This window comes from Mastomys coucha, unplaced genomic scaffold (genome assembly GCF_008632895.1).
Source record: "Mastomys coucha isolate ucsf_1 unplaced genomic scaffold, UCSF_Mcou_1 pScaffold8, whole genome shotgun sequence".
In the NCBI taxonomy this organism is placed as follows: Eukaryota; Metazoa; Chordata; class Mammalia; order Rodentia; family Muridae; genus Mastomys; species Mastomys coucha.
Window position 1 is genome coordinate 30,893,602 of NW_022196914.1, and position 126,883 is coordinate 31,020,484.

Genomic DNA, 126,883 nt, shown 5'->3' on the forward strand with positions numbered 1-126,883 from the left:
TTCAGAACAGCTTACATATTTTAAAAGCATTTATATACCCAAAAGAAATGTAGACAATTAAATTGGGAAGGGTTTTGTAAGAGAACAACAAAGAGTAAAACTGAATGCTTTGCTTGATGTTTGTAACTATTATACCAAGTTACCACAGTTAGAGCCAAGATTTTAAGCTCTACTAAATATAAAACAAACAAAAACACTTTATATATTCATGTTCATTTAAGAAAATATTAATAGCGATGTATTATTTTGAAATATACAGTTAATACATTTGTAGTTATTTAAAATTTATATTGAGAAAAACGTTATGTATTTTCAGTATTGCCATAAACAAGCATCTACATAAGACTGTTAAATTGTTAAATTGGTTGTTTTATATCAAACAACTTTTACAATACTCCTTTTTGTTATATTTTATAAATTTTAAAGAAAATGACAAAAAAAAGATATTGTAGGTATTGAAGGGGGTCTCTGGGAGGAGTTGGGGTACAAAAGGAAAACAAGAATGTGATTTAATTCTATTTACTTAAAATGTTTTTAAATGTTAACAAATTCAGATAAATTGAAATCATGTAACTTTTCTCATTATAATGCAATAAAACTTAAAAAAAAAAGAGAGAGAGAGAAAAAGTAAAAACAAAAACAAAAACTCACAGTATGGTGTAGCTCCACAGGCGAATTGTGAGCCAGTTCCAAACATTAATGTATTTATGACTAACCTTTAAAAATGCATTCAAAACAATGTCAGTCCAAAAGCTACCCTCACGACAGACATTTTTCAATGGACTGCAGTGCAGCATGGTAGCCAGCCAAAGGTTTAAGCCGTAGCCAAGGCATTCTGAGTCACACCTCATGATAGGCAACACACACAACCTGAGAAAGACACACAAATTCACAGGAACTCCTGCTGGCTGTCCACTAGGTCCAGAGCCGAGGAGTTCAGGATGAGAACAGCATTCAGACAGAAAGAAAAATTAATAACGGGCCTAGTCACAAGAGAACACTGAGGCTAGCTCCTGAAAATCTCCTGCATAGCTCAAACTAGCCACACTCAAACATCCTGTAGACAGAGAGGTCCAAGAGCCAAAACATGAATCCAGGTCTCCACTAGCAAGGCAGCACATACGGACAACCTTTGAAGGTGTGTATGAAATACCAATAGCAGGAGACTGTCACTTCCCTGCCCCTCAGCCTCACGTGGGCTTCCTCACTCCCCTGCATCTTTACAAGTAGGGCCTTCCCTGACTCTCCAGAGAAGAGAGCTGGAAAGTGTCCTCTGATCCACAGCAAAACCCCTGCCATCAGTAAAACACAGTGTGCAATCATACATCTGATCACTCACTTGGGGCCACAAAGAAGTGGCTAGCATTCCTCCAGGGATAAGTAAGGCCATGGCCTATAAGTGCCCAGAGCAAGAAGTGGTGCCCATAAAACACAGGTGTCCTAATTCCAGTGCTGTGGTCCTATCAAGAAGGCAGTTATTTTTCTGAAGTCATGACAAGTGGGATGTAAATATTACAAACTGCTCGGGGGTACCTGCTAGCTAAAGAACAATGCTGAAAAACCGCTTGGCTTCAGGTGGCCTGGAAGCCTGGTGGGAGCCTCCACCAGGGGCAGATGAAGGAAACTGGCAAAGAGGTGTGCTAGAGGCCTGTGTGCTCAGTGTCAGAGCTTCCCGCTCATACCCTGGGGCTTGCCAGTCTTCAAATGCAGGAGGAATGTGTAGTCCATGTCTATAATCCAGCACTTGGAGGCATAAGAATAGGGAGTTGGAGCCAGCCTGGACCACACCGGACCATCTCAGAAAAAAATCCCAGAGGAAAATACTACAAATTTTCTCACATCTTCTGTATATTCCATCAGTTTCTGTTTTTAATGCCCAAGTCAGGGACATAGAGCTTGGATCTCTGGGCTATTCTTAAGAAGGATCCCAGCTATTAAGCCAAACCAAATCTCTCCATACCAAATCTGGCTACCAAGGAAAGCAATGGCCAGCCTGAGAGAACGGTTTTCACTTTGGAAGTCATGTCCCAGGTAATCCAAGCAAATCCAAGCTGGCCAACGCAAAAATCCAAGCTGGTCGACACAGCTCCTACCTTAGGTTCCTGGTTCCTATGCCTTCTCCCAGTCCTACCTGGACAAAGCTGACTCCTTCTCTACTCCCAGGATTCCAGACCTTCAGGCCTGGGCTCCCCACTGTTCAAAGGTACTGCCTGTGTTCTCAACCTTAGGCCAGCAGCTGCACTGTATTAGTAAGGAGCACAAGGAAACAGAGCGGAAGCAGAGCCTCGGTGTGCAGCAAGCATGGCTGAGACACAAGAACCACACAAGAACAGGCAGAGAAACACCCAAATGTGACATCAGGCTTCACATCACACCTTTATCAAAAGAAAAAGAGAGCTGGTGATGGAGATACGGCTCAGGGGTTAAGAGGACCCAGGTTCTGTTCCTAGCACCCACATGGAGGCTCCTAACCATTTATTTGTACTCCAATTCCAAGAGACCCAACATATTCTTCCAGGATCTCACCTGGTGCACAGACACACGCAGACAAAACACTAATATACATAAAATAAAAAAGAGGGGAGAAAGGGGGGACGTGTACAAGTGAGAAAGCACACACAAGAAGAACGGGTGGGTGTTGGGTATTGCTACAGCATGTAATTCACCAACTGTGGTGCTAGCATGAGGCTTCTCTGCTGTCCACAGGCCCACGGCTCTATAACTGTTACCCTCACCTCTTTTACCTGAAGAGCTGCCCTTTCATCCCACCAGTTCCCAATTCTACTGGGAAGTGATGTTGGGACCTGCAATGACTTCAAGCACTGATTTCCCTTTCTAGACTCTGCTAATCAAAACTCTGAAACTCCTCAATTCCTCAACTGTTAATTTATTCTCTCATCTCCTCCAACTTCTTCAGTGTTTATTGCTGCTTGTTTCAGACGGGATCTTACTCCATAGCTGTGGCTTACCTGAAATTTGTATGTTGACCAGACTGGCCTCGAACTCACACAGATCCACCACCCTCTGCCTCCCTAGTACTGGCATTAAAGGTGTGGCCCACTACACCCAGCCTCAAAAAAACTTTAACTTCAGGAACCATTTTTGCCAGAAGAGTCCCTTAGTAAAAACATCTGAAATTAAACAATTCCCCCACACACACATGCACCCGTCAAGCTAACAGCAGCAGGTTAATAGAACCAAGTAGTACACACAGAGTAGGCAGGACAGAAGGGTCTTGCAGCTTTCTTAGATACAAGTACAACTGACCCACTGCACTGAGCTGCAGGTGCCTCTTTATTCGTCAGAAGGAATGGGCTGCTGAGCAAGTACCCACAGATGAATGAGTGAGCTGCTTCCACGATTCTAAGGGCGGGTAATCTTCTTTAAAGCATCATTAACTGGCAAGGCTAATGAACTAATTACAAATCACTTTTATTTAATTATGTCACAAGGCAACTAGTATCTGAACAAATTAGAAATCTTTGAATCAGAAACAAATTAGAAAACCTTGTCTCAGACTATCAAACATACTTTTTTTTTTTTAACTGCAGGCTCAAAATGAGTGAAAGGCTGTAGGCTGGAGCTGAGCCCACGGTGTTTAGGGACTCCCACTAGCTGTTCTGAGTAGCTACAAGGATCTCTCTGGTACCTATCTTCCACACAGGATTCTAAATGGTATAGAGGGCACGAGGCTCTGTGGGGTGGGGAGGACATGACAGCTCTACTGCTTAGGACAGGCTTGGGCCAAGAAAGCTGAAGAAAGAAGGAAGATCTCTGTGCAGCAGCTACTCCCTGGGCAGCCAGACAAAGCTAGGGTTAAAATGGTGTTGCTGTGATAAAACACTCTGATCAAGAGCAACTTGGGGAGGAAAGAGTTTATGTGGTTATACTTCCAGATCACAGCCCATCATTATGTGGCTTGCATCTCCAGGTTGCAGTCTACCATTGAAGGACATCCAACACCAAGTACTCAGCAGACCTGAAGCAGGGGAATGGTGCTTGCTGGCTCACTGAGGCTCATGCTTAGCTAGACTTCTCATATAGCCCAGGACCGCCTCCCTAGGTAATGGTGTTTGTCTTCTGCAGGTTGGGGTTCCTCCCACATCTTTAACAAGAAGTCAATCCTCCACAGACAAGCCCACTGACCAGTCTGGTCAAGTTTTTATAGTTAAAGCTAATTACAACAGGTTAATACACAAGATGAAGAGGAAGGGCTCTGCAGCTTTCTGATCAACATTACCAATCTGGATTCTGAACAGATAGGTGTCCAAGAGCCTTCCAGAGCCTAAAGAGGGAGGGCTTATAAGAGGCACTATGTGCATGCTCGGAGACTCAAGATGATGCCCCAGGCCGAGCAAACCCAAGGACACCGAGAAAGGCCAAGAGCCACTCAGCAGGCAAAGCAAGAGCATCACTTCTCAACAGCAGGTACACCAAGAACAAAGTGTTAACTATATAGTATGCACTTCCTGCCGCAGTGCTGGCAATGCCTCCAACATGGCTACAGCCCCTCGGTCTCTACAGAGGGACATCTGGTAAGCCCTGGACTAGATGAAGCAGTACCAGTACTTAGGCACTGAGCATACTGAAATGCAGCAGAGAGACAGGCTTTAACAGGACTGGGCCACTTTGCACTGCATCTAAGGGACACATCTTAGATCCACTCCATGCCATTGGCTACTGCAGCAAACTCAGACTCAGACACCCACCTTGCTCAGAAATACGTCAGGGCAACCCTTCCACACAGCGGCTGTGTGATTCTCAAGGACTTAGCCCCTGAACGGTACCACCTCCCCCCAGCAGCCCAAACACTCAGCTTCCTTAGAGGCACAAGCCCAGGGACTATGCAGAGAACTCTGCTGATGCATTCAGACCGGAAGGAAGCATCACGGCTGCACCCGCACGTGACAGTTGCTTGGGCCTCTCTTGTGTGACACTGGCCACTGAGTAGAATCCTGGCACCACTGTCAACCACTCTGTACACAGTCCCACCTATGGTAACTGGGACCAGGGCAGTAGTAGCAATCCTCACTCAAGAGGACAAAAAGGACCTTATGAGAAAAGGGGGACCCTAACAGTGGAAATTTACCAAAAATATAGAAAGAAAAGACAGGAATTAAGACAGAGGGAGAGAAAATAACACAACAGGTCCAAAGGTTTCTGCTAATACTGCAGTAGAGAAAGCAGAAGGGACCCACATACTCCAGTTATTTAGTGAGGACCTCCTGTGTGGCTCATTCTGCAGACCAGTGAGCCAGACAGAAAAAAACTGAGGCCCTTGCTCACACTCCTCTATTAGAAGAGTCTTCCCTGGGGATAGGGGAAATGAATACACAGGAGTAAGTAAAGAAATTCAAACTGGTCTCATGCAGCACAGGACAAGTTGTCAGTGACTACCTTCCAAGGAGCTGGTGCTGAGGCTGAGACAGGAAGGAGCAGCAGCAGCTGGACACAAACAGTAGGCCCCCAGGCAAGGAACCCCTGGAATGGAGGGGAGGCAGCATCCCTACACAGCAGCAGACTTAGTGCTGGAGCTCAGGACGACTACTGTCCCCAGGGGCTGACTGTAAACAAGAGGCCACAAGGCCTTCTAGGAAGTCCAGGGGTAAGCCAAGAGCACTGACCCTGGAAAGCAGAAAACAACTCAAAGCAGAGTCCAGGTCCCAACAAGGTAGTGCCCCAGCTTGGCCTGAACCTCTGCTGCCCACACTCTGGTATCAGCAGACTACAGAATGGTCATCCCATGGAACAGGCAGACTTCCAGAACTGCAGATGGGTTGGGGGTGGGAGCTCCTTCCATAGGAGAATATCCACAGCAAGTCAGTATTAAGACTTATACTAAGATGAGCAGAGGGGAAATATGCTGTGCATAGGTAGGGTAAGAGGGATGGTGTAAGGAACGCAGTGTATCACAAAAACAGTAAACCCAGAAAGGAAAGTTACCTCATTGCCAGCTCCACAGAAAAAAATCAGAGAGAACATGTCCCTAATGTAGAGAAAAGTCAGGAGTTGGGAAAAGGCTTCTGGGTGTCAATGGCAGAGCGAAGGCAAGCAGCATCCAAAGATGGACAGACATTCAGACACTTGTCACCCCAGGAAGGCAGAGCCAGCAACACTGGAGCAAGGACTTGATAGAGCCTCCCCCTATACTGCAGGCCAACTTCAGCCTACAGTGCACAAGCATCTGAGGTCCAGAAAACTCTGCCTCACAAAGAGGCCTGCTTGGACAGAGATGTCTAGACAGGTCAGCAATTAGTATCAATCTTCAGACCAGAGGAGACAAGGGCCTACCTCGGAGGACAGGTGCTGGTGGCACTGTTCTGAGATGGGAAGAACGCCAAGCAACCCTATAGGGCCACAACAGGCTTCAGGGAGTAGAGCCCTGAATCCACTCTACAAAAATGTATCTATCCAGTCCCTCACAAAAAGGTACTGGCAGCAGCCTCTATGCAGTATGAAGAACCATCAAACCATATCTCAGGCAAAAACTACACATGCAGAGTCAGAACAGAGCAACCCAGAACCCAGGGATGCAGGGCTGACTCTGCAGGGCTGACTCTGCAGAGCTAATGAAGCACAAGACAGCACAGAGGACCAGCACAGCCCTCAGTGAATGTCCGGAAAACAGAGCCTAGGACGTTGGTTCCGTAAGGGCTCAATCAACAAATGCTAGTGAACGAAACCACACAACAAAATAGCAAACTCACAGCAACTCCTTATGTTCAGTCAGGAGGGAAGCCACAGAAGGGAGGACTTCTCAGCCCATACACTAAGAGCAAACCGATGCCTTGTTAGCATGACCTTCTGCACTCAGGGATTCATCAGTCTACATTCTCAGCCACAGTGGTCACTCTCAGGAGCCCGTGTTTCTATCTGAAACTGCACATTTCTTCTGAAGCAAAATAAGTAATTTACTAGAGTTTACATGAAGATGATTCCAGTGAGTTTTTTTGTTAATGGCTCCAAATAATATCTACAGGATCTTGGAGAAAACCATCTGTGATCATCTAATTATCTTGGCAATTTCTGGGTGATGGGACTCAGTTACTTTAAAGCTTCCACTTTTAAGAAAATGAACCAGTTTTACCAATACCATCAGTATTTTAAAATTGGTGCCAGAAATGATGGCTCATGTTTGTAATCTCAGCAGCTGTTCTCTTGAATAGCCCCAAGTTTATATCAGCAGGGGTTACCCCTATGTCAAGAAACAATGACTAAATGAATAGGCATCAATGCTCTGAAAAGACATCTATACAGAAAGGTGAAGAGCCCCTCTCTAGTAGGACAGAGCTCCCTGTTCTGCTGCTAGATTAGTGAGAAGTGTCCCTCACATTCCTTGGGGACGTTCAAAGACCTGTCCTCAGGAGCAAAGAGGCCTGGCAGCATCTGGCCTCTCTCCAGAGGAGCCAGAGTCTGGAATTCACAAGCATTGCTCCTATCAATCTCACCTCTTGGGCAAGCCCCTCTACCTTGTTCCTAGTTAATGAGTGAGTCAGGGAATCATAGGGCCTAGGCTCCATTGACAGTCCTGTGCTGTGCTACTCTGGGTGGATTGTTTCTCTCAGTGCCATACCTCCTGGAGCATCCTGGAAGGCAGCGGGAAACACTCTATAAAGGGATAATAGAGAGGCCTGACCCAAGTGTGGGTCAGTGGGGCCGGTAATGGCTCTAACTAGCTAGTAGAGTAGGCTACAGCCAGGTGAGAACTAAGGGGAAGAGGCAGAGCCCACCTACTAAGGAAAGCTTCATGCACAGTGAGCTTCCTTCCAGCCACAAGCCACTCCCCACAAGCTTCAAACTATGCAGTAGCCCACCCTGTAGTTCAGAGTGTCATGCCAACGCTGTGACCTTACATCCTGCCATCCAGCTTCTATGCACACACTAGTCTCTGATGACTCATTCATGAGGTAACTGGTACCTATACTCTGAATTCCTTTGTTTTCCAGAGCATGCCAAGTGCTCTCTTTACTTTTGGATACCATAACATAGCTGCTCTTCATTTTTTAAAATGTTACTTCAATTTAGAGAAGATGCCTGTGACCAAAATATTCTTCATTATGCTTCACCTCTTGTCTCTGCCATTTTACCAAATCATGCTTCTGATTCTCAACTCATGTTCCCTCTCACTCTCTGGAAGGCATGGACTTGCCAGGCAAGAAGCCTGCATGGAGCCCAGTTCTATCACTTCCTAGGTGACCCTTGGATAAGATCAGAGCATCTCCTGAAAATTGTTCTCATCTTGTTCAAATGAGCTGTTTTGGGATTGCAGGCTCTTCCAGATGTCAGAATCTCACAGATTCTCTACCTCTCCCCAAATTCAACCTCTAGACAGCCCAGGAAGCAGGATCCAGTCCCAAAGGGCTTCCTGTGCCCTTCTGCAAGCAAGCAGATGCACAGAGGAAGCATAGGCAGGCTCTGAATCTATGCGTTCTCATTAGGAAAGGCGATCCTTGGCACAGGAAAGGCCCCTTATGAATTTACCTTTGGCTTTGCCTAGTGCCCTGCTAAATCTGTGGTAGCTGTCTCCCTCTGCAACAGCAATAGCAATACGAACAAGTGCAGACCTCTTTGCCAGACCATTTTAGCTAATCTAGACTGGGTTTGTGCCTGTAAAACATAAGAAATATTCTGTGTGGCTTTGAACCAGGAAGTCAAAAAGGAAAGTGGAGCAGGGCTCACTAGCCTCCAAGGTTCCTGTGCACAGAAGCTGCTGGGAGATGGTGGCAGGAAGCTGTTAAAACTGGGGAGATCTGCAAAAACAACCTATTCGCAAACCTACCAGCAGCCCACTAGTCGTCTGCATGCTGACCAGAAATGCTCCACTCCTCAGAATGCTCCATGCTGCTTCAGTCACGAAGATACCAGCCTTTCATAAAGGATTTGCACTGGAAACTCAGAAACATGAACTCTAGAGCTTTCTCCATAGCAACTTACTGAGCAACTCTCTTTTTACTGCTGTTGAGTTTCAATTTATTTCAGCAACTTACCAAGTTAAACTATTTCAAATAAAACATAAAGTTGCACAAAGTCAGCACTGTCCAAACACAGGGCCATTTAAATTTTAACTAAAATTAAATAAGGGCTCAGGAGGGTGCTCACTGGCAGAATGTCTGTCCGGCATGCTCAAGGTGCTCAGCTTGACTCCCAGTGTCACAAAACAAGTCAATAAATTAAAGTTCAATTAGTTTTCACCTGCACTGGCCACCCTCCAAGTGCTAGCTAGTACACACGAAGAGTGACCGCTACCCAGGACAGACACTCATGTCCTCCTCTGCACAGGACTGTGCAACCCTGCCCTGCTGTGGCTCCCTGGCACACTGCTATCCTTCCTCCAAACCCACTAACTCTGTGTAGGAAGTGGCAAAGAACTGAGAGGAAGGGTCATCTGCGGCCACTGGCACCTACCCTCTCTAAGAGACTGTAGCTTCGTCTATTTAAGAAAACAAAGAGGAAGGCTTTCCTGTTAGGAACAAGTAGCCCACTTTTGGTTTCCATTTCCTGAGGGGAGGAAAGAGGAAAGGAGCAGCCTTTCTTTCACATGCGGACCAACTCACAAACTGAGTTATGTCACAGGCCACTTCTCAGGTGGGGAAACTGAGGTGTAGGAGTTAGAGCCCAGGTAAAACCAGCCAGAACCACACCCCCAAGTATGTGACTGGGCTAATGAAGCATGTTCTCAAAACCAAGTGCATGCTTCCCAATACGAGAAATAAACAGAGGTAAAAATGGGAATAGTTCAACTCTGTGACCCAATCATTCCCAGGACTAGAACTTGAAGGTTATGTCCACTGTTGTTTCTCAGAAAACAAACATCAGGAAAAGCCACAGAGTTGTGCAAAGCAGCAACCCCATAGGAAGAACAACAGTATCAACTAACCCTCATTGATTCCCAGACTCCTCATAGCTCCCAGACACTAAGCCACCAACTAAAGAGCATACATGGACTGGTCCGTGGCCCCCAGTACATATGTAGCAGAGGACAGCCCTGTCTGGCCTCAGTGGGAGAGGATGTGCCTAAATCCTGTACAGACTTAATGCCCCAGGGAAGGGGAATGCTGGAGGCAGGTAGAGGTGAAGTTTGGGTGGCTGAGTGGGTGGGTGGGGGAGCAAAGGCAAAGGGGAGTGGGAATGGGGCAAAGAACTCTGGGAGAAGGTGCCAAGAGGGGGGTAACATTTGGAATGTAAATAAATAAATTTAACAAAAAATTTTTAAAAGGCAAATAAGTGTCACAAGCCACTGATTCAAGGATGTCCCTTTCATAGGGACATCCCATCTAGTATGACCTGTCATCTGGGAAAAGATAAGCCTGTGCAGAACCCACAAGTCCAAGCCCTGACACAGCCCAGCCAGCTTATGCAGGAGGACAGCAAGCAGCACAGATGACAACACTCGGCAGGTGGTCCAGTCAGTCTCCACACTTACCCAGGTTCTCTGACTTTTCTGTTGTTATCCAGTTTTTAAAAAGAAAATGATGTAAGCAAATGCGAATATCTTTCAGATGCAGCTCCGAGACTTTTCTACATGTTTTTCATCCTGTGTGTATGTTAATGTTTTCATCCTACGCTACGGGCCTTAGTTACACTCAGAGAAAAACTAACATACTGTTTTGCGTGTAAAAAGAAAAATCACCGCAAAAATCACAGTCTATGTTTAAAATGCCTTAGACAAAAAAAAAAAGTTTTCTTTACTTTTGCACACAAAATCTATCTGTCTTTTGCATCTTTCTTAGTATACATGTCTTTGGTCCTGGGAGTGTAGGCAGGGGACAGTAGAAGCTAACTCCACAGGAACTAAAGATTCAGATGGGGACTCAGGAAGAGACAAGGCAAAACTGCTCCTCCAGGAGGCGGCACATGTTCTGCAGCTGAGGTCATAGGCAAACCATCATCCCCATCAACCGAGCCTGCAGATCCGGTGTTGGCCACATCTTACACAGAACGATGGGCTATTTTGTCATTATCAAGCGGCAACTTAAATGGGCCACCATGACAATCTCATCAATGCAGGTGCCCTCATGGCTGGAACAGTTTCTGTGCAATCACGTGGCTCTTTTATAAACTTTTTTAAATGGCAGACTAAAGAATGGTTCATCTGTGAGAGGCACAGAAAAGTGCACACTACACTGTTCTTGTCATCAATTAGCCTAGCTTCAGGGGTGACAATCAAGCCAGAAGACAGGACTGGCAATATGCAAGAGTCATTGCGATGGGCTGATGTCCAAGCAGAAGACAGAGTGTTAGACAAGACAACCATGGCCTCCTCTTCCCACAACAGTGCTGTCTTCCTACTAAACAATGTTTGTGTGGCAGACGGCGTCCCATGCCCAAACCTGTGGCTCTGATGGATCACACTGCAATGCATGACCTGAAGACAGACCATCTGAATTGGCCTATGAAATCATGTGAGCCCTTAGAGGAGTCTCCCCAAGTGCCATAACTGCAGGAATGTGCTTGTGAGTAGGCCCTGGAAACAGATGTGACAACAAACAGCTGACACGCAGCCCTCTGCCCTGATGAATGGAGAACCCACCCAAGCCATCCTCAAGTGACCAGAAGGATGTGACTGATGAGAAAACTGGTCCAAGCCCAGTACACTGGACTTGGACTTTGCTACCTGACCACAGAACAGTGAACAATGGAGACGTATCAAGAGTTCAATGCTGTTTGAGTCCATGCACATGCCAAATGAGAAGGCCACATGGCTGCTCTGCTCAGAGGCATACAGAGAGCATCACCGGCTTGACTTTGCTGTAAGCCACTCTCCTGGGTAGCCTTATGGGGTTAGCAAACCATCCAACTTTGCTTAAGGGAAAAGGAACCCTGATAGGCTGGGCAGAGCCTCTGACCTGGCCTCCACATGGCAACACTGGCTATGGCAAGCACTAGAGATGGTTCCTGGAAAGGGCAGGCACTCCTGCAGCTTAAGTTCTGTCTGCATCATCAAAATAAGTCTCTGAACTTGAGCATCCAGGATTACTTTCTTAAGTATAAGGCACAGCATCCTCTCTGTCTATGGTGCACTGGTACCTGTGCTCCCAAAGGATATTGGTATGAAATCTTCCAAGGTGATTCCCAAAAGCTCACATCTGTCATAAAAAATAACTAAGACATTGAAGCACAAGTCTTAAAGTTATAGATTTTTTTTCTTTTAAATGTCTACTTAAAGAGCTAGATGGACTGTCCAGCAGTTAGGGAGCACTTGCAGAGAATCCAGATTGTTTCCAGCACCCATATCTGGTTGCCCACAGCTGCCTGTAACTACAGTTTAGAGACTGTAGACACTTGTAAATGTAATGCACATAAACTCACACAAGCACATACACAAGAATCAAAACCAAATATATAAATAACAGTATGTAAAAAAAAGTTTGTTTTTTTTTTTTTTTTTTTTTTTTACTTACTTTTAAGCCACAAGTATGTTGTTTCTAAGGGGAAAGCAGCCCTGCTTTTTCATCCAGAGACCACAGCAGCAGGACACTAGGACACCCTCCTAACTTGCACAGCATGAGCATTACGTTTTTTCTTCAAAATTACTCAGGGACTCCATTTTTATTTTTATGGTTTTTGTTTGTTTCTATTTCTTTTCTCCTTGGTGTTAGGAACCAAATCCAGAGCCTCCCCAACCCTAGGGCATCTTGATTTTCCAAAGGACTGTGCCAGCCTGTTTAATATTCTAGTCTAAAAAGACTGGCCTTGTCCTCCTGGGCAGCCTTCTCCAGCATCAGCTCTCCATCCTGAGCAAGCCGTGGCTCAGCAGTTCTCCAGGACTCCCCTCAGCCGCCTGTGACAGCATCTAACTAGCCTTTCCAGTTCTGTATGGAAACTGGACAAGAGAGTGGTGCTCTTTAGTTGGAGAAGGTTGCACAGGAGGTAATATTGTCCGTATGACAATGAAGCATCTGTGTAGTATACTATTCTCACCTCCCTCTTCAACCTTGAGCATCTCTGTGAAAGAAACCTCTAAAGCAAGACCTCTTGTGCCACCGTCACCTGCACAGGCAGTGTTTACAGCTTCCCTCCTGTGCATCCCCTGCTGCTCACTGGAAGACAGGGAGGGAGGTAACAGTGACCACACCTGTGTTCCACAGCACAACCCACAGGGCCCTCACCTGTGCTTTCCCAGTGGAACTTTCTGAAGAAAGGCAGGCAGGAGCTGTGCTGCAGAAGAGGGAACCTGGCTGCTCCATCAAGCTATGACTCCCTCACAAGAGAACAGCAAAAAGAGCATGCATGGAGCTGGGAGGGAACCACCCCACAGCCCTGTGAGCACCATCAACCTCGACCAAGCTGTAACTGCTGATGCTGGAGGCTTCTCGGGCTTCCGACAGACAATGGGACTCCCATCACCGAGGGCACAGAACACATTAAAAGACTAACCATGGTGAAGAGAGCTGCAGAGAAGCTGCACATGACTACTGCCCACTGCAGGCACACCTGGAAGGACACAACCTTCACAGAGTCAACTCGGGTCATGGTGCTGCAGGTGTATGCAAGGTCTGGGGCCTTCCCCTGTCCATTTGCACTCCTGGAAGACACCAGTAAGGATTTGGCTGAATGGGTGAGGATCACACTCCAAACCTCACTTCCAGGGGACTGTTCTTTACTTTTAACCCGAAGCACCTTCTAAAGCCACTGAGACTGACCAGGACAAAGGAATCCCACTGTGGGTCAGAGTTAAGGACTCGGAAGGCACAATGAGAAAGGGGAAGGGAGGACCCAGAGAGCCTGCCCATGCCTGCCTCCATCTCTAGGCAAGAAGCTCATGCAGAGGGCATGTCTGACAGTATGCATGCCATATCCTAACAAAGGTTTCAGAGCTGTGCTCAGGGCAGCTCCCACAGCAGAACTCACCTTCTCTACTCCCCAAGCTCAGACACTAAGCCCTCTCCTCTTTCCATTTTCTTCATCCTACCCGGGATTGAAAGCAATCTAGCAGTTTCACGAACCCAAGCCAACAAGCAGTTTCCAAGGCCAGACTCCTCCCAGAGAGCGCTGAATGAGCAGGTGCCACACGTCCACCAGGCAGAGACCAAGACTCTCACCCCACCAGAAAACCACCCATCCTTTCTGGAGGTCTGCAGAGTCCCCCAAAGGCATATCCCCAGAGCAGAAAGAAAGCTCAGCAGCCTCTCACTAACAGGATCCCTCACTGTTAACTGAGCCACACACTCAAAGCCAACACTTAACCTTACTTGTATCTCTTACTAAGCCACTGAGGAAGGCTTGGTGCCGGCCCCACACAGCACAAGACTAGCATCAGACAGGTCCCTTTCTTGCCATCCAAGGTCAGTTCACGTAAGAGCAACCAACCACATGGAAGCAATCTCTGGAGCCACCTGTACTGTTAACACATATGCCCAGCTCTACTGGCACCACAGTTTACTAATCCCTTCCAACCCTTCTGGGAGGTCAGTCACAGCAGGAAGCAGACACAGGTACCCTGCCCTCTTACGGACACATGTCAAGCTCGATAGCAAGCTCTTCCTCCAGGATTCACCATTCAACAAAATCAGGACAGACAAGGAAGAGTCATCAGGCATGGGAAAGATACGTGGGCAGCATTCAAGGCCAAACTCTTAGCTGGTTTCTGAGCCCTCTTGAGACCTGTACCACAGTGCTCTAAAGTGAGCAAACGGGGATCTGAGGTAGGGCTCAGGCAAGAAGAGTAACAGAGCCCAAGCACCACTGAGTTCAGGCCTTCATCTCTCTTGTGGGGTAGGGGAAGTAATGGAGGCTCTTGTGAGAGCTGGGAGCTGGTAGAACCTCATCCCATTGGCATTGGCGACCAAGGAAGGACACAGGCTAATAGGCCACAGTGCCCAGAAGACCCCAGTCTTGGACTGCTTGAGCAGCCTCCTCCAGAGAGTGGTTACAGTGTGCTTGAAGTATGAAGAGACTATAGACTTGGGAGTAGGGTGACAGAAGCCAAGTGTGAATACCTAGGTAACAATGTTCTTCTGTACCAGAAAGGGTATTTAAAGTTTGTGGGATCAAGAGAACTACATGCCACCCACGCCAACTGCACCCCAGACTCTAAAAACACACCTAGCCCACAGATGCACACATACTAACAAACGCTACAGAAGAACACAGAGGCTGACCAGCTTAAAAACCACCAGAGAGACCACTTCAAGGGATCCAACTCTCACTGAGGGGCAGATAACGCTGCTGCCGCTGCTTAAGTACATAAGCGGAACTCTGTCAGGGGTCAGGGCCTGTCTCACCGCAGACACAATGTCCATTACAGTTATGTAACCATCCAGAACCTCCCTTAGGTCCACTGCCACACACACTATCTATTCCTCCACACCTGACTCAAAAGTTCTACAAGCAAGCACTGTGGAGAACCGGCAGAAGAAACTAGGCTCTTCCTGGATTTGTAGTGCATGCTTGAGAATCCCAATCCAACGCAGGTGAAACAAGCTGCAGGGGGGACAACTGTTTCTATATAACAGCCACCCCCTAAGGAGTATCAGTGTTCCCCACAGCCCTCAAACTGCAAACAGCCCCCCTAAGAAGTTACCTTAAAGGAGTCTCAGGACCTAGCAACCATCTGGGTGGACTTAAACTGGGGATGTAGCTCCCTGAGAAGGCCGTGGGGGTGGGGTGGGGACGGGGGTTAGATGCCCTTTAGAGCTGCAGGAACTGAGGCAAACCGAGCTTCACCAGTCTTGACACTACAAACGACTATTTTGTTTCTAGATGTTCAGAAAAGTCAATAGGTTGAATGAAGAGCTTCATGCTAGAGCAGTCTCACCTGGGGCAATTCCAGACCAACACCCCCACCTTGCTGTCACTGGGGACAGTAAACCTCTAAGGTCCTCTGGGCTGTGTGGAAAAATTTTAAATGAAAACGACACCTTCCTGTGGGTACACAGGAAAAAAACCTGAGTACTATTAGGGGGTTTTCAAAAACCCCAGGTGATGGTCTTTCTGTGAACATTTGACCAAAATTAAAACGTCCGAGTTAACCTCAACACACACAAGACTCCACTTCTAAACCTCACTCGAAGGCTAAACTGCACCACTACCAAAAACCTACTGTCTCAAAAAAGGAAAAAAAAAAATATCTTCAACCTCACTACACTAGAACACACGATTTAGTCTATAGGAAAGAACACGCATAGACGCTTCCCACTCTGACAGCCAACCCTCGCTCCCGTGCCCTGGAGGCGAGGAAAGAAAGGAACCGATTTCTAGTGTAGCCCCAGGCCCCCATCCCGAACTGTCAATCCCCTGCCTGGTGGACCTCGATCTAACCAGGTTTTTAAAGTGCCCGCGACGCTGGCAGCCCCGAGACACGGGCGCACTCACCCCTGGATGCCCGGGCTGTACGCGCGGCTCTTCCACGGAGTGCCGGGGCGCGCCGCCTGGGCCCCGGGGCCGCCCCCTCCGCTCAGCGTGGCCGCGCGGCTGCCCGACAGCAGGTAGTTGAGCCCATACGTGCTGGCCTTGTTCTCCCGTTTCCGCCGGCCCGGGTGGAACTGGTGCTGCGGCGGCGAGCCGGCGGGCGTGGGGCCGCGTGGGCCCGGGTGTGCGTGGGCAGCGCCGTCGGCGAAGCTGAAGAAGGTGCGGCCGCTGCCGGCGCGGCCGAGCGAAGTGCTGCTGGAGGACGACGACGAGCAGCCGGGACTCTCGGTGCCCGATTCGGCGTTGGACGACGACGAGGACGACGACGACGACAGCGACGGGGACTTGTGCAGGCGCCTTGCGCCGTCCGCCGCGGGCCCGAGCGCGGTCAGCAGCGCCGGGGGCAGCGCGGCAGGGCCGGGCGCGGGCGGCGGGGACGAGGCGGCGGGCGCCGGCCCCGGGCCTCCTGCTGCTGGTGCTGCGCGCCCCGCCGCCCCGGGCGCGGCCGCCGTGTCCAGCGCCGGCGAGTTGAGGCAGAAGTAGGACGCGAAGCCGGAGCCGCCACGGCCCACGCCCTGCGAGGTCTCCCAGATCTGCATCCACAGGGCATTGGCCGGCCCCTTCTGCTCGGGCTGGATCCAGGCCACGCGCGGATCCATCCACGCGCCGCCCCCGCGGGGCCCGCGCCGCCCGCCGCGCCCCGCCCCCGCCGCGCCCCGGGCCGGCCGCGCGGACGGACGGACGGACGGGCCTGGACCGCGCTCCGGTGCGCGCGGATGGGCGCGGGGGCGCTCGGTGGGGCGCGCGGCGCAGCTGCGGTCCGGGTGGCTCAGGCGGCGCGGGGAGGGCGAGGGGGCCGCGGCGGCGGCAGCGTAGCGTGCGGGCGGCGGGGAGAGGCCATCGGAGGGGCGGCGACCGGCCGAGGGGGCGGGCCCAGAGCGCCGGGCCGTCCGTCAGTCACGGTGCTCCTGCGGCGCGGCGGCGGAAAGACGCCCTCGGCTGCGGCGGGGCACGGAGAGGGATGGGGGCCGCCGCCTCCGCTCCAATGAGGGGCGGGGAGGCGGCGCGAGGGCGGTGGGGCGGGGGCGCGGCCTCCCTCGCGGGCCGCGGCGCAGTGCGCACGCGCGGGGATTTCAAATCCTCACTAGACAGCGCCGCCTTGGTTACCGCGCTTGCGCACTGCACGCCCTGGGCGGTGGCGGAGAGACGGCGGCTCGGCTGCCTGCAGACCAGACAGACAGGGCGGGGCCGGAGGGGGCGGGGTACGGGTAAGCGCTTGTGTGGGCCGCGCCGCGCGTGCGCAGAGACGCCGGCGAGCCGGGTGGAAGTTTCCGCGCCGGCTGGCGTGCTGCGGTCGCCGGCCGCCTGGGAAAACGAAACCGCTGCGACTGCACCGGGATTGGGCTGCGGGTCGAGCCTCCGCCCTCCCGCCGTCTCCTCGCGTGTTCTGTACAGTGGAGTGACAGGGCAGAGCCCGTCCGGCGTGGCCCGCCGCTCGCAGGGCGCTCCACCGACGCGCCTGCTTTGGCACGGCCCATGAAGTCGGAAGCAGCTCCAGGGTCCTGTGCGTTTGATGTGCGGGTCCAGCCCAGCAGGTGCCCGCTCTTCCTGTGCCGCACTTGGGCCTCTGCATCCGGGCTCCGCTAATTTTTGAGCATGAGGGAACTGCTTCCCTCATGGTCTATACCACCGTGGAACAAACCTTACAAAGTACTTGGCCCTTCTTATACTGTACCAAGGTAGAAGGAAGGGCCATGTACTGCCTTCAGTCAGTGGCGTTAATGCAAATGAATGTTTCGTCTCGGGCGTTTTCTGACCACCGGTATATGTGGAGATCACAGCCAATGAGTAGAGCCTATGCTTTGTGTGGTCACGAGTGCCTGTAATTCCATCGTTTGGGAGGCCAACGCAGGACGATTGCAAACAGTACAAGCAAACCCTGAAACTGTCTCAAAGAAAGAGTGTGTTGTGTTAAATACTACAGGAAAGAAAAACAGTTCTTGTTTGAACTCAACTTTTAATGGATCGGGGCAAAAGTGCTTCGAGTTTTGGCCCTCCATCCCTCTGCCCTCTTGGCTCTGCTACTGCCAGAAGCATCCAAAGCCAAACTATTGCCTTTCCTCCCGTTGGACCTTCCAATCACCTTGTCTTTGGTCTGTTTTTAAATTGTGTCTCCCAGGGGTTTTTCCTTATTGCTTCCTTGCCCCGTTTAGTTTTTAACCCACACAGCAGGTAATCCCAGCATTTGATATGTCCACACATGTGTGCATACATATTTAAGTTGTTATTTCTAAGAAATCTGGTTGTCTATTACCTCAGAATCTTATAGGAGCTTACTCTCTCACTGATCAAAATGTAACAGCCTTGCTAACCTGCCAGACTCCACCCCATCTTCCCCCTTTTCTCCAGGTTGTCCCAAAACCCCATATGCACCAGCAGCAAGTGTTAGGTACTCTCCTGCCCCAGAGCTTTTACACCTGCTCTTAGAGCTAGTCGGCACGACCTTCCCTAGACACACACTATCCCTCCATTCCCTTTGTAGGTCTTAAGGACTTCCAAGTAACTTCTTATACTGAATACTTCATCCTCAGCTTCCCTCATTTCTTGTCCTGATTTTACTGATCAGGCACCCTGAAAACAAGTTTGCTCCTTTACAGTTCTGGAGACTGGAAGTCTGACAATCAGGATGTCAGCAACCATGTTGTCTCAGAAGGTTTGTACAAGGAAAATGAGCCCTGCTTCCTGCTTTCCTCCAGGTGTCTATTATTCTTGGCAGTCCTTGGCACTGCTTGTTCAGCCACATCACTATCCTGTCTCCATCATTCCATGGCACTTTCCCTGTGTCTGCTTCTTAGGACACCTGTTACTTTGGATTGGGCACACGCTAACAATGTCACCATAACCTCAGAATATCTGTGAAGATCTGTTTCCTTATAAGGCCATTCAGGCACCCAGGAGAGGGACTTCAACACGTTTTGATTTCACCGACTACACCATCCAATACACAGTTTTTTGGTGTTCTCCCTACTTTGTCAAAATGGCAGGTTCCCAAGGAGAGACAGGCTTGTCCTCTTCTCTGCTGGACATCAGCTCCAGGACAGTGTAGCACAGAGGGGAAATCTTCCCGCGAGTGTGAGCAGAATGGCCATGCACACTTAATCCCCTTGCCGGCTTCCAGGGTCTGTCATCTGTGCTGTCAATAGTTTCTTCTCAGAGTGCTTCACTGTGGGCTTTTTTTCATGTAGTGTCACGCTCTCATTCTTTGCCGCTGCCTTTAGCTAAGTCACTCCTTTGATTAATCAGCTACTAGACAAGTCTTTGTAATCAGAGCAAATGTTTTTATGTAAATCAGAAGCCATATATTCCTTTCTTTTGAGATTTATTTATTTTTTTATTTTATGTGTATAATTAAACCTTTGTATACATGTATTGTAAGTGCACTGCATGTGTGCCTGGTGTCTGTGGAAGCCACAGAAGGGTGTCAGGTCCCCTGCAACTGAAGCTATAGATCTACAGTGTGGGTGCTAGGAACCTAAGCCAAGTCCTCTGCAAGAGCAGCAGGTGCTCTTACCTGCTGGGCCATCTCCAGCCGTAGAAGCTGTATATTTCTTGATGCTGAGAGTAAATTTCAGTCCTTAAAACCCTGGGCAGGGAGATCATTCTCATCAGTTCCCACAGAGAACGAGCCCAATACTTTCCCTTCAAGTCTCAAAGGGCTCACAGTGACACCTGAAAATCTAGACCTCAGTTCCCAGGCTGAGTGGTATATCAACTACTGCTAAAGTAGCAGGCCGCCTTCAAACCCAATGGCCAAATAGTGTTTAGTCTTTCTCAAAGTCAGCCTACCACCTGAGTGGTCCTACTGAAATCACACAGCTAATATTGCTGTAAGTCACGTAGCAGGACAGCCAAAGGTAGGCTTTCCCAGAGGACCACACTCAGACAGCTGACCATTGGCTAGCAGGCTGCTAGGGCACAAAGGCTCACTACCTCATGGGTTTCTCAGTGTGGCTAAAGAGGACAAGAAGCAAGCTGATGTGCATAAGCTGGGAGCTAGCAAGCCATCATTTCTTAACACACTGTGAACCCAAGTGACAGATAGGATCTTGATAGAAACCAGTGGGTCTGAGTATAGTCTTTTTGTTTTAGTGAAAGATGCTGCAGTCACACACGTGGTATATTTTACACACACATACACACATATGTGTGTGTGTATATATATATATATATATATATATATATATATATATATATATATTGCAAATATGGTATATTTGCTACTTAGTTGTATGTGGTCTGTGTGAGTTTGTGTGTTGCATGCATACGGATGTCTGAGGAGGCTAAAAGAGGATGATGAATATTCTGGAACTGGAATTAAAGATGGTTGTGTGCCACCCAATGTGGATGCTGGGGGACTAAACTCATATTAGAATCTCTTGGCGCTCTCTCCTGCAGAGGCTGTGCATGAGAAAGGCAATGAGAGGGCACTTTGATTGCTGTAACTGAGAGATTCTGGTCCCTGTCATGCGCTCAGCACCTGCACAGCCTCTGAGTGAGAAAGAGCCCAGAGATTCTCAGTGGAGAAAGCAGGGGTGTGCCCTGAATGCACAGAGGGTGATGGGGCTGAGGGAGGGAATCAAGAAAGGCTTCCAGACTGATACCAGGGGGCTGCATTGCAGGTGGAGGGCTGGGGAGGGGTAACAATCAAACACTGGAACCCGCACATACTGACGGGCATTGGAGACCAGGTGTCACGATGTGGCACAGCAGAGGATCTGGTTAAAGCTCTGATCCTAGGACAATGCAGTCTGACCATGCCTTTCAGGCTGGGGTGTGAAGGGAAGGACAGGAGGAAAGGGTGATGGAGAGAAGAGTCATGGGTGCAGGGTTTAGTTAGGGTCAGTAAACAAGACCACTTGTTTAGGGAGTAATCTCAAGCTGGAATGGGATGTGCTATTGAGAACCTGATTTTTTTTTATTTATTTTTTATTTTTTTATTTTTATGTATTTATTTATTTATTTATTTATTTTTGAGACAGGGTTTCTCTGTGCAGCTCTGGCTGTCCTGGAACTCACTCTATAGACCAGGCTGGCCTCAAACTCAGAAATCTGCCTGCCTCTGCCTCCCAAGTGCTGGGATTAAAGGTGTGCACCACCACCGCCCAGCGCGAGCCTTATTTTGACACAACCCTGTTAGTATGGGCCTAAGATGGGCAGGGAGTATAGGCAACAGGACTCCGCCCAGCCATCCAGGGATTTGAATAGCCAGAGATCTGGGTGAAAGAGAAGGAATTTCAACTATACATCATTATCCAAGGATCTAGGGTATGGGAAAGGGGGCTTTGCTCCAGTCATTCGGGATGTGTGTGGGGAAAGGGGCTCAGCTCTACCCAGTCAGACAAGGATTTGAGCTCAGTGTCAGGGCTCAGCCAAGACAGACCAGGGGGGATACTAGCATAGGGTAGCTTGACTCCTTAATTAAATATAGAGCTCTCTCCTGTTACTAGGGCTGCCTTGAGCAAAAAGCCTGTCCCTTTAACAGCCAGCAAGGACAAGGCTCATGCCAGCATCAACCATTTTGAACATACCATGGACACCTTGAAATAACTGTGAAAGACTCCAGGGGATCCCTGGCTCTCGAAGGCAAGGCCCAGCCAGGCTGTTTCAGTCTGTACCAGGCTTGTGATGACAAGCCTCCTCAAACCATTGTTACCTTGAAGAGAAGGAAAATGTCCCCAACCAGAGGGAAGACTGTAGCAAGGCCACAACTGGTCAAAAACACAATTCCTAATAACCACGATTGGTTGAAAGCAAATGGCTGGTTATTGGTCTCCCTTTTCAGACTGTGTAAGAAGACTGCTGAGGCTCCAAGGAGTTGGCCAAGAGGCCCTCTCCTACCTCTCACGGCATTTCAGCATCAGCTGCAAGGAAGACTTCTCTTGACTGGCCTGTCCTGCTTTCAGTAGAAAACATTGAACTACTGACAGGATCAGCAGAGAGTGGCAACAGTGATGCTGACATTAATGAGAGGACCGAGTGTGCCAAATGACACCTGGCCTTGATGTGTCCCTAGTCAGCAGCAGTGGCCTGGGGCATACCTACAGTCAGACCCCAAAGCCTGAATCTCTATAATGGTGGTACTGTGCGACAAAGCTGTGGAGGCCCAGCAGTCCACTGACCCACTGGATTCCACCTCTTAGAGGAGGAGACGATTGTGCTTGATGATCCCAGCTGCACCAGATGCCCAGTTCCCATCCGGCTCCTAGGTACCTCAGCCCCTGAGAAGTGGCAGGTGCCCCAGCTGCATCCTGGCTCTGGTATACTTTTCACCAGAGACAGAGAACTTGAGTCCTTGCAACAGCCACTGACATCAGAAGGAGAGCTGAACAGTTAGTTCTAAAGCAGTCAGGACAGGAGGACAACAGGAAATAGGAAAGACAATGACAGAGCAGGTTAGAAACAATTTGACAAGAGCTTGCAGCCCTAGTCACCGGAAGACCTCCAGAGAACTGTCAAGTCTTCAAGTCCACGGGGCTTGGACCCAAAGCTGAGAGCTCTGGCAGTGCCCTGTTGTGGATTTGGTTTATTGCTTGCGTTATATTAATTAGACTCCCCAGATTACACAGGAATTTGCACATCTGGATTAAGACACTAAGAGTCCCTTCCCCCAGTTGTCTTTGATTGGTAAACAAAATTGCCAGTGACCAATGGCTGGGCAGGGAGACAGAGGTGGCACTTTTAGAATTCCTGGGCAAGGAACGCAGGAGAGAGAGTGGAGGTTCACCATGCCAGGAAAGGGATAAGATCCAGGCTTGAAAGCAGCAGAAAAGGCATATCAGTCATGTTAAGAGCTGGGGAAGAGTGCTAGAGAGATGGCTCAGCGGTTAAGAGCACTGACTGCTCTTCCAGAGGTTCTGAGTTCAATTCCTGACAATGGCTCACAACCATCTCTGATGGGGTCTGATGCCCTCTTCTGATGTGTCTGAGGAGGGCAACAGGGTGCTCACATATATGAAATAAACTTTAAAAAAAAGGGGGGGGAAGCTGGGAAGAGTGGCTCCAGCCCCCTCCCCATCAGGTGTGCGTAGCAAAGATGGAATATAGGTTTTAGTAAATAATAACTCAGGAGTATTAGATGGGAGGCAACATGCAAGTTCTGGAGTGGCCTAGCCATTGAGCTGTTTAAGGCTTATTAAATATAAGGCTGCTGTGTGTGTGTGTGTGTGTGTGTGTGTGTGTGTGTGTGTTTCAAGAATCCAGAGCCTTGGGGCAGTAGAGAGGAACACTAGAAAGGAACACTGCAGCCACCGCAGCCACCAGGGAGATTAGAGTGGATTAACCAACTACAGCAACAGTGCCCAAGACCCAAGGGTCCCAATACCTGAGGCTTGCATGGAAATGGTAATGTCAGTGATGCTTGCTTCCTGCCTGCTGCTGCCCTAACTGGCTTCCATCACACACAGGAAAGAAACAAAAGCTGCTAAAAGCTAGTGTCTGTCTTTCCTGTCTGTGATCCCATCTAGGTGAGGCAGAACAGCTCTCGATCCACTGAACTGAGTCGGGGGTGGGGGCTCAGTGTCACCCACCCACTCAAAAATCCAGGTGTCTTCCCATCATTGCCGTTTCCCTGGGAGCTTCCCCCACCCCCAACCTCCTACCTGCACTTTCCTGTGGAGGGACAACAGAGGAGAGAGAAATGGAGAAGGTCCTGCAAGAGCCTGAGAGGCCAGACCTGGAGTGGTCAGCACAGCTCTCGCATCCGGAACGTGGATACGTATTCCCAAGGAAGACTGGAAATTGGTCTAGCTGTTCCCAGAACATAAGCAATGAGGGCTGGCAGGTGTATAGTGCTGACTCCCTCATGAACTGCTTAGGAGGTAAAGTGATGGAATCCATGATGGATTCCTCGTGGAGGCATGAGAGGGATGCTGAGAGCTGCAGGCTCCTGCTGAGGGACTAGGGCAGGAGGGCTCAGAGGTGAGCAGGGGAGCCACCGCTGCTGTGAGAACACGGGCAACCATGGAGCACTTGACCTGCACACTGGTATCTCTGGCTGGCACTCGGCTTATAGGAACCTCCTTTTATTCCTCAGGGTGAATAGACTCTATGGTGTCGAGGACAAATAGCAATTAAAACAGGAGCATCCCATATTTCTTCCACATCTCCTCCTTGTCCCTCCTGGCCTAAGGGGACAGGAAGTGACCGCTGAGTGCCAGTATTGCATGCCACAGGCTGCCCTTGGACACTTGCCGCAGCCGAATCAGTCAGGTTGGCAGCATTTTCTGGCTGAGATCACATCTCAGGGTAGCCCAGTGCCACACCTCGATAGTACTGCAGGTGCCAGGAGTCAGTCAGTAGAGACTCCACTCTCTACCTAGGTAGGAAGCCTAGGTGAGGAAACCCAGCTTGTCTACCCCAGAGAAAATGAACAGAACTCCTGTGGGAGCCAAGTCTGTAAACAGCAAACAGCCTCTCCTGACTCAGCGGGGGCCAGGGCCCATGGGGGCCAGTTTCCCAACTTCCAACTCTGTGCTTGGTCATACATAGCCTTGGGGAATTTGAAGAACCTATGACCTCACACCCCAAATCTTCAGGAAAGGGCGGATGAGCCTGCTCACTTACACTTAAGATTACGTATGAAACTGAAAGGGATTCACACTGTGGCTAGCCCTCAAGAGTGACCCCTCACAGACCTTATCCCACAGGCAACCCTTACTCCTCTGTGATTCCGTAAGAATCTGGGATCTCCTCCAAGCCTTTCAGGCTTCTCTGGGCCTCTTCCTCTAAGTGAGGCAAAAAAAAAAAAAAAAAAAAAAAAAAAAAAAAAAAAAAAAAAGACAGCAGACAGACCCACAGCCTGCCTCCCACTCTCGGATCAGGCTAGTTCTCCCCCAACTCCCAGCTATAACGAGCAGCTCTTCATTTCTATTTCTCAAGTTGTTCTATATTCGCAGCCCACCCTTTTAGCTGGCCTGGAATTTACTCTTAGCCCACGCTGGCCTCAAACTTGGGACAGCCTCTTATCCCAGTCTCCCGAATGTGCTTACCATGTGAGCTGCCACATCCAGCTGAGTTCTTGGCTCTTTGTTGTTGTTGTTGTTGTTGTTGTTGTTGTTTGGGGGGGGTGTTTTGGGGGTTTTTTGTTTTGGTTTGGTTTTTTTGGTTTTGGGGTTTTTGTTTTGCTTTGTTTTTTAGATAGTGTTTTTTAGACAGGGTTTCTCTGTATAACCCTGGCTATCCTAGAACTCACTCTCTAGATCAGGCTGACCTTAAACTCAGAAATCGGCTTGCCTCTGCCTCCCAAGTACTGGGATTAAAGGCATGCGCCACCACTGCCTGACAAGTTATTAGCTCTTGCCCATGGCATTTGCGGAGGCAAGAGGGGAATATCTGGGAGACCCCCAGAGGGAAGCCACCTTGGGTGAGTGCCCATGTTACAGCATGTTACAGTGCACATGTTACAGTGCCCGTGCTTTCTCACCCCAGAGTAACAAGTTAGGCCTGGAGAATTCTATGCCAGACAGTTAGATTGAACTGGCCTTCTCTAGAGAGACATTCAGTAAACCGGTGGAAAGGAGCAGGCTGTGGGGACAGGCCCTGGGAAGGACTCTGTGGAGTGGCCATGAAGACAAGTAGCCACAGGGAGCATACATTTGGAAGGAGAGCCACCAGGTCTCTTTGGGGAGTTGGACGGAGAGAAGAACTGGGATATGGGTTTAGTGACAGCTGGAGGTCATTTTTCTGATTTGCAGTACACAAGGAGAGCAGGAAATGCTCCCTAAGTGGGAGGCACCCTGAGCTGGTGGACACGACGGCTGCCACTGAGCACAGTTACAGGCCAGGCCTCGCCAGGAGCACATGCTGAAGACTCACAATTAGTGGGTGACACTGGGTGAGCCGCATGCTGAAGTGGGCATGGACTGGGGGAGCAACCTGAGAGAACAAAGGGGATTTCTGGGGTCTGTGCCCTTGTCTTCACAAATTAGCCGTGTGGCATTTCAACCCCTTGAAGTTTCTGAGTAGGTCCGAGACCTGGGTTATAACTTTTCAAGGTTCTATTCAGTAAAATATGTGGGCCCTACTACACTGGGGAACTGGCCCAGCCCCACTAAGGCCTAAAAATAGCGAGTTTACAGACCTGCAGATTCTTTCCTCATGACAGCAAGGCCTGGCTCGGCCCACTGGCTGCCGGGGAGCCACACGCCCCCCTCAACTCCAGACACAGACAGATTGAGGCTGGGCTCAATGCCTTGCCTGTAGGGATGTTCCAGGGGACATGAATGCCTCCAAAGCCTGGCCATGACTAGCAGTCTCATTAGCGTAGGCATGGGCTGCTGGCTGCCAACAGGTCTCCTTCTGAATTTCACCTACTTTTTAAACTTCACTCGTTGAACTGATGGCAGCCAGAGCCCCACTCCACAATGCACGTGAGAGACTACATAGCAGGCAGATTGAACATGCATGGTGCTCCAGCCCACAGCAATCTCAGTTTTGAAGGAAGGTCAGTTTTGTTCATTTTGGGACCGCCCTCACATACACTCATTAGGAAGATATCATCTTACCTCCTGCAGAGAGATGACAGGGACAGTGCTTAGGCAAACTCCCCTGAGAGCAGTGGGCTGCTGCTGCCACTCCTATGCCTTGAGTTGGCACTGAGGGACATCCACACCTTTAGGAGTGTATCAGTCCCATAGAGGAGCTCTGGACCTCATCCGATGTGCACTCTGCTCTGCAGCAGTATCCTAAGATCTTGATAGTCCAGGCAGGTGTCCAAGATGACAAATTCACTACAAAAAGGACTGAGGTTGGTTGTAGCTACCCTGAGCCATCCATTCTCCACCAGCCCCTCTTCCACACATATTGGAGAAAGATATGGGCTGGGTGCTGGGGTAGCACCCAGGGCAGCAGGAGTTCCTCGGCTTTCTAGAGGGTGGCCAGTGTGTTTGGCAAAGCACAACTGGCTTAAGGCACAGTTTGAAATCCCTGCTCTGTGTTGCTATGTGAGTATCTTGATAAATTGACTTTTGCTCATTTCTGCTACAGAGAGCAACTCCCTGGTCTCACCGGCTGACCAGAAAACATGATGCAGAATGCTGGCCCTTCCCTCTGTCCAGGAACCCACATTCAGGATCAGAGGGCAGGCTAGCAGGCCTTCCTCAGTCTTGTGGCAATGATGGTCAAGTGAAGGCCTCGCTAATGTCACAGGGATGAGGTGTTGTCACCTCACTTCAGGTCTCCTGGATGGCAGCAAGCTCAGGGGAGCACTGTGAACGTCATGATGGGGTGCTGTGGGGTGTGATCCTCTGACAGAGATCAAGAAGCTGCAGTAGGGAGCACTCTCCTCCATGTATCTTCCACAAGTGCTGCGTCCCTGTGGCTGGCTGGCTCTCCACTGACCTAATCTGCAAATAATGCTCCAACTTGGTGCTTGCTTGATTTTTCTTGCCTCAATCTGGCTATCTTTAAAATCAGCCATTAACAAGTCTGTGGCTTTTTATCGTAAAAGTATCTAAAACTAATGGATGTCCTGACCCCAAGTTGTCTGGAAACAAGGAAAAAGAATCAAGACTCAAAATCTCTCCTTGTCTTTGTGGGTTACTATCTTATCTTAGATAAATTCATACTTCTAAGGCTTTTTAAAAGATTTATTTATTTACTTATTTTATGTATATGAGTACACTGTAGCTGTCTTCAGACACACCAGAAAAGGGCGTCAGAGGCTCTGAGCCACCATGTGGTTGCTTGGAATTCAACTCAGGACCTCTGGAAGAGCAGTCAGTGCCCTTAACTGCTGAGCCATCTCTCCAGCCCCTTCTATGACTTATTATTATTCAGGCCACAAAGCCACATGTGGTTTTACCATGAGGTGGGTACTAATATCCAACAAGGGAAGGCAGGAATCCACCCCCTGTGACACTTTACCTCAGAAAGCCAGATGAGAGCCAGGCAGTGGTGGCACACACCTTTAATCCCAATACTTTGGAGGCAGAGGCAGGAGGCTTTCTGAGTTCAAGGCCAGCCTGGTCTACAGACAGGACAGCCAGGGCTACACAGAGAAACCCTGTCTCAAAAAACCAAAAAGAAAAAGAAAAGAAAAGAAAGCCAGATGAGGACTCAGATCTGACATTCCCAGTAGTCTCTAACACCAAGCCTGTGTCTGTTAGCTCACACAAATCAAATCCCACAGAACAAGTATTCAAAGCTATACTGAGTTTCCACACTGCCTTCAGGGTGGGCAATGAAGAGACTGGGAGCCAGCTCAGGGACAGGAACTCCAGGTTCTTATTAGATTCTTATCAAGAGTTTCTAAACTGGCAATAGAGAAGCCCCCCCCCCCTGTTGGCACAGGCTGTCATTTGCACCTGTGTCAGGACCCTGCGTCCTTTCTGAGTGACTTTGTTCTTGTCCAGCTTCTTCCTCGCTGTCCATGGTCCAGAATCTGACTACGGTCCTTTTAGGATTTCTCTGTTCAGGCTCCACCCTCTCCTCCTAAGTGGATGCCTATCCAGTGTGCAGACGCGCCATCACCTCTCAGGTACTCTACCACACCCACCCTTAACCCTTTCAGCCCCGTGGCAGCATCCTGCTTCCACACGACAGGGCATGAGCAATGTCCTCTCTGCCTGTGAGCTGCTCTTCTTTGATCCCACTCAGACCTAATACCTGGCTAGCTATCTGCTGGGAAGCCACCTTCTCTGTCCTCGCTCCTGATTGGTGGCTAGTTTTCTGTGGGTTTACTCACTTCCATTTCTACATTGGCTGCCTGTACCTGGGGACAGCAGCAGGAACACTGCCAACCCTATCCTTGCATGTTCAAAGTCAACCAAGAGCCAGGAAGAGACTGGCCAAGGGTCACTGCTGACTGTGATCTGAAGTTTCCCAAGAAAACCACATCTAGAAAGAACTCCTAGACTCGGTCCTGAAGACTGAATGACTGATTAGGACGTCATGATTCTGGAAAGATGGAAGATTACAGTCAATCTTCAGTGCCCTTCATACCCACTGAGAGTGAACCTCTCTTTGTCTGACCCAACATCTATATGTATCAGGTAAAACTTGGGCACATTTTACCCAATCATGCCCAAATTGCTACCTTCCACCAACTCAAAATCAAAGAATGAATGGTCATCAGATAACCTCTGAAAAGTGTAAAATAAAAGTCCACAGTCTTGTCTGTACCATTCATCTGGTGGATGTCCTAATTTATTGTTTTCTTTTGTTCTGTGACTATAGACATTCTTGTAACTTTTTCCACGAAAGAACATGTCATTCAAAGCAACCAAAAACCATCTTCCTAGGCTGTGGTCCCTCATATTTGGCTCAGAACAACCACTCTGAGTCCTTTTGGGCTGGGAACTGTGTTTTGTGTCAGCAGCTGAATTAATGAACTAACATCTGACAGCCTCCCTACCTGGCACTCAAGCTCCAGACTGGCCTTGTTAGAGGCGCTCACCTGTTTGCTGGAGTCTGGGATTTCGTGGTATCAAATCCATCAGGCAAGCCACAGTAACACCCCACTTTCAGGAAGCTCCCCCTCTCAGTTTATCCTTGCCTTTCTCAGAACAGCCCGAACATTTTGGACCCAGCTCCATCTGAGACACTTTCATGAGCATCTCCAGGCTACATGGCCCTAAAGCAAGAGACAGAGATCTGTGCTCACTATGACAGTGACTGGCACAATTAGAAAATGAGTGCTAGGACTCCGGTTGCTGCCTTGATAGCTTACTCTCTTGTTGCCTAACACAAAGTACTTAAGTAAAAACTGCAGTATTTAATAGTTTACTTTGTTACTCAATGTCCCACATGTACTACCAGGCTTTGTCATAGCAAGTACCTGGTCTCTGGAACTCTGAGTCCTTCACCAGCCCACCTCTGGGGCCTGAACTCAATCAGCACATGTCCCTGTGTTTTGGATCTGCCAGTGAACTTCTCTATGTGTCTTAGTCGTTCATGTAGGGGCAGGAACAGGTGCCTCCCAGGATTGCAGCAGGCATCTCTAGGAGTTATACCAGAACTGATAGTTCACTAGCAGCAATTAGGTTCTAGAGAAAAACTACGAAAACGCCCCAAAGTAAAGGAAGAGAGGCAGCATTCATATTGAGACTGTGGACCAGAAAATTCTTCAAGCCTGTTGCTATTGTATGCATACCCACTGGAGGCAAGGCTAGCAGGCCCTGAGCCAGCCCACCATGAGACGGAGGCCAGCCTGGAAGAGGAGCAGGTGTTTATACTCATCTGAAATGATGATCAGTAAGCGCAAATCAGTAGGCAGAACTGGGTTGCCTATGAAGAAAGTCAGATCCATGTGCTTCAAGCTTTGACAGGAACAGTAAAAAGACACATTTCATTTATGTTGTCCTCTGCAAAACCATTTAAAATGTACCTGCAGCAGGACCCGTACATTCAGCAACAATGTATTGTTGGTTGGCAGTTGGTTTTACCATCAAATTGCAGAGTAACTTTGCCTGGGTTGTTTTTCAAAGAAGCTATTCTTCTTTTCAGGAAATACTCTTAACACATTTCAGAGATGCAGGTCCTGGCACATGCCTGCCAGAAGTCACAGGCTGTGGAAGAGAGTAGAGACCCACACTCACTGCCTGTACCTTTCTAAGGAGGAGCTTGTGTGCCTAGAGTAGCAGAGGAAATGTATGGACAGATGTTGTGACAAGCTAGTAGTTAATGAAGGCTTGGTGAGTGACAGTCTAAACAGTGAAGGAGAAAAGGTGGGGTGGCTCTCACAGTACTTCAGGAGACAGAGAAAGGCCACTTCAAATGCATCATATCTATCTGCAAAGTGCCAGGTCGCAGCACACTGCCCCGGGAGAGACTCGTCCAGAATGCAAGCTTCGAGTGGTTGTTGCCAATGCTAGCACATTATTTATATTCTACTAGTTAATGTTTTTAAAAACTGGACAGGATGGAATTTGAGTTGTAAGTGCTCTCAACTCTTCTGATGTCTAAAAATCCAGGATAATTCCATGAGAGAGAAAAATAATTTATAATCAACTCGAACCATTTTCTGTGGGAAAATCTTTTAACTTTATATGGTTCTTTTGTCTTTTGTTTTATGATTTTATTTGGTTTTTGCCAGAGAATTGAGGATAAATGTGCCTACAGTTCTCAGTCTGTGGGTCAGAAACGTAAAAGTATCATGGATGAGCGTTGTGAGCTAAATGAAAGCAAAGACTTATGCTCCCAAGGCAAGCTCAGTTTATTGGCGAGGTCTGTTGCAATGTGGCTGTGACGAGGCTTAATGTATGACCTGTCTGTGTATTCAGAGGTTGAGTGGAGAGGAAGCTTTTCAAGGAAAAATGAGGATTATACATGTCACTTTGAAACAGTCATCCTAGACCTAAAGGATCAGTCGCAAAGGTGGTGCACACAGTTTGTGGGCAGACATCTTTGCCCAAATGTTTCTGGGTAAGGCATGAGCAAGGGCCCTGCATCTGTCTGCATCGTTCATAATAGTAGCTGTCACCAAGAGCCTTTTTACAAGCACCCAACTTTATTTGTTTTCTGGTTGGATCGACACATGGATATATTTTGATGCTGACAGCTCTAACTTATTTTAAGAATGAGGACTGACCAAAGCAGGAGGGGGTGGGGGCAACCTGTGGAACAAACATCCTTCCAATTCTGAGTCATATTTAGCATTTCTTCACCTATTGAGTACACACATTCATTTCCAACATTGGCTTTTATGCCTTATATTTAAAACATTGATGTATCTTAGTTTTATCTGGATAGAAAACATGTATATCTTATTTTTCTGAATAATCGGCCATTGTCCCAACATTTTTCTTGTGATTGAGGCTGTGATGTAATCAATCATCAAACATGGGAGTGACTCTCTAAGGTTTCTGTTCTGCTCCACTGACTTGCTTTATTCATTTCTTGACCAGAAAGATACATTTTAAATAAGTATATCAGTATGTTTAGTAACTGGAAAAACCTCAAAGTTGAACATTATCTTTTAAAATTATACTTCCCAGCTGGTATGTTATTCCAGATAGAGCACATAATAATTTTATAATAATCAACATTATGGTTATCTATATTAATGTTCATTCCATTTAAATCAATGTATTAATATAACCAAAACAAAGTCCAATAGTTTCATAAATTAAAATATATTGAATTACACAGCTTTTTAGCACCTATAACAGTTTTATTTAACTGTAACTGAATACCTAAGAATTAATATAAGTCTATTACACAAATGAACATTGTCTTCATGTATGTCAAAAATTCTGTCTTGAAATTATGGTGATTACTTCACAGTGGCTGTGCACATTCTCCTTAAGTGTACTGCTAATTTTTATTATTAAAAAATTATAAGCTGTTGGAGGTCAGACATGGGACAATGCATAAGATTGTTACTGGAGAAATATGCCCATTAATTTTTTTCACCTATGGGGGGTGGGGCTGGGGGTGGGGGTAAGGGGTAAGGGGTGGAGAGGAAGATGCTCATAAATACTGCATGTTTGAGTATTTGAGAATTAGTGACTTTTTTAGGTCCTGACAGTGCTGGATTTCATGGACAGCTTCATTGCATGGACAGAGAAGTACTGGTGTTTATTACATGGGCACTAGGGAGGGAATGGTAGCATTGGACGGACCCACACCTCCTGTACATTCTCAGTGCCGCCCAGACTCTTATCCTATGTCAAAGTATTAATGTTGCTGATGTAAAGGAAGTTGTGGCCTACATTCAAAGCCCAGAGACACTGGAAAAAATTGATACAAGATTCTCATTTTCTACAGTTGGAACTTTGGCTTTCATAGGCAAGCTTGATGCTACGAGTGTGGGACAGATGGCTGAATTTGTTTTGTCCCGTGTAAACTTTGATGATAGATTTCGGTGTAGACTGGGCTCTGAATCTCACACTGGGCAGATCTACTGTTACACAAGATTCCTGGCCATAAGAACTAGTCAATTGCCGGGCGGTGGTGGCGCAGACCTTTAATCCCAGCACTTGGGAGGCAGAGGCAGGTGGATTTCTGAGTTTGAGGCCAGCCTAGTCTACAGACTGAGTTCCCGGACAGCCAGGCCTATACAGAGAAACCCTGTCTCGAAAAACAAAACAAAACAAAACAGAACTAGTCAGTTGCATCAAGGGAATTCTGATTTATGTGGTTGGTGGCTTTGCGAATAACAATTGCCTCAGGTGGACTCAACGGAAGACAGGAGAAATTATCAGTTGCATGCTATTTGTCATGGGGCTTGGCCTCACTGCAGGTCTTCTGGAGGCTTCCTCAGATTGACAGAGAAAAGCTGTGTGGCCTCATGTCCAGATAAAGAGGCTGGGGGTTGGTAGGGAGGCCAGTAGATATTTCACACTTCATTCGTCATTGCTGGATTGACACCACTGGGAGAAGAGCAGATAAGTCTGTTAGTCCTGCCTTCTGCAGGCCTGAAGAAGCACTTCCGAGGGTGAATGTCCAGCCTGATCTAGTGAGCTACAGTCAGAGATGGGAAAGATGCTTAGCACATAGTGTGGGATCTGAACATTGCTCCTTTTAAAGTTTAAAGTAAAAGTGGCTGCTGTTAATATTTATCCCTTTAATGATAATTATACATAGTATAAAATAAACACCTGTGCTGTGTTTAAAGCCTCAAGAAAAAAGAAAGCATGTGGGTGATTTTCAGCTTCATTAGTTGTTGCTGGAGTTTCTCACCAGGCACTATGACTAGTTAGAAAGTTACTAGCTTCTGAGCCTCTGGAGTTCCTTACTAAGTAGTTTTCAGCTACTTAGTTGATTCCCTTGTGCTTTTCAGATGAGTAATAGACCACTCTCCCTCTTCCTGACCTACAGCTACATCTTTTTCTGATGTCATCACGCACAATTCTCAAGGCAGTGATGGTAGAGTAGAGATTTTCTTCTCTTGATTTCAGTGGAAGTACTCCATTTTTTCATTGTCAAATATACTTTATTCTGATTTCTAATAATCTATTTGATTATTAAGAAAATGGCATTCTCAGCCATGTTCTAGAAAGCTTCTTAATCATGAGTATGAGATATTTTGTTTCTATTGACATATCCTACATCATTTTGACCTATTTATTGATTCAAGAATTATAGAGCAGGTCTAGCACCATGGCTTAATAGGAAGAGTCAGCTGTTGATGTTTTCATTGTGCATCTGCTTAAGAGTGAGCACATGGCAGGGTCAATATCAGGCTCTTTAAATCTCCTCTCCAAATGAGATTAGTCCAACACTCTTCAGTTTAGCCTCAGCCAGATTCTTAAGGTAAAAGCAAAAGGCAGCCACATTCTTTACCAAAATAACACATTGGTCTCTAGCCCTGCTGCTAATATGTTTCCCTGTGAAATCTCTGGAATATATCTCCATCTTACACCTTGCTCTCAGCACTGTTTCTGCCTGGCTCCTACTAGGATCATTCATTGGGACCCACTTACAGTGTCCAACCACTTTCCAGTCCAAAGTCTCAAAGTCTTCTACATTCTTCCAGAAAGCAGCATGGCCAGGCATGTCATAACAATGCTCTACTCCTGGTACCAACTTCTGTCTTAGTTACCTTTCTATTGCTGTGACAAAACACCATGACCAAGGCAACTTGTCAAAGAAAATGTTGAAATTGGGGCTCACAGTTGCAGAGGGATAGAGTTCATGACCATCATGGTAGGGAGCATGGCAGCAAGCAGGTAGGCATGGTGCTAAAGCACTAGATGACAGCTTACATCCTCATCCACCAATAGAAGGCAGAGAGAGCTGTCTGGGAATGACTTGGGCTTTTGAACCCTCAAATCACACCCCCTAGGGAAACAGCTCCTCCAACAAGGCCATACCTCTTAATCCTTCCCAAACAGTTCCACCAACTGGGCCCTAAGCATTCAAATATATCAGCCTATAGAGGAGAGAGCATTCTCATGCAGACCACCACAATCTCTGTGTATCAATAGTAAAGATGGAGAAGGTGAAATTTAAAAAATCTAACACTAAATGGATCATGTAACAATACTAAAGTCATTGAAAGGGACTGATGTATATGTGTATGGGGGGCTATTGTAAGGATATGTGGGAGAAGAGATAGATGTATGAGGAAAGAGTAACCAGAATGCATTATATACATGTATAAAATTGTAAAAGTATGGCCTTAGAGACTGGAGAGATGGCTCAGCACTTAAGAGCACTGACTGCTCTACCAGAGGTCCTGAGATCAATTCCCCTACCACTTGGTGGCTTACAATCATCTGTAATGGGATCAGATTCCCTCTTCTGGTGTGTCTGAAGACAGCTACAGTATACTCATCATAGATAGATAGATAGATAGATAGATAGATAGATAGATAGATAGATAGATATCAAAATGCTTACCATGAGCTGAATATATGGCTCAGTGATTGGAAATGCATATTGTTCTTAAGGAAGATCAGAGTTTGATCCAGTGCCCATATCATGGCTGATGGCTGCCTGTGCCTCTTGCTTCAGGGAGATCTGACTCCTCTGGTCTCTCTGGACACTTGAACCCACATTCAGATACACATAATTAAAAACAAACCTTTAAAAATGTGTAAAAAGGCCAGGTGGTGGTGGCACACACCTTTAATCCCAGCACTTGGGAGGCAAAGGCAGGCGGATTTCTGAGTTCGAGGCCAGCCTGGTCTACAGACTGAGTTCCAGGACAGCCAGGGATACACAGAGAAACCCTGTCTCAAAAACAAAACAAAATAAAACAAAACAAAAAATGTGTAAAAAGTTTACTTTTATTTTATTTTATTTTATTCTTTTTTTTCGGAGGGAAAACTGGGAAAGGAGATATCATAGGACATGTAAATAAAGAAAATATCTAATAAAAAATGTGTAAAAGGTCTCAGCCCTACACAAAGACCTACAGGCAACTAAGGAATACTGACATAAGAAGAAATAATTTTCCCAAGGGAAAAGCACACAAATTGTTACCCAATACCAGGCAGTCATCCAGAAAACACACATATAGGTAACATTATACAGATTAAGCAGGTTGTACTCACATATTAAGGATGTATATACATGTATGCATGTAACAACAATCTAAAAAGAGGCCATGAATCTGAGAGGGCAGCTGTGGGAGATTCTGGAGGGAGGCCAGGGAGAGAGGAAATGATATACTTACATTAATCTCAAAGAACAAATGAGAAGTAAAAAATTAGAAGTGAGTATCTGAATATCTTTTCTGTCACTGTTGCATAACACTTGGACAAAGGCAGCGGAAGAGAGAAAGTACTTACGTCATCTCTAAGTCCCAAGTTACGGTCTACAGAGGCAGGAACTTAGAGAAGGTGGCACATCAATCTACAGAGACCGGAACTTAGAGAAGGTGGCACATCAATCTACAGAGGCCGGAACTTAGAGAAGGTGGCACATCAAATCTACAGAGACCGGAACTTAGAGAAGGTGGCACATCAATCTACAGAGGCCGGAACTTAGAGAAGGCGGCACATCAATCTACAGAGGCCGGAACTTAGAGAAGGTGGCACATCAAATCTAGAGCCCAGAAACGAAAAGTGATAAATGAATGCATGCTGGTGGTACATTTGCTCTCTCCCCTCTTAAAAATTTCAGGATCTTCTACCCAGGAATGCCACTCTAAGTGGTCAAGATACTCCTCTATAGACAGGCCCACAGACCACATTATCTAGATAGTTCCTCACTGAAACCTTTTTTTGCCAGGGTGATCCTAGATTGTATCCAGTTGAGAGTTAAAGCTGGCCATAGCAATGTGTATGCTCTTCACTCTGAATAGGGCAAACCAAAAGAGGCATATCATCTTCATGGATTAGAAAAAGCCACGTTCACTTCAAGTAATGTGTGAGTTCAAACCATTCCTAAGTAAAAGTCCAGCATGATTATTCTTGCAGAAACTGGCAAACTGATTCTAAAACGTACATAGAAATGCAAAACCACTACACTGACAAAGACAAGCTTAGGTTATAAGAACAAGGCTGGGAAGCTTTGGTCCCTCACATCATCAGCCTTTTAGAGGTATATACCTTGTAGGCAGCACACATGGACTTTGGGCACCACGGAACCTCACATCATTTTAAAGACCCTCGTTGATAAATTTCTGCTTACTTCTTAAATTCCTGTTTTTTACTCTTCCTTCCATATATTTTGCAAAGCAGGAACATTTTATATTCTCTGTTCTTTTGAAGTTAGTGTTTTGGATTTTAATTCTAGAAACGATGTATTGGTATTTTAATTTACTGTGAATACATGCATGCAGTACCTGGTGAGGCCAGAAGAGGGCAGAAGATCCCTGCTATGGGTGCTGGGAATGGCCATCCAGTCCTCTGAGACCAAAATGTGCTCTTACCACGGAACTGTTTCTATAACCCGTATATTGATATTTTATTATGAGCTTAAGAACTTGTCTTGTCAAGTTTGCTAGTTTCTTTTGATACTACCAATGGCCCATCTCATCCAACCTTGACAAACACCTGCACACACAACCACGGATTTCAGTCTTGTCCTAGCTCATGGCTAAACTTGGCATCTCACACAACACCAACTTAATTTTACTGGATCTTAATCACAGGGCTGAGAGTCAATTATATTTTTTTTGTAAATTACAGATTTTTTCACAACTAAATACTTTGTATTTTTGTGAGTATGTGAATATGTGGTTTGTGTACATGTGTGGGTGTGGTGCATGCCAGGGCACACATACAGAAGCCAGAGAAGCCCACCGAGTATTCTCTACCACCTTGTGCCTTATTCCCTTGAGACAAGGTCTGTCACTGAAGCTTGGACTAGGTTGGTGGCCAACAAGTACCCGTGATCCTCCTGTAGTGCTCAGATCACAGCCATAGCCTTTTACATGGGTGCTAGGGAGTTGGGTCTTCATACTTGCTCAGTGAGTAATTGTCCCCTAGGCCAACCTTTTATATTTTAACTGCATTCTTCTGCCCTATAGACCTGTGTGTGACCTTAATCATTTCCAAGCACCAGCTTTTGATTTATGTCTGTGCTATTGAGAGCCCATCTCTATGTTATTCATACCAGTAATACATGTTTCAAAAGAAGCCTGTGGCTGGAGAAACGAATTGGGGGTTAAGAGCACTGCCTGCTTTTCCAGAGGTCCTGAGTTCAATTCCCAGCAGCCACACGGTGGCTCAATATGTTCTCTGGTGTGTCTGAAGACAGCTCCAGTGTACTTACATAAATCAATCAATCAATCAAAAAAAAAAGAAGTCTTCGCATTTACTACACAGGGACAAAGTGGGTGTGGGCAATGATTGTTTGGGCACTTCTGTTGAGGGAACATTGAGTGAATTTAAGATGTGTATGACAAAGCAAGTAGCCAAATAAGTGAGACAGAACGTGCTCAGGTATCTTTTGGAATAAAGCCACATATACATTGAATCAATATGCAGCGGTGATGGGAAGGATGCCCTTTATCAGTAGGGAAGTGACAGAGGAAGAGGCCCCTGAATTCGATGAGCTTGGAGAAGGGGCAAAATGAGGTTATGAGGCCTCTGCTTTCGGTAAGCATGGAGAAGGGCTCACCTTTGCTGGAATGAGAGCGGATGGTGGCTGCCAGCCCCAGAGTCCACCCTGTAGAAACCACACAGTACTGGCATCATCCCAGCAGTGTGGCCACCTTATACGGCACCAAGTCTGCCAGTGAGATGAGCAAGTGTGAGGATGTCGAGAACTGGCAGACATGACACATTCATCCATGCAAAGGAATTCCACAGACACCCTCTAAGAAGGCAGTGCTGTCAAAATCAAGTCAATCCAAATGCCACCATAGACAGAAGAGAGGATCCTGAGCCCCATCACCAGCTATGGGACTGTCAGCAGTTGACAGGGGCAGGGGGCTGGGGTTGAAGGCTCTTTGGGGGTGTGGCCTCTGCTAGGTTACCCATGTCCCAGTGGAAGATCTCAGACCCATTTACACATAGACAATGCAACTGGACTCATTGCGATATCAAAAGTAAAAAACAGCATGGAGTTGGAAGGGAGAGGTTGTTCGGAGGGCTTGAGGGGGTTACAATGGGGAGTGAGAGATGGGTATGATTAAAATACATTATAGACACATACGAAACCTCCAAATAACAAATGAAAATACTTTCTAAAGTGTTGCTATGCTAGGGATCGATTCCAACAATTTCCAAGCAGCATAAAATAACCAATTTTCCATGATTCCATTCGGCCAGAAAAAGAAACACACGCGCAGGCATACACACCAGCTATTAAAAAAAAAAAGAAAGAAAGAAAGAAAACCTGACATTTTAATTCCCTATGGGAGTCACAAGAAGCTGTCACGAGTTTACTGATTTGACGTCATGGAGATTTGCCACCTCTAGAGGATGGAAGTTCAAAATTGGTTTCATTGGCTAGAGTCTGGGGATCTAAGGGGGAGGGGTTGTGCTCTGTGAGAATCCCATTCCTTGTTCCTCAGTCTCTAGAGGGTGAACATTCCAAGCAGGTCTCCCTGGCTTGCAGCCCCTCCTCTTTCCTCAGAGTTCACCCCTCCATCATCCGCTTCCTCATGTCAGTTTCCCAGATGTGGGCCTGATGCCTCCATCTTGAAAGAACCCTTGTGGTATCACTGGATCACCTGAGCACATAGGGATAATATGCCTTACTCATATCTGCTAAGTCCCTCTGGCCATGTTTCCAGGTGTCCAGGTTTTAGGACAAGAGCATTATTTACTTGGCGACAACTGGGGAAACACAGGAAGATAGGGAATAAGAGAGAAATACAGCTGTGGCTGCAGGCACAGAGCTGTCCCCCGGGAGATTTCCCACACCAATGCAGACAGCTCTTGATGGCTTCTGAGAAGCAGAAATTGAGAAGCTAAATTCACTGTGTCTGTAGTGCGTGTGAATGAACATGTGTGCAGCTGTGTGCATGTGAGCCTGGGGGAAGGTGTGATCAGATAGGGAAATGTTTTAATATGAGCGTATGTCTGTGTTGGCACAGGTGTGTATGTACATGTGTATGTGTGCATTTGTGTGTATGTGTGTGTGTCCATTGGAGTTGTGGTTGAAGAGATGGAAGTCATTTTCTTTAAGAAACATCTGAGCTTTTAAAAAACTGAACCAGAAATGATGAGGGAAGTGTCTAAATGGGTGGTCATGTGACTAGATTGGTGGTCGTGTAACTGGATGTGTGGTCATGTGACTAAATGGGTGGTCCTAACAGTAAACAGCTTTCCACTGAGACCCTCCCAGTCCATGTCCCTCATCCTTTACAGCTCACAGGCACCAAGAGTGAAGATCAGGATTAAGGACTCTTTCCACAATATCAGCTTTGACAGTATGAGCCCAAAGCCAGTCTCTTGCCCCTTTGCAGCCTGGCCCCATATAGGCTATTTCTCAGCTCCAAGCTTTAGTCTTGTCCCTGCCATAAAAGCCTCCCCAGGGGGCGCTGGAGAGCTAAAAAGGTTTACATGAACTTCCCTCTGCAGTGATGGGCATTTAAAATTTAACAGACACATGCAAACCCCATCTCTAGTTTCAGGTATTAGACTGTATAGTCTATTTTAAAATAAATTCACGTACAGTAATAATTCTCTTGAGGTTGGATGCTTCTGACCTAGCTTGCTAAAATTCTTGGCAGAACCAAGAGTCTTGTTGCATTTGTCCTTTTAAAATTTTTACTTTTGGGCTGGCGAGATGGCTCAGTGGGTAAGAGCACTGACTGCTCTTCTGAAGGTCCTGAGTTCGGATCCCAGCAACCACATGGTGGCTCACAACCACCCATAATGAGATCGGACGCCCTCTTCTGGTGCATCTGAAGACAGCTGCAGAAAATTACGCCGGAGCGAGTGGGGCGGGGCCAGAACGAGAGGGGCCAGAGCATGCATGGCAGCACAGGTCCTGAGATCAACAGCAGCCACACACATGATGGCTCACAGTCATCTGTACAGCTACAGTGTATTCATACACATAAAAACGAAATAAAATAAATCTTTAAAAAATTTTTTACTTTTATTTTTAAGAATATAATATAATTACAACATTTCTGCCATCCATTTCCTCCCACCAAACCCTCCCATACACCCCTCCTGCTCTCCTTCAAATTCATGGCTTCTTTTTTCCATTAATTGCCATTGCCTGCATATTTGTAAGTGTGTGTGGATGTGTGTGTGTGTGTGTGTGTGTACTATACACGTATATTCCTAAATATAACCTGTTTGTTTCGTGTATGTGTATTTTCAGAGAAGCTTTCCTATAGTCCTTTGTTCTTTGACCTAGTGCTGGCAAAGGCCCGGCGCTGTCCATGGTGGTAAACCCCGCTCAGCAATGGAGAAAGCGCTGCTTTTCTGAATGATTCTGGGCAACCAACGGCATCCAGAAATTTATAGCTTTTAATTTGATTCTACAAATGGAGGAGGAGGAAAAGGAGAAGAAAGAGAAGGAAGAGGAGGAGAAGGAGGAGGAAGAGGAAGAAGAGGAAAGGAAAAGGGGGTGGAGGAAGAAGAAAAAAGAAGAGGAGGAGGGGGAGAGGGGAAGGAAGAGAAAGAAGAAGAGGGGGAAGAAGAAGAGAAGAAAGAGGAGGAAGAGGCCGTGGAAGCTTCTTCCTAGAAGAACTATGATCTGAGCTGGCACACATGTCGGCAGACCCTGAGTCATCTTTTTGGATGCCCAAGGGACTGAGCAGGGCTGCTGGGCCCAGGACACTGCGGAGGTTTGGATAACCCTGACCCTGTGCGGAAATGTTTCCATGTCTATGTAGAGTTCAGTTGTTTGTATCAAATTGTAATCACTATCTTCTTGCACACTCGCATTTGAGCTGCTCTGTTGTGTTGCACACTAAAGGCACTTAATTATTCTTAGCCCCAAATCAGAAGCACGGGAAAGGGGAAAGGGGGAGACAACTGGGGTTTCAGCTTGGCGTTCTTGGCCTGTGCTCATCCTGGGTCCGCTCTGCTTGGGTGCAATGCAGTAGTCTGTTTCCCTGCTCGCTCCTGTGTGTCAGGAGTCGCCTGCAGAACAGGCATGGGAGATCCTCTTCCCTGGAGGCTAGGGAGACAAATCCTCTCAGAATAAACCAGAGGCACGTGGTACTGACCGTGTCCACAGCTCACTTGTGTCCTAGAGGCCACTTGACCTCTCCAGCACCCACTCAGTAATGAAGTGCTCAGTTAGTGGTGTGATAAGCACCATGCCTACTAATGGAAGTTTGGGGTATATGGAACTCTAGCACATTCAGATGCTAAGTGTTGCCTCTGAAGTCCTGAGATATCCTCAGGGTAGAACACCATTCCAGTTGTGCCTATAATGACACTCAGTAACTCTTGCTTTCTCTAAGAAACACTATCCCACTGTGCTTCAGACTGCTTAGTACCAAAGACGTAATAAGTAAGAGGGCGAGCCTGTGAGAGTTCCTCATATTCCCTTCCACCACCCTCTGCCTGTCATGAACTTGAGAGACTCCTGTTGTAGATGAAGCCATATTCTCCTCTAGCGAACATGTTAAAGCCTCAGTTCTCCATGAAGACTGTCATTGGAGGTAGAAGCTTTTAGGGTTACATAGGTTAAATGAGGTCAAGGAGTCGGGACTCACATGACCAGACAGATGTGCCTTATAACAAAAGAGACAGCAGAGGTCACTGTCTGGGAACACAGAGAGGCTGCATGTAAGCACAGGGAAGGAAACTTTTTGCAAGGCAGGCAAGGGAGAGCAACTCAAGTCCCCCTTCCATCATGCAGCCCTGCTGGTACCTAACTCTCGGCTTCCAGAACAGTGATAAAGTAAGACGCCATTGTTTAAGCTGGCTGGAGTGTGGTACTTTGTCACTGCCTCTGAGCAGCACAGCACCCATCACTTCCTGATCACCAAATCCAACCTGCAGGATTCGGGTAATGAGATGGATCAGTGTGTTGTTTCATAGGATATCAAAACAGCCAAGTTCTCACAGGCAGATTAGGGCAGAGAGAAGAAGAGGGAGCACAATTCTAAGGCGGGACTCTGAAGGGACACTCTTGGGCCTGAGGGTAAGAAGAAACCTCTGGTATTTGCAAATTAGAAGGTAAGGGTGTTTGTCAGAGAGTTTTTCTGCACAGCAAATACCAGGCACTGGACTAATGCCCAGTAATGATGGCAAATGAGGACGAATGGCAGCTACTGGGACTACATGATTGAGTTTATGGGAGCCCATGCCCCATATGACTTCTGAGAAGACACTATGGGTAAGTTAAATGTAGTTCTGTTCAAATTACAGAGAGAGAATGAGCCGGTCAAAGGCACCAGAAACAATGCCAACATCTCAGGAATCTCTGCAAACCACCCTGGGCTGCACTATTGCTTCTGCTTTCTTAATTTAGATTGAAGTAAAAATTCAAAGACCCCCACTTGCCCCTTTCTGTTGAGCTAGCACACGCAGCAGTGTCAAGGGCAACACACACGGTCTCCCAGTGGCTGGCTGTGTGTATTCCAATTGCTATCGTGAGGCTCTGAACAAGAACCACACAGTGAGTCCTCGGCCAGCAGGACCCACTGTGGGATTTAGGCCAATCCTCATTTTCCATTTGCACAACACAAGCCTCTCTCTCTGAGCACTCAAACAGTAGCACTATTATTTCCAAAGATTAGCCTCGCTTCAAAGCCATTGTCTGGTTCTCAGAAGGCTGAGCGTTACTCTTGTTCCCTGTGCATCTCCCCTGCTCAATACATGCTGACCCTGTGGGAGAAAAGCCTTACAAAATGCATGTGTGGCCACATTGCAAAACCCTTATCTGTGTAAACACTCAGTGGCAGTGTTCTCCCCTGGGGCTGTGGGCACACAGGGCACGTCCACTCAGCTCCTTCTTATACTTTCCGGTCCTAGTAGTGTTCCTGGCACAGTGAGGAACTTTCTGGATGAACAAGCCAGGGCAGGCAGGGCAGATGGGAGGAGAGAAGCACAGTTGGTACTAGGCCTCGTGGAGACCTGCATAGAGTGTCCAGAGCCCAAGTTCTGCTTTCTCTCTCGGGTTCCCCAGTGGGTGACAATGTGGTAGGACCAGCTGCCAACTATTCAGAATCACATCTTGGCTATCTTAGCCTTGGTGACCGACCGCATCATTTTTTCCTTTCCTTGAGGATCTCTACCTTAAATCCAAGTGGTACCTCAGTTCCAATGATGAGTCAGGATCAAACACTGAAGCGCTCTGCAGAGAACCAGCGTGGCCTCTGAAACTGCAGACCGGCACACTTGACCTTTGCTGCATGCAGAGGCGTGAGAGTTGGAAGCCAGCCCTGTCTACCTAGAGAGTTCCAGTCTAGTCAACGGCTAGCGAGACCCAGTCTCAAGACAAACTTTGAATTTAAAACATGTTTCTCTGGGCTCTTAGGGTAAAGGCACTTACCACACAAACCTGGTGATGTGAATTCAATCCCCCTGGGGGGGGCGTGCACGGTGGAAGGAGAGAAAAGACTTCCAAAAGCTGTCATCTGACAAATGAGATGTCCTGAAACATACGCACCATGCAGACATACAAATATTATAAGAGCATTTAAGTGGTTTTCTTAGCTGAACACGGTAGCACACACTTGTTTTCCCAGTTGCTTTGGAGGCGGAGGTAGAAAAATTGTAAATTCTAGACCAGTCTGGACTACAGAGCGAGACCCAAGACCCAGTCTCAAAAAAAAAAAAAAAGGTTTTTCTTTATTCTCCTTCCTGCTTTCTCTCTTTCTAATCCTTTACTACATTCACTACTCATTGTGCATGGGTTGGGGTATGACGAGGCACTTGTTTGCCACTGTATGCATATGGAGATCAGGGGAAAACTTGTAGGAATTGGTTCTCTCCTTCTGCCATGTGGGGTCCTGGGGTTGGAACTCAGGCTGTCAGGCTCGTGTCAAGCACTTCTGCCTGCTGAACCATCTCACCGGCTCCCAGGGCTGATTTTCAGTTAAGTTTCTCCAGAAGTTTCCATATTGGTTGTTCTGTAAATTGTAAGTTCTGAAGTCCTGTTGGTTTGTAGGAGCCCAAGTCTGATTCAAATCTATGCTTTTAAATATTTCTTTATTGATGTATGTGTTTTGTCTGCATGTGTTTGACTGTGTACCATATGCATGCAGTACCTGAGGAGGCCAGAAAAGGGCATCAGACCCTCCCCCCGCCCCCCAACTGGAGTTACAAATGATTGTCAGCCATCGTGTGGGTCCTGGGAGCTGAATCCCAGGTCCTTTGCAAGAGCAGCTAGTGTTCTTAACCACTGAGTCATGTCTCTAGGTCCTTAGTGGAATTTAGTGTATGTTTAACTTATTGTCTTCCGAAGCGGTCATACCATTTTGACTGCTTTCAGCCCTGCACTGTGACAGCATTTGCTTTGTTAATATTGTGGGTTTGGCCATTTAAAAGATGTGTCATGATATCCTGTCATTCTGGTTTGCAGTTCCCTCATGACGTAGCATGTAGAGGTTTCCATACGTGTGTTGCTCAGTTTTGTATATTTATCCCATTGGGCCTACTGGAGATATTTCTGATTCAGAGCAAAAAGGATCACTTCCTATCACAAGCGAAATATGTTGCTGGACTGTTTAAGCCAGACGTTCCTCTAACTCATCTTTCAAAGCTGATAGGGAGAAAGAGACTCATGCCAAATGTTTCCTTTTTAGATGCTTTCAAATTAGGCAGACAATCGGAGCTAAGAACAATCAGGAGTAATTGATGGTCTCCCAGCATAGCTGAGCGGGGAAGAGTCTCCTAGCCACACAGAGCCTTTGAGAATAGAGTGTGGTTTTTCAGTGGGGAAGCAACCGGCCACACTGCACTGTGAGAAACTAATTAATTAGAGTTGGTTTTTCCAGTCCTACTTCCCACATGTATATTTTAGACTGGATTGGCTAGAATTTTAGGAAAGAAAATAAAACATTATCTCACTGTTTAACCAGCTGGTTTTTTTCATCCTATGAAACCAGGGAAGTATAGGAAATGCCTTATTTACTAAGACAGAAAGATTCACATATACCTTCAGGCTTGTACCTTCAGCGAGAGTGGAAAAAAAGCCAGGCTCAGAACTCACCTCCGTTCACATCAGAGTCTCTATGACAAGGCAGGATTGACATGACACCTTCAGTAGGGATGGCCACAGATGCAAGCAGCACATACAAGCCAAGACCTGCAGTGTCCAGATTGGCCATTGCTCAAGATGTCCCAGTCCATGGAGGGACACGGGTGATTGGCATCGTCTACTTGAAGGAGCATATTGAGAAGAAGGAAGCAATCTTAGAAAGTCACGTGAACAGACTGGCGGGTCAGGGGCCAGTGCAAGATCCTGACTGGGAGTCTGCAATTCTCAGCCCTGAGCCTAGCTCTGGGCTGTTTCTCTACGTGATCATTCTGGCCAAGCTGTGATGTGTCTCATATAAGCAATGACGTGGAAGTAAGATATCTATCATTTCTAGGTTTGTTTTTGTCCAAAGGCCACTTATTTACCCTCATGGCTTTCCCTCCATCTCGAGCGTTACTGAAAGTTTTCCCCCACAGTATAGGCATAATGATGTCAGCCATTCTTTCTTAAGCAGTTCGCAGATATTGAAGAACCCATTCCTCCCCAAAATCTATAAAGGAAGACGTTTTCAAGAAGGAATGGAACATTTTCAAGAAGGAATGGAACACAGAGAGCCAGCTGTAGCTGTAGCTATAGAGACCCAGCCTCCAAGAGACAAGAGGCACAAACCTGGCACATGAGAGAGGCAGAATACAGCCCAACCTCTGTCTGTTTTCTATTTGGAGCAAAAACAATGCCTTACAAAGAATCCAGCTGCATGCAAGATTCGCATCCCAGGTTCTCCACACTTTGTGCATAGCTGCTGCTGCCTCCTCTTCCTCCTCCTCCCTCTCCTCCTCCTCCTCCTCTTCCTTCTCCTCCTTCTCCTCTTCCTTCTCTTCCTCCTCCTCCTCCTCCTCCTCCTCCTCCTCCTCCTCCTCTTCTTCTTCTTCCTCGTCTTCCTCCCCTCCCCTTCCTCCTCTCCCTCCCCCTTCTCCTCCTCCTCTCACCCCACCTGGATCATCCCATGGAAACCCCTTCCAGAATTCAGGAGACTGTCATTGTCCCCATACCTGGCTCTGCAGGCAGATACCTGTCCAGTTGCCAGGACACATCCCAGGCACCCTGAAAGACTGCTAAATGCCAAGGTATTTATATTTCTCCGCTGGCTGTGTGGTAGTTTTGTACAATGCTATTTTAGGAGGACCAGGTACTGAAGCTGTAGTAAGGTGACAGTGTGTCTGTTTTATTCCTCGAAGAGGAAGCTCTTCTGAATGAACTATTGCCCTCTAATTCCACTACTCAGCAGTGGTGACATTTCAGCTCTGTTTTCCTCAGGGAAAGCACAGAGTGACATGAAAAAGATAAAACAGGACAGGTGGCATGCCTTCCAGGTTTCAAACTGGTTTAAGGGTGATTAATAGTGTTGATCAGATGGCACCACTATAGAGAAGAGTCTAGAAGTTTAGAAAAAGTTTTACTGACTTAGCAGTTCAATTTTTTATTTTTTTTTATTTTTTTTTAAATTTTGCTTTTAAAGATGTATTAGTCTGTTTTTATGTATGAGTGACTACACTGTCACTCTCTTCAGACAGAGAGAGGCATCGGATCCTATTACATATGGTTGAGAGCCACCATGTGGTTGCTGGGAATTGAACTCAGGACCTCTGGAAGAGCAGTCAGTGCTTTTAACCACTGAACCATCTCTGCAGCCCTCAATTTTTTTATCTTACAAGTCAGGCTTTGAAGTTACCTCAAGCAGCTAGGACAACACCCTGGCTAGTTCCAACAAGCGCTGGAGTTAGAACAGACAAGATGTGATCTTAGATGTGTTCTGGGTCCTTATGAAGCTAGCTTCACTGGCTAGTTTCACTTCAACTTGACGTAAACTAAGCTAGAGTCACTGGAGATAGAGTCACTGGAGAATCGGTAGCCTTAACTGACAAAGTGCCTCAATAAGACCAGGCTATGGCAGTGGTTCTCACCCCCGCTCCAGTGCTATGACCCTTTAATATCGTTTCTTGTGTTGTGGTGACCCCAACCATAAAATTATTTTCATTACTACTTTATAACTGTATGAATTGCTACCGTTATGAATCTTAATGTAAATCTCCGTTTCCCAATGATCTTAAGGTGACCGCTGTAAAAAAAGTCATTCAACCTCCGAAGGGTCATTACCCACACATTGAAAAATGCTGGACGATAGGCAAGCTTGTAGGACATTTTCTTAAAATTTATGAGGGAGGGCCCAGCCCATGGTAGGTGGTGCCATCCCTGGAGGTCCTGAGATTTATAAGAAAGCAGGTTGAGCAAGCCAGTAAGCAGCCCCCCTCCATGACCACTACCTCAGCTCCTGATTCTAGGTTCCCTCCCTATTTGAGTCCCTGCCCTGACTTCTTTTGATAAACAGTGCTGTGGAAATGTAAGCTGAGCACTTTCCTCCCCAAGTTGTTCTGTGTAAGGTGTTTTATCACAGCAATAGTTACTAATCGGGACACTATCCTGACCAGGGATGTTTGTGTTGGTGAAGTTTTCCATCCATGTTTGATTATTTGCCAACAAGGAAAGCTACCTACCATAGGTGTTATGAAACCTCAGTGTTGGGAAAGCCATGGCCCTGGGTACAGATCACTTAAGTCCTCTCTGCACACGGTCCTTCCAGAATCCACTTAGAATCTGGGCTGGTCTTGCAGAGGGTTCAGCTGGTCTTGGAGGCACACAGCTCCTTGATCACAGCTGTGAGGCTCTCACTCTTTTCTAGATGCTTACTGAGGAACTCTAAGCTCCTCCCAGACCCTTCCCCTAGGGAAACACAGGGATTGTCTTCTGGCAAGATGGCAGTAGTATAATCCTGCTCCCCTGACACCTACCTTGAGGGCACTACATAGGCTGTAAGAACAGGGTGTAGGGCCTTGGGGGCCACTGTAGGATCACCCGTCTTTCACATATATGCAGACAAATATTACCGTAACACCACAAGAAGAACATCATTTTTACACCATGAAATACTCGAACAACAGTGTCTGTGGGCTTAAAACAAGGAATCACTGAGCCAGGACCATATTGCAGGGGAGCACATTTGTTGTGAGTGGGTGAAATACAAAGTGTCTGAATGCCGCGTGATATTACAGAATGCCGCGTGATACATTATATAACACAGTCTGAGCATCCCAGTAGTGGGGCATGTGCTGTTCCTGCTGTTCCAGGAGAGCACATCTGAAATGACTGTTTACAACCTCCAAGGGCGCCGCTGACCTCATCACCATCAACACTACACAGACATGAGATGGCAGAGTTAGGATTTGGACCAGAGCTTATCTGCGTGCCCTGTGCCTCTGAGGACACATCCAGGCAGTAATTGAGTGGCAACAGGGTGGTGCCTCGGCCTCAGATGAGCATGCAGAGGGTGGCTGAACATGTGGTACCCGTGAGTTGTGAAAGAAAATTCCTGGAAGGAGGCTGTGTCTGCAAAGATTGAAGTATTACAATAGCTCAGAGCTGTGGGGAGTTTGCAGTGCTGAAGGTCCAGAGGCTAATTACCTTATCTTGGGCTAGCTTAAGCCCCTAGAAGAGCCATTTCTTCCCCAACTCTGTGTCAGAACACCCAGTGACTCATAGATAAAACCTTTTAACTTAGCAGACCACTAGCTTCCATCAACTCAAAAGCTAGGACTGTCATCAGATAGCATGTGTGGCTTATAGAAAAGCTTCCCCCTATCTTGTTGTAATCAACTGTTATCTCTGTTATGTGTCCCTCAATGTATTTTAAATTTGCCTTGATTTATTGTGTGCACTCTTTCTCTCTCTCTCTCTCTCTCTCTCTCTCTCTCTCTCTCTCTCTCTCTCTCTCTCTCTCTCTCTCTCTCTCTCTCTCTCTCTCTCTCTGCTCTGTAAAACTATAAAACTTCACGAAACTGTTTCCACATTGAACCATGGAATTTGGGGTAATTTGACAGGTACCTTTTTGGTCTGCTTTCAAAGTGTTTGGTATCTAGTTTGAAAGCACTCTATATAAACGGTTTGCTTGCTTGCTTGCTTGCTTGCTTGCTTGCTTGCTTGCTTGCTTTCAGATCTCTAAAGGCATTTTGGTTTCTGCTTGCTCTTGAAACTTCAGAATACATTTTTGTTTCTGTTTCATTTGTCTTTGAAATGTTTTATTATCCCACAGCCTTTGTTTCCTGGCACTCCTTCTCAAACACATAATCCTGTCCTTCCTGCTGCCTCTCCTTTGACATTGCCCAGCCTTAGGGGTTTTTTATGAGCACCTGGTGATAAAGATTCTTAAGACAAAATGCACTTGTCCCCCTCCCATCCAAAATGTGGTGGTGTCAGGGGGAACACCCCACAAAGTGCAGTGGTCTCATAGGGAAACCCAACTGTATTGGCTCACCTGGGAAGACACATAGGAGGGATTGGTCACCCAGTGATGGGAATCCTCTGAAATTCCATATATGTTCAGGATAACCCTGAGACCCAGATGGAGATGATCTCAGGGTAAAAGCTGAGAAAGTGGGTCCCAAAGGCAGCACAGAAAACAAGTGACCCCCACACATACTCCCTAGCTGGCTAGACAGGTGAGTATTCAAAAAAGGAAAGGGGCACTAATAGGGAAGGTGGGGGTGGGGAGCAGCACAGTTTCCAAAAAGGAAAAAGTGTTTGGAGATGAACCACCATCTGGTACACCAGCCAACTTTACTTATTGAAAAGGACTTTTAAGTATAGTAATTAAAATTCTAAATTAGTTACAGAGTCTTCTTAAAGGATAAAACCAGATGATAAAATCAATTAAAAGGAAAAAAAGCCCTCATATCAAAGACTGCATTTCTATGAAAAGATTGGGACTATGTCCAGGTACTGCTAACTCACTGCTAGACTAGGAAACTCAAGCACGGGAGCTTTCTTACCTCATCTGAGAGTCCGTTCATATGGACTTCAAAAATGCTGGCTGGTACCCACCTTCATCACCACTGATACGAGAGCACATGAAGTGATTAAACATTTCTCTCGCTTTTTATATTTCTCACTGTTTGGTTGCTTTTTTTTTTTTTTAAAAATTTATTTATTTATTATATGTAAGTACACTGTAGCTGTCTTCAGACACACCAGAAGAGGGCATCAGATCTCATGACAGATGGTTGTGAGCCACCATGTGGTTGCTGGGATTTGAACTCGAGACCAGTACACAACTCTCATGTGATAAATTCTTGGGGAACACTGGAGCTCTTCGGAATAGCCCCCAGACATCTCCAGGATAGTGCATGAGTTTTATCTTGTGAACTCACAGCTATCCCAGTTGTGTCTATCTATGTCCACTATGTCCATCCCTCCCTGCTCTGCCCCTGGCCCTGGTTGGTCTGTGTTCTACTGAAGCCTTTGCTGAGTCTGATGCTGTTTTAGAATTTCACTCTGTAGCACAGGATGGCCAGGAGCTTAATGGGTAGCCCAGGCTAGCTTAAACTTCAGACTCTTCTGCTTCAGCTCCCCACCGGGTGGGATTACAGGTATGAGCCACCATACCTGGGCAAGTTTTCTTTCCCTCCCAGTTCTTTCTTTTCCAGAGCTGAGGGTTGAGCCCAGGGCCTGGTTCTCTGCATGCCAGGGACTCTTCCTACCACTGAACTATGCCGTGACCCTTTACTTGGACTTTTGAACCATTGTGTTGTGTTACTGTAGGAAACAAGGTGTTGGGAAGGTTCAATCAAGCTGAGTCTTTTAGAGACACTAATCCTTTCTCACACTCAGAGACTGCAGACCTTTGAGCACAGTTTGCAATCAGGTGCTGGGTGGATGTGGCCAGCAGGAGAATCCTATGCCAAGCTGGCCAGGGCATAGGAGGTGCCTGCTGATGACAGCTTCCTCAGCTGTGCCAGTTCTCTGTTCTGTTGTGTCATGCCAGAAGAGTCTTTCTGGCAGGGAAGGCTCTCTAGAGATGGAGCCAGAGGGTAGAGTGACCTGCTAGATGTGCAGTGTCTCCAGAATCCCTTGTACCTAGCTTGGAGACTGGCTGGCATTATCTTAGCTTCTTTGTATCTTGCTTGGCATCTCATTTGACCAGAGTCTGTCTGCAGCCCACATGTACTTGGTAACACTATAAGTGTTCACTCACTGTGGGGTGAGCCGATACATGCATGGTGAACACTCACACTGTGGGACAGACACATGCATGGTGAATATTCACACTGTGGGACAAGCAGATACATGCCTGGTGAGCACTCACACTGTAGGACAAGGAGTCACATGCACTCATGGTGAATGGTCATTCACTGTGGGGTGAGCAGACACACGTGCCACTAGCCATGGAGAGCCTTATAAGGAGACAGACGCAGGTTGTCACATTGGCTTTGAATGTTGAGCAGGATACCTGATGGCTGTGGTCTTCTTACAGAGGGTGGCAGATGTAGTCTTCGTGGTAGGGAGAGATGGACAGTTCCGCATGAGTTTTGCAGGGATGGGGGCTGAGGTCTGTTCTGACTCTCTGAGGAGTGGCCTGGGTAGGAGGTAGTTTCAGTGAGCTGTAGGAAGTTAGCTTCTGATGTCTTTGTCAGGAAGCTGGTCAGGCATGAGCAAGTCAAGCTACAGGGCCTTAGCCCTGGTTCCTGGTATAATAGACGAGGTTATCTATGTGTGCCACATGCATGTGGTGCCAGCAGAGGAAGCTCCTGGTTCTCCAGGAATGGGAGCTACAGACTGCTGTTAGGTGCAACACCAGAGCTGAGAACTGAACCTGGGTCCCCTGGAAGCAACACAGTCACCTCTTCAGCTCCTTACAGTTCTTGAGGGTTTAACAGCTTGTTCCGGTGCCTTACAAGATGAGTGAAACCCAGACAATGGAGGATCAGTGGAGGGCAAGGCTAGCCCTTGACGGGACTGCCTACATGTTCACAACTCTAGCTCCTTTTTAAACATTGGTTTTACCTCAGGACCCCAAAGATGGACTTGAGGGGGCTAGTTACTGGATCTTTGTCCCTCTTCCCAGTGTGGCCACATTAAATGAATCTTTTTCTGCTTTTCACTTCTAGTTTTAAAGACTCCTTTCTTTCTTTCTTTCCTTCCTTCCTTCTTTCCCTTCCGTCCTTCCTTCCTTCCTTCCTTCCTTCCTTTCTTTCTTTCTTTCTTTCTTTCTTTCTTTCTTTCTTTCTTTCTTTCTTTCTTTCTTTCTTCCTCCTTCTCTCCCTCCCTCCTTCTCTCTCTCTCTCTCTCTCTTGCTTATGAATATACTATTGCTCTTTTCAGACACACCAGAAGAGGGCATCGGATCCCATTACAGATGGTTGTGAACCACCATATGGTTGCTGGAAATTGAATTCAGGACCTCTGGAAGAGCGGTCAGCACTCTTAACCACTGAGCCATCTCTCCAGCCCCCACTTTCCACTTTTAATTTGGCCTTTAATTGGCTTATTGAAGATGGATGGATGACCAGACCTGGGGCACCAGAAGCTTTGGACCCAACTGAGAAAAGCAACGAAGAGAACCAGTCTCAAGCCAGGAAGGTGAGGACTAGCTCCTGCCGTTGTCCTGACCCCTGTATGTACGACGATGAGGCCTGTGTATACCTGCATTCACACACACACATGCATGCACACGAATGCTCATGACTCACAACACAGAAACAAAAAGAAAATAAACAATTTAAATTACTATTGAAATTTGGTTAATTTTTTTTTGCACAAGATCTTTATTAATCAGCTCATCTGAAACATCCGTTCATTGTCCATTCTGTTTCATAATAAGTGTCCTGTCTCACAGATGACCTATGGCTGATGCTCGGTCTCCTGCAGCCACATCTGTAACACGTCTCTAGAATCCTCCTCTTTCTGAAGCACATGGTGACTGTCACAGCTCATTTAAGGGAGAACGTAAGGCAGAGCAGGTGTTATTTGGGGACTCTCATCCAGGCCATCCTGCAGGGTAAGGTAGAAGCTACCTAGCCCTTATGGAACGTGACCCCAGAAACCAATATGCCAATTTGTTTCCATACAGGATATCATGCTAGTATAGAACATACCATGTAGCTCAGGATGGCTTTGAACTCAAAGAAATCCCTCTTCTTCAGCTTTCCTCACAGCAGCCCGGGAGGTTTTGCTTCTAGGATGGATGCCTAGTTGTTCTTGTTTTTTCCTGAGAACTAGTACACAATTGATTTCTGAGCTTTGAATTTCTTTGTCAGAGGCAGGAATGCACATGACATTCTTTTTTTAAAAGAATGACATGATGTTCTTTTTTTAAAAAAAAAAAAGATTTATTTATTTATTATATGTAAGTACCCTGTAGCTGTCTTCAGACACCCTAGAAGAGGGCATCAGATCTCATTACGGATGGTTGTGAGCCACCATGTGGTTGCTGGGATTGGAACTCAGGACCTTTGGAAGAACATTCAGTGTGCTTAACTGCTGAGCCATCTCTCCAGCCCCACTATGATGTTCTTTATGTCAGCATCTAGAAGGGCTTTACTGGGCTATACTCTGGAGGCCAGGCCCTTCCATGCACAGAGCACATACATGTGTCCGCATCCGAATGGCTCCTCACCTGCTGCTGCATTCTATAGCCGCCTAAGGGTGACACACCCCTCCTTAGATCCTTTTACAGGATTTTAACAGGACAAATTGTGGTAAGAGCATCTGCTGTGCTGTGCTGATTTCTGTGCGTGGACAGTCTGAGGTGCTTCTAAAAAGGAAAAGCCAGTCTCATTTTTTTTTTTTTTTTTTTTTTTTTTTTTTTTTTTTTTTTTTTTTTTTTTGGTTTTTTGAGACAGGGTTTCTCTGTATAGCCCTGGCTGTCCTGGAACTCACTCTGTAGACCAGGCTGGCCTCGAACTCAGAAATCCACCTGCCTCTGCCTCCCAAGTGCTGGGATTAAAGGTATGCACCACCACCACCCGGCTCAATTTTTGTTTTTAAGGAAGACTCTACAAAATTAGAGATAGCAAGGAAAAGAATTTGTAAAAATAATAAAAAGAGGGCTGTAGAGAAAGCTCAGCAGTTGAGAACAGTGGCTGTTTCCCCAGAGGATCCTGGGTTGTACTGCAGCATCTACATGGCAACTAATCATCTCTAACTCCAAGTCCAGGGACTGATGTTATTTCCTGGCCTCCTTGGCCACAGCTCACACATGGTACTCAGACATACATTTTTGACAAAACATTCATATACACAAAATACAAACAAATCTTTAAACAAAATAAAGAGAAAACATTTAATATCTCAGTGTGGTGATTAGTAAAAAAAAAAAATGAACTGATTTATTGTCTTTGCAAACCATTTATTTGTTAAAAACAACTAAAATGAGTGCCATTTACAAGTTCAAAGGCAAGTATAAAAATGGCTGGTTAATACCAGATGTGTGTCTCTCACCATAGAATGTTCTTACCAGAGCAGAAGGTATAAAGCAGTCTACTGGAGGTACAGACAAGCTTTGTAAACTGGAGGGGCTTACAAAGCACAGCCTGATAGGACACAGGACTACCATCAAAAATGAAAGGAGGCACATCAAGCTATAAAGAACTGTTAAAAAGTATTTGAACTAATAATAACAGAACCAACCAGGATGCACTTTAAGATGTGGCCCTGTTACTGTTATAAAAAGTGAACTTGCCAGGCAGTGGTGGTGCATGCCTTTAATCCCAGCACTTGGGAGGCAGAGGCAGGTGGATTTCAGAGTTCGAGGCCAGCCTGGTCTACAGAGTGAGTTCTAAGACAGCCAGGGCTACACAGAGAAACCCTGTCTTGAAAAACAAACTGACAAAAAACCCAACAACAAAAAAAGTGAACTTTTTTCAGGTTATCAAGAAAACGAAACTCCCACAAAGAAAATTTGCAGAACATAATCTATATCCATACATGTGATAAAGAACAAAAAGAAAAATCCTTTTATATAAAAATGTCAATGAGCTGGGTATGGTGGCACCTGCCTATAATTTCAGCATTCAAAGAGCTGAGGCGGGAGGATGGAGTTTAAGGGCAGCTTGGGATACACAGCACAATCTCGTCTCTATTCAAAGTAATAAAAACTCCAAATTGATGAGAAGTAAAAACTATCCTTCTCAGTATATTATCCCAAAAATTCTCTGATAGTAAGTCATCTAAAAACTAAAATTGGGGGCTGGTGAGATGGCTTAGTGGTTAAGAGCACTGACTGCTCTTCCAGAGGTCCTGAGTTCAATCCCCAGCAACCACATGGTGGCTCACAGCCATCTGTAATGGGATCCGGTGCCCTTTTCTGGTGTGTCTGAAGACAGCTACAGTGTACTGACATACATAAAATAAATAAGTAAATCTTTAAAAAAAAAACAACTAAAATTGAAGAGTATTTAACATAGTTATATAAAAATGTTTGTAAATATTAAGTTCATGTTACTGTATTTGTTGTGTGCACATGGACAGTTGTTTGTGAAGGCTGGAATATACAGCATTGGGCTCCTGGAGCTGGAGTTACAGGTGGTCATGAGCTGCCTGATGAAAGTGCTGGGAACTGAACTGAGTCCTCTCCTGCCCCATAGGAACAATGCTATGATGAAGAAAAGAGGGTCTTATTTATAGGAAATACACAGCCCCCAAACTTAAAATCATGCTAGCTAAGTAAACCCATACAGAACAGTACAGTTCCCAGGCAGTTGTGAGTGGAAAAAAAACACCCACCCAAAGTCAAAAAACCAAGGTAAAGTGAAATTCAAAAGTAGCTTAGATGAAAATAAAAAAGATAAACATTGGACCTGGCAGAATGGCTCAGTGATTGAGTACACTGACTGCTCTTCTGGAGTACCAGGGTTTGATCCCCAGCATCCACATGGTGGCTCACAACATCTGTTAACTCTAGTCCCAGGGATCTGATGGCCTTCTGTTCTCTATGGTACTGCACTATGTGGTAGACAGATACACATGCAGGCAAAACTCACACATTCACTTTTTTTTTTTTAAAGATGATTTACAGTATCAATGAATATGGTATATGAGAATATGAGCGTATTCTAATCACCCATATTCTCCATACCTGCTGTAGAACCCTTTTTTGTTTCCTTTCCTTTTAAGTAGATCTGTATACTTGGCTTATTACTGTAGGGGTAGCACATGCATGTCATGGCGTGCATGGTGAGGTACGCCCAGAGGACAGCTTTGGAGTTGATACTCTGCTTTCATCACTAGATGGTACTGAATTCAGTGCAATGAGGCTGAGTCTGTGCAGCAAGTGCATTTACTGGTTGAGCCATCTTTCTTGTCCAAGAAGTAAATGATTTGTTAAAAGGGAGAAAGAAAATATCCAAAGGGTTTAGGTAGAAAAGACACCAGTAACTACACAAGGAAATCCAAGAATACTCAAAAGCCATTTGTGCCCAAATAACATGGGAATCCTCCACATTCTTGCTGACATAAGCAGCAAGTGGCAACAATGTAACAACTTCGACAGCAATGTTACAGCCTTGAATGCTGGAAATTTGAGGGTGATGGCAGGAAAAGCTGGACCGCATGACATAATTTAGCAGTGTAGCCTGATGTGGTGAGGCCTGAAACACCCATAGCTTCATTTTATTCCAGTTAAAAACCTACTGGGACAGATTTTCATCTGAATATCTAACAACCTTAATTAAAACCATAAAAAGGTCTTATGACTACGCATCCTCACCTAGGACATCTTTTAAAGGGTTATGACCACCCAACATTGGGAAAGAGGCAAGCTTCCAGGGCTGAATACTAAATAAGTGATAGTCTTAACCAGTCATGAAGACAAACAATACAACTGGACTTATAACTGTAGTTTTATTAACTTCCTTAATAATCATGATTCACACAAGTAAATTAAGAGTTTCAGGGAATGAAGTAGAGTATAAGACAGGATTCCTCTTAATCTCTCACTTAGCATGGGGAACAACCACAAACCTGTGGGCAGCTTGGTTCTTCATAAGCAAAGAGGCATCATAAGGCTAATATGTGATGTGGTTTAGTGTCAGGGAATCTGCCTAGCAGCCTGGAGTCCTGAGTTGCAACTTTAGCACCATGCCCTCCAAAGGAGGTCAAATTCACAGCAAACATCCCCAGGATCTCAGCTGAGTACCTCCTCCCACGCAAACCCTTCAGAACACACTTGGCAGGCCTCACTGAGGTTTTGAGGGGAGAGCTGCACTATTTAGTGCTTTAAGTTTTCAAACAGTTCCTTGGTCAGAAAAGGAGAGGGTAAAGGATTTGACGGGGGGTGGTTGGGGGGGGTTGTTTCTCCTTTAAACATTGCTCTCTGTGAAAATGTAATAGCCACGTCATGAAGTTTCCTGGGTCAGGTCTAGACATTCTGCAAACCAGAGGCATGGAGAATAGTTTCTGTCTGAGAGCAGAAGAGCTGAGGAAGCCCTGCTGGGAAGGCCAGCTCAAAAGAGCACAGGGAAGGTGCTCCATGGGCACATGGAGGTGGGTAGTAGGCACACAGAAGTGGTAGTAGGCACACAGAGGTGGGGGCAGGAATGGCAGGTGGTATGTGCAGGAAAGGCGGGTGATGGGCACTGTGCACACCATTAGGTGTGCCTGCAGGTCTTCCTGCAGCATCTTTACTGGGATCAGAGCACACAGTCCTACCTGTTCTGTTTCCTTTAGTTCTGGCACCTGATGATGAAGGGTGAGTGGTAAATGTAGATGCTGTCCTGGGACAGTGCTCATCCTTCCAGTAGTGATGGCTCTTCACCAGTGGTCCTCATACAGCCCAGAGCCACAGTCGAGTTAGTATCCTGGGTGAACATCTTTCTCCCAACCAAGCTGGTGCTTGTGTGGGTGGCATCTCTTATTACTGTAGTCAATTCCTTGGACTGTTAGCCGGTTGTTACCAGTTTTTTGTTTGTTTGTTTATGTTTTGCTTTCCCAAAGAGGGTCTCCCTACATAGCCCAGGCTAGCCCTGAGCTTTCCATCTTCATGTGCCATGACTGGTCCTTGGGGTGCATTCAAAATATGAAATTCTGTTTTGACATTTTGTTTTATAATATTAAGAGATTCTTTTTAAAGGACCTTAATGAATTCTAGCCCAAAGGAAGAGTAAAAACGGGCCCAGTGAGTGAATTGATACACTCTGCAGTCTCACCTCTCGGGGGGGGGGGGGGGGGGACAGAACATGTTGTAGGAACACTTCTCTTACCAGTGTCTGGGGGTCAAAGGGGTCTGCAGTAAAGGATGGCAGGCTGCCCCTGGGCCACACTCCCACACCTCCAGGCCTCTGTGGCAAGGGCTGAGCAGGCAGAACACACATCTGTGAAGGAGACAGGTGACTGCTGCTGACCTGGGTAGAATCCTTGTAGGGTTATAAGGGGTGCTGATACCAGAAGTTAGAGGGGGCCGTAAGGACTCAGTGTTCCCTGCTTCTGACCTATTAGGCATTATAGCCCCTAACTGCACATGGTGGATTAGTTTATGATTGGCTTTGTCCTTTACCAGGAGACAACACTCTCCTACTGCCCTTCCTGAGAACTATGGAGCTGCAGGCGAATTAAGGAAAAGAATTCATATGTAAGTGCTCAGAACAAAGTCACTAGGAAGGCAGACGCTCAGCTCATGGAAGACAATAGCATTGACAGCGCACTAAAGCACAAATGGAATTAGTATTTTTCTTGATTTGGGGTAATCTTCAAACTTCTCTTGGTACCACCTAAAATGAGAGAGAAAAGGTTTAAAGACCAATTCATTTTGCAATTTAGGCATTTTCAAAAATGGCGACAAAGCTGACTATGCAAGAAATAAGAGTTTCCTGTTTTACATTTTAAAAATGTGTTTGTGTGTGTGTGTGTGTGTGTGTGTGTGTGTACGCGCTTGTGAGCGCCTGCACACATGTGCATGTGTGTACATGTGCACACTGTGGCAAGTGTGTGGAGGTCAGAAGACAACTTTCTGAGAATTGATTCTTTTTCCACTGTATAGGTACCAGGCACCGAACTCAGATCCTCAGATTTGGTGGGAAATGCCTTAGGCTACTGAGCACCTTGTCAGCCCTAATTTTTTTGTTTTTTGTTTTTAACAATAGGGACATGTAAGTGTAGTTTTGTCCATATTTGAACAATTTCAAGTATCTGAAGTGTGTCTCAGAAGTAAATTCATCTTTCTTTTTGGAAGAAAAGTTGCTGATGTGTTCTAAAAATTGTAGTGGGTTGGTCAGACGCTATTTATCTTCTAATGCTAAACACCAGCTTCTCAGGATGTAGTCGCACCTTCCCCTCCCCCGCCTCCGCCCCACCTGCAATCCCCCCACACACCAAGTGATGCTATGTGAACCTTGCTCCCCAATGTCAACAGCATGAGCCTGTCAGGGAGAAAGGTGGGACTTTAGGATCGATCGAGGGGGGTGGTGGTCACAGGGAGAGGAGGGAGAAAGAAGATGGAGGTGGAGAAAGCTGCCATGAGAGGAGCTGGACCATGAGCACGTGACCGGGAGGAACAGCAAGTAACAAGGGATTTCATAGCTGAGGACTAGGTTAGTACAGCTCCAAACCTGCCCAGTCTAGGCTTGTAAATAATGTTAGCATTCTGTCTAAGCTCCACCCCACAATTACCTGGCAACAGCCAGGTAGTCCTGACCTCCTATAAAGGGGGCTGCTTGCCCCCTCTTCCCTCTCTTCTTTTCTTGCTCCCGCTCTGTCCCTTGGCCCTTTCCCGTTTTTTCCCCTTTCCCCATTCCCTTACCTCCTCTCTCCAGGTGCTCACCGCTGGTCTCTACTTCTCTACTCTCTCTTTTGCTCTGCCTTTCTCTGCCTCTACTACTTAACTCCCCTCCCGATGCCCTTAATAAACTCTATTCTATACTATACCATCTCGTTGCTGGCCCCTTGGGAGGAAGGAATGCCTTGGCATGGGCTCGCAGAGACACCCCCTTCCCCCATTCCTGACTACACATCTATAGAACATATCTTCTCTTTATCTTTTTATAAACACATCAAATAAAATACCTGGATTGCATGTCTTTTATACGGGCTAGCTAGGATTATAAGTTCATTCAACAACAACAACAACAAAACAAAACAAAACAAAACAAAAAAACAATTGGTAGTGTCCGAAATTCAGTTCTTCACTCCAAACAAATGCTATTTTTAATTTTGATATAATTACATCAACATAGGCCATCATCTAGGGAGGCTGACAACTAATAGGCAGAGTAAGGATGGGAACGAAGGAGCCGCAGCCACTTGAGAGGCTGGGTTGGAGGGTAGTCCCAGCCTGGGAGCTGGAGGATAGGCTGAGCAGAAGGGTATGAAACCTCATCTGTGGAAAATCATTTTTTCCTTTATAAGATTCAGAAATGGTATGTAAAAAGAAGCTTCCATAGGCATGGAAGATGCGAAGCAGAGTGAAGATGATAAAGGAAAATGGTTATTTGTTAGTGTAGCAGAAATATGAGACAAGGAATGGGAAGGGAAGCAGAGACAAACTGCTTGTAGTCAATCCAACTGTAGTCCACAAACACAGAAATGATAACCACCTGTGCTGTCAGATGCTGTCTAGCCAATAGGAAAACCAACAGGAAGCTGGGCAGCGCCTCTGTATCCCCTGTCACCTGTTTGGCATGAAACCCAGTGACGGGAGGTTTTCCCAGAGCTTATGGATGGCTGCCAGTGCAAATGAGGGACCCTTTTCACAATGCGACTGTGGACACTCACAGGTATTGAAGTACCCACAGGCCTGCCAGAGGCTCAGCTGCTTCTCAAAGCTCCTTCTTAAGACACCCTGGGGATGCCTAAAAGGGCACCCTGGGTGGATAAAGGAGGTTGGTTCTCCTAGAAGCTGCCTACTGAAGATGACCCAGAAGGGCAAGGGCTGAACAACCAGGAGAGCACAAGTCAGCAAAGATGAGGGTGCATGCTGACCGTGTGACCTGGGCACTTGGCTGAGGGATGCTGTATACCTTTGGCCACTATCAGGTGGAAGGCCATTCACCTAAAGGTGTTGTCAGATCACTTGAAAAATCATTAGGTAGCCAGGGATGAGATATGCTGATTGCACAATTAAAGTAAGCCTTTCTACATAAACTACTGAAATCACAAGCCCACCTCAAAATGCTGTATCTTAACACTCCATGTTTGCATACACGCATAGATAATTTTTTAAAACTGTAATTGTTTTGTCTTGTTCCCCATCCCTAGAACTAAAGCTGTCACCTACGTGACCAAGTGCAAGGCTGGCTTCTATTTTTCAGTGGTCTTAATGCTGCTGACTGAGCTCATGGCCCAACACTCTTCCTCAGGAAAGCTAGCTGCCTACTTCCATTGTGTATAGTTTAGTTTTCCAGTCAGTTATTGGATGATTTCCAAATATACCTCTGCTCCCAGCCTCTCCACAGCAGGTCCTCCTCAGAGGCTCTTTATCTTTATGTCCCAAGGGCTGGAGTGACACTAGACTCCACAGACCATGTTTCTGAGTCTTGGGCTGGAGAGTCGGTGGGAATAGCCAGCATTCCAAAACACATCCTGTTGTCTTCCTTTTTTAAATCACTCCTGCAAAAACAATCCCATCGCTGTCTCCAGAGGACACACTGAGGTGAGTCTTAAAGGGCCATTAAACTTGATAGATAGGTACCTTTACAGTAGTTTAATCTCTTTCTCAAATTTCAGTGTTTTGTCTACGGCTGATCCTCAGGTGCAAGTGTTTACCATGAAGAAAGAAGAGCGTGTCTATAGCTGCTCTGCCACGTTATGGCGAGCTGTGCCCTGTCACACACTCAATGCTGTGCTAACTAAGTATAGCTGCTCAGCTCCTAGAGAAGGCAGCTTCCCCTTAAATTTCTTTGAGTTTTATCCTCAACAGAATACATGTATTAATTGTTAGCATTCTGTCTAAGCTCTGCCCTACAGTTACCTGGCACGAGCCAGGTATGCCTGACTCACTATAAAGGGGACTGCATGCCCCCTCCTCCCTCTTTTACTCTCCTACCTTCTCTTGCTCCCCCACCATTCCACGTGCTCATAGCTCCCCCCCTCCACGTGCTCATAGCCAACGTCTTCTCCTCTACTTCTCTACTCACTCTCTCTCTCTGCCTTTCTCTGCCTCTACTCCCCTCTTAACTCCCTTCCCCATGCCTTGAATAAACTCTATACTATACCATCTATACTATCCCCCTCAGGGGGAAGAGATGCCTCAGCATGGGCCTGCTGATGCACTCCCTTCCCCCACCTGACTACACTTCCATAGAACATATCCCCGCCCTTATCTTTTTATAAACACATTAGCAAGCTACAACAGCTAATGTCCTAGGGCTAAGCTGTCAGTGCAAGCATTTATAAACTGAAATTCCAGTGATGTTTCTACAGTTTCACAGCCAGGCAGAACAGTTTTGCTGCACTGCAATGAATACACAGCTAGAGCTGTCTCTTTCAGGTCTTTTCTTTTTCTTTTCTCTTCTTTTCTTTTCTCTTCTTTCTTTTTTCTTTTTCTTTTTTCTGAGACAGGGTTTCTCTGTATAGCCCTGGCTGTCCTGGAACTCACTCTGTAGGCCAGGCTGGTCTTGAACTCAGAAATCTGCCTGCCTCTGCCTTCCAAGTGCTGGGATTAAAGGCATGCTCTACCACTGGCCAGCTCTCACGTGTTTTCTTATCAGTAACTTATCTGATGGTTTGGTTTTAGGGTTTATTGAGTTATTAAATAAATGAATAAATAAATGTGTGTGTGTGTGTGTGTGTGTGTGTGTGTGTGTGCCAGCCTAGAATGTGTTCAGAAATATTGGCCTTGCAAGCTAAGGACAAAGTAATTATTCCTTTGGGGGTGGAGGGCAGAATGTTGTTATGTTACCTTGGCTAGTCTGGAATTAAAAATCCCCCTGCCTCAGCCTCTCAAGTAGCCCATCTCCTAAGTGATTTTAGGCTCCTTATTCTTATGGGGGAAATGTTACCATAGTTTTAGAGTCCACTGTGAGATATCAGGCCTTACTCTGTCAAGGTCCATTAAGAAAGTGATTTGCTCCTAGTCAAAGGAATGGAATCTACCTCTGGCCTTGGGTGGGGACTTTACATTTTGATCTACTCCAGTGAGTAGAACATATCATACTACTGACTCCTTCATTAAAAGTTCATCCAGTTGGGGCTGTTAGTCACCTGGCCAAGGGACCCCTCATGAAGTCACATGCATTTAAAGTCATGGTAAAGAGACCGGAGGAACAACTGCCTCGGAGGAACAATTGCCCCTTGATGCACGCCTTCCCTCTGAGAACCCTGCCCTCAGTGCAGTTGCTCTGGCCACTAACAGGCACTCTGCTAAGTCTGCCCACGTTTCTGAGTTTAAAAGTGTGACATCTTCTTTTTTTTCTTTCTTTTAGACATCGGTCTAAGCCTATTTTCCTGGGCATTGTCTTGGTTTGGGTTTTATTGCTGTGAGGAGACACCATAACCGCAGCAACCTTTATAAAGGAAAACATTTAATTGGGACTGGCTTACTGTTCAGAGGTTTAGTCCATTACTGTCATGGCCATACCTCCTGATAGGGTCATTTTTATTCAAGCCACCCCTTTTGCAATGACAGCCACTTAGGGATCTGGATCCCTGGCTTGAGAGGAGCCTCTGGCTCCTTTCTCCTTTTACCAACTGTTCCATTGATATGAAGAGAAGTCAGTCAGAGGCCTTCCCTTACTGTGGCTTCACTTAACGTGTGGGGGAGATGTTCCTTCAGTGTTGACTGGACACTGGGTAGAGCTCACTGGGTGGGGTCTCCATGGTCTCCCTGAACAAAAGAATGGGCAATCTCCCACAGTTAACAGGATTTTGAGAGATGCCTCATAGTCCCCTGGGACCTACTTGATTTTGGAGGGTAAGAGGGGTAAAGAGTCTCCTTTTATCCCTCTGATTCCATTAGCATAACCTCCAAATATGGTTACTGAATAACCAGGTCAATAGACCAGTCTGATACTCTTAGTTATTCGTAATATTTAAATAAAACTTAAGTAAAAAGCAAACACTGAAATAAATGTTGCTCCTTTGAGCCAGCCCTTATAACTGTCTTAAAGTGTCGACCAGCCGGGCGGTGGTGGCGCACGCCTTTAATCCCAGCACTTGGGAGGCAGAGGCAGGTGGATTTCTGAGTTCAAGGCCAGCCTGGTCTACAAAGTGAGTTCCAGGACAGCCAGGGCTACACAGAGAAACCCTGTCTAGAAAAACAAAAACAAACAAAAAAAAAGAGTTGACCGAAGCAGAGTTTGAGATCAGTGCATTGAACTTTGACCTTCTGCACATCCCACTGTCTTAGGGTCACTATTCCTGTTATGAAACACCATGACCAAAGCAACTTGAAAAGGAAAGGGCTTATTTGTCTTCCATGTCATTGTTCATCATCAAAAAACGTTCTGACAGGAACTCAATCAGGTCATGAACCTGGAGGCAGGAGTTGATGTAGGGCCATGGAGGGTGCTGCTTACTGGCTTGCTTCTCGTGGCTTGCTCAGCCTGCTTTCTTATAGAATCCAGGACCACCAGTCCAGGGATGGCACCACCTACAATGGGCTAGGCCCTCCTTTATTGATCACTAATTAAGAAAATGCCTTACAGGCCTGCCTATGGAAGTCTTTTCTCAACTGAGGTTTTCTCAGATGATTTTCTCTCATATCTAGTTAGCATCCAAGTTTTTAGCACGGCCGTATAACTTTCTCAGATTCCCGCAACATGCTTAAATTTCCAGGTTTCTTTTTCATTCTGGAAAGACATCCAGCCATGTTGTCATATACAACAATGAGAACACAGGGACAGTCAGACCGTGGCTGTTGTTCAGCACAGAAGATAGTGTTGTGCAATGACGGTCCGCAGTAAGATAATACAACCTATGTACACACTGTGTGGTTCATAAACTCCTCAGTAAGCCTTATGGGAGATGCAAGGCGGTCTAAGTGATCTATACAGCTGTGGTCTTAGTTTTGAATGAGTGTGAGTAGCAGATAGAGGAAAGGCATGTGCTCCTCAGTAAAACAGAGCCCAATGATTTACAGAACAGAATTCTGAATCCTGCACAGCTCACTGTGTCTGGAGCACCTGCACTCACTCCTTGTAAGGGATATGAATTTGTCCTGGTTATGCCCACCATCTTTTGCCTCATTCATTGGGAACAAGAATTGACAGGTCTTGAGATTTCCTGTGTCATGGGGCGAGTTGCAGTCAGTAGGCTTGATCGAGTAGAAGCAAGTGGACAAATGTACTCACCTTCACCATGGCCAGATCCCAAAATCCTGGTTGGATTTGGGGTCATGGACTGCTTGGCAATATATAGACAAATCAAAATTCTCCCACTATACCCTGCAAGGGAAACGTCCCAGGGTACATTGGGGCCATGCCTCAGGGTTTTTTCATTTGTCTAATTTGGCCCAGTGTTTGAGAAGGAAGCCAAGAAGTGACCTTGGAGGATTCATCTAAAGTGAAACGGAAGAGCAGAGATAGGGAAAATCTCAGGTCCAAGTTGCCTTTTGCCAACTTGAATGCCCTAGTCAAAACTAGTCTGTTAGCAGGGAACTGCCACTAAAGTTTAGTCTGTCACCAGGAGAAGTCAGACTAAATAATGGGATCTCTGCACCACATGGATCAGTGCCTCATAATCCCTCCCCCGGTTTTCTCCTTTAGTCAACCACACAGCTCTGAGATAGGCCAGGGGCCACATCTGCTGAGTCTACTCTGGGCAGATGCTCTACTCAATCCAGCCCCATTCACCTATGTTCACAGAGCTAGACAGAGCCAGCATCAGGGAAGAGGCAGGGAGAACCTACCTCATTAACCCATCGGTACACCAGGGGAACCAAGGAACCAAGATTTAGCTCCACTTTTAGCCCCAGGCTCCTAGTGCACAGAGACCATGGTCTCTAGTGGCTGGTGTCTTGTCCAGGCACGCTGCTGTTCTTTACATCTTCAGTATTTGATAGGGAAACTAAATGGTGGCTCATCCCTGACTGGATGAATGAGCAATCAATCATACTTCTGACACTGGCTGGGGGCGGGAGGGAAGACCAAACACAAGGTGGCCAAGTCCATCGTGAAGCAGTTTTCTTTAACAAAACAGGGACCAAGAAAGTCCCTCTCAGCATTTGACTATGAAGCATACAGAAATGGGAAATAAATAATTCAGTTTTCCTCAGGAAATCCCTACTAGTGGAAATTGCAAGGCATTCTTGGTTGTTGCCAGGGGAAATCAGGATCTCTTCTTTGGATTCTCAATCTTATCAAGAGAAAGTTAAACAATGGCCTCAGACAGGAGGCTGGAAGACAGTTTTACTAGAGTTTGAGAGAAAATAACAAGGCAGGCAAGCTGCAAGCTGTCATCTTGGCAGCTGCTTTGGGGCTGGGGAGGATATGGAGGAGAGAAAGAGAAACCAGCCTGTTCAGCAGTGGGAGCCGGCAAGCTGATGTCCAGCAGCAGGGAGCTACAGAAGTGAGGGAACGAGGGAGAAAGAGTGACAGAGAGCAAGATGCCTGTGGTGGTTTGAAAGAAAATGGCCCCCAGAGGCCCATAGGGAGTGACTATTAGGAGGTGTGGCCTTGTTGGAAGAAGTGTGTCAGTGGGGGATGGGCTTTGAGGTCTTCAATGCTCCAGCTATGCCCAGGGTGACATGTAATTTTCTGCTGATCAAGATGTAGAACTCTTAGCTCCTTTTCCAGCATCATGTCTGTCTGTAGGCTGGCATGCTTCCTGCCAAACTGTAAGCAAGCTCCCATTAAATGTTTTCTTTTATGAGAGTTGCTATGGTCATGGTGTCTCTTCACAGCAGTAAAGCCCAATGTAAGATACTAAAAGATAAAAGTGACTGATTCTAGCCCGATTTAAACCTAAACACCTAGCAGGAAAGGACAGCTCAGGGGTACAACGACTAGCATATGTTTCTAAGGGGTTAAAAGGATCATATTCTTTGGACACTGGACTTAATTCAACATTGCAGCACCTATGTGAAGTCAAGAGAGACTATCCACTATTGTTTCAACCTAATAATCAAGCGATGGTTAAAATTCTCTCATTTCCCACCCCTCTCCCTCTCTCTCTGGGAATCCCCTCTCACTGTGATTCTAGCCACTCTGACAGCTACCAAAGTGGCCACTAGCATTCTTCTCTCCAGTCCTTCCAGCCCTTGGCTTCTAGAGGTGGTCTTGCAGAGAGAGAGAGAGAGAGAGAGAAGAGAAGAGAAGAGAGAAAGAGAAAGTCCAAGATGCACTGCCTGTCCAATTTTTACAGAAGGCACTGGAGCAACCCCAGAAGACCACCTGAGAGTTCTTTCTTTTTTCAAGACCCACGTTCCTGTCAGCACCAAATGTTGTGTTTTATAAAAAGATAAGGGGAGAGGGGATATGTTTGGTGGGTCAGGTGTGGTGGAAGGGGTGCCTCTGCAGGCCCATGCTGAGGCATCCCTTCCCCCTGAGGGACCAGCCACAGGCCGGTATAGTACAGAATGGAGTTTATTCAGGGGATGGGGAGGTGAGCTGCGAGGGTGGTAGAAGCAGAGAAAGGCAGAGATATAGAAAACAGAGGAGTAGAAGCCAGCTATGAGCACATAGAGAGAGGGGGAAGGGATAAGAGGACAGAGCAAGAGCAGGAAGGTAAAGAGAGAGAAGGGGGCAAGCAGCCCCTTTTTTAGTGAGTCAGGCACACCTGGCTGTTTTTGATCACTGTGGGGCAGAACTTAGACAAAATGCTAATACCTGTAGACTCTTCCCCTTAGCATGAAGCAGCTACAGCAGTCACTCCCCTATTCCCTGACAGGAGTCAGTGTTCCTATCTGAGATGGGGGATGAAGGGAAACCAGAGGGGTCTAAGTAGACAAGGAAAGTGAAGGCATTCTTCCTTGATGACTGCTGCTTCCCAGAATACACTGCAAGTTCAAACTGCAAGAAGGCATGGGGGCAGGTCTCTGAACTATCAATAGGAGAAAAGGGAAGCCCTATAAAATACCCAAGCCGCAAAGCACATAACAGACTCCCAGCCTCGGCTTCTCCCATCCCAATGGGACAAAGCTGCTACTTCGCCTCTCTCTCCAGTTGGGTCGATGGACTCAGCAATCCCACAGACAAGCAGCAGTTCTCTCTCTGCACTGTGCTTCAGTGACATCCCATTTGATATTGTGATTCCTTTTTATAATCTTCCTCAGGGGTACTTGCAGTGTTTCTTTATACCCCCGTCTTTCTCAGGAGGTTGTGGTGGTGTGAATAAGAGTGACTCCCACAAAGGCTCATATATTTGAGTGCTTAGTCACCAGGAAGTGGAGCTGTCAAAGGACTGGGGGCGTGGCCTTGTCAGAGGCAGTGTCAAAAGCCCTTGCCAAGTCGGGTCTCTCCCCTTTGTTCTCCCCCCTCTCTCTGTCTCTGTCTCTCTCTGCCTACAGATCGGGATATAGCTCTCAACTATTTCTCTAGCATCATGCCTGCTGCCATGCTTTCCACAATGATGATAATCCACCTCATGCCGATTCATACACAAGTTCCCAGTTAAATGCTTGCATTCGTGTGCATTGCCTTGCTCGTGGTGTCTCAGTGACAGCAAAGTGACTAAGGGCCCCATCCCCAGCTCTCTGATTGACTTCTGTCCTTCCCAGCTTCACACCAAGCTGTGGGCAAGAGGGAGGATCCCCCAAAGCTGCAGGCCCTGCTCCTGGCACTCAGCTTTTAGGCAGTAGGATTAGCAATTCGAGTTAATGTTAGCATTCTGAAAGCGTAGCCTGGAAATGGTTATGCTGACGTCTAAGAACGAGCTAAGCGTGCAGAAATGTGTTAAAACTTACTGATGATGCTGCTTTGCTCTGGTGAACAGTGCGGAGAGTGTGAACAGAGCAAACACTACGCCCTGGAGGGACCAGCTGGCCAGCGCAAAGCCGCACCACTCCACGAGCTCCCCAAAATAGTTGGCTGCTGTTACATACTCAAACAGGCCTCCTAGATGAAAAGAGAGAAAAGAGACACGTCACTATAAACGACAACTGGCAGGATTCTGGGAATTATCTGCAGAACATAAACCCCATAGTAGGGAAAACACTCCTGCAGAATTCGGATCGAAAGGTTTTATGAGGTGGGATGATGGGACAAGGGGCTTAGGACAGTAGAGGCCTTTATTGTGGGTGGGGGTCTGCAAAATTTTACTTTCTACACAAGGAACACAGGGGAGGAGTGGTGGGTTTTCTGTGAACACTCCTGGTTCTGAGCCAGCCAACTATTGGGGCTAGGGGGAGGGGAGTGGTAGCTCAGGTATTAGCTTGGTATTAGAGGGGAAGGAGATGGCAGCTCAGGTGTTAAACTGTGGTGGGAGGTGCAGGAAGAAGAATGAAAAGGGAAGCCTTGACACAAAGGCTGTCAGAAGAGACATGGGCAGTGGCCTTAAGCTGTTATGTGTGTCAGAGCAGAAGGAGGCAGGGGTCAGATAAAGACTGCAGGATTAGATCATAGCTGGGGGGGTCAGGTTGAGAAACAAGCGTTGCTAAAACAGAAAGTCACTCAAACAGGATAACTGTTGTCCTCTGTCAGCAGGATTTGGAAACAGCTCTTTTCTGTAGTAGATTTTAGCAACAGATTTTGGAAAGCGCATCCTGTATGTTAGGATAGGCGGTGGTTTATGGAGAAGTGGGGCACATCTGGGAGACTGACAGGAGGGTTTATATGGAGGAGAACCTGAGAGGCGAAGAGAAAGGAAGGCCTGAGAGAAGGAAACCTAGGATGTGAGGACTTCTTCCGTGTGCAAGTTAAACCTATTACCCTCTGGCCACCAGCAGCCACGCAACACTTCAGCCACGCTCTGCTTTGGTAGAAAGATCTTGAGGAGACATGCCAAAAAGTATCTAGTTAGAGGATTGTTGGGCCATGCCTGCAAGGAGGGATGAGAGTCTTTCCAATAGAAAAGGAAGATGTGTCCCCCAGCCAACAGCTCTGTTTAGCCAGAGGACAGAGGCCACTTTGCTGCCTCACTTCGGGGAGACCCACAGTTCTGTCTGGGGGAGCTCTCCAACAGGCACCACAGTTTCTGAGTTGTCTGCGTGTGTACGATGATTAGAAAAGAAGCTTCTGGAGAAGTGGAAAAAACTCAATGCTCAGCCACGGTCAAGTCAGCTGTGGGGGTAGGGGGATGCGAGGAGCTCAAAGGGAAGAGGCAGGCAGAGAGCGCTCCAAGGGAAAGGGGCCTGCGGGTTGGACACAGGAATGGGAGAGGAAGAAGCAGAGGTACGCTGCAGTGAGGAGAGACGGTCCAGGCAGGAAAAACTTACAACAACAGTGACAGTACGGTACTTAAGGCTTATTAGGGGGAAAAAACCTAGGGAGGGGTTGGTAAGAATCAGAGTTCATTAACACACTGAGGTTTGTAATACCTCCGAGGGAGTGGAAGGCAGGAGAGAAAGGTGAGAGCTTCCCTGTTTGGCCTGTGGTTGGCCACTGCTAGGTGTAACCCAGGAGTAGTGAGTTAAAGAATGACGATCAATAAATGACTCTCTGTCGGTTGGCCATTACTGCATACTGGCAAGTTCATGGAGGCAGGGCAGCCACAAAGTCTAAAGACACAGGTTAATTTACTTCTAGGAACCAAAGTTACTGGAATCGTCTCAGCTCAACCAAAACAGAGATTTACAGAATTAGGAGGTTCTTATTAACCATTATCCATTGAGATAGATGCCTTTGCTACAAGCTGGACTCCTTCAACCACAACTTTGGAAGGGGCAGAATCCCTGTATCCATGCCTGTCTGCTTCTCCGACAAGTCTATAGTTACAGAGGTGACGCACTCAGCCACAGGGAACGCAGAATAATAAGCCAAACAGGAGCTAGCTCAGTGATGAGCTGATATGGAGCCAATGGCCAACAGTGAGGACAAAGTACAGACTCACTTCCCCCCATTCAGAGTCATGAACTCCTACATAAACAAAGGAGAGATGTCACACAACATGAAGAGACTATAGGGCCAGGAGAGGAAGGGTAGCGAGATGGGGTAGAAGGGACTCATTATGCTAGGGAGTAGGCCTTTCTGATGACAGTCCAGCAGAAGTTACTGTGCATGCGGTGTACAAGGGACGAGGCTTCAGCAAAGACCCCATGGAGGGACAGCAAAATGGCCAGCATGTGAAAGCAACTGAGGCAGGCGGGGTGGAAGCGGGTTGGACACTTTGTAACTGTGGTGAGTGATGAACACCGGAGTGTGCTACAAGGCCCTGGTGTGTTCTGTTCCAGGTTCCCACCCGCAGCTCCATGGAGAGGCTGCTGTTTTAACAAGGTGGAACTTGTTTTAAAAAAGTGTTCACCTCCCAAGTCGGAAAACCACTGCCAGAAACCACAGATGCCCACAGACAGACTCTGGTCAGCAACCGAAACACATGAGTGCCCTGAGGGAAAGCCAAGGTGGCAGAGGTGGCATACTTTTCAGAAGAAGTTGTTGTAATGGAGACTATGGGTCAGATGCCCCAGGCTGGCTCAGGAGAGGAGCAGACAGGGGCTCACCCTTCCAGATGAGCTGTATTACCAGAGAATGCCTAGTAACAGTGGAGAGATGGGGGGTGGGGGGAGCATGACTGGAGAAACAGCTGCCATGATTAGCATAACAGAGGCCAGAAGGAAAAACCTTCCAATCCCCAAACACGGTGGGAATCATCTGACTCTTACAGATTTTCAGGATTGATGAGGAAGTTCCATATCATCTGGTTTAGCCAAATCTAGACTCAAGGTACTGGGTAGGACTATACATTTATCTTGCGGTACAAAGGCACAGCACAGTGGGGCTTCTTAATTCTTTGTCCAAGGTGTAGGGGCCCAGGAAGCCTTGAGTGAGTGTGTGCCTTGGGTCTCAGTCCTATGGGAGTGGCAATGTCTTCCCTGGCTGAGGCTCAGAGGGATGGAAAGCCTTTCTCTGGTCAGTGCATGGTCACTGACAGTGTGTGTAGAAAATGTCTACCATAGCTTTCTCTCCACAGATATTTACAGCCCGGACTGCTCCCTTATGGAAACCTCCAATCAAGACCAGTTAAACCTCCCTCCTGGATCCAGCTGTACTTCGTACACCCCACCTCTGAATCAGCTCTCAGTTCAACGTGATCACAAACACGATAAGCTTCCGGAGGCTGTGGTGTCCCATCAGATAGTCCAGTCCCAATCCAAGATCTTCTGTGTGACTATCTGTACCTGTGTTTTCTTCATTCCCTCACTGCCCCAGTCAGGGCCAAGTCTGTGGAGCTGGGCAAGGACACAGCACTGAGGGAGGGGGAGGGGAGGAGGAGAAGGGGGAGGGGAGAGAGAGGGGGTAGGGGAGGGAGAAAGCAAGGAGGGTCTGTGACCCTAACATACAATTAAAAGAAAGGGTTTCAAATTCTAGGGGTTTAATTGTAGTGTGTGTGTGTCTGTGTGTGTGTGTATGCAGGCACGTGTGTGTATGTGTGTGTGTACATGTGTGTACCTATGTGTGTAGGTGTGCGTATGTGTGTATGCAAGGATGTATGTGTATATGTGTATGCAGGCATGTGTATGTGTGTGTATGTGGGTATATGTGTGTGTATGTGTGTAAGCATGTGTGTGTATGTGTGCATGTATGTGTGTGTATGAGTGTGTGTATGTGTGTGTATGCATGACATGTGTGTGTGTGCACACACGCATGCGCACATTTCAGGTTATGTTCTTAGAACTGCCTGCCTGCGTGCATCTGTGGTCAGAGTCCAGCAGGTTGTGGGGATCATTTGTTGCTTTAGCTGCTTCTTGGGATGATACTGTAAGCCAGGCACGGTGGCAGAGGATACATGAGATCCTCCATGAAAACCAGAGTGTCTTAGGGATATGACACGGGACTTAGGGTATGGGTAGTGTCTACGGGAGACACTAGAGCCTCGGAGTTAGGACTAGTATGCAGCAAAGGAGGGCTAGAGTCTGGGCGTGTGGACAAAGGCAGCTAAGGGTGCTTGTTGCCAAGCTTGATGACCGAAGTTCAACCCTCAGGTTGGCAGGGAAGAACTGAATCCGTGAGTTATCCTCTGACCTCCACATGTGTGCTGTGGTATGTGTCTGCCCCTGCACATACACATGCTTACATGACAACAATGACAACGATGATGATGATGTTAATAAAAAATGAAAAAAAATTGTCTGAATCCTTGAACTGGGCACCTCTGCAGCCTCGTTTCAAATGCCATGCCACCCCAACCTGGAGCTGGGGCTGCAACAGGACCTTAAGTGATCCTTTTCTTTGGTGTCCAGTGTGGAGAAGTGACTTTCTGGGGGAAACATGTGGGGGGTGAAGGCAGGGGCTGATGAACACACAGCTGACTAAAAATCCCAGACACTCTGCTAGGTGCTGTCCCTTTAATATACAAGCAGTGTTAAGGATGCATATAACAAGACAGTGTGTGACAACTGTGTATAACATGTCACAAATGAGTGCACTGCCTAGGACGTTAATATACGCTGATTTTATGAAGCTGATTTTAAGAGTGGGTCAGATGGCCCAGTCACTTGCCTTGTAAGCACAAGGACTTGATTTTGATTCCCCTCCTGCCCCGACGTAAAGGCCACAAGGAGCACATGCTTATAATCTCAGATCTGGAGAGATGGAGGCAGGTGGATCCCTAGGACCTCCTAACCGGCTAATCAAGCTTTTATCTGTTCTTTAAATATATTAATTGAACAAAATGAAACTGTGGCTTGTCATGTTACCTATAGCCCACAGTGGTTGCCCTTTGTCCAAGTTGCATGAGTCTCTGTACCTGCATGTGTGATCCTATCTCCATATCTCCATATCTCCATACTGGGATCCTATCTCCATTATCTACTCCCGATTCTGCCACCAACCCGCCAAACAAGCTCACTTGGTCTTGGCCAGTGACACCACTGTAACTGTCAGCTCTGGTAAGTGATTCTGCAGGGCTTGACTCAAGTCACTGAACACAGATCCCATGTAGGAGAAAATGTGGCCTTGCCAAGGGTCATATTCAAAGAGCCTCTTGAAATCCAGAGCTGTGTGGTAAGGGGGTGAGTTTAAGACTCAGAGCTGGTGCCGGGTGGTGGTGGCGCATGCCTTTAATCCCAGCACTTGGGAGGCAGAGGCAGGCAGATTTCTGAGTTCGAGGCCAGCCTGGTCTACAGAGTGAGTTCCAGGACAGCCAGAGCTACACAGAGAAACCCTGTCTCGGAAAAACAAACAAACAAACAAACAAAAAGACTCAGAGCTGTTCACACCTCATCCCTGGTGCCCTGGGTCTTCAAAACTACCAACAGAGAACATATAAAGAATGCTAGGGCAAAAGCCTGTTTCCTCCTCAGGGTCCCCTCAAAGATCTGAGCAGCCACGAAGCAGAGGACTGTCCGGTGCAGCTGATGGCTTGTCCTATGGGCAGTGGAGGCCTCTGGGGATGTGCTGCTGCAGACAGGGGGTGGTTAGTCCTCACTGCGGGATGAAGGCTGCAGCACTCTGCTAGCCTTCAGTCAATGGGCTCTGATGCTGCAGGCCCTTCACTCCTGGGCCCAAAGACAAACTGCACTGGGACATCATCTGCAGCTTCCTCTGCTCTCTGGGAGGCGTTCCTGTTCAGACAGGTTCTGCTGCTGTTTCCTCAACAGAGTGTCTGCAAAGGTGTCCTCACTTTCTCTCTCTTGATCTTCTGGTTTGAATATGTTGGGTTAGGACATAAATCTGCAACTGGCATCAAGAAATGAGAAAAGCTGGGCATGATGGCACATGCCTTTGATACCAATCTTTGGGAAGCCGGAGCGGGGGTGGGGGAGTCCCTTGGGAGCAGCCTGGTCTACAGAACAAGTTCTAAGCCAGCCATGAATATATGGTGAGAATTTTGAATGAAAAAAAAGAAACTTGAAGGGAAAGGGGCGCACATCTGGATGGCATCTCTGCCGTGAATGGGACAGGCTGCTGTATACGGAGTGCCTCTGGGCTTCCATGTGACCACACCGGCTAGGCAGCACCTCCTCTGGGATCCTACTGTCTCTCTGGACTTTATGAGCATCAGTGAATTGTCCCCCATAGACTCATGTGTCTGAAAACTTGGTCCCCAGTTCCTGGCACCATTTGGGCAGCTTATAGAACTTTTAGGAGAAAGTGGTTGTCAAGGTGGGTAGACCTTCAGAATATTTCTAGCCCATTCCTGATCCCCGAGGGGTGAGGCATTTGTTCCACCTGTGACATTCTGCCATGCTTCCCAGTACCCTCTCAACTGCAAGTCAAAACAAATCCTTCTTCCTTAAGTTACTCTCTGATCAGTAACTGGTTGTAGTGACAAGAGAGGTGTGCTAAGTCTCTTAGATGTGCTGTTCCTTGAACCTGCCACTTCCATGGCTTTGGGTACTTCCTGCATCTTTCTGTCTGCGCCCTGCATCCACCTCCCATGACTCTGCTGTGAAGCTCACAAGTGCTCACAACCTCAGCGGCTTCTCCCATCCCTCAGATCTCATTTCCCCACCATACGCAAGTTGTTTCAAACTGAAACCTTTGGACACAGAGGAGAGCATGCAACCAAGAAATTACCCCAGCACGCTTACATGACTCAGGAATGTCCTGAAAGCGATAGGGTTGACAGGGCACCTCTCATAACTAGAAAGGCAATAGTCACTGGAGGGAGGAGAGACTCTCTGACCCACCAAGCGGCCAGTGGGCAAGTCAGACAGGGTATTCCAGAAATGTGGCTTTTGTGAGTCACTACCCGGGCTGGGCTGGGGTGGGTTGTGCGGGCCCAGCTACCTCTGAGTCACCCATGCTTCCGTAAGCCACACCATCCAACCCACCTGCTCACTATTGTACACTGGAGTAGAATCCTTTCTTCGGGCAGTTGTCATCAGTGCCCTGCCTTGGGGGAACGGATAGTTGTTCATAACCTCCTCAGGAAAAGTCACACAGTAGCCTATCGCACGACTGGAACTCCAGGGCTGGCTCTGCTGCTTCCTGGCTCTTGGGGGTTAGCAGCAATTTGAAATTTGGTGTAGTTTATTTTATTGCTTTTGGAGTGAAGTATATCTTATTTTTGTTATTAATCAACCTTACACGCTTTCTCTATCAATGTTTTAGGTTCACCCACAAAACTCTCCTAGTTTACCTATCAGTTACACCCCCACTTTAAAACCTGCACCTATCCAGTCCTCCAGGTCAGTGGAACTCTTACACATAGTGCTCTAGTTCCTCATGGGACCCACAACTTTTGAACGTCCCTTCCTCTGGGCATGATACTGCAGTGAGGGCTGTACCGATGTGGTGAAGGCAGGTGCCTCCGGGGCTTTATAGCCAGGTCATTGGATGCACCACACCTAGACCACAGGAAACATAACCCACAGCTCCGAGCTCTCAGATGGACTGAGGGTCATAGGTTTGGGCTATAAGTGAAGAGGAAGGGGTACCGGTCATACACGGTCACACCTTATTCTTTGAAATCTACCACACACTCAGATGTTGTTGGCACATGACTGCTTTCCCAGGCAGTACACTTAATGTATTTTTAAAGGTTTTTCTAAATAAAAAAATTTTTTTTCATCCAATATTTTTTATAGTTTTTAAAGAGGGAGATTTGATAGAAGAAGCCATTCTGTCCCAGTGCTGGACACTGACAGCCTTCACCCCTTAATCATCTTCAGAAGCCAGGCCTAATTGTGGTTCAGGATGAAAACTTTCAGTATGTAGTAAACGCTGCGCTGTGAGGCTGTGAATTTGCAGAGCTGAGAAAGGAAGGTAGGTGGGCAGCCTGCAAAACAACTTCGTAGCAAGGTCCCCCTCCGTACTTACCCCTGGGTATTTTGTATCCAGTTTCCCCTGGTTTTCTCAGATTCCTCAGGATGTGGTCTGAGTGGATATTTATCACCATGCCCACTAACCACAGGGCAAAGCCTGAAGAATAAACAAGATGATTATAGTTAATAACTGGCAGGACTTAAGAAAGCCATGCTCAGCTGAACAGCACACTACGATCCTTTGTATCGGTGTCAGCCTGAGTGGGGGCCATGGCTGGCGGCAGAGCCACACGCACCAGTGCGAGCTGAGGCAGTAGGCTGTTTCCTTGAGCAAGCTTATGGACATCCATTCTACCCAAACACTCTGACCTAACTGGTGGTCTCAATCTGTGCTTTATACCACGGCAGGAACAGAGAACAGGACTTATGACCTGGACAGGAGAACTAGCTCCGCACGTATGACCCAGCTAGGGGAACTAGCCTGCACGTACGACCTGGACAGGGGAACTAACCTTCCCTTTTCCTCAGGAAAACTGCACGAGGAAATGCTCAGTCTCCCTTCCATATAAGGAGAGGCACATACCTACTGGCTACACACCTTACCCCTGGGGAGTAGGCAGATCCTACGATCGTGACTCTGCTCCTCTTCTTTCCTTTCCTTCTGGCTCTGTAGTGCACGTCCCTGGCTTTCACCCCATTGACCTGCTCCCAGCCCCCGAGTCAGCTCTCCTCTGACACTTGGCCACTCATCCCCTAAGCTTCCGTCCCCAGGGGTTACGGACTACACTGTAGTCCCCCACCCAACACCTCGGAGGCCTTTCTCCCTGGGATGTTTCTTAGAGTCCTCAGGAGTGTTCCTGTTTTTAGGAAGTGACGTGTCAGACATTAAGAAAGATGCATTCGTGTCTGCTGCTGCATGGGGGTTAGGAAAGAGGCTCGCAGAAGTGGTCATCATGGAAAGCATGTATTATCATATCAGCTATTTTCAACCAGGGAAGACAACATGCCAAAACTCTTCTTTATAACAACAACAACAACAACTCTGATATTAAAAGGCAAATCTGATTTTTCTGAGATATTAAAAATGTGAAGGCCAAATGGTGTTGCAACTGTTATCAGCACTGTGTGCACTCAGGAAACTGTTGAATTTGCCAGGCCAAAGGATGCCCTCTCATAGTAAACAGACCCTTTGAAACAGGCTCCTGGGTTTCCTCATCCTGACACTGACCCTGGAAATATGTTTTTTCCTAAACATAGCAAATGCTGTGATAAGGCTTCCTGTATCCTGGTGATTAGAGTGGACTCACTAGTTCTTCTTATGTTACATCCACATGATTTTAGATAGTACATCTATATGATTTGGCTTTTAAACAGTCACAAAGGAAAGCAGACTGTCCGGATCCTGTGTTTACCCCGTTTCCCTTCTGAAAGACGAGCTTTATTCAATGCTGAGACTGGGAGAAAACTAGCATCTGTGTGTATCCAAGACACGCACTAAATTTAACTTGTGGAATTTTAAAAGCCTTTTTAAAAAATGTATCTAAGACATTTAAAAACTGATTGTCAACTTGACAGGATCCAGAAACACAGAGGAGACAAACATCTGGACAAGTCTGCACAGGTTAATTGGAGTGAGAAGATGCACTGTTCCACAGCCTGGCGTCGTGGACTAAATAAAAGGAGAAAGCCAGCCTGATAGCAGAGTTCACTTCCCTTTGCCTCCCAACTGCTGACACAGCATGACCAGTTATTACCACGCCTTCCCTAGCAGGATGCGCTATCCTCTCAAATGGTGATTTTTGTTATAGGGAGGAGAAAAAAAACAACAACCAAAACTACTTCAAAGAAGGGGTACAGCATTGCTATATGAGCAAAATGAAGGGGAGTGTGGAAAGTATTTACAAAGATAGCAGCAGTACAGGCTGGAGAGATGGCTTAGTGGTTAAGAGCACTGACTGCTCTTCCAAAGGTTCTGAATTCAATTCCCAGCATAACCATCTGTAAAGGGATCTGATGCCCTCTTCTGATATGTATGGAAATAGTACTCATATAAATAAAATAAATCTCTAAAAAAAAAAAATCCACTATCCTTTTCTAGACAGGGTTTCTCTGAGTAGCCCTGGCTGTCCTGGAACTCACTCTGTAGACCAGGCTGGCCTTGAACTCAGAAATCTGCCTGTCTCTGCCTCCCAAGTGCTGGGATTAAAGGCATGCTCCACCACCGCCCAAAATCCACTATCCTAAACATTTAAAAAAAAAAAAAAAGCAAGCAACAGTGCAATGGTAACCTTGACCACCAGGCTCCTCTCAGGTGGAACTGGCTCACAGTGGGAATTGGAACTCCATGCTGGAGACACTGTAGAAAGATGCTGTAGTAAGCAGAGTTTACTGGCCCATCCTGGTGGGAGTTCCAAAGTCCAGAATCCCAAGAGAAACAGCCTGCCTCATGCTATCCCAGAGGGGAACACTAGTCCTGTCAGGAACTGGGTGGGCTAGAAGTCTTTTATGTTACATTGTGGCAAAGACTGGCACATTCTGCCTATAGCCTGAGAACTGGAATGGGGCTTAATTCAAAAGAAGTGGCCTCATTTGTTTGGTGGAAGGAATTTTAAGACAAGAGAGTATCCAGACTGTGGCTTAGCTACTGCTCATTACTCGTGGAGGAACAAGTGTAGCACAGGGATGAAAATGTAGCATATCCTGGGGAAGAAGCAAACCTAGGGATGCCTCTGAGAGGGTTCCCAGAAGCGCATGGGCTCTGGGGGCTGCGGCAGGTTCTTGGAGCTCAGTTCTGATCCTCTCATCTCCTTTCCTTCCAACTCTAACTAGGGTGGGAAGATCCACCCTGAATATGGTGGCTCCTTCCATGGTCCCAAGCTGAATAAAGAGAAAGCAAGCTGAGCTGTAGCACTCATGTCTCTTTGCTTCCCCGACTGTGAATTCAATGTGACCAGTCACCTCGCTCCCCTACCCTCATGCCTCCCCTGTCATGATGGGCTGTACCCTCAAACTGTGAGCCCCAATAAACTCTTCCTTCTTTAAGCTGCTTTTCTTTTATATTTTGCCAAAGTAAGGAGAGTAATAACTGATACATTACCAGAGTTGAAATGGATCCACTTTTGCCAAACCTAATTGAAATAAATAAGGAAGCAGAGCCGGGAGAGGGGATGCACCACATGTACATGTAGGAACAATAGAGTGTGTGGGGCATGCATGTATACATATAGGAAGAGTAGAGTGTGGAAGGGCATGCATGTATACATATAGGAAGAGTAGAGCAGGAGGGAACATGCATGTATATAATATAGGAACAATAGAGTGTGGAAGGGCATGCATGTGTACATATAGGAAGAGTAGAGCAGGAGGGAGCATGCTTGTATATACATGTAGGAACAATAGAGTGTGGGGGGCATGCATGTGTACATGTAGGAACAGCAGAACAGGGGGTCATGCATGTATATACGTACAGGAACAGTAGAACAGGGAACATGCATGTGTACATGTAGGAACAGTAGAACTGGGGAGCAAGCTTGTATATATGTAGGAAGAATAGAGTGGGGCTGGGGGAGTATGTGTATAGTATGTGTATCTGTATGTAGGAACTACCACACAGGTTCTGCCAGAACCTTACTCAGTCCTACCCAGCAGCCACTGCACCTTCTAGGAGATGTATCTGTAAGGGGCCTGCCTCAGAAATAGTTACGGCTAACTCAATACCCCTGTTGCTATCTTTGTAAATACCTTCCACACTTCCCTTCACTTTGCTCTTACAACCTTCCCTCTGCCTCAGCCTCCTTGAACACACTGACAGTTTGCAACAGGCATTTCTGAGGTAAAGCCCTTCCACCCGTATCGCACATCACTGCAGTTCAGAGAATCCTCTTCCTCTGTTACTTGCAGTGGCAAATCTTTCAAATCGAGTACATTTACGGCTAAGGGAAGTTTTTCCTTATAATGTTGCTTCTGGCAGTAACTAGCTGAAGGACAACTACCTATCCATGCAGCTTCCTTGTGTCCTCACAGATGCACTGTAGGAAAAACCCACATACAGGCAAGGGATCTGCTCGCTGCCTGCTGGGTGCACCACTGCCATTTCCAGGTCCTTCCATTTAATGGTGGGCAAGTTGAGAGGTCTGTAAACAACGTACAGGCAGCTCAGGTTGCAGACCAGCTGCAAAGGTGCCTCTGGGTGACGTGATATGTCTGTCCCAGGAGCTGCTTCAAAATGACTAATTGGATTTATTCTGAGACCCAGGCCTAGCTAGGGTCACATAGGCTGTGCTCCAACCCAGCCTGCTAAGTGAAGCTCTCATCCTTCAAGGAAGCTTCTTCTTGCAGCAGAGAACCTACAGCTCTCACCATGCAGAGAACTGAGGGTGCAGTGCACAACTTGAACGGATGCATCCGTAACCCAACCACTACAGTCAAGCTTCAGAGAATATCAGGAAGGGGGTGGGGTGGGGATAAAGACTGGAAGAGCCAGAGAACCAGGACACCTGCTATGACATCATGCTATGACTTTCTAGACATGACAGGGAAGGTGCATCGTGAAATCTCAGCAGTACAGTTAGTTACCTAAACACAGACTTTATGAGGTGACAACACCAGTTGGCATGCCAATGGGGCTGGGGGAAACAGCACACGATGAAGAGCTGTAGGCAGCCAATGGCCACCGACGGGGAGAATCAACTTTCCCTAGAGATTAGCTCCATGTTAGGTCATCCAATCCCAAGTGGTCAGCTCTAAATGCGTATACATGTGAGCAACAATGTGTGTGTGTACATGTGCCACAATAATTTAAAAAAAAGGGGTCATGAGTCTGAGAGGATGTTGGGAAGACATGGGAGAGTCAGAGGATGGGGAGAGAGAGGGGCAGGAAGATTATAAATACAATACACGGGGCCGGAGAGATGGCTCAGCAGGTAAGAGCACTAACTGCTCTTCCAGAGGTCCTGAGTTCAATTTCCAGCAACCACATGGTGGCTCACAACCATCTGAAATGGGATCCGATGCCCTCTTCTGATGTGTCTGAAGAGAGCAACAGCATACTCACATACATAATTTTTTTTTTTTTAAAAAAAGCAATACAATACACATGTATTAAATTCTCAAAAAATTAAAAAAAAATAAACATTTGAGAGCACGAGCAAATAAGTGAGAGAAGTAACCTCTCTTGCCATTCTAGATTCCTAGCCCTGGGCCCACAGACAGCTGAGCCAGAAGCAGCCATTACATCACCAGGCACCCTCACCCTGCTGTAGTTTGCTGCCGTTTCCAAGTTCCTTAAGTACACCACGTACTTAAGGAATGAGAGGAGCAAGGTACCTAGCCTGCCTTAGGCCTCCTGTCCACGCTTGAGCAGTCAAGGAGACAGCCTTACCCTCTGGATCCCTTGAGGAGGAAGAGGAGGATCCCTTGCCAGACTTGTGGTCCCCTCTCTAATGTGGACTTTCTGATAGATGCCTGTGGGGCAGGAGAGGAAGAGCTGAACCGCATGCACTCACCTGTCAGGAAACAGGGATGGGTCACCCAGTCTTCAGCATACACGGCAAACTGGCTCAGGTATCGGCTCTGCAAGTAGCCGTTGAAGGTGCAGAACAGGAAGGCCAAGACAAAGGTGAACAGCAGGGTGGGCTTCCCTCCCCTGATCAGAACAGGGAAGACCAGTGTCCTTGGGAGACACAAGGAAGAAACAAACCTGAGACTCGGAGGGTCTGCTTCTATGTCGTCCATTGACGTGGCTTGGGTGTGTTGTGTACAGACGGCACCCTTGGCTCACACTCCAGTGGATTTACACTAGGCTAAAACCAGGGTTTTTAGATGAAGGACTAAACTATGCCTCAGGCATGTTCACCAGTCATAGTATTCAGGATTCCAATCAAACAGAACATGAAACAGATACACCGACTCAGAGAAAACTAGACAAATCCCCGCATCCTAAAACCACCTCCGCATCCTAAAACCACCTCCGAAGCAGCCTGACACCCTGGCCTCTGTCAGCATGTGCACACAGACGGACATACATACACATCATTTAATGTTATGGAAATAAATTAGAAATATAAAGATTTTTTTTTTAAATATGCCTGGTAAAGTGCAGTTTACTGGTGGCCAGAAGGGTATCTTGGTTGGGAAAGTACTTATCTTATGAACATAAGAATTTGAGTTTACGGGGCTGGTGACATGGCTCAGCGGGTAAGAGCACCGACTGCTCTTCCGAAGGTTGTGAGTTCAAATCCCAGCAACCGCACGGTGGCTCACAACTACCCATCATGAGATCTGATGCCCTCTTCTGGTGTGTCTGAAGATAACAGCTACATTGTACTTATTATGTATAATAATACAAAAATAAATCTCTAAAAAAAAAAAAGAATTTGAGTTTAATCCCCAGGATTAAAGGTTCAAAAAGAGGAAAGAAAATTAAGAAGATTAAAACACAGAGAAGATTAATAAACAGTCTAACTACTTTGGGCTAAGGCCACAAAGTTAGTAAGGGATGAATGGCACTCTGGTGTTGGGCAATGCTCTGTGAGCAGTAACTTCTCCGGGACGTTGGAATTACAGACAACAAGTTCTCTCCAACCTGGTTTTAAGTTCAGTGTTAATTTCTGAACCAGTCACAAGTACTGGCTGGGTCTTTTTGAGTGTGAAGTGCTACTCTGTGTGTTCCTCTTGTTTGCTGCATCTGATGTTCCTGATCTGTTGGACTGGGAAGAGTATCACCCACTGGCAGCTTCCACCACCATCTTTTGCTCTGAGCATGAGGGATGGGCCGCCCTGCTGCTATGTTCTGGCGCAGCAGTCTGATGGCTTAGAAGGGGATTAGAAGGGGATCCTTGCACTGTTCTGAGCTCAGAGTAGACACTGACACTGATCAAGACCACTCAGACACCTGGTACGCTCTGCGGGGCTTCTGGGAACAGCTTTTCTGCAGACTTGATAACTAACTATCTCCATGATTCATCATCAGCAACTTCCCAGGCGATGTTCTGCATCAATGTGCAAACATACCACAGTTTAATGTCAAGGTCATTGGAATCTAAAGTCATGTCAACTGTTTTATCAATTGTCCACGGCGCCCAAAATTCAACACGAAATCTACATTACCACGGAAACTTGTAATAGACGTAATTTCCACACTTAGGCTGCCTCTGCCAGTTTTTCGTGAGCTGGAATCAACATGTTTTAAAAATCTCTTTAGGCACTCAGGAGTTGCCATTCAATATTCAATGGGAAGAAATGCATCTGCAAGGTTATATTACGGAATGTGCATACCAAGGAATGGACCAAACTGAATTACATGAACTTTTCAAGGGTACCACTGGAACTGCATACCATAGACTATCAGTCTTTGTGTTGTTTGCTTGCCACAAGAGCCACAGACTATCTAAGAAAGCTCCCAGTGCCAAGCATGGGAAACCTCCCTTTGAGTTTTTGGTCAAGGGAATCCAAGAGACTTTCCAAAGAGTACAGGCTATTGCTATTCATTACTCTTGACTGCCTCTCTTCCTCCTCCTCTTGTCTTCAGCACCATAGCAGGTTCCTATTCCCAAGGTGATGGTGCAGTCACACAGGAGCCAGGCTGGACCTGTTGGCACCACTTCTGGGCCTGGCACTGGGACCCTGTTTTCGACTGCTCTCTTGTTCAGCCTTTTATCACCCACAACAACTTGTACCAACGAGGGAGAATTCGCCAGACTGGCTGCAGTGTCCTCTTAGCAGCAGTAAGTACTGTTTCCACCCTGGTTGACTTCCAGGACCTGCTGATACAGCTCAGATGACCGTTTAATAAATAAGTAAGATGCTTGGTGGTGAATGGAAACTGGCTATCTTTGGGAAAACTTGAATGTGCTATGTGTCTGGTGACAAGGGTCTCTCCCTCCCCCACAGCCTCCGTCACACGTATAAGTATCTCCCAGCAGTTTTAAAAACTGTACCTGGCAAAACAAGGGTTTTGGAGCAGTTTTCCACTCAGCCACAAAGAAACCAAGTCATGGCTTTTGCAGGAAAGTGGATAGAACTGGAGATCCTTGTGTTAAGCAAAGCAACTAAGAGTCAGTGAGACAAATACTATATATTTATATATGTATATGTATGTATATATACATGATACATACATATATGTATGTATAATTATATTATAATAGATTATACACACATTTATATATACATATCATTATGTATACATATACATACACACACATTGTACTGGTACAGGTCCCAAAACTAGAGTGAGGACTTTGAGGAGGGGGGAAGATATTGATGGGACACATGAAATAAAAAGACGACAGAACAGATGGGACTTGGAAGCAGAAGGAGAGATTGGGAAGAGGAAAGAGGTGGGGAGAAGGAAGGAAGGGGGAGGAGGAAGAGTGCCACGCACACTTTGCATGACAGCAGTTTGAGGCAAAAACTTCAAGGAAAGTCAGTCTCCTGAAAACTTCAAGGAAAGTCAGTCTCCTTCCCCCCCCAACCCCCCCCCCCCGCATTGTTGCCTGGCACCCCTAACTCAGAGGTAGCCCAGATATGTCCTGTACTTGCGTGCTAGGTGCCCACCAAATATGATTTATTTACAGCTGGACAAAATCGGACTTTACTCTCTGACCTTCACCAATGTTCCAACATCTTAGATCCAAAATTCCAAACCTCGGCTTGGAATTTACCCACCCAGACTAATTGCCTCTGGCATTGTGGGTAGGGCATTGAAGCTTACAGAATGAAAGGCTTATCCCAGGGCAAGGTCAAGTAAAATCCTCAAATAGTAGGCGTTTTACCTAGGATGGGCGGGACCTTGAGCAGAGAGAGAGAGAGAGAGAGAGAGAGAGAGAGAGAGAGAGAGAGAGAGAGAGAGAGAGAGAGAGAGTCTGCAGCATTCAGCATTCTAGAATAGACATTCAGGATTCAGATTTGCTTGCACTCGGACTAGAACCAGAACTTAGGTGGACTAGGACTTAGATTTATGTAGTCCGCAGCCCCCCCCCCCCCCCCCCCCCCCCGGGCCCAGAGCGCTTGGGCCCCGGGGGGGGGGGGGTGCAGCACCAGTCGAGATTCAAGAGATTCAGCATTGAGGATTCCAAGATTCGAGCCTCTACCCTCCTGGCTGGTGCACCCGTAGCCCCTCCCCCGCCCCCACACGGGACTCCAGCCCTGGTGCTGCGCCAGTCCAGAGGAGATGGCTGTTGTTTTAAACCTAGTGTGTTTTAGATGGCCTCAGAGGTACCCTGACCACTGAGCTGCCAGAGTTTTCATTCTCTCTTTTGCAATGATTGTAAAAGCCTCATATCATTTTTTGAGAAATACACTCAGATCCTACACGACTTGTGTTGAGTCTGTTTGTCAAAGCCGAATCCTGTGCACACCTGGCCAGAACCCATCGTCCCTCGGACCCTGTAAGAAACCCCAGTCTGTGGCAGAAGAGAGAGAGGGGAGGCAAGCGGAGAAGGATGACCAACAGTGCGGTCATGCAACCGATCATTATTTTGAATGCTAATTTAATTTAAATTAATGAAACTTAATTAATTAAAGTTAACTAATTAAATTTTAATTTCAATTTAAATGGAATAAAAACAAATACATGAGTGAAGCCACTGATATCTGGACTCTAGTGCCACCAGTCCCCAAACCAGCAGCCCGAGGTGGCCACTTGGCTGAGGCGCTCAGGGTCTCCTCCCTACCGAAGGGCCTGCTCAGCCTCTGCCACTCTGGAGGTGGTCTTTGCTTTTGCAGGGCTGCCTCTGTTCTCTCATTGCCTACGGATTAATCCTGGTGTTTCGAATCCAAAGGCTTGGACCCAGAACGCTAAGTGAAATTTTAAGAGAGCACTGCCTTTGTTTCTAAACCGTGTGTTTTCAGAAGCTCTTCACTGGCATCAGGCCTGGAAGAATACACACACGGACAGGCCCGCATGTATAAAAGGTGAAGCAGAACCTCTTCGCATTTATCAAGCCCTTGGATGTGCCAGTACTGTGTGAGCTTCAGACAGTAGACTATCAGGAATGCCAGTCCTACATGAAAAGGCATCAGGAAGAAATAGCTCATGTTATTGGTGGGAAATCCTGTACAGTGTAGGCATTTATCTCCAAAAAAGGATGCTGTTGGGATAACCCTATGATAGCAGGCAGACTCAGAATGTGCTGTTTTGTCAAACTCTATTAAAGAAAAACAAACAAGCAAAACAAAACAAAACAGATAAAGCCAAGTGTGGCGGCACATGCCTTTAATCTCAGCACTCTGCAGGCAGAGGCAGGAGGATCTCTGTGAGTTCCAGGCCAGCCTGTTGAGCCTGTTGTACATATCAAATTCCAGGCAGGCCAGGGCCATACAGTGGGACCCTGTCTCTGCCAAATACAAATAACAGTGAAAGTACTGATAACTCAGTGTGCAAGGTAATGAGGGAGAACAGGCCTGTCGCATGCACTAAGCCTGTGAACAAGTACTCGCAAAAAAGGCTCTGCTGCAAGTGTGACTTGCACAATAGCCGCCTTACAAAACAGACAGGTGAACAGAAGACTGTTTCTACAAGATGTTTTTACAACTTGGCTGTGGTGGTTTGAACGACAAAAAAAAAACGTCTCCTGTAGGAGTTCCAGCATTTGAAGGTTTGGATCCCTGTTTGGGGAGACTTAGGAGATATGGCCTTGCCAGAGGAAGTATCTCACTGGGGACAGTTTTGAGAGCTTAGAGATGTGTCACCTGAGGACATTCTGTTTCCTGTTTTCGATCCGAGGCGTGATGGACTCATATCCCTAGTTACGGGCACTTCCTTCGATGAGCTTCCTTGCTGGCCAGTGTTTTCTCAAAGCGACAGATACCTAAGTGCTTTGACTTGGGCAGATACCGCTGTAATACTGATCGTCTGAGTCAAGAATTGCTGACTCAAAATGCTTTCTGTGATTCTCTCCTCAATTGCCTCTGCAAAGCCGACCCACCCGACCACAACTCTCTTGAATGTGCAAAACCTGTGACCGGGCTGCTATTTTCTTGCTGTCCTTTGTAACCCCCAAAGGTGTATGGCTTCCACTTCTGGCACTCTCTGCTTGTTATTTACTTCCAAAGGGGGAAATAAGTATATCAGTTTGTCTGGCTTCACTACCCATAGCTTAGGGTGGTGAAATAGGTGTGACACTTTCTTCAACCGCCTTTCTGTCTGGGTCAAATCCCTGTCCTCAAACAATAATAAAAGATCCCTTTGTCTGGAACAAACCTAACTGTCTGCCACAAGGGCCATGGGAACCCAAAACTCTGCAAACAACACTTTAAGATGCCTCCCACCTGCACTGACTAGTTCACTGGAAACCGAGAAATTAAGTTACTAAATTCCAAGGCATTGTGTGAGGATTTGTAGAACAGGCCTACCTAAAATGTAAACAAGTACATGTTCACCCCTAAACTCAGAAAGCATTGAAAGAAGATGAAATAGTAATTTAAAGAGAGAAGACGCAGGCAGGTAGGAAGGCAGGAAGGCAGGCAAAGCTGGGCCGGCTTGTATACCTCGAAGACGGGAGGATTCACAGTGTGAGGCCAGCCTGGGCTCCACAATGATATCCTGTATCAAAGAACCAAACGAAACATGCTGCTATGGGACCTGCTTTGCCCAAATGGTTTGTTTTGGTTGATTACTTATTAAGAAAAAGGAAAGGCCTGAAGCTGAAGCTTATCCCATTTTGTCAGAAATAAAAGCTGGATTCAGTCCTTTTAATGAACATCGGTATTTTCTGATGCATGATTAATAAATATTCTAAAACAAGAGCTCTCTGATTTTTGTGTGTTACACAGGTACACCTGTTGCAGATTGTGTGTTTTTTTTTTTTTGTTGTTGTTTGTTTGTTTCAAGACAGGGTTTCTCTGTATAGCCCTGGCTGTCCTGGAACTCTGTAGACCAGGCTGGCCTCGAACTCAGAAATCCACCTGCCTCTGCCTCCCAAGAGCTGGGATTGAAGGTGTGCGCCACCATCGCCCGGCAAGATCTCATTACAAAGGTGGTTGTGAGCCACTATGTGGCTGCTGGGATTTGAACTCAGGACTTTTAGAATAGCAGTCAGTGCTCTTAACCATTGAGCCATCTCTCCAGCCCCCGCAGATTGTGTTTTAAGGCAAAAATCCTTTATGCAACTCATCTGAGGCTAACTTACAAACTATGGCTCAACCAAACCAACACAGTAATAATGAAGAGGCTGGAGAGGTGGTTCAGAGAGATCCATCCACACGGAAGCTTGCAATGCTCAGCCATTTGTTTCGGTGTATCGGACATCTTCGGTACTGCACCCGTGGTGGTACAGAGAAGACATACATGCAGGCAAATATTCAGACACATAACATCTTTTTAAACAGTATTTAACCCAAACCTCTTCTATTCCATGTTTTAAGCATATCTGACTAGTGAAGTGTTCTGAAGTTTGTTGGCAAACTGAGAGATGTGCTCAGGATTCTCAGCCTGCTTCCCCTGCCTGGCTGGCCAGGGAGAGCTCTCGGTATCTGTGAAAGGTTTAAGATCTCAGGCGTGAAGGGCTTTAACTTTTCATATATATATGTTTAAAAGAAAACATTTTGGAAGCATTTATTTATAAAAAGTGTAAAAACAAACAATTGTTAGAATCCCAGACCAAGCTTGGCGGGACTGGTGGGGGTGCATGCCTTTAGTCCTAGCACTCAGGAGGCAGAGGTAGGTGGATTTCCGAGTTCAAGGCCAGCCTGGTCTACAGAGTGAGTTCCAGGACAGCCAGGGCTACACAGAGAGAAACCCTGTCTAGAGAAGGAAAAAGAAAGAGAGAAAAAAAAGACTGCCAGACCAGAGTAACCGCTGCCTTCCCTCACAGTTGATTCTTCTCATTTGCTACACAGAGAGACAGACGTGTCACCTAAGGCCTCCTAGTGTGTCTGGATTCCAGGGAAAGGAGGTGCCACTCTTGCTTCTCCAGGGCTGGGGCACCAGGGAGCTCAAGATGCATGTGTCTCCACCTGTAAGTCAGGGACACTTCAGCAGATGTGCCCCCCCCCCCCCCTCACATTCTCAGAGTCCTGCTTTTCTTCCTCTTGCTGCTGGCGAGTCAGGGACAACCTGGCTGCAGGCCTGTGTCCTCAGGTCCCTTTTCTGAGACAGGTGAGAAGGGATTCCCACTCTGCCTTGTGTGCCTTAACTCTCTCAGGGCTTCTGACATTGTGCTCTCTGCTTGTCTGTGTGTCAAAAGGACAGCCCTTCTCAGTGACTTCCTTGCTTCTGGGCAGGAGACCTTGCACTAATACGCTTAATACGCTTAATTTTACAAATAATGTTTTGTTTCAAAAGGACCACCCAGCACAGCACTGTATGTTCTCTGTTTTTTTGAGACAGGGTCCCACTGTGTAGCCCAGGTTGACTTTGAACTTGAGATGGTGACTGTTTGTTTGACAGCTCATTTTTCACAGGTGATCTAGGTATGGCTCTTAATGAAGTTAGGGAATTGTAGATGGGATTGTAATGGTTTGAATAGTGAATGAGTCTATGGCCCCCACAGACTCATGTGTTTCAATGCTTGTCCATAAGGAGTGGCACTCTTAGGAGGTGTGATTGTCACTTTAGGGGCAGGTTTTGAGCTATGTCCGGTGACTCAAGCTATGTCCGGTGACACAGTCTCTTTCTGCTGCCTATGAATCAACTCTCAGCTCCTTCTCCAGCATCATGTCTGCCTGCATCCTGCCATGGACCATAATGGACTAAAATCCTGAAACTGTAAGCCAGCCTCAATTAAATATTTTCACTTATTAGAGTTGCCCTGTTCATGGTATGTCTTCCCAGCAATGGAAACCCTAAGATAGAGAAATGAATTTTGCAGTTGGGTGTGCTGGCACAGGCCTTTAATCCTAACACTCAGGAGGTAGAGGCTGGTGGATCTCTTGAGTTCAAGGCCTGGACTACAGAGTGAGTTCCAGGACAGCTAGGGCTATCCAGAGAAACCCGTCTCAGAAAACCAAAAATAAATAAGTAAATAAATACATAAATAAATAAAGTGAATTTTCCATGTAAGTTGAAAAAAAAATTTTCAGGCTCTCTGGGTTCGACCTCAGAGTGCTGAGATAAAGGAGTAAGTACGTCATCACACCCATATAGGTGAACTAAATTATATAGTACGCCAAGGAAGTCTGAGTGAGATGGATTTAGTTCTCCTCATTTTCATCCTCTCTTTTTCTCCTCTCCTGGGGATCAAATTCAACTCTTTATGCAGGTAAGGCACCGAGAATTTAGTAATTTTCAAGTTAAGTGAAATTTCTGAAATGCCAATAGCTAAATGTAAATTTAGGTCCCCCGAGCTTGTTAAATTCCATACAAAGAACTATTTATTGTGTAGCAATATGCATGACCACTTTAAAACACTTCACAATGGTCAAACATATATTTGCAGCAAACACACCGGTCTACAAGAGAGTTTCAACCTTGGCAATTTCTGCCTTCACCAGCTCTGTGTCATTAAGTATCATATATACAGGGCACAAGAATAATCAAACTGAAGAGTTTGGGGGTGGGTAGGAAAACAAAAAGAAGAACAGAACTGAACATAAGACACGTTCTTTTAGTGAGAAGTAGACTGATTTTTGTCTACTTTGGAGGGTTTAAAAAATAAGATGTACAAGATATGAACGTAAAGAGGGAAATATAAGCAAGGTGGAAAGGGACCATCAAATACAAGAGATAGCCCTCAAGAGGATGATGGTTACAAGGCTGAGTTTTGGGTAAGAAAACTTAAACAGAACAATGGGTTATTTTTGTATGAGAAAAAAATTTTCTGTGGGAGAATAATTTTCTTCCCCTTGAGTTGATTAGCCGGATTGCCCCAGAATGGGAAGAAAGAAACAAAGTAAAACTAACGATGAATCAGGTTATCAGGGGACTGAGTAGGTGGTGCATTTGTGAAGCATGCTACGAGTACACCTGTGCTGCACTCCTGTTTGAGATACATCATGCATATATTCTCACTGCTAGATATTAGTGCTGGCACTAATGTCACATGTTACACTTGCATCAAGCTCTGGGGGAACTAAGACCCCAGACCGTGAATTGAGAGGTCCAGTTTGACTGTTACAACTGGTCTCAGCTCATCCCCCACTGGTCCTCCGACTTAGTCAATTGCTTATCTCTATCTAAGGCGCGGTTCCTGATATAGACCTGAATTTGCCACTGAGCCTCATTCTGAACTATGTACCTATTATACGATAAGCCTCTGCAAAATCTCTAAGGCGCAGTTCCTGATACAGACCTGAATTTGCCACTGAGCCTCATTCTGAACTCTGTACTTATCACATGATAAGCCTCTGCAAATGCATGGATTTTTAACAAGGTCGTGTAAGAACCAGCACTTTGGGATGCTAGTGTCTACAAAACAGTGAAAAGAGCCTCACAGGGGGCTCATGAGAACTGCTCCTTCTAAGCTTCCCCTGTTTATGTGCCTGAGATAAGGGTGCATGTGAACACTGATCTCCAGTTACCATCCCTTGTTCATAGGACCAGATCGGATGGACTTCAGAGCAAGTGCTCCATCAAAAGGGGAAAAGGTGACAGCTGTTCAAATAAGAATTGCCAAGTACTAATGATGGATAAAGCCAAGAAGTAGTCACAGAGGGGCTTGCACACATGTGTTCCTGACAAGACTTATCTATCCCAAGACTCTGCCAGCGCTAGAACCTTGAGCAATGGTCACCACAACCTTACACCAAAAATAGCTTCTGCAAGGATGTCTGTTTAACCTTAAGACTGTTGACCCTATCCCTGCCCCTTATTACTCTTTAAGCCAAGTAATTAGTTTCAAAATACTGTATGTAATCCTGAGGCTGTTTCTGGTAATCTTTTTCGCTGTAAAAATATGGTACATACATTCTCATTCCAATAGTCTGTGAGTCCCCTTCCTTCTCTCAGTGCTAGGGACCGGGCACCTCCTTTCTCAGAGCCTTCACTGCACATCTTAAGGGATTGGTCTGCCACTGTGCTGCTACGTTCTCAGTCCAAAGGGAATCTCCGGAGTTTGTGATTTAGACTGACATACCTCTAGCACTTTGCCTTGTAGGACCTGCTTTTATCCATTACAGATACACACAGACACAAATGCTGGTGTTCTTATGGAGGAACTTCCATGAACAGGAGTCCAGTGGATATTCAAAGAGCAGTGAGGGCCCAGCCTTTCATAAAAATAAACCAAGCAATTTGATAACAGCTTTGGTTGGTAGACTGTATCTTTTTTGTAGTTGTGTGTGTGTGTGTGTGTGTGTGTGTGTGTGTGTGTGAGAGAGAGACAGGGCGGGATAGGGGGGAGAGAGGGAGAGGAGGGAGGAAGGGAGGGAGGTGCATGTATGCCACAGAGCAGGGATTGTAGGTCAGAAGACACCCTCTGCTGTTGGTGTGGACAACCTAGGCTGTTGCTTGCCTTCTACCTGCTGCCCACTGCTGTGTATACCACCATCTTACCTAGCCCCTGAGCCTCGTTGCCTTCCATTTCCCTACAGGGGCAGTGGTATTGCAGAACCTTGTGTGAGATGCAAACTCAGGTCCTTGGGCTTGAATGGCTACCCACCCACTGAGCCATCTCCTCAGCTTCTGAGATTATCAACAATTTGGGGGTACATAGAACTCAGTCTTTCTTGAATGTTGACTGTGCCCCCATATAAAATGCCTACATTAAAATTGACGAGAAACACATCAAATCAACTCCTGATCCCTGAGAGGTGGCGATGAACGCCTTTAATCCCAGCACTTACAAGGCAGAGGCAGGCTGAACTCTGCAAGGTCAAGGGCAGTCTGGTCTATAAAGTAATTCCAGGACAGCCAGGCTGTTACACAGAGAAACTCAGTCTTGAAAAAACAAACAAAACAAAACGGCAAAAAACCAGTCAACCTCTGCACCCTACTGGACACTATGGATTTGTGGGCACTCTAGGAAGCCATTCTTCCTCTTCACTGGAATCTAAGAAAGAAGAGGCTAGTAACAGAACACTGAGCTCTCCAAGCCTTTCTAGGAAACGAACATTTTAGGGTCAGAGAGGATGAGAGACTTTCCCATGTCCCAAATGTCACAGAACTCAGCTTCCTTAGTTTTATTGTGCAGTTTTCAGAATCTAGATGAAAACATTTAAGTGTTATTTATAAATGTTGGATCAGTTAGGGATAAGACCTAGAGACAGTCCAGTCCAGTTTATTAGAAAACCCAAAGACTTGAGGTGGTCACTAAAACATTTTTCACACAACACCTCCTGGGAAAGACTCATACCCTCTCACGGAGAGAAAGCAAAACATCTCTGAAATTGCTCAAGTCCACATTCGGGGTCCGGAGTGGTTCCAGAGTAGGTAGTTAGCAAGCTGAAGCTAGGTCACCTGGCTATGAGACAGGCTGCCAGGGATAGATTCCCCAAGGGGGAAACAGTAGAAATGTAGCTTGGATGACATCGCAGATACTCCTTAGGGCGGAGTCTGACGATGGCCAGAGAAGAAATCCGGACCACTGTGCCACTATCCCTGACCAGACACCGGTCTTCCACCACTTCTGTGCGGTCCTTTCTCCCTTTCTTAGACAATCCTATGTAATTTGGAATTAGTCTCTGAGCCGCGGGTTCTCGGGAGGGAAGCGCAGGAGGGAAGACCATTACCTTTGCACGTAGTGGATCAGAAACATGGCCAGCAGGATGCGGTTAGGCAGGTTGCCCAGTTGCGCGGCTGCAGGACGGATGCACTCGTACAGAGGCAAGGCTAGCGAGGGCAGCTCCTGTAGGAACCAAGCAGGTCGCGCGGGCACTCGGCGGCCGGGCCACTGCGGCGAGTAGCGGCCGTAGGAAGAGCCCACAAACCAGAGCCCCACGAAGGCCACGAAAGCCATGACACCCTCCAAGTAGACTAGCGCGTCCAGCAGGTACAACTCATCCAACTCCATAGCTGAGGTCGAGCAGCGTGCTCCATGCCCGAGTGTCCAAGTGGAGCGGCATATAAGCCCAGGAGGAGGGCGCAGAGCAGCCCACACCGGCCTGCGCTTCAGCAGTGAGTACCTGCCCAGGGGAGGGGCGAGCCACCTGCTCCAGCTGGGACAGGGCCACAGGCTAGCACCACCAGATGATACCCTCCCGCCCGGAATCCAAACAAGAGCCCGATTGGGTAAAACCCCGCCTACACAGGGGAGCCCCGCCCCTTTCTGGGGGGAATTGCCTTAGTTTAAAGCCCCGCCCCTCAGAGCCCCGCCCCCGCCCCCTGACCTTGGAGAGCTACACATTGGCCCAGAGGTCCTTTGGCTCTCCAGGAGAGCAGCTAGAGCTCCGCCCCCTCAGCGCCACAGCAGATCCCCAGATCCCCCCAACGCCCACAAAGTCCCGCCTACGCAGCAAAGACCCCGCCTCTTCGCTGGAAACAGAATCTCGCTCCGCCCAACTCTGCAACCCTGGTCTAGCCCGGACAGCGACAGATCGGCCAACACTCCATGACTCTCTACGCACGCGCCAAGATCAGGTCGTCCATGCAAGTGCCTGAGTCTCTGCGTAAGACGGGGAGAGTCACGCTCAGTGGCGTTTGGGGTTGTTTTGAGGAAAACATGTTCTATGTAGGAATACCACCCTTTTCTCGCTTGAGTTTTTGGCGAGGGCGTGTTGCGTCTTTCAGGCATATTTCTTGACTGCCCCTGCTAGGTAGGACCCAACCGCGGGGTCCTCGGGATGCAGCCGGAAGTACGGCGTGCGTGCGGTGTGCTGGGTCGCGGTCTGCGCTCCGCGTGTGTAGCCGCGTGGGCCATGGGGCGGCGGGCGCGGGGCCGGCGGTTCCAGCAGCCACCGCAGCCTGAGGGCGAGGAAGACGGCAGCGACGGCGGCAGAAAGCGCGGCCAGGCGGTAAGCGCGAGGCGAGAGGGGCGCCCCGTGGGCTTGCGCGTGGAGGGCTTGCTCCTGGGCCGGGTTAGCGGGTGTCGGAACTTGCTCACCTGTCGCTTTCCTGTTAGGGCTGGGAAGGTGGATATCCCGAGATCATAAAGGAGAACAAGCTCTTTGAGCACTACTATCAGGAACTCAAGATCGTGCCGGAGGGAGAATGGGACCAATTCATGGGCTCACTTCGAGAGCCTCTCCCAGCCACATTGAGAATCACTGGTTACAAAAGGTTAGTTTGGTGTGTCTTTTCTGAGGTGTGGACTTGGGGGGCTTTAGTGCATAGGAGCATCCTCAGTTGCTTAGGTACTGCAGGTGGGAGATTAGGTCCTTGGGGGGAGCTGTGAGGGGGGGAGAAGATGAGTGAACTGATGGGTCCGTCCCGTCAGTACGGCACAAACTTTGCCTCTCCCCGCCCGTCAGGGTATATCATCTGCAAGACATGTGACAAAAAAATGAAGCTGTGACGAAATGCAGTATTGCGTTTACCTTATTTTTTAAGGTGTGACCAACCCGTGGTCCAACCCAGCAGTGGGAGGGAATTAGAAAATCGATTATGTTGCTTTCTTAGATATTAACTAAGGGTCATAGTGTTAAAAAGTCTGCACACCCCGGGGACGCTTATGGAACGTCTTCTCAGAACTGGTTTTACACTTAAAATAATTGGAATCTTAAAGTTATTAAATATTACTAACTCTCCTTCTTAGATAACTGTGAAGCTTGCTTGTTTTTTCATAGCCATGCAAAAGAGATTCTCCACTGCTTGAAGAACAAGTACTTTAAAGAGTTGGAGGACCTGGAGGTAGATGGACAGAAAGTTGAAGTTCCACAACCGCTCAGCTGGTGGGTACAGAATGCTTCCTCATGCTGGGTGTTTCTTAGGTCCCTAACCCCCTTGAATGCACTCAGTCACTGTTGGCATAAAGAGCCTGGATGTGCTTTTCTTTTTTTCTTCTCTTTTTCTTTTTTATAAAAAATTATTTATTTATTATAAATAAGTACACTCTGTCTTCAGACACACCAGAAGAGGGCATCAGAACTCTACAGATAGTTATGAGTCACCATGTGGTTGCTGGGAACTGAACTCAGAACCTCTGGAAGAGCAGTAAGTGCTCTTAACCACTGAGCCATCTCTCTAGCCCTGGATGTGTTTTTCAAGCATCTGTTTGCTTGTTTTCCAAGACAGGATTTCTGGATGTCCTGGAACTTGTTCTGTGGACAGGTTAGCCTCAAATTGCCTCTGTTTGGGTGGATTAAATCCATGTACCAGCATCATCTGCCTCTTTTTTTTTTTTTTTAATATTTTGAGATGTATGTATGTATGTATACGAGTACACTGAATATTTCAGTTGTTTTTAATTGCCTGATACATCAAAGATCAGTTCAAAAGGAGTGGAAGAGTGCTGTGTGTAACATCCACAGGAAATTTTGTTTTCATAATTTAGAGAGAAATTATCAGAAGTAACTTAATGCACAGCGGTTGAGCAAGGTCTAAGAGCTATTTTTCTTGTGTCATTCACAAGTTTCAAATTTGTCACTTTGGGTCTGTTTTCCAGTTAGCCTGATTTCATTTTCCCACTTGTTACCGTGGCTATAGAGATACATAAACCTTTGTGACCTGTATTGTTATAGGAATTCATTGTCCTGTCTGAGGTGTAACAAGGCAGCACCAACACAGAGATGTAATTACTGTCTGACTGCTTAGCTTGATGCTGGGTTGAGAAGGCCGTCATTCCTGCACGTAGGTGAATTACGTACAGGCCAGGTGTAGATAACACCTGTCTCCATCACTGACTTCACAAAGAAGGAATGTCCTCAGAGTGACACAAATGGCAGGAGGCACATTCTTCAGTCTGCATAGCTGATAACAGACTTTCTTAAAACTGCATGTGCATTCATGGTTTCCAAGAATGGGAGGGCGTGTAGGGTTGAGTTTTGTTGCCTTATAGAATTGCTTTGTATAGAAATAGAAAATAGACTAACAAAATCATAATCAGGAATTTGTCAAACATGTAAATGCCTGCTACTCATGCCTTATTGTATGCAAATGCTCAATATTTTTCATCTTAAGGTACCCTGAAGAACTTGCCTGGCACACAAATTTAAGTCGGAAAATCTTGAGGAAGTCCCCATTGTTGGCAAAGTTTCATCAGTTCCTGGTCAGCGAGACTGAGTCTGTAAGTGGGTTCTGTGAGTGCACTGGGGCCTGAACACTGAGTGCTGTTGATCGCACTGGCACCTTGCTTCCCACCTGGAGAGTGGCCGTGGTCCTGAGACACAGGCTTTAGTTTCCTGTGATTTAGTTTAGCTGTCTCTGTTGTCAGCTTGTCTTACTGTCTTCTCTTGGTGGATTCACATGGCAGTAGAATCTGAGTGTAGGACCAGGCTGTCACTCATAGTACTTCTGTGTAGTCTGTTCACTTGAACTGTCATACATACCATGTCCAAGATTTTAAGGCCACTTAGTGGACTATGGAAGTTGTCTGTTTACTTTTAATGGCACTGTTAATGTCACACTTTATCATATTGTATCTTGCCGATTGTATTTTCCTATAGTGAACCTTTACATGCAGCCAAATACATGTAGCTAAGTGTAGCTGTAATTCTCATAGGTGCAGACTTTCTGGGTTGGCTTGAGCAACTTCAGTCACTGGACTAACTGCCTAGAGGTGTCCCAGTACAGCTGCTGTCCATTCATGTAGAGCTGGATAAGTGTACACTCTGTAGCTTTCCTTTTATTTCTTTTGGAATCTTTAATCTCACATTTTACTTGAGAGTTTCCCCTCCTTTTCTTAATCACCTCTTTCTGTTCAAGTGAATGGTTTTCTGCCACTAGACAAATTGGGCTTCTTGTTCACCAAGCTTTATTAATACTGTGCTTCCTTATTTACTGATGCCATTACCAATTTGAAAGTTGGATCTGGCTCAGTTTCAATTACTAGCTGTTTTTTACCACTAAGGCTTTCTGTGCAAATAGGTAAAGGCCATAAGTTGACTTTCCCTCCCTGGATAGTAAGAATTGAAAGCTGCCAGATTCTTGTCTGTATGGCGCTCTGCTCAGTTCCTTATCTAGGTTGGTGGTTGAGTAAAAGGTTAGCAAACCATTAAGGAGCATTCAGTTTATACTTTGAATAGAGCATAGGCTGGGTGTCGACCAGTGCAGTAGGTAGGTGGTGATGGAAATGCAAGTTGTGAGAGAAAGTGACTGGAAGAAAGGAAGGTCTTACCGGGAACTAGGTGGTGAGAGCTGTGCAGCTGAGCAGAGCTGGCTTCGTTAACTCTGCCGAGTTTTGGAAGCAGAGTCACATTGATAAGCCAGAAGCTTAAGTCAGTGTGCCTAGGTGAGTGAATCTAAGTTTAAGTAGGTGCCACAGAATCACAGCTGACCAGAAACTCAGACAGATAATAACAGGTGAAAATGTCAAAAGTCTGGGTGTCAGGTCTGACTGTCATATGCCTGACTTGTCATGTGTCAAATGCTTGGCAAGTGTTTCAGGTTGAGAAGAAGGTAGCTTAGAGAAGCCCACATGTTCCCATAATCGGTAGGTTATGACTGAGGCAGTACTGCCCTGCTGCTCCCTGTCGACATGGGAATGGGTCTTATGCCAGCTCTCATGCTCTGGCTCTTGTGAAAACAACAGAAGGGTGTTAATTAGTTGCCCAAAAGATGAAGATAGGATCAGTAGCTGATATCTGGTTTCTGCAAGGAGTTGCTTAGCTCTAGGACGTAGACACGAAGGATTCCTCATAGAGGAGATGTGAGGAAGAATGATTATTGCCTAGTGATCACTTTTTTTTTCCTGCACTGAGTTTTGGCTTCTGGCTGCCTGCTGCTCTGATAGCTGATGACCCTTGAGGACACTCACCCAACCCCTGTGCTTAAAGAGAAATGAGACAGTGGTACTCATCTCCAGTATCATACCTGACGTTCTAACCTGATGCTAGTAGGTTCTTCTTAATTATCTTTAGATAGCAAACAACTATTGATTGATATAAAAATCTCTCACTGAACATTTTGTAATAGTAGAGATTCGCTTATTCTTTGTAAGATTACACGGGCTTTTCCTATTACACTCGATACATTCCTGATTTGAAATGCTGTTTTTCTTACTGTTGCTGGTTTTTTTCTCCTCAAGGGAAACATCAGCCGCCAGGAGGCTGTCAGCATGATTCCCCCACTGCTGCTCAACGTTGAGCCGCATCATAAGGTAGTGTACCAGGTAGAAGATGGGAGGGTAGGTAGGTATTGGCAGTATATGTCCACTCTGCTGAATCTCTTAGTAGTATTAACCTATCCCCTTAGGGTTTTTGTTTTTGTAGTTTTGTCTTGTGTCTTACAGTACACATAGTTGCACATAACTTTCTTTACTCTTCAAGTTTTTTTAATGTAACAAATTTACTATACAGATAACTTTGAGTGATTCTTTTGTCTAAATCACATTGGCTCTATAAGTGCTCATTAGTGCCAAGCATTGTTTTGTGATTATCAGTAACCTGATGGCTTGCCTGTGACCACATGATCCTCTGAGAACACATCCCATAATTGCATTTTCCAGAAGAAGAAAAGGAAGAAGAAAAGCAGTGGGCCCACACTGTGGAGCTGGCATTTACTGTCATGTCACGCTGGGCCACCCCTGTTCACTTCTAACTCCACAGTTCCCAGCAGCAAGCACTCTGTCCTCAGCCCTGTGCACACCGTGCCTCTGTTGTTGCATGACTTCCAGGTTTTATGAGCAGGGAACATTCTCTCCATTGGATAGATAGAAGTTTAGATTAGGTCTTGGAATGCAAGTTAGTGTATTAGAATGACTCACAAGACAGTTTGAGGTCAAATGCAGAGTGTTAAAGCTTTTCATAAGTGATACATGTTTGTTCATTTGTTTGCTTATTTTTATAGATCTTAGACATGTGTGCAGCCCCTGGATCCAAGACTACACAGTTAATTGAAATGTTGCATGCAGACATGAGTGTGCCCTTTCCAGGTAATCACTGTGGGGCAGGGAAGCTACTTTGGGTTGTGGTCAAGAAGTCTTCCCCTTTCCTGCTTCCTGGGCAGTGACTGCTCCTATGATTATGAACTGAAGGTACCAGCACACTGATGATGAGTTCTCAAACCAGCACAGTCAGACTCTTGATAGATTCCTATGTCTGTCTGTAAAAGGAAACAGGACTGCACATAGTACAGACTTTGTTTGAACTTCAGTAGGTGAGAAGCAGTTCCATGATGTTCTTGGTTATCGCTGTTTGCCCCTCTATTCAGATCCCCCACCTTCAAGAGAGGGTTGTGGCAGCATTGGATGCCATATGTGAAGTGGGATGTGATGGGCAGTGGTGTGGGGAAGCTACAGGATACTCATGAGGTGGCAGACATTTCTGCAGGTTTCTTGTCTTTGTTGAGAGTAGGGAGCAGGATTTCTAGTGTTGGTCAGGTCAGCTTTGATCTGTTCTGTTCGCTGGCTTTCAGCAGCTGCCCAAGTCCCAGTTCTGGCAGGAACGGCTTCTCTGTGTTCCTGATGTCTTGTGTCCCTCACTGTTGTGAAGCATAGTCCTGGTTGTAAGTGTTGTTAAGCATATTATGTCTTTTGTGGTGGAGTATGAGAGGAACCAGAAATGAGCAGGAGCACCACTTGGGAAACTTCCTGGAGTGCTTCTGAGCTTGGGTATTATGTCCCAGAACCAGATGATGAGCTCAAGTGAAGACCCTACCCCAGGCCAGATTTTCATTCTAGAGCAGAGCCCTGGCACGTGGGCACAGTTTTAACTCTGCAAGTTTTTATGTGCCTTTTAGTCTATACCTCCCTCAATTAATAATATTCATGGGAAAGCTATTGGCACAAGAGTTGATACAAAGTAAATAGCTGCTAACAGATGAGTCTTGAGGTTTTGAGGGTTTAGGTGCCTATAAAATGTACACACCAACACTCAGCTCTTTCCTCTTTTTTATAAAGTCTCGTTCTGAGGTCTTAAGGCTCACAGAGCTTTCTTCCTCACCTGCCGACCCAGAGGTTCTGGTTGTGTGTTTCAGGGGATGAGTCTGCTTCTGCTGCATCTCTCCTGACTACAATTTTATGTTCCTAGAGGGATTTGTAATCGCAAATGACGTGGACAACAAGCGCTGCTATCTGCTCGTCCATCAGGCCAAAAGGTTGAGCAGTCCCTGCATCATGGTGGTAAACCATGATGCATCCAGCATACCTAGACTTACAGTAGATGTGGACGGAAGGAAAGAGATTCTCTTCTATGATCGAATTTTATGTGATGTCCCTTGCAGGTATTTATATCATTAAAAGGCCAGAGTGCCCAAAGTCTATCAGGAAATCCAATCACATATGGATTAGTTTAAATGAAGTAGCAGCACATGAACACAGTGGTGCACATGGTTACTGTGGCCAGGGGGATGGAGGAGGATGTTAGCTTGACAAAAAGACAGACTCGAGGTTGTTGTGAAACAGTTCAGCTTGGTATTGGGTATAGAACAGCCATAACAGCCGGGCGATGGTAGCGCACGCCTTAATCCCAGCACTTGGGAGGCAGAGGCAGGTGGATTTCTGAGTTCGAGGACAGCCTGGTCTACAGAGTGAATTCCAGGACAGCCAGGGCTACACAGAGAAACCCTGTCTTGAAAGAAACAAAAAACAGTCATAACAGCTCCAGAAGAGATGGAACACCCTTGAGGAATGTAAAAATCTATGCACGAGTGCACATACACGCACACACACACACACACACACACCTTAAGTATTCTCTTCTTGGAGCATGTAAATAAAAATGTCAATTTTCTGCTAGAGTTTGTTACTTAGTTCTGTGTACTGTTACTTCAGTTTTAATGGCATAAATGTTAGAGAATTAGACTTTATGTGTAGAAACATTCTATGAAACAACTGACTAGCTGTCTTATAAGGAAACACCCTGTCCCGATATAGACATCACTTCAGAGGTAGGTGAAACCCAAGCTTTAATACCTGAACAAAATGGATTGGTGGAGATTAGAGCTCAGAGTCTGCCAGAGAGAACCTATCGAAGTGTCTAGGACAAGTCTTTGAAAGAATGCCATTTCTTAAACATTTACTGCTTGTAGTAGAACTTAGTTTGACTTATAGCTGGAAGCACTGAGTGTGGTTGAGTTAAAACGCATGGAAATTTTATACTTTAGAATAGCATGAAACTTAAAAGCATGGACTACTTTAACATTGTGGTAAGTGAAACTTTTAGTGTTCTGTATGAAACATCATAAATAAATACATGAGTCATGAATTCTCTCTTATTTCCTTAGCTATATAGTATTCTGATTAACCATGAGGGTCCTATGTTTTCTACCCATATGGTCTTATAAAACATTTTTTCTATTCTGAAAATACGTTGACCTTACAAACTCTTTGATTATAGGCTGAAGAAATTCCTGAAATTATGGTAAAGTTTCTACCATATGAGCCCTATCATTCCAGCCAGAGTGTCATTTAAAGTAGGGATTATATATCAGGACTTTCCTATCTTGTGGAACTGCTCCTGAAGCATATGGAAATGAAGCTTTGTGAAGTCATAGCTAGAGCAGGAGCAAATCCTGGAGGGCTGGGTAGATGAAATAGGACAGCCTAAGTCTGTCCTGTAAAATGTACTTAATAATTTTTATCAAATCAGAGGAGAAAGTGAGAAATATTTAACGGTATAGAAAAAAGTATAGAAGGATTAAAGTGGCTTGAATGAATTGATTGCTGTGGCAAAACCTTTGCTAGTATAATCCTGATTTTTAAATGTCTTATTAACCAGGTTTCTAAGTAGCATTTATACAAGGGCCTAATTCCTGGGTATACAAACTAATTTTTGCTGGTATAGTCTGAATATCCTTAATTTGAAATGTAAAGTTCTCCAAAAGTCAAAGCAGTTTTAGTCCTTGGCAGATCTCCAAGTGAACAATTCCACACCCTAACTAATGACGAGTCACAGCCAAAACACTGCCTATGCAGAGTGGCTTGTCATTATCTTCAGCCTGTGCATATAAGGTATATACAAAGCAAATGTTTAGAATTGGCTCTCATTCTCATATACTCTGCAAAGACACCCAGCACTTGTCTGCAGTAGAGCACTGTGGATCTGGTTCCATGTAGCCAGCACTTCTCCATGGAAGCAGTCTCTTCAGAATCAAATGAAGTTTTCTGTTCCCATTACTTGCTTTTGGATTTGAATGTAAAGTGTAGTTTTCTGAAGTAGAAAGTCTTCTGTGAAGATGGAGTTGCTTTAGTCAGTGTCAGTGTTTATAATACCTGCTTTGTGGTGCAGCGTGGGTATGACCTGGGCAGGGTTCACTTGTTAAATATCTTCTTTACAGTGGTGATGGTACAATGAGAAAAAACATTGATGTCTGGAAGAAATGGACAACCTTAAACAGCTTACAGCTCCATGGGTAAGTGAATAATTGCTTAGACTGAGACAGGCAGACTTTAAGATGCATGACTCCCTGGCAGACTGTCGGTGCACAACAGGAGCCACAGTTAATAGTTGCCTCATGAGAGTTTGTCTACTAGAAGTTACGTGAAAGCAATGGTTCTCAACCTGTGAGTTACGGCGCTGTTAGGATGCATGTCAGATGTTTTCAGCATGATTCATAACTGTTAAATATTACACTTATTAAGTAACAACAAAATAATTTTATGGTTGGGGTTCACTGAAACATGAGGAACTATATTAAAGGGTTGCAGCATTAGGAAGGTTGAGAACAATTGCTTTAAAAGTCTTATTTAAGTAAGGGTAGTAACTGCAAGTTGGCGTGGTGGCACATGCATTAGTCCCAGCACTTAGGCAGAGGTAGGCAGATCAACCCATCTCTTGAGTTCAAGGACCGCCAGGGCTGTTACACAGAGAATCTCGAAGACAAACCAACCAACCAACCAACTAACCAAGGCATAGTTATAGCTACTTTTTATGTTATCACGATGCATATTTATTTGCCTTCTGTGCCTATTTCACCTTGAACTTCTCATGGTAGCATCTGCCCATGTTAGTGCATGGCAGTATGACATTCTGCACAATGTGTGCCTGGTGCCTGTGGAGGTCAGAAAACTGGACTTTTTGATGTTCACGAGCTACCATGTGGATGGTGAGAGTCAAACCCAGGTCCTCAATATGAGCTCTTAACTGCTGAGTCACCTTTCCAGACCCTCCCTCCCTTCATGGCATTCTCAGTGGCTCTTTCTATAAAGCTTGGTGTTCTTTTTTTCTTTTAACATGAAAAGCTCTTCAGTGAGTAATGGATGGTGTAGTATATTAGTATAAACTAACTACAAATAATTTAGCAAGTACTTTGTTAATAATTAACAGTATTAATAATTAATATATTTTATTTAATTATATATTTATAATTTTATAATTTATAATTATATAATTAATTTTAAAATATTAAATATATCCATAATAATATATTTAATAATTAATACTTATTAATACTTAACCAGTAGTATTAATGTTAAATACTACTGGTTTTGTAAAATGGAGAAAAGGGTTTATATTTTTCACAGGAAAACTATATATTTTAATAAATTTGGAGATTTTTTTAGTAGAGAAATTCTCTAAATACATTATACTTTTTATTTTGTTAGACTGTTAGGAAACATGTAACAGAACAGGAAAAAAAAAACAAGCAAAAATAGATGTTGGAACAAACATACAGTTTATAGAAGATTACATTAAATTCACTTACAACCCTGAGAGATGTTTGCTTTGTTTTTATTATAAAAATGCCATAAAAATCATGTTTGTAATGGAGTAAGTAGGTGTTCTGTAGCCTCTGTTCTGGGTTGACTGTTGTGTTAACCTGAGGTTTACGCTTAGTCTCCAGCTTCGGATTGCAACTCGAGGTGCTGAGCAGCTGGCAGAAGGCGGCAGGATGGTGTACTCCACATGTTCCTTGAACCCTGTGGAGGATGAAGCAGTGATAGCAGCTCTGCTGGAGAAGAGTGAAGGTGAGCATGCATACAGCCAGTCCTTAAAAAGTGGGCAGTGAGCAGGCAACCAGGGAGAAGGACGACAGATAGGTCTTCACCATTTGCATGTATATTTAACCCATTGCTGGAACTCTTTAAAGTGAGGTGTTGTATTTAAAAAATGGGCTTCTGAGACGTGTTTGATGTAGTTTGTGAATTGCTTGGAACCTGAAAGCTTGAGGATAAAGCTGTGCTCATTTTTCTCTAATGACAAAATGATTGTCACTATGCCAGGCCCTTATACATTGGTTATGTAAGAGTTTAATGGGGTAGAATAATCCCCATTGAGCGTCTTACCTATAAGTGTGCAGCACAGGATATTAGGCTGATTGATGTTGTCAAGCTTTTACCACGGTGCTCAGTTCCTCATCCTGCAGAACTGAACTTGAAGCTCTGTATCTTTCCTGCTGCCACCATTCAGCCTTTGTCTCTGGAATTGTGACTCCAGGGTGCTCTTCTAGGGTCCTCTCATGGCTGCCTTTCTATTTTGACGTCTTGTGAACTTGGGGCTGTGAACATGGTGTTAAGAGTCTCTTGGCCTGCTTTCCATGCTTTGGGGTGTGCATCTGGAAGGGAATTGCTGGATGTTCTATTAAGTCTTCCTGTGTTAAGGATTTACCAGGCTGCTCTTTGTAGTGATATCAGTTGCACATCCTAACACGAGGTTCCAGTTTGAACATGTCCTTGGCTGACCTATGATTGTTAGTACCCGTCCCACTGCTGTAAAGTCTTAGACTGAGTTACACTGAGACATCAGACAGGCAGCATTTTCTAACCATATTCCAAAACAGCATTTTCACAATGCTTTTAAAAGTGCTTCACTTCCAGCCTTCTGCTGAAGTGTTAGCTTCCCACCATTAACTTAACCTATGTTGGAGTTTTTTAAAAGCAGTCAGTAGGTTTTTTTCCATGTCTTGATACCACAGACCACCAGAGTGCCATGCTCACATGCATGGAGGAAGTTAAACATAATGTGGAAAGTTCACTCACAATTCCTGTGGCTCAGCACCTACTACCTGCCATCCATGCATTAGGTGTGCCTCAGCTTTGGCTGGTCTGGACTGTACAGTCAGCCTTGAGCTGGGTCCTTTGGATGGATATTTGATATATTATATTGGATTCTTATATTTTAGCCTTAGTAAAGATGAGATTTTGGAACAATTATTTTGCATGTGGAGAAGTAAATTATCATGATGTTATACCCATAGGCTTTCTGGGTCAAGTGATAAGAATTGAACTTGATCAGATTTATGTCTGTGTTAGCTGATGTTCAGGGAAGATATGATTCTGATAGTTGGAAGGATGGCCTAGTCCCACAGCTTTGAACTACTGTGTAGTTGGCATACTTAGCATTGGCAGCTAGTTCCTGTCACTTAAGCCAAATAGGACTTGTGCTGTCAACCTCAGGGAGAGGGAGGCAGAGGGACTGAGTTAAGGCCAGCCTAAACCTCACAGGACTTCCTTTTTCAAAAAGCCTGCGTTGGGGATGTGATAGTCCTTGACTGGCATGAACAGTTCCTGGGATTGATCCTCAGCAGAACCCTCAGAAGGTTGTAGAATTTGAGGGATTCGCTCTCTGGTGGTGCTTTTTATTGATTCAAAACATGACTCTGGTTTCTTGGTGAGCAGTTCCCTTGATTAGAGTAGGTACTAAATGCCGGTAAACTCAGCTGAAGCACAGGCTTGATGGTGACAGGAGCCTTCCTTCTGTATCAAGCCTGGCATTTGGTCTAGTCACAAGCTTTAAACAAAAAATGGAGCAACAAAATATGGATAGAGTTCTTAAGTGTGGAGCAGTCAGGGACTGTCAGCTGCTCAGGGCTGACACGCTTCAGTTGAGGACTTGGGGAAAGATGGCTCACGGCCATGGAAACTGAAGATGGGGTGAACTTCTTCCTGACTTGGGGAGAGCTCTGCTCCTTGATGCAGCCGGTGGCCCAATGCTGGAGAGACTGGTGTCTACACTCCTGTTTGCTTTGAAGGAAGGAGATTCTTAAGAGCAGACTGCTGCTGTGGAAGGTTCCGCTAGCAGGTGTCTCCTGGGGGCCTTTTGGTTTGTTTCCAGTAACATGATTGCTCTTTACCTCTCCAAGGGACTTTGTTATTTTCCTCAAGTCTGTCTTGGTAGCTGGTTAAATGCTATCTGATGGCTCCACTGGACAGCTTCGTACAATGTCACTGTTGTAGACCACAGGACTAGAGCATGCTCACAGCTGCCCTGCTGTAAGGTTGCCCCCATTGTACCCAGTGGGCAATTTCAGAAAAATTTTATAATTGAACAAAATTTCTGGGATGTGTGTTAGACAAAAAGGTATGAAGACACAGATCACCTAACCAATCAATGTGTGTGTAGAACATACCTGCCTCTGAATCCTAGCTGTGGGGACAAACCAGCAGTAACTTTGTAGTTATGCTTATAGCTTCAGTATAACCATAATATCTGTGTATTAGCAGCTTTATTGAATTTTAACTTATATTTTGAGAATGTAGTTAAATGACTTTTAGTAAACTCACTCACCTGAGTCTGTTACCACAGTCGTGTTTGAGGCCATTTTTGCAGCCCAAGCAGGTTCTTTATGCCCACTGGCTTTCTTCTCTGTCCTACTCCAAGCTGCTTTTTGTCTATGGACTTGCCTTCTCTGGACATTCTTAAGAGTGGAGCTGCAATGTGTCTGCTTTGACATGTGCGCTTTTGGGGTTCTTTCAGTGGACACAATGTACAAGCCTTTGTGAGTTTTTTTTTTTTTTTAATGTATCTACCTAGGTGCTCTCGAGCTTGCTGATGTATCTGCTGAGTTGCCAGGACTAAAGTGGATGCCTGGAGTCTCACAATGGAAGGTAATCTTGTGATGGGGACTTTATTTCTAAGGACCAGGGACACCTTGAGAGAGCCACAAACATAGGAAAACATTTGTGTTTGGGCATTGTGAATCAGTGCGCCACATGGTTGTATAGTATAGATTCCACTTGCAGATTGTATTTAATGACAAATGCTTTAATTGCATGTGGTTGTTTTTGTGCTTTTGTTCCTAATATGGAACCTGGCTTTGCCCTCATGCAAATAAATATGACCTTGATACCTTTTTTTTTTTTTAAATGTTTGTGGTTTGCAGTTCAACTTTGGTTTATAAATCAAAATAGTTCCCCTTTGACTTCCTCACACAAAACAGTCTGAGATTTGTTTTAAAAACAAAATGGAAACCTAGTCAGTGGGTGTGATTATGTTGATCCTGGACTTTGGGGTGGAGGTTATTCATGTGAGGCAGTCACCTTGCCCTGGGTACCAGTGTGCTCTTCACTGTGGTGATGCTGCTGGTCTCTTTGGACAGGTCATGACTAGAGACGGGCAGTGGTTTGCAGACTGGCATGAGGTTCCCCAGGGCAGGCATACACAAATTCGGCCTACCATGTTCCCACCAAAGGACCTGGAAAAACTACAGGCAATGCATCTAGAGCGATGGTAAGTATGTGTGCACTGTGGGCTATGGAGTAGGGAAACAGTGTGTCAGGTCGATGAAGTTGGTATCCATTTTTTGCTAGCCACCAGTGTTTACAAATACTGGTATTGGTTCCAATTTCAGAGTTAATACTTTGGAAACTGCACATGCTTTCCGTCCTTTCTTCATTTATGTGTAGTAACTGTACAGCACAATTGCTTCATCCTAATAGCTCCATAAGTGCCTGTAGTGTGCCTTGATCATCACATTCATCTCCCCGTGCCTGTGTTCTTTTAACCTTCCCCGCCATGGACTTTTCAGTTAGAATATGTGGTTCTGTGAGTAGGGCTCAGTGTCTGCAGTAAGGCCAGATCAGACCTTAGCAGGCTGTAATACCAAAGGGACAGTTTTGGATCATTTGTGTGACCTTGCATTTGTACTGTTGTAGCCTTCGAATACTGCCCCATCATCAGAATACTGGAGGGTTCTTTGTGGCAGTATTGGTCAAGAGAGCACCAATGCCGTGGAACAAACGTCAGCCCAAGGTAAGCGTTAACAGAAGACAAAAGACTTAATTCATTTCAAATGCAGAGCAAAGTGGAGGTTTCGAGAGCTAAGGGTGTTAAGAAAGTCTGAGCTTAAAGAAAGGGGGCTTCATTTGAATTTCAGATTTTACAAAACATAGGCATTCCTCAAAAAGAAACAGTGAGAAAGGATGTATTTGGGAGCATGTTCTGTCTCTGTTTTATCCCCAGCTACTTAACAGCAGTTAAAGGACATGAGATTGGTAGTGGGCAGGACTATGGACTCTGAGCCTGGAGTCCTCTGACATTTACTACCCTGCACCATGAGGTTCATTTCTGCCCACTGGAAGTGCTGCTCCAGAGTAAGACATTCTCCTCCATCTGTGAGCCATCCTGGGAGGCTATGACACACAGCCTTCCCTACCTTCATGCCACCAAACTGTTAAGAGCCAAATCCAAGTCACAGCAACAGTTTCAAGACACATCTCAAAAAGGCCACTGTCTACACTACCCACTGTCTCTGAAAAGACACAGCACAGCTATGTCTGTGGCTTTAATTGTGAGCAGTATCCACCTCTGCATGACTGACTAGTAAGATACTACCTCATAGGAGTGTGCCTCTAGCAGGGCACACTGTTTACTCACACACAGGCCAGGCCAGGCCAGATACCTGAAACTGAATATGAGACAGAGTGAGAGAGGTGTGCTAACATAGAAGCCAGCAAATGACACAAAGTACTTTAAAAAGCAAGACAATAAAATGGAAGAGAGACAAAAGCCCTGTTAAAATAGCCTGAAGCCAGAAGGTACCTCAAGTGTATGTCAATCTGCATCATGCTCATAACAATCTCAGAACTGTTCCCAACGCTCAGTGCCACCAGCTGTAGGTATAGAGCACAGGAAATGCCACTGTTACACACTAAGCTGCATCACACCGAGAGCACACACTGCTGGGGCCGGAGGCAGGGCTGAATGGTAGAACATGTGCTTAGCATAGGTAAGGACCCTAGTTTCAGCATCAGCTCCAAGTAACTTAATGCATGGCACTGTTAAAACACATTGTAAGAGAACACAAGGTAGCCTGATATTAAACCTCAAGTGACTACTTAGAAACAGTATTTCAAATACACTGGCATAAGTAAAACAAAATGTATTAGTAAAGTTAATCTTACTTTTTTTTTTCTTTTTAAAGCACACTACTAGAAAATGTACACACTGCCATGTGGCTGGCATCCTACCTCCATCAGAAAAGAAAGGCTTTAGGACTGTAGTCTCAACTAGATCAGCTAGAAGCTGGACCAACAGTGACCCCGAGCCACCGGTGACCAGAGAAGGATGAAGTCCTTGAGAGAACAGTTCTTTTCTGTTTTTTCCAAGCTGAGCAGCCTTAGTCCTAATCTAAGATGACCTTGAAATGCACAATTCCTGGCCATATTTTATAACCACAAAAGACTATGTGGTAGGCAAGTGTGCTACAATATGTCTTGCTTCTGCTGTGAGCCAGTTAGTTGTATATCATGATTGTCCCAGTTCTTTATCCTAGTTCTGAAGCTCTGGGTGTGTGCTCCTCCTAATCACACCCTGGAACAGTTGCCACAGCTCTCTTTTGTTAAGATGTCCTCAGTTATGGGCCTGAGCCTAACTCTGCAGGACTCATGTGCCTTACCCAGAGCGGACACAGGGTTACCAAGAGCAGGCAGGCTCCATAGGCCTCTGGGATGTTCTTTGTGAAGCTATTGGAGAGTCAGCTCTGAAATGAACAATGCCTGCAGATTCCATTTAAAGAGCAAATTTTAAAAGCAATATGTTTTAAAAAGAATATTTGTCTTCCAATGCTGTAAAAAAAAAATACAGCTGGTTGACAGGAACATGGTAGTCTTAATTTCCTTACAGTGGTGCAAAGTGTGTTGCTTTTGTGTGAAAATGAATTTGTTCCCTTCAACAGGTACAGAGTAAATCTGCAGAGGCCAGAGAGCCCAGGTCGTCTGGCTCTGTGGCTGCTACAGAGGGAAATCCCCGTGACCAGTCTGAGCTGGAAAGTCAGATGATAACTGGAGCTGGTGACTCAGAAGCAGCTCACACCACTGAGAACACAGAGAGTAATGAGAAAAAAGATGGCGTGTGTGGGTGAGGAAGAAGATGACATCCGAGTAGAGCTATCTGTTGTCTTCATAGCCCTCGATAAGCTAAATGGGGTCCCAGAGCCTTAGCCATGGTGCCTTTCAGGGGAATGTGGACACAACACAACTTGTATGTTATGTTCTGCAGGTTAGACAGCACTGATAGATGCTTCTAGCACTATAGTACAGGGTGGGTGCTGGGCAGGGCAGGATGAGCGCTGCTCTTACGGACTGCTCCTGCCACACTTGCTGACCACCTTACCACCTCCCTATTCTCTCCTCAGCCCTCCTCCATCAAAGAAAATGAAGTTGTTTGGATTTAAAGAAGATCCATTTGTATTCATTCCTGAAGATGATCCTTTATTCCCACCTATTGAGTAAGGATCCTGCCATTTGAATCCTACTTTAGAATGTTCATTGTAGCAAAACAATCACATACAATTAGTATTTGGTATTTAGCTCTCTTCCTCCTGATCATGCATTAGAGCTGGGTAGTAATTGAGAGACAGACACCAGCCTTCTTCATTAAGCTGAAAAAGAAAGAGCCATCTGGAGGTAAAGGCAACAGGAAGCACTGTCAACTGGGACCCATTGTGGGTTTAGCTCACTCAGTATAGCAGGCAGTGGCTGAGGCTCCTGGTCTGCTCTTACTTAGGAAATTGAGGGGCCGGTAGGAGTGGGAGTGGAATTGCCCTGCATAGGGAACACAGAAAAGCATACATTGTAAAAGCTTTAAGATTTGGCCCAGGTTAAGAGTCTGGGCTCTCTCATGGGAATAGCAGTTTACAGAAGAACAGCTTTTGTAATGTAATATAGCCCTTTACCTGGCTGTCCTCTGGGCTTCTGGTGAGGCCAAGTGTCCTGTTGGGCTGTAAGCAGTGCTACTTTGTTGACAGGAAGTTTTATGCATTGGATCCTTCGTTCCCGAGGATGAATCTGTTAACCCGAACCACAGAAGGAAAGAAGCGGCAGCTTTATATGGTCTCCAAGGAGCTGAGGAATGTACTGCTGAACAACAGCGAGAAGATGAAGGTGGCTGGGGAGTGGGCGTGACTAAGCACAAGCAGGAACTTGCACACCCATACTGCTTTCACATGGGAGGGGCAGGTCCCAGAGTTTCCTCTTTGTTTACTCCCTGCACAGTTTTCTTAGGTTTGCCAGCCTAGTGGCTGTGCTTCCTAACAGTGCTCTCATGCCTTGTTCAACTCCTTGGGTCTTTTGGGCTGTCGGAGCAGTAACATGACTGCTTAATGCGTACTTATTCTTGGGTTTAATTGTCCAACTTTTAATTGTTACCATGAGCTATGGCCATAGAAGACATTGGAACTGTAATTTGATTCTTGAAAACCAGTTCCAGAAAAGGGCCATTTTTCTGTCCATCCTTATCCAAAGCTGTTCACAGGCAGCCATACTGCCTATAGCAAAGGGGCAGAAGTGAATGATTGTCCTTAATTCCTGTTAAATCTCATTTTTAACTTACAGGTCATTAACACTGGGATAAAAGTCTGGTGTCGAAATAACAGTGGTGAAGAGTTTGACTGTGCATTTCGTTTGGCACAGGAGGTAATTTGGAAAAGGGTTTCAAAGTCCTAACCATGGTTAATGTGAAACAGCCAGAGAGGGACCTTCTGGTGTGCCACTTAATTTAGTATCTCAGGGGTCCTTGAGTTCCTCCAGGACCTAGGTTTCTTTGGAGCCTTGACTCAAGGGAAGGCTTTCAGTCAAGTCATGAACCACACAAGACAGCCCTTCAGTAATGAATCATGGATCACAGTGCTCTTTCATGACTCTTACAGGGAATATATACATTGTATCCATTTATCAATTCAAGAATCATCACTGTATCAATGGAAGATGTGAAGACACTGTTGACCCAGGAGAACCCATTTTTTAGAAAACTGAGCAGTGAGGCCTACAGTCAAGTCAAGGACCTCGGTGAGTAAAGGGATCCAAGACACTAGCTAGCTTGTATTACTTCCATAAGGACTGCAAATGACAGCTCATATTCTTCAGTCAGATTTGACCAGCCCTGGATTGAGGATAACTGAGAGGAAAAACAGTCTTACCTGGCAGGGGATGTGCTCAGTTGGCATAGGGTTCCCTCAGCATACTCAGCGCCCTGGGCTTGATCTCTGGAGACTGCATGAACTGTGCATGCCTGTAGTTCTAACAGTTAGCAATTCAAGGTCAGGCTTGGCTACACAGCAAGAAATACAGAATAACAAGTGTTGCTAGAGCATTCGAGATCAGATGAAGTGCAGGATAATGACTGCTGACAGGACAGTCATTCCCAAAGGGATTTAAAGTCACTTAGAGATAACCTTACCAAGACTGGTGGGCTTAGTGATATGCTGTGTATTTATAGGAAAGACCTGAGCCCTTTTGAAGGTTCTTTGCCTTGTCCTTCATAGAACCCCTACTTGTACTCATTATAAAGCACTTGGGCCTGACCCCTTAAGCCCAGCTGTCCCATGGGACCAGCGGTCTTGGTTGCATTGTCCTCTTATAGCTCCCAAACTCCAGCATTAGGTCACCGTGGCAACATTTTCACCAAGTGTGTCCTGTTCTGCTTTTCTTTTGCTTGCACCTTCTTACATGTCTGTTGGTGAGTGCAGCTTAGTCTGGGGCACCACGCTGTCTTCGCCTCCTCGCCCTGGTGTGAGTCACAGGCCTGCAGAGTACAGAACACTCCTTTCAGCAGAGAAGGAGCAGGGACTTTATATATCTTTCTTTTAGTTCTTCTGTGAAGGTTTATTTTACTTTATATCTTTATTGGGTATGAGGCATAGTGTACATGTAGAAGACAGAAGACAACTGCAGAAATTGGTTCCCTCTGCCCACTATGGGTTCTGGATCTAACTTCATGCTCCCGTCTTCAGGCTTGAGCAGGAAGCGCTTTGACCAGCGGAGCGGTCCCACTGGTCCTTACCCTCCCTGTATTGAGGTGATATAGTGTAGGGGTTGGTAAGTCGAATGTTATTCTGTGCTGTATCTAGGAGCTGGGAGTGAACTGACCAGTTAACTCAACTTTATGCTTCTTCCCCAGAGAGTGTGCTGAATACTACGCACTTGTACACTTGCATATACATCGTTCTCTCCCTCCCTCCCTCTGTCATTTGGGCTCCCCTGTTGATTGAGAAGGATTTTCTACCACCTATATCCCTGAGACCAAGAGCTCACTGACCCCTCTTGGAAACAGCACATACATCTGCTCAGTAGTTGTAGTCACCAAGTGAAAACCTGTCACATGTGTCTGTTTCTCTTTTCCAGCAAAGGGAAGTGTTGTACTGAAGTACGAGCCAGATTCTGCGTAAGTATGCGTGCCTCAATGGCGGATAAGTAGCTGTGCGTGGCAGCTTATGGTGTAACTGTAGCACTTACTTGAAGGCTAGGGCAGGGGTCCCAGGCCACAGGAGTTTTATAGGGCCTTGTCCTTCTTTGAGGAGTTCCATGCGTCAGAGGCACTAAGGATCACAACTCTGACCGCATACGTGGACGATTGGGGCAGTGGGCACAGCACTTTTTCCAGAGGTTGTGTGTTGAAATCACGAGATGATAGAGGTAACAACATGCCTAATGCTTACACGGGACCTTCTCTTTTTCTGTTTGTTTTTTTTGACAGGAATCCAGATACCCTCCAGTGCCCCATCGTGCTGTGTGGGTGGCGGGGAAAGGCCTCTATACGAACTTTTGTGCCCAAAAATGAGCGGCTTCATTATCTCAGGATGATGGGTCTGGAGGTGGTGGGAGAAAAGAAGAAAGAGGGTGTCATTCTTACCAATGAGAGTGCTGCCAGTCCAGAGCAGCCTGATGAGGAGGAGGATGCCAAGCAGACAGCACAAGACCCCTGCATCCCAGACTCTGTCCCTGGCTGTGACCCAGCTGCAGCTGAGCCATCCCGGTGAAGATGTCTCCACACACTGAGTTGGTACCATCCATTGTTGTTGAAGATCAAATCTAGAATGTCCTTAGCTGGGACCTGGAAATGAGTGGGTGGCCACAGTCTGGGGAGAGCTGTATTTTCTAGCATTTAGGAGTCGCTTTTGCAGAATGGATACATGTTTCTGCTGTTAAAGGCTAATGTGACACAGCCTTTGCAGAAGTTCAGATCCCTTGTCAGGCCAATATTGGCCTAGTCTTCTAAAACGACTAAGTCGTAAAAATTTGTCTTTGCGAAGCAGCTCTGTGCTTTAATACTTTTTGGACTGCACATCAGTGTGCTGTGCAGTCATGCTGACACTGAGGTTTCAGGTGACTTCTGTGCCTTTGTGATAAAGGGTGAGGTAAGCCATCCCAGGCTGAAGGCTGGTAAATCATGACAGCAATTTTGGGGGCCATTGTGCTTATCCTGGAGGTGCTTTAAGTGGGGTGGAGAGTGCTTGGGTCATGAAATAAAGAGTTATTATGATCATGTGTCTTGGCATGTGACTTGGATTTGTTTTTATTTGGCTAATGGGAGAGAAAAACAAGCCCTGCTGGGCTGTCAGCCATGTTTCCTTTGCCCTGATTCTCCTGGCAGCATTCTTGCAGGAGCTCTTCCTTTCCTGTATATGTAATGTATTTTGTCTGCGCTGTTTAGCATTAGTTACACCTGTGTTCTTCAGGCCTTCCTATATATGCTCTGAGCCAAACACCAGCTACCTCTAGGAGTTCAGCTGTTCCTTGCTCATAAAAGATCAATCCAGCTGGATTTGTTGGCTGTTTATATGCCCTGGGGAGGGTAATAGGATCCTCACCTGAATGTCCATACCACAAGTTGTATGCAACTCTACCTTGGGGAGGGGTCAGAGAATACAGGCCAAAGAAGGCCAGGGTGTGATTCAATCTGTATGGCTGTGGGAAAGCCATCATCTGCTGGTTAAAGATGCTGGCACTGACTTTTGCCGGGGAGGGAACCTGAGCCTCTAAGTAGCCCTCACGTGCTCTACAGGTAAGCCCAGTAACTCATTGGTTCCCCAAAATGAATTCTGGTAGAACTGTGGAGTATGGATGAAGCATGTTGTTGGGCTCTTAGGAGGAGGGGCAGACTTTGCTTAGTTCCCTGCCCAGGGGATGCATTTTAGCTGCAGTGGGTCTTACACATGGGCCTGACCTTGAGGTGAGTAGACCACTAAGCCATAGCCATTAGAAGTAGCTCACTGCCAAGAAGACAGGTGTTCCATCTTGTGACTTTGTAGAATGTTCTTGGGCTTTTACGTCTGACTAGAGCAGATTGTCAGTGCAGCTAGGGCTTGTGTTACTGTTGGTTGTCTGTCACCTCGTGGTTGCAGCTTTGCTTGTTGGCAGACGCCTGCCTACCATTGTGTCTGTCCCTATTTGTGTCTTACAGGGAGGTCTCTCAAGACTTTGTTTTTTTTCCTCATCAGACTTCAGCAGTGTCAGCATTGTTTTGTGAGACATGATTTTGTTAAGTTATAAACCTGAGAACCTCCTGCTTCAGCCTCCCAGGTACTGGGCTTATAAGCATGAATTGCTATGCCAGCTTTGGATGCCATCTTGTACAGACCCCCTTAGCAGGTGAAATTTACTCTGATTCTTGGTCAAATCCTACTGGGAGTAGAAGCCGGGTGGTAATCCTGGGTGCCACATAGATGTGGAGCCATTCAGGATGTGTTCATTTCCCTTAGGTCCCAGAATATTTAAAATGGTTCCAATGAATGCTTATAATGAAGTGTGTTTTCTTGTCATATTTCAGTAAGGGTTGTCTGATTCCTATAAGGTGCTTTGTGGAAGTAAAGATATTTGCCTGTAGGACTTCTTGGCCATGCATAGAGGGTTGTGTGTGCTTGTATTTCCTAAGTGGTCACTAAAGTGGCTTTGTGGAGCAGGTATAAAGTAGCCATTTCATCTTTGTGGTGGAATAAAAGATAGACTTTAAACACTTCTGGGGTTGGAGCGGTGGCTCAGGAGTTCAGAGCACTTGCTTGCTCTGCAGTGGACCTAAGTTCAGTTTCCAGCACCCATGTCCATAGCTCACAGCTCCAGGAAATGTAAACACCCTCTTCTGGTTTCTGCATGTACTTGCACAAACATATATATGCACGAAGACTAAAAACAAGAACAAAGGCTAGGGGAAAAAAAAACCCTTGTTTGCTTTGAGTATATGGCCATGACGGCTAAGGTCTGGGTAAAACGATGCTTTCTTCTAACTGCTGCAGACCACCAGGGGTGTTAAAGTGTGCTTGCACAGTCATTCCACGAATTTGTAAGTCACAACAGAAAGTTCTGTGTCAGCACAGGACCTGGGCAGCAAAGTGGAAATCTGCTGTTGGTGGAGAAGCAAGCATGTCGTGAGCATGGGTCTTCAGAGTTCACAGAACTGGAGTACAGAAAATGATGGCCTCTGGGGAGAGCTGCTCACCAAGGGAGGACAGGTAAACATTTAAATATTGAACTATGGAGATTTAAGGCTACTCTGAACCAGAGATAAGTAAATACGAAGTACAGGAGACAGTCATACAAGTGAGAGTCCAAAGAGTGGAGCTCTTGCCATCTGTAACCCTTGGGCTATTCACACAGCCACATTAGTGGCTGCAGTGCCCCTCAGTACTTTGCCTGACTTGTGTCAGAATGATTGCTTTTTTTCAATATGTTAGTGTTTATCCAAGTGGATTTTGGTAACAACAGATATGTCCCAGTGACAATATCTTTAATACTTCAGCCAGTTCTCAAAGATTATAGCAACCACTAAGCACTCCAGACAAATGAATAGCAAATACTTGTACCTAACTCCTTTCACTGTATCGTTTCTTTATCTACGCTAGAAAGTAGGAAAAAGTTATTTCAGCCTATCTTATTTACTGAGTTACAGTCTGTGGTGTATTATCTTTAAACTACATTTTGAGAGAGTTCTAAATGTAAAGGGAGGCTTAGCATCTGCTGCTAAGTTCTCCTGGCCAGTCACATTGTGCCAGTTATCTTTGTGTACCCTGTTCCAGTTATACTGTCTGAGTTTGCTTAGGGGTAGATACCCCAAGAAGATTCCTGTAGTCACTGCCTCATTCAGAAATTCATAGCTTAACGCTCATTATCACAGTCTCCAGGGAATCAGGATGAGTTACATATAGAGCCAGATTAGAGTTATCTCCCTAAAAGCAGAAGGGATAGTAAGTTTAGAACTTTCCTAAAGACGCAGACACAGTTTTCTCAGGAAAAGACATAAAATGAATCATAATACAGAAAGTCCCCAAGAATGCAGCACACAGAGGCCAAAACCTAAAAGTGAGAGACAGGAGGCCAGCAATCACAGCATCTGGCTCAGCACTGTTGCATCTGTGTTAGGCAGCTGTGCTGGCCTCATGACACTCACCGTTTCCAGTGGGTATGGCCGTATCAGAAGGGGATTAGTTTTTTTAAGCTTGCTTATGCCTCTGCATGATTACATATATGCCATGGCTTAGGTATGGAGGCTAAAGGACCTGGAGGAGTCAGTTCTTCCTTCTACCTTGTGGATTCCAAGGATCAAACTGAGGCTATCAGTTCTGCTGGCAAGTTACTCCTCAGTTTGGGGTGTGTTTGTTTATTTGTTTGTTTGTTTTGATAAATCAAGATTTGGTGAAGCCAGGCCCCTGAAACTCAGTGCTGAGGGAGAGAGGTTGGATGAGAAGCTAATACACGGAAGGAAGCCCAGATAGGCTGTCACTGGTACTGCAAATCTGCAGTGAGGCCTGTGGTGATCTCTGCAGCAAGAATGCCTAACAGACATGGGATGCAGAGCTTAAACATTATGGCCTGGGGCTCAGTGGCTCTTCAGAGGACCTGGGTTCAATTCCCAGCATCCACATGGCAGCTCAGAATTGCTTATAACTACAGTTTCAAGGGGTCTTGACACCCTCACACAGAAACATAGGCAAGCAAAATACTAATTTAAAAACAATTAAAAAAAAATCATGGCTCATCTTCAGCCATGAGATACAGACAGCCCTGTAGTGAGTGACTCAAGAACTCAGCGGGGCTACAGCTGGGCAAGAACACTGGACCCCACACAACACAGCTGTTACTGTTCCTTCTTCATCCAGTGTTCACCTGTGGAGTAGTGTCTAGAGAACCAGATGGGGAGCACCAATGCCACACCACAAAAGGAAAGTGGGAAGAAGACATTACAGATGGGGAGCACCAATGCCACACCACAAAAGGAAAGTGGGAACAGAAGACATTACAGCACAGACAACAGCATTATTCTAGAAGGGGGTTTGGTGGTCAGGAAGTATGTACATTTTAAGTAATAGCGGTATTAGGCTTGTCAATTATCAGCATGTATTCAATGGTAAGACATATTGTGACGGGTTGAATAGGTATGGCTCCCATAGACTCATAATTATGAATGTGTGGCCAATTGTGGGGACAGGCTTTGAGATCTATGCTGGAGCTCTTCCCAGAACGGAACACAATCCCCTTCTGTTGCCTATAGATAAAGATGTGGAACTTCTGGCTTCTCCAGCACCATGTCTGCCTGTGGGCTACCATACTTCCCAACATGATGATTTTTGTTTGAAAACAATGTCCGATTAACCACATGAAGACTCAGGACCCAGACACTGTGGTGAAAGCCTGCTAGCTCAGAGAGGCAGAGAGAAAAAGCACCCAGCTGAACCTTCCTACTCCACCGACATCCCAGAAGGGAAAAGCTCCTTCTTGTTCTCCACTGTCTTAAATACCCTTCAACTCAAAAACCCTCCTTTCTCCTTTCTGGTTTTATGGTTTTTGTTTTTTGGGGGTTTTTTTGTTTTTGTTTTTTTTCAATGTTTGCTCCCTGTCAACTGATTGTTAGCTCTATTGTTGACCTATCATAGACTTTATTTAGTTCTTATTACAGAAGGCTCTTGGGTTAAAGATGTGTGCTAGGGATAAGCCATACCACAACTTGTTTACAGTAAACAAAGCTCTTGGATAAAAGGCTACAACAAGGTTTTTCCTGTTCACAGTTTTGGGGTTCATAATGTGATCAAATAACCCGCAACAGATGATAATGAAACTGTAAACCAGCTCCAATGAAATATTTTCCTTACAAGAGTTGATTTGCTGAAGTTGATACCAGGTTCTGGAGGGATGTGGATTTGGGGACTTTGGATTATGAAAGCAGTGGAGTGCTTTAAATGAGGCTGTATTAGTCAGGGTTCTTTAGAGTCACAGAAGTTATGATAGTCTCTATGTAGTAAGGAATTTATTGCAGACTTACAGTCTGTAGTCCAGCTCCCAACAATCTACTCCCAACAATGGTCGGCAGCAGCTGTGAATGGAAGTCTGAGGATCCAGCAGTTGCTCAGTCCCACAAGGCAAGCAATTGAAAAAAGAGCAAGCTTTCCTTCTTCCTTATATAGGTCTCCAGCAAAAGGTGTGGCCCAGGTTAAAGGTGTTACCACACCCTTAACCCCAGGTGACCCTGATTGAACTCGCAAATCTTCCAGTCCCAATCTTCTAGGATTCATAGCCACTATGCTACCACACCTCCAATCCCAGACGATCTTGAACTCATAGATCTCTCTATCTTAATCCTCTGGGATTCGTAGCCACTACACCTTAAGATCTCCATGCCAAGATTCAGGTCAGAAACTTGTATCTCTCAGCCTCCAGATTAGGGCCAGGTGAGCCCTCCAATTCTGGATTGCAGTTCATTTCAGATACAGTCAAGTTGACAACCAGGAATAGCCACTACAGAGGCTAAATGGATCATATTATTAGAAGCATGGAAGACTGGTGCTGGGGATGATTTGAAATGTGGGAACTTGACTTAAGAGATTTCAGTGGAGAAGAATTATAGTGTTACCTAGAAATTGTTCCTAATGGTAATTCTGGTGAAGAATGTGGCTGCTTTTTGCCCTTGTCCAAAGAGTCTGCCTGAAGCTAAGGTGAAAAGATTTAGATTAATTGCATTAATAGAGAAAAATCTCAAAATGGCCTAGGATAGAACCTGTTCTGTGGTTCACTTTTAAGAGTGTTTTGATCAAAAGTAGCAAGCTGAGAAAGGAAACATACAAAATGTATTGTTCAGGGATTAAAGAGGTACTAGGAAATGGGAAGGCCCTAAATCCTGTGTTCAAGAGATAAATGGGTTAAAGTTATTAAATGGAATTAAGGGACCAGTGACCTCCGAGCAAGATCCCACCCAGTTACCTTCCCATCTTGTGAAAAGGAATTAAAGAAAAGCTTGGGTCCAGTCATAGTGGTACACATCTTTAATCCCCAAACACAGAAGACAGAGGCATACTGAATTTAAGGTCAGCCTGGTCTACAGAGCAACTTCCATGACAGCCAAACTTAGACAGTGATGGAAACCTTTGAAAACAGAAAGCTGGTGATGATGTAGTTGAACAAGAGGGCCATGTTCCAGCCCTAGCAAGCAGTAAAACTTGTCAGGTTTGGCCATTGGTTCTGGCTTTAGGGTCAAAGATATTAAGACGGGTTATATAATTTCCCTCTGCCACTAAAGAAAGTCACTGAGGCCAGATGTGTGGCAGGGATATCCTTGTACAGAGCCCAGAGAGGCCATTGTGTGAAGCTGTGAGGGTGAAGCCTGGATTGGCTTGAATACCCTGAGAGGTTAGAGATGCCAGAGCCCTGGGATACCTGCTGAGGAAAGCTGCTAACAAGGAGACAGCCCAGTTGATATCACACATGGAGATGCAAGTTTGGAGTTTGCCCAGCTTGGTTTTCAGTCTTGCTTTGGTCCAGTATTTCCTCACTGTGTTCCCTTCCCTACGTTTTGGAATGGTAATGTACATCCTGTGCCATGATGTGTAGGAACTATGTGGTCTGCTTTTTGACCTTTATAGGAAATTACAATTAAAAGATTGCATGAATTTCAGAAGAGACTTTAAACTTTTGATTTTTAGACATTGTTGAGGCTGTGATAGACTATGGGGATTTCTAAGTTGAACTAAGTGAAATTTTTATTATGTTATAGCTGCAAGCCCATGGGGGCTATGGAGTGGAATTTAGTAGGTATGGTCCCCATGTGATGCTTGGCCCATGGGGAGTGGGACTATTAGGAGGTGTAGCCTTGTTGGAGGGATTGTATCTACAAGCTTAATCAACAGTCATGAAATAGAATATATGCTGGGTATGGCTGATCAATAATTCAAATAAAAGGGATGATAAAGTAAATAAATCTTTGGGCACTGCACTGCAAAAGACGTAAGCCTGCAAGCACATACATACCGAGTCCTATTTCATACCAATGTAGAGGGAGTGAAGGAAGCAGGTAAGGGAGACTCGCCAGCATTGATACCCAGAGGAGTAACTGCTGCAGTCCAGTAGAACAGTGAGCACTTGAATTCCTTATCTGCTGGGAAGCCCCTGCCCATCTGCTGAAGGCCTAATATCTCATTTTGACATGGTCATACACTGAGGTGGAGTTCTGTCTTGGGCCGTCCTGTTTTAGGACAAAAGGATTTCAGCTAATAGTATATAAATAGCAAACATTTCTGCACTGTTCTGTGAATAGAAGGGTGCTGTCAAGGCTCTGTCAGATTCTATGTCTGTGAGCATTTCCAAGTTCACAAGCCTCTGCCAGGCCCTTCTGTAAGGACATTAATTGCTTTCACAAGAGCTATACTGACCTAACCTCCCTGGAAGGGTCCCATCCCTCAGCATCACTAATCTGAGGCTACGTTTCAGCAAACACATTGCACCACGAGAGGCTTGGCAAGGATTGAGGCCAGATAGTCTTGCCTTACAGGAACTACCCCCGCAGGGAGGTCACACAGGGTGAACCACTTCTTTTTTTGGATGTAGTGTGGCTTTGCAGAGGAAAGCCCAGAGGAAGGCAACCACCAAACTAATGTAAAGATTGTTAGGCCAGAGGTTTGGGGACAAAAACCAAGGTGTTGGACTGAAGCATCCCTGTCCTCTTATGTCTAGAAGTCTGCACTTGCAAAAGCCCATGAAGATAGCCTGTGCAAAAGACTGGACAAAGCCAGCTCTTAGTCCCGAATTCCAAAGAGACCACTGGAGCTAAGACTACCCTATAGAGCCCTAAAGTCACTGAGGAAGACTGCAACCACAGTACCTGACCATCATGTCACTGCTCTTTCCCCTCCCCTTTAAGAGGCCCTGATGCCAGACTTCCCTGACTTCCCGTAAGATCAGGAAACCCAACAAAGAGCTGCCACCCATTAAACTTGTCTTTATACTCTTAATTTGGCTCATTGTGTTGGTAGAAAAGTCATTCAAAGATGTACCCTTTGGAGTGAGCACAAGGGAAATGAAGATCTGAGTCTTGGACCTCCTGATGCTTAGTTTCAACTGTCAGTTTGGTACAATCTAGACTTAACTGGGAGAGGTATCTGGGGTGGGTTGTATTGTTTATGCTGATTGATATAGGAAGACCCCGCCTTTTATGACGGTTGATACAGGAAGACCCTGCCTTCCCTGGACTATATGAAAGGAGAAAACCAACTGAACACAAGCCGTGCGTGTGTTTGTTCTCTCTGCCTTTGAAGGAGGATGTGATCAGCTGCCTCATGGTCCTGCCTTGACCTCTCCATAATGATGGTCTATAATGTGGAATTGTGAGCCTAAATAAAAAGCTAGGTTGCCCCCAACAAAGCCAGGTCAGAAATTGATACTGAGAGTGGGACTATTGCTCCATGTTTAAGCCTTACCCCATGGCTGCTAAGCCTCAGGAACTATTTTGTGGGTAGAATGTGGAAGCATTTGGTACATTGGCCAAAGAAAGCTGGAAGCAGAACTTAACAGGCTACTAGATCTTGCAAGTCAGTAATGCTGAGAAAAGTGAACAATGGAGGCCCAACTCTTGAGGATTCCAAGGGGAACAAGGACTCTATCAGTAACTGCTCACCAAAGAAAGTTGCAGGTAGGGACTATACCTGTACTGTGCTGAAGAGAGAAGCTGTGCCATGTAGGCAGCAGAGCTGGGACAGAGACTCACTGTGTGTGTATATGGCAGAGTGGGGGTAGGGGTGGGGGAGGGATGAGGATCTACTTCCTTTAAACCCCAGTTGATTACAAGTCACAGTCAAGGAATTGCAAAACTTTGGTTTATTAGACATTTTCTTTATTTACATGTCATATGATTTCTCCTTTCCCAGTTTCCCCTCCAAACAAACACACACAAGAAAACAAAAACAAAAACAAAAAGCCCCAAACCAAAAAAACCCCAAAAAACAACAAGAACAAACCTCTGTTTCTTCCCCCTCCCCCTGCTTGCCACTCCACCCTCTCCCACTTATTGGCCCTGGCATTCCCCTACACTGGGGCACAGAAATTTCACAGGGCCAAGGGCCTCTCCTCTCGTAGATGATTGACTTTGCAATCCTCTACTATACACATGCTGCCAGAGCAATCAATCCCACCATGTGTACTCTATGGTTGGTGGTTGTGTCCCTGGGAGCTCTGAGGGTACTAGTTAGTTCATATTGTTGTTCGTTCTAAGGGGCTGCAAACCCTTCAGCTCCTTTGGTCCTTTCTCTAACTCCTTCATTGGGGACCCTGTACTCAGTTCAATGGATGGCTGTGAACTTCTACTTCTGTATTAGTCAGGTACTATCAGAGCCTCTCAGGAGACAGCTGTATCAGGCTGGATTGTCCTTCCTTCAGTCTCTGCTCCATAGTTAAGTCTCTGCAACTCCTTCCGTGGGTATTTGGTTGCCCCTTTTAAGAAGGAACGAAATGTCCACATTTTGGTCTTCCTTCTTGAGTTTCTTGTGGTTTGTGGGTTCTTCCTGTATTCTGAACTTCTGGGCTAATGACCACTAATCAGAGAGTGCATACCATGTGTGTTCTTTTGTGATTGGGTTACCTCACTCAGGATGATATTCTCCAGATCCATCCATTTCTGTAAGAATTTCATAAATTCATTGTTTTTAATAGCTGAGTGGTACTCCATTGTATACATGTACCACAATTTCTGTATCCATTCCTCTGTTGAGGGACATCTGGGTTGTTTCCAGTTTCTGGCTATTATAAATAAGGCTGCTATGAACATGGTGGAGCATGTGTCCTTATTACATATTGGAGCATCTTCTGGGTATATGCCCAGGAGTGGTATAGCTGGGTCCTCCAGTAGAACTACGTCCAATTTCCGGAGGAACTGCCAAACTGATTTCCAGAGTGGTTGTACCAGCTTGCAATCCCACCA

The 126,883-nt window shown here is 46.1% G+C and overlaps 3 protein-coding genes and 1 pseudogene across 4 annotated transcripts in view; 2 read left to right on the plus strand and 2 right to left on the minus strand.

Annotated features, from left to right (window-relative positions):
- Tent4a (terminal nucleotidyltransferase 4A) overlaps window positions 1-17,042 on the minus strand; it is a 36,551-nt gene extending 19,509 nt beyond the window's left edge. For both annotated transcript variants that reach the window (XM_031360023.1, XM_031360022.1), the window contains exon 1: window positions 16,315-17,042. In XM_031360023.1, coding sequence (XP_031215883.1) covers window positions 16,315-17,009 — 695 coding nt within the window. In that variant the 5' untranslated portion in view covers window positions 17,010-17,042. The remainder of the gene's footprint in view (window positions 1-16,314) is intronic.
- A 13,551-nt stretch (window positions 17,043-30,593) lies between these two features.
- LOC116083889 lies at window positions 30,594-34,183 on the plus strand (annotated as a pseudogene).
- Window positions 34,184-58,019: 23,836 nt separating this feature from the next.
- On the minus strand, window positions 58,020-96,253 carry Srd5a1 (steroid 5 alpha-reductase 1). Its single transcript, XM_031359930.1, has 5 exons — window positions 95,474-96,253; window positions 83,371-83,537; window positions 77,922-78,023; window positions 69,968-70,118; window positions 58,020-59,903 (listed from the first exon to the last, which is right to left on the minus strand). The coding sequence occupies exons 1-5, from the start codon at window positions 95,752-95,754 to the stop codon at window positions 59,837-59,839; spliced, it is 768 nt and encodes a 255-aa protein (XP_031215790.1). The 5' UTR covers window positions 95,755-96,253; the 3' UTR covers window positions 58,020-59,836.
- A 243-nt stretch (window positions 96,254-96,496) lies between these two features.
- Window positions 96,497-117,198, plus strand: Nsun2 (NOP2/Sun RNA methyltransferase 2). The gene is made up of 19 exons (XM_031359929.1): window positions 96,497-96,694; window positions 96,802-96,959; window positions 97,466-97,570; window positions 98,799-98,904; window positions 100,864-100,935; window positions 101,625-101,709; window positions 102,806-102,998; window positions 105,054-105,128; window positions 106,553-106,683; window positions 109,469-109,542; window positions 110,034-110,164; window positions 110,590-110,686; window positions 112,611-112,792; window positions 113,070-113,162; window positions 113,682-113,817; window positions 114,268-114,348; window positions 114,582-114,720; window positions 116,056-116,095; window positions 116,408-117,198. Exons 1-19 carry the CDS (start codon window positions 96,524-96,526, stop codon window positions 116,688-116,690), a joined length of 2,352 nt encoding a protein of 783 aa, XP_031215789.1. The 5' UTR covers window positions 96,497-96,523; the 3' UTR covers window positions 116,691-117,198.
- The last annotated feature ends 9,685 nt before the right edge of the window (window positions 117,199-126,883 follow it).

Coding starts and splice junctions, on each gene's coding strand:
- Srd5a1 (XM_031359930.1), bottom strand. CDS start 95,754: ATGGAGTTGGATGAGTTGTACCTGCTGGACGCGCTAGTCTACTTGGAG. Junction 78,024..83,370: donor CCATCCCTGTTTCCTGACAG/GTGAGTGCATGC, acceptor TTTATTCTTCAG/GCTTTGCCCTGTGGTTAGTG. Junction 70,119..77,921: donor TGGATACAAAATACCCAGGG/GTAAGTACGGAG, acceptor CTTTTCATCTAG/GAGGCCTGTTTGAGTATGTA.
- Nsun2 (XM_031359929.1), top strand. CDS start 96,524: ATGCAGCCGGAAGTACGGCGTGCGTGCGGTGTGCTGGGTCGCGGTCTG. Junction 100,936..101,624: donor ACGTTGAGCCGCATCATAAG/GTAGTGTACCAG, acceptor TTATTTTTATAG/ATCTTAGACATGTGTGCAGC. Junction 105,129..106,552: donor AACAGCTTACAGCTCCATGG/GTAAGTGAATAA, acceptor GTTTACGCTTAG/TCTCCAGCTTCGGATTGCAA.